At 36.4% G+C, this 144179-nt stretch overlaps 1 protein-coding gene across 4 annotated transcripts; it reads right to left on the bottom strand.

Annotated features, from left to right (window-relative positions):
- Positions 1-24185: 24185 nt before the first annotated feature.
- On the bottom strand, positions 24186-118162 carry C2CD5 (C2 calcium dependent domain containing 5; the record flags this gene model as incomplete). 4 transcript variants are annotated; one of them, XM_080812019.1, is made up of 28 exons in its annotated part: positions 24186-25505; positions 26384-26530; positions 29519-29709; positions 31035-31136; positions 32038-32088; positions 41514-41600; positions 42546-42633; positions 43126-43215; positions 43697-43795; positions 44012-44073; positions 45030-45093; positions 47247-47387; positions 50895-51059; positions 54685-54871; positions 55512-55703; positions 58307-58402; positions 61637-61751; positions 73652-73760; positions 80140-80225; positions 82166-82357; positions 85541-85692; positions 90778-90976; positions 92017-92172; positions 95107-95202; positions 98070-98241; positions 103943-104029; positions 117705-117823; positions 117976-118162. In XM_080812019.1, the coding sequence occupies 27 exons, from the start codon at positions 117792-117794 to the stop codon at positions 25374-25376; spliced, it is 3348 nt and encodes a 1115-aa protein (XP_080668145.1). In that variant the 3' UTR covers positions 24186-25373. The 4 variants fall into 4 exon arrangements, with proteins under 4 accessions (XP_080668145.1, XP_080668144.1, XP_080668146.1 ...); XM_080812018.1 differs by lacking the exons at positions 82166-82357; positions 117976-118162 and having other exon boundaries at positions 24187-25505; positions 31035-31106; positions 117705-117862; XM_080812020.1 differs by lacking the exons at positions 82166-82357; positions 90778-90976; positions 92017-92172; ... (3 more) ...; positions 117705-117823; positions 117976-118162 and adding an exon at positions 86684-86778 and having other exon boundaries at positions 24187-25505; positions 31035-31106.
- Between the last annotated feature and the right edge of the window lie 26017 nt (positions 118163-144179).

Raw genomic sequence — 144179 nt, 5'->3', positions numbered from 1 at the left:
ACATCACTCGGCATCAAGGGAATACAAATCAAAACCACACTGAGATACCACATCACACCAGTCAGAATGGCTAAAATTAACAAGTCAGGAAATGACAGATGTTGGCAAGGATGCAGAGGAAGGGTAACCCTCCTACACTGTTGGTGGGAATACAAGCTGGTGCAACCACTCTGGAAAACAGCATGGAGGTTCCTCAAAAAGTTGAAAATAGAGCTACCCTATGACCCAGCGATTGCACTACTGGGTATTTACCCTAAAGATACAAATGTAGGGATCCGAAGGAGCACATGCCCCTGAATATTTATACCAGAAGTGTCCATAATAGCCAAAGCCTATATGTCCATCAACAGATGAGTGGATAAAGAAGATGTGGTGTTGTGTGTGTGTATATATTGTTGTGTGTGTGTATATACATATATATACACAACACCACATCTTCTTATATGTATATATATGTATATGTGTGTTTGTATATATATACACATATATATACATATATGTATACATATATATGTATATATACACACACACACATACATACAAACAATGGAATACTATACAGCCATCAAAAAACTGAAATCCTGCCATTTACAATGACATGGATGGTATTAGAGGGTATTATGCTAAGCAAAATGAGTCAGTCAGAGAAGGACAATTATCACATGATCTCTCTGATAGGAGGGATTTGAGAGGCAGGGCAGGGGGTTTTGGGGGGTAGGAAGGGAAAAATGAAACAAGATGGGACCGGGGAGGGAGAAAAACCATCAGAGACTTAATCTCAGGAAACCAACTGAGGGTTGCTGGGGGGTGGAGGGGGGAGGGATAGGGTGCTGGGTGATAGACATTGGGGAGGGTATGTGCTATGGTGAGTGCTATGAATTGTGTAAGCCTGATGATTTACAGACCTGTACCCCTGAAGCTAATAATACATTACATGTTTAAAAATAATAGTAATAAAATAAGTAAATAAATATATAATAAAAAATAAAAATAAAAAAAGAAATGATAGTTTTCCTACTACTAGCTGTGTGACTTTGGAGAAAATAACTCATTTCTCTGTGATTCATGGAGAACATGAAACAAAAAATGAGGAGAGTATGAGCCTCTCCTTACAGGATAGTTGTGAGGACTAAAAAATTAACAGACGTAAAGCATCCAGAGTAACATCTGTACATAACAAGCATAATATAAATGTCTGCTATTTTTGCTATGGTTTGTTCAGGTGGAAATAAAGGACCACAAACATGGGGCTGATATCCTACCTTCTACTATTATATCAGTGTATTTCTTCTGATTTGGTCTTCAGGAAAACTACTGACTCACTCAATTCACCTCAAGCACTCGGTCCCCTTTTCAATGACTGCATTTTCTTAATAGCTACCCATCAGCCAATTTAGACAATTATTACATGGCCCCTTAGCTTTCTTTACTTTACACTTGACAGTCTGACATCCCTAAAACCCATCTCATATATTTTCATAGTAAATGGAGGATTATAAAATTTATACCCTAAGGTTACATACAGCCCACAAATTTAACACTAATAACACAGTATAAGCCAGGAACTGTCCAAATTACAGTCAATAAATAAAAACCAAGAGAGTTAATGCTAATAGAATTAATTCAACAACTCCAAGAAAATATAAAAATATATTTTTAGATGTCCATACTACATGAAGCAACTATATTCTAAGAAATACTTACATTTTCATGTAACTGAGAAGTGAATCTGAAATATGATAATGCCAGTTAGGCAGGATTTTTTAAAACTGGACATTTAAAGTTTTCTAATTCTTTTCTCTTTAGATAAACCCATGCTTTCAATTTGGTCAGCATTTTCATCATTGAAGAAAGAGACCTGAAGGCTCCACGTCTCACAGGTTTTCCACAGAAATGCTGAGTGGCCGAGACTGAAGTAATCGCAGCTGAAAAATGAGTCTCCCTATGGACTGTCGGAGTCTTTGGTTCCTTCCTCCCCTGGCACCTGGACAGTGGAGAGGCCCCTCGGCACTAAGTAAGCCTCTAGGTTCTTACACGTTTGATTGGAGGACATGAGAACTTGAGCAAATGAAAGCTGAGCAATTACTATGAATAATAAAGGACGTAAGTGTTTGAGAGAGTAATGCCATAGAAGCCCAGAGAAGACAGGCATCCACACAAAGCAGAGTGGTATGCAGTGTCCAGAGCTGCTGAGATTGGAACAAGATTGTTCAACATGCTTTTTAGTCATCTCTTGGATCTGTGGTTTTAGGTCATCAACCTTGTGTACAGGTTCGGTGGAGAGATGGAGGTGGAAGTCAGATGGAAGAGTGAACGGCAAGTGAGGATGAAAAGAGGACGATGACGACTTTCTCAACAAGTTTGTTTGAAGAAGGGAGGCCCAGTAGCTGAAGACTGACATCGGGAAGAGCGGCAACAAGTTTGTATGTTAAGATCAAGAACAAGAAGAGAGGAAAGCTTAAAAATAAAAGGGATGGACTAGAACTGGGAGGATTTCCAGGAGGACTCACGGATGAGACTTACAACTCAGCAAAGGGACTAGCCAGAGAAAGGAGGAGGCCTCCCCCATCCTCTGGCAGAGTGGGGAGGAGTAAATAAGGTTTGAAATCACTACGGAGAGGAAGGGGAGAGGGAGCCTGCCAGAGACAGGAGGACGTCTACTGTGTATTGCTTACGGTTCAACTGAGATCGTTCCAGCACCAATTTGTAAGAAAAGGGTAGATGGCTGGCCTGGCCCAGGGTTGGGATCTTCTCAGCTGGTGTGGCAAGAACGTAAATCTCTCTCGCCAGGTCACAATCACGAAATTCCTAGAAATAAATCTGTTTCCTGTATGTGTGTGTATATATGTGCTTACGTATAGACCTCCTAGCAGTTCTGTTTCTCTGGTAGGTCCCTGACTGATACAGACATTAGTAGCTTATTCAAGGGCACACTGCTGGTAAGTGGTGGAGCCACCCTCCTGATCTGGGCGGTCTGGGCCTTCAGCCAATGTTCTTAACCCACCACCCCACTCTGCCTCCCTGTAATGTCTAGTCATTCGTGGTCTAATGGAATATTCAGGACTTGGCCCTGAGGGGGGAAAAAAAAAGAGAAAGAAAAGCAAAACACACATGAATGAAGAAAAATACAGTATAAATAAGTTCACTGAGTGAAGGGACAGGCAGAGTAAGGAGAATAGCATTACGCTCTGGAGGACAGATTTTGGGTTATGCCGGGAAATGAAAATGGAGAACGTGTATTTGCTCAGAAGAAGAGAAGAGCATTCCAAGTGAAGTGCATGACACATGCAGAAGCACAAAGCAGATCACGTAGAACATGGTTAGGGCAAGCCTCCAAATGAGCAAAGAACATGAAATCTGCATTACTCATCAACTGCTGCTGGAATCAAGTGAAAACTCATTCCCACACATGTCTGGCAGTAATGCTGGCTGTCTGTGATGACACTTTATGTGATCTCTTCACATTAGCCATTTGAGCTTCTTTAAAAAATGGGTGGCTGGACCCCAAGGCTGAGTATTGACAGAGAGAAAGAGAGAGAGAGAATTGAGTATATCACCTTCTTAGGATGAAGCCTCAGAAGTTCGGTATTATCTTCTGTACTTGTTAATTCCTTTTATTCTATTTCAATTTCAAGTGGGAAACAGCTACCTCACCTCTTGGTGCAGAAAGGCAAGGCCTGGGGAGCATGTGGAACTCAAAACACTGCATTGTCAATTTTGGTAAATACAATGAGCCACACAGTAACTCAAGACAGATCATCCCACTGTGAGCTGGGCCACTATGTCTTTTAAATGCTTACTGCTAGGGCAACTGGTTGGCTCAGTGGGTTAAGCGTCTGCCATCGGCTCCAGTCATGATCTTGGGGTCCTGACATCAAGTCCCACATCAGGTTATCTGCTCAGCATGCAGTCTGCTTCTCCCTCTCACTCTCCCTCTGTGCTCTCCCTCTCTCTCAAATAAATAAATAAATAAATAAATAAATAAATAAAATCTTAAAAATAAATAAACAAATGCTTATTGATAAATACTTGGTGGGGGAGGCAGAAGGATGTCTCACCTTCCTGTTTGTTTATAGCCTTTCATTCAACATTCTTCAAAAAGTGGTCTAGGTTTTAAACCAAATCATTTAATTTCATACCTGAAACTCAGAGATCTGTAACACATAAGCACTGTTGAACTTTTCTCATATCGCGAGTGGGGGAGGGAAAGCTCAGAGCTGACCAAATAAGTGAGCCCAGACAGAGTGGTCAACAGCCAGCTCATGCTGTAGGCTGAACTTGGAGCTAGGATGAAGCATTCCACCTTCTCATTCGACCAAGAAAATACTTAGATTTATGGTAGAAGTATAAAGACAATCTGAACACATATGCTCATTATTCTTTCTATAGAGGGCACATGACTCTGGGTTTTCTATTCCCATTAAGTGGTACCATGATGGAAAGTGTTACCATCACCTTCATACAAGACAGGCCTAAAGACACAACAGGCTTTTCATTCTATGGACACATGACTTTTTCCTCTGGTTCAAGGCTGTTGTCTGTGATACACAAGGTTTCCCCTAAATGCAGTTTCTTCCCTGTACACTAATTGAATCTTGGCCAGCTGTCATTCTATTCTGTACTGTGCACTTGGTCCTACCTTGCTTCCGGGAGTGTGCTAAAAATCTCACTTTCTGTCTGACTTTTCTAACTGGAGTCACTGACTTTTCTAACTGGAGTCACCGACTTTTTCTGACAGCAATAAATAAACTTTCTCTTCTATTTTTGTACTAAATTAATTTTTCAATGCCTCCAACAAACCGTATTGATTGACTTGGGGTTTTTTTTATTAATTACTTCTACCAGCTGCTAATGTCCTAATAATTAATACCTTAATAATCTAATATCAAGAATATGGGAGTTCTTAGAGAACTGAAAAAAACTGCTAGAAAGTTTCTGGAAACAAGACAGAAATCAAAGGAAACAAGTAAAAGTACTTTGAAAACTATAAAGCACCACTCTTCAAATAATCACATACATAGACGTACACGCAAACATATATATATATATTTATGTATTTATGTACGTACACACAAACGCATATATGAAACTTCTCCATTTTTTGTAGACGTGTATAAATGTTTATTTATTTATTTTTAAGATTTTATTTGTTTGTGAGAGAGAGAGAGCACACAAGCAGGACGAATGGCAGGCAGAGAGAGAAGCAGGCTCCCTGCTGAGCAGAGATCCTGATGTGGGGCTGATCCCAGGACTCTGGGATCATGACCTGAGCTGAAGGCAGATGCTTAACCAACTGAACCACTCAGGCATCCCAATATTTATTAAATACTATGTGAGGGATATAGTGATTGCAACTACCTTCTGTTAGTTGCAGCAGAGGAAGCCAGGGACACTGCGAGAGACATAAGAGCTAGTGTCAGCTAGAGTGGCAGAAGACAATTTGTATTGAATCTTGCGGGATTTTAACTGCATTCTAAATTTAATGAGACATCAATGCAGGTGGAATTAATGGAGAGAGCTTGACCGGAGGAGATCTATATTCCAGATATTGTTAAAAATTGTACCTGGTTTCAGGGTCATTGGGTGATATAGCTGGTTAAGTGTCAGAGTTTTTGTTTTGGCTCAGGTCATGATCTTAGAGTCCTGGGATCAAGACCCATGTCAGGCTCTATGCTCAGTGTGGAGTCTGCTTGAGATTCTCTCTTCCTGTCCCTCTGTCCCCCCCCCACCCAACTCATCCTCTCCCTCTTTTTCTAAAATAAATAAATCTTTAAAAAATATTGTACCTGGTTTGTTGTTATTGTTCAACTTTTCTCTCTATTTGTTCTGTGGATTATAATATTTCAGGACTTCTCAGGGTTTCTGAAGACTTGTACTTAAGACCAGTTTTGAATATCCTTCCCTAAAAACTATAGCAAAGGATGAATTTAATGACAGAAGACTGGTCCGGGTGACCCGAAAACCCCCTCTAGGCATGGAATTCAATATATTATGCTTTGGGAAACCTCCATATATAGGGAGCAGGGCAGCTAGCAAAATCATCCCATCTAATCCTCTCAGAGGTGTTGCCTGCATCTGGTGAGTGGTGTCTTTCATGTCCTCTATCGGGAGACACATCCCTTATCACTTCCATTTCAGGCTTAGCACCTACACAGAATCAAAAGCAATAAAGACTTACATTTTAACAGTTGATTCAGCACATAAATCTCTCACCCATCCTATATTTTACTTACTTTTTATTCATCTAATAATGAACTGCATCAAATTCTGTTAGTCAAATTTCCCTAATTTTTTTTTTAATTTTTATTTATTTGACAGACAGAGATCACAAGGAGGCAGAGAGGCAGGCAGAGAGAGAGGGGGAAGCAGGCTCCCCGCCAAACAGAGAGCCCGATGTGGGGCTCGATCCCAGGACCCTGGGATCACGACCCGAGCCGAAGGCAGAGGCTTAACCCACTGAGCCACCCAGGCGCCCCCCTAATTTTTTTTTTTATTTTTTAAACTTTGCCAAAAAAGGTTCATAATTTAAAAAAAAAAAAAAAAGCAGTTGACCAGGAATGAAAGATTGTTCAAATTGCTCATAATATACATTAGCACACATGTGTTTTAAAATGTGGCAGGTTAATTAATTTTCCATAATGTAGGACTCTGGAAAGCTAGTTTACAATGAATAATGTATCTGGAAGAGCATGGCCATTAGGCTGAACCTCGGGGGCTTTGCAGTTTCAAAGGAGAAAATATATTCGGTATTTAACTGCATGGCATTTTCCATGGCTGCAGAAATACCAGTAACTAAGTAACTTTGATTATAATATTAACAAAAATTCGGCAGCATACTTAGCAATTTTTAGTAAATGCAATACATTCATAACTGCCAGGATATGAAAAGTAGTCTTAAAATGGTCTTTAAATATTAAAATGGACTTCTAATCCTTATTTGATTCTAATCTAGAGGTAGAAATTCAAATTTTGCTGGGAAGAGAAGATTCCCACACCAGTGTTGAGGGTTAGCATCATGCCAAGGGCATGAAGGAGTCTGTGAGGATGTTTAAGACAGCTCCTCTCTCTGTCATGTCACCAAAATGGAATGTTTCCTGAGGCACCAAACTACGATAAATTATCTGTTCCAGAATGGCTACCAAAAAAAAAAAAAAAAAGTAATGCACTGATTTTAGTTAATAAATGTACTCCATTGTTCTTCCTCAGCTCTCTGGGGAGTATCTCATAACCCACAGAAAGGAACAGGCAGGAAGCAATTAATTACAATAGAGTCAGACACTTTCGGTAATAGAAGAAACAAATACAAACCAATCCTGATTTTCCTTACTCTACTTTCAGTCCTTTCACTGATGTGGAGGAGGTCACTGTAGCCAAGACAGGGTCTCCAGAAACACAGTGGGACATGTAGTAAATTTAAGGCCATGGAGATGAATGGGTGTAAGTCGCCATGCGGGGCACGGCCTGTAGATATTTTTAGCTGGATAGTGTGCGTACATACAGGTTATGTGGGGCTTCATGGAGTTACTCCCCCCCATTTGTAGGCACTGGCTTCAGGCTTATAAACGAGCAATTCTGTATTTACAAAGTGGCCATTCAGCCACATCTAGAGATAGGATTCTGAGGGCTGTGTACAGACAGACAGCTCTTACTTGACAACCAAGATTTTTAACTTCTGCCCATTGGGTCACCTGCAGGTAGGCCAGATGGCCCCACAATGGCTGGAGAGACTGTCACGGCTGCAACAGGAGGTCTAGCCTCAGCCCGGCCCCTCTAGATGTTTTCTAACCTTTCAGAGTCCAGAGGCCCTCCCTTCCCCGACCGCCTGGGAACTGAGCTATATAAAGGTTAAACATACAGTTCTTCCTGTGTGTAAATCCTCTCACTGATTACTTTTTCTTTCTCTGATGAAAGCATTCTATGTGCTATATACCAACCAGCTAGAACCAGGGAGAGAAAGGGGTCAGCTAAATGTGGCAAAACCCCCCAGACTTCACATAACACATCTTCTGATCTGAAGTCTTGCTCTTCTCATTGATTATCTAAAGAAGGGCCGGGAGTCTTACTGTTTGACCCGGACCTTGAACCCTTTAAGACTAGACTGAACAGAGTCATTGTTTTTTTTTTTTTTTTTTTTTCAATAGTTCAAAAATAAGGCTTAAGGAAAAACCGGCTTGCCCAAGAATACAGATGGTTGAAAACAGTCATTTGTCCGTGTATTCAAAAAGTATTTATTTATTGAATACACGCACCCCATTTCTGAAACGTAAAGATGTATACTTTTTCACATTGTGACATTTCTGAAATCAGGGTTAGCCTTAGAGTTGCTGCCTGCCTGCATGACTGCCAGGAGCACCAAAACTCACAGAGTGAAGGTCACCATCTGGAAAGAAAATTTCAAAGACAATAATGAAGGGATCTTTTAAGAAATACTGCTTCACCAACACTCTTGATGGCGCAGACAGTGATACTGTGTAGGAAAAGGTGTATATTGGCAACTTGTCACCGAAAATTGATAATGAAGACTTGGACTCCAAGTGAGTTGTTTCAGGAACAGCTTAACCAATTTATTTTGCTTATATCCTCACTTTTAGAGTGTACAGTAAGACATATGATCAATCTGTGGTCTAAGTAAAACTAAAAGAGCTCTTCAGTGAATTAAAACAAAAACTCTAAAGTGACAAGACAGCACTGTCCCCATAACTTACAAGGTGGCATTTTTATTTCAGACATACATGAAATGGTGGTGTATCTTTCAGTTGAGGTCATCATAGATTCAGTGATATATGGTATATTCCTGGCTCTCTTCTAGATGCTGGGTATTCAGCCATAAAGAAAGACAGTAACATCTCGAAAGCTTAAATTCTAAGAGGATGATCAAAAGAAAATCAAGGAAAATCTCTAGTGAGTGGTAGATGCCAGGTAGAGAATTAGAATTGGGCTTCTTTAGATGATTAAATTTCTCACCTTATGGAGGTGACTGGAAGCTGAAGAAGTATTAATACTAGATGGATGGAAGAGCCAGGACCAGAAGATTTTCCGGGATACCAGCGTTCTTGCCAACATACCTGGGCTGGATGATGGTTCAATGACTGTGCCGAAGCCTCTTTTTAAAATTTCACTCTAGTGGCATTATTCTGATTTCAAAGTAAACGTGGCCTTCAGAGCAAACTACTTCATCTGGTCATTTTAAATGGAAATATAACTATCTTCGATAGGTGGCATTTTATGCAATGAAACACATCCAAATTTCAATGCAGTAAGTCATGTGATGAGAATGAATCTTGAACATCTCTGCGAAATGCAGGGAAGGAAGGAAGGGCAAGAGAGAGGGAAGGAGGGAGGGTGGGAGAGAAGGAAAGAAAGAAAAGAAAGAAGAAAGGCAGGCAGGCTTAACACCAACTTTCTTATCTATCACTACTTTTGCCAAAGCTTTAAATGATTAGACAAAATGAATATCATAATTGAAGATTATCAGTTTGGGGTTTGGGCAAAGGAATAATTGGCCTCATTGGCTTTTAATTTTTTTCCAGATTGACTGCTGTTTAGATAGCAGGGGATGTTTGTGAAAAATCAAATAAAAGGTTCTTTGTTAGTGACCTTTTAAAATATCACATTGAGTTCCAGAAACAAGCCTACAAAAGAAGTGATAAAATTTTCAAAGACTTTGAAACACTGATATCGAAGAATAAAATGTTAACTAAAAAGACACACAAGATAACTCCTAGATAGATTAAAACTCAGACAGCCTGACACCAATATGGTAACAAACTACTTAAGATTATACATAAACACTTAGGGAATTAACTGTTTTTTAGCTTAAACATCTTTTTACTTAAACATTTATCTTGGACGGTAAAAACATAACATAGCATTTCAAGCTTTTTTTAAAAAAGAAGAAATAAAAGCTTCTAATCATTTTACATGTAATAAATATTTACTTTCTCTTATTATGTACCAATCACTGTGCTCGTGGTGGTAGAACTCTTAACATCCCAAGATTAGCTGAAGTAATATAAAAGCAACTGTAAAGAGGTTATTAGGGGTAAAGTTTACCTCTGTCCATCCTGTTGAGTATGAAAGAAAATTGGTCTATGGTGGGGACCATTAAGTGGCAGTCCTTTAGGTTTATGCCTGGGCAACATAATGAGAATAAATCTGAAAGGCCTCTCTGGAAAACGCCCAAGGGGACAAACAGCAATCAACCCATGAACCCAGCTGCTACCCACCTCCTTCTACCCATTATGAAATGATGATTTAGCGGTGATTTCCACCATTACAACCCCTTTGGTAAATGAGGTCTTTGTGCTATGTGTAGAAGAAAGCCTTACAGACCAATAAGCACTTCTAATATCTACACTGGGAACCAATAACAGCCGAGTACTTTCTTTCAAAGTGGAGGATTAGGAAATGCCTCAATTTAAATTCGGAGGAGGCCCATCAAACATAACTGAGTGTGCCCAGGCGAAAATAGAAATAATTTCTCCTCAATTTTAGGGAGTGACAAAGAGATAGGGATGACGTCTGCAGATAAACCAGTTTCTCTAAACAAGCTTAGCAAATACCCCCAAGGCAGACAAGAATAATTTAACTAGGTGACTCTGCTATTAAAACATATGTACACGTTTGTGTCTTGTAGGGTGTGGATATGCTTATGCCAGAAAGAATCCATCTTGTTCCCTCGACCTGATCTCTAGTGGTTGCTTGGAAAATCTTAACCTGTGAGAAAAATGCTAGTGTGACTAGAGGTTGTTACAACAAGCCAAATAAGTCAATCAGAGAAAGAAAATTATCATATGATCTGCTAATATGTGGAATTTAAGAAAAAAAAAGAAGATCACAGTGAAGAGAGGAAAAAATAAAACAAGATGAAATCACAGAGAAAGACAAACCATGAAAGACTCAAGCATAGGAAACAAGCTGAGGGTTACTAGAGGAGAGAGGAGTGGGGGGATGGGGTAACTGGGTGATGGACATTAAGGAGGGCAGGTGATGTGATGAGCACTGGGTGTTATAGAAGACTGATGACTCACTGACCTCTATCTCTGAAACCAGTAATACATTATAAATTAATTGAATTTAAATAAAAGTAATTACTTTAAAAATAAATAAATACAATTTTAAAAAAATGCTTGCATGACTGACAGCAATGCAAAAGGAGAAAAACTCTTCTAACCATCATAGATTCTGGGTCATTATTCATCCTAAACTTCATCTGTCATCTTCTCTACAGATGTAATTCACTTAAACAATCTCAAATAAATAATTTCCTGTCAAAAAAACATTACTGCTAGGAATATCAAGTTTTCCAAGTAACCATTTATACTTAAAATTATTTTTAAAACCACAATGAAAGTACTATATGGCTGCTATAGTAGAGGGGATTCTTTAAATATGCAATATGCATTTTTGCCGTGGCAGTATACTTTGTACTAATTGACATAATTAAATTCTACAGGTAAGAGTTATGTCTGTGAAGCATAATAAAATAATTCTACTGTTTAGCAGTGAAAAATAAAACAACCTTATCAGAAATTCTAAACCATCTGCAAGGCACATTATCAAATGCAATAAGTGGATGGGGATTTAAATCAGTATCCTGGAAACATCTGTCAATTGATATTAATTACCTTGTAATAATTAATCGATTATTAAGAAATTATACAACTGGACGGTTAACAAATAATTTTCAAATCCATTATTTTCTTTTTATTTCAAAACTCACAAAGATGTTATGAATTAGGGTCCCTTTTTCAAGTGAGACCATTATGCTACATGGCTTTGCCAAAGCCTAAGTGTAATAAGCAGAAGATCTGGCATTTAAAGCCAGTTTATCTGATTCCTAATCCAGGATTATTTTCACTATTCTGTCCTCTTAATATCTGTAAAACGCATTCATTCATCTGGAGGTTCTGCTACTCTGCTAGGAAGTGTTCTGAGGAAAAAATACTTTGAACCTAGAATTCTTTTTTCAGGAGGGGGAAGGGGCACAGGGAGAGGGAGAGAGAGAATCTGAAGCAGGCTCCTCACCCAGCCGGGAGCCTGATGTGGGGCTCGATCTCAAGACCCTGAGATCATGACCTGAGTTGAAATCAAAAGTCAGACGCTTAATGGACTGAGCCACCCAGGCGCCCCAGAACCTAGGATTCTATAATCACCTAAGTTAGACTGAAGTGAAGTGAAGGTGGAACAAAAACAATTTTAGGTACAAATTTTTATCGAAAGATAAGAATTTGAATAAACTAACATCTAAAAAATATACTTGAGATGCAAGAAGGAAAATGAACCCAGAAGAAACTAATATGTAGACATCAAAAAAGCACATTGGTCATCTCAGTAAATATTTAGAATATAAAAACAACTATCATTTGTATGTGTTTTTAAATGCTAGAATTAAAAATCATAGACAACAATATTAAGTCCTGACTTATTTGAGAGAAGGATAGAAAGGCTCTAAGTTTAGACTTGTTAGAGAACTAAAATATTACGTACATATGCGTGCTAGGCTGAACACTGGCCCCCAGAGATAGCCATGTCCTAATCTCCAGAATCTGTGAACGTGTTTTATGTGACAAAGGGACACTGCAGATGGAATTAAGGATCTTGAATTGGGACAACACAGGACTGTCCAAGTGGGTCTTAAATGTAATCAAAAGTGTCCACATAAGAGAGTTGATGAGCATAGAGACAGAGGCAATGTAATGATTGAACAAAGATGCTGAAGGTCTGCTTTTGAAGATGGAGGACACGAAGGTAGAAAAGGAAGGAAGGAGATTCACATCCTAGAGCACCTGGAAGGACAGAGCCCTACTGTCACCTGGGTCTCTGCCCAGGGAGACTGCTTTCAGACTTCTGGCCTCCAGAACTGTAGAAGAATAAATGTGTGGGGGCACCTGGGTGGCTCAGTCGGTTAAGCATCTGCCTTCAGCTCAGGTCATGATCTCAGCGTCCTGGGATCCAGCCCCGAATTGGGCTCCCTGGTCAGCAGGGAGCCTGCTTCTCCCTCTCCCTCTGCCTGCCACTTCCCCTGCTTGTGCGCTCGTGCTCGCTCTCTCTCTCTCTCTCTCTGTCAAATAAATAAATAAAATCTTGAAAAAAAAAAAAAAGAAATGTGTGTTGTTTGAAACCACCAAATTTGTGGTAATCATTACAGCAGCCATAGAAAACTAATAGATTAAAAATGTGGGTGTAGTAACTAAAAGAACAGCTGTGGAATATATTATTTATTTTCTAAGAATACGTATGCTTCCACTTGTGTTTCTAAGGGTGATTTTTATTAAAATAATGTTCTTGGGCACTCAGGCCACTCCTCTTCACTCTTGCTTGGTAGACAAATTACTTCTCAGAATGACAGTTCAGGAAAGGCAATTTGCTGGTTTGCAAACTGGCCACTGTACACAGAGGGCAAGGAGAGACTGAAGAAAGAGGCAGCCCACTCCAGATTGGCAGGTGACAGTTTTAAAAAGCAAGGAAACTTGCATAGGAGTCTTGCTGCAAGACAAGAAAATCCCTGCCCCTCCCTGCTAGACTCTTAGAGGTTTATATGGAGGACTTAACTGGATTCAGGGAGGTATACTGTCCAGATGGTCTCAACAACCTCTCACTCTCTCAAGGCTCTGCTCTGAACAGCTCCTACTGGGGGAACAGTGGGTAGAACATATATTCCTAGGACACGGGAAGGGGTGAAGAGCCTCTAACTTCCCTGGGTCCAGTTCACAAGTCCAACTAGTGGTCACATCCTCTCAGTGACGTCCTCCAACAAAATTGAATGCTTAGCTCAGCCCCTTCTAATCTCTTTCCTCTCTTGTGATCTGTTTACCAGGAGAGAACATGAACACTCTCTGTTCTGCTCAACTGTGCTTGTCCCTGAGGAAGGAGTTCTGTGGTTATGCAGCACTACTAGGGACCAGGTAGTTCTGCCTAATTCAGAGACAACAGACTTGGAGTCACGTGGTCCAAAACCTTCATTAGTAATAAAAGTGGCATTTGACCTCCATCTGCCTCACTCTCTTGTCTATCTCTCAGTTGCTTCAGAACACACATGGGGAAAAATAAAATATCACCCATTAGTTTTTTCGAATCTGAATTTTCATACTGGAATGAAAGAAAAAAATGGGAGGACTTGAATCCAACTGAAAACAGAGAAAGAGAAAAAAAAAAAAGAAGCAAAGGAATGGTGGGCCATACATAAGAAGACACAATGAGAACAAAAATCCACAGAGAATTTAAATATAATGGGTTGGGAAAAAAGCAGACCAGGCAAAAACTAACCCAAAGAAAACTGGCACACCAATGTTCATATATTTGTATGCAACAAATAACATATTTTCTTTCCAAATACATATGAAACAGTTATACAAATTGAGAGAAAATTGAAAGAAAAGCAACAAAAATTTTTCAAGAATTTCCAAAGAATTTGTCAATCAGATCACAATATTTTATTGCAAAGCAACTTTATTAGAAAACAACAAAGTGAAAGAAACCCATACACTGGGAGACTAGGAATGCACTCCTAAATAACTTATAGACTTATGAAGAAATCACAATAGTTATTATAAAAATTAAGACTTAGGGGCACCTGGGTGGCTCAGTGGGTTAAAGCCTCTGCCTTCGGCTCAGGTCATGATCTCAGGGTCCTGGGATCAAGCCCCACATCGGGCTCTCTGCTCAGTGGGGAGCCTGCTTCCCCCTCTCTCTCTGCCTGCCTCTCTGCCTAGTTGTGATTTCTCTCTGTCAAATAAATAAGTAAAATCTTAAAAAAAAAAAATTAAGATTTAAAATAAATAAAAACACTGCATAAAACTTGTGGAATGATAAAAGAGCAGGGAAATTTGTAACTTTAGATACATTTATGATGAATTAAGAAAGACTGACAGTAAACAAGTTTAATCATTCACCCCAGGACGCTGATGAAGCCTAAAGAAGGAGGAATAAAAAAAATAATAAACTTGATTACAGTCATTCAGAGACTATACTCCAACCACAAAGTAGTTATGCTAGCTTATTGGAAGTAAGAAATACTATAACTTATACCTAAGTACTTCATGTATTTCCAGTATACAAACCTGTACTTTTGTGTGTGTCCGTGGGGAGGAAGGGTTTCATACCTAACTACTTTGAAGACAGACTATGATAAATTACAAGTATAGACTGAAAAGTACAGAAAAACCACTAAAACATTTTAAAAAAGAAACATAACTTACATGCCAATAGTGAAGATACAATGAAATCAGTAAGAACGTGAGGGCATTATGCTAAATGAAATTAAGTCAGACAGAGAAAGACAAATACTGTATAACATTACTTACATGTGAAGTACTTAAAAATCAAACTTGCTTCTTAAATTCCACATCTGAGTGAAATCATATGGTATTCGTCTTTCTCTGACTTACTTTGGTTAGCATTATACTTTCAAGCTCCATCCCTGTGGTTGCAAATGGCAAGATTTCATTCTTTTTTATGGCTGAAAAGTATTCCATTGTGTGCACAGATATAGATCTAGATCTATACCACATCTTCTTTATCGATTCATCCATTGATGGACACTTGGGTTGCTTTCATAATTTGTCTTTTGTAAGTAATGCTGCAGTAAACACTGGGATGCATGTATCTTTTCAAGTTGGTGTTTTCATATTCTTTGGGTAAATACTGAGTAATGTGATTACTGGATCATAGGGCAGTTCCATTTTTAATTTAGGACCCTCCATAGTGTTTCCCACAGTGATTGGACTAATTCGCATTCCACCAACAGTTCACAAGGGTCCCTTTCTCTCCACATCCTCACCAACACTTGTTCTTTCTTGTTTTTAAGAAACAAAACAAATGAACAAAGGAAAAAGAGAGAGAGAGAGAGAGAGAGAGAGAGGCAAACCAAAAAACAGACTCTTATAGAGAACAAACAGGTGGTTACCAGTGGGGAGGTGGCGGCGGGGAGGGGGTGGGTTGGGTGAAATAGCTGAAGGGGATTAAGAGTACACTTACCTTGAGGAGCACTGAGTAATGTACAGAATTGTTGACACTGTATGTTAACTATACTGGAATTTTTTAATAAAATTCTGACTTTCAAAAAACCAAACTTTTAGTGTATAGTGATTATAGGCAATACTGTATTATGAACATTAAACTTGCTAAGGGACTAGATCTTAGTTATTCCCACCACAAAAATGAAATTATTATAACGTGAGGTGAGAGGTATTAGGTAACACCACAGTGGTAATCGTATTGCAATATATAGGGGCATCTGGGTGGCTCAGTAGGTTAAGCACCTGCCTTCGGCTCTGGTCATGATCCCAGGGTCATGGGATTGAGACCCATGTCTAGTTTCTTGCTCAGTGAGGAGTCTGCTTCTCCCTCTGCCTCTGCACCCCCTAGGCTCTCTCTCTCAAATAAATAAGAAAATCTTCTTTAAAACTTGTAATGTATAAATATATCAACATGTTGAACACCTTAAACTTACACAGTTACATGTCAATTATTAATTTTACTAATAATGAAAATTTAAAAATAAAAACGCTGAACTCATAAAAACAGTAGAATGGTGGTTACCAGGGTCTGGACACTGGGGAATTGGGGGAGATGTTACTTCAGGGCATAAACTTGAGAACAGAAGATAAGTAAGTCCTGGAGCTCTGACACACAGCACAGTGATTACAGTCAACAATCCTGTACTGGAAACTTCAAAGTGGCTTAAAGACTAGATCTTAATTGTTCTCACCACAAATAATACATCTGGAAAGTCCAAAACACTTGGAAATTAAACAACATTCTTTTAAATAAGCCATTAGTCAAAGAGGAAGTTAAAAGGAAATGACAAAATATTTTTAATTTAAGGTAAATTTTTTAAAATGCATCAAAATTTGGAGATATTATTAAAGTACTGTATAGAGGGACATGCATCAGTTTAAATGCTTATATTAGAAAAGAAGGCAGGCCTCAAATCAATGATCTGTTTCCACCTTAAGAAACTAGAAAAATAAGGGCAAATTAAATCAAAAGCAAGCATAAAGGAAATATAAAGATAAAAGCAGAATCAAATCAAATGAAAACAGAGGAAAAACCAACACAAGAAATCAATGAAGCTGAAAGCTGGTTCTTTGAAAAGATCGATAAATGAGATGAACTTTTAGCTAAACTGATCAAGAAATAAAGTGAGAAGCCACAACACTATAGAACCACAGGTATTAAAAAGATAATTAGGAAACAGTACCAATAATTTTTTTACCAATAAATTTGACAATTTAGAAGAAATGGAACAGTTCCTTAGACACAAACTACCAAAGGTTACACAAGAAGAAAAAGATAACCTGAATAGCCCCCTATCTATTAACAAAATCAACTTATAGTTACAGACATTCCAACAAAGAAAACTCAAGTTTGCCAGCTTTACGGCAAATCCTATCACACATTTATGGAATAAATAGCATCAATTATAGACAAACTCTTCAGGAAAATAGAAAAGAAGGGAACATTTGGTTTAACATTTGAAAATCAGTAAGTGTAATCCACCATATCAACAAACCAAAGAAGATTAATAGGATCATCTCAGTAGGAGAATAGGCATTTGCAAAATTCAAAGAAGGTCTTGGGAAAACCCAGGGACAACATCATACTTAACAGTGCAAGACTGAATGGCTCCCCCTCAGATCTGGAAAAAGGTCAGGATGCCCATTTTTGCCATCGTACGTCATACCTAATACTTAAACCACTCTACATTTTACTTAATATCTTAATAAGGTGATCACTAATTAGGCCAATTTAGTATGGAACAAGAAAAATAAAATTCATTTGGAGTCCTGATGCACGATCATGACAATGTCTGTCTACATAAAAAAAAAAACCCATATCATAACCCAAAAAACTACTAGAAGCAATACCCAACTGCAGGACACGAAATCATTTCTACTTGTATACACTAAAAATAAATAACCGCTGAAAACTAAGGCCATGCTTGCCCTGGGCGGTCCCCCGGATCTGTCTCTTGCTTCAACACCACCCAGCAACGTTGGTTCCCTGGGGCAACCTTCGGAGGCATCTCCTTGGCCACTCTCTGCCTCTGGGACCAGCCAGCAGACTATTCTGAGCTTAGCTCCCCGTGACCGAGCAACCCACGAGCTCCCAGAGTCCTCAGAACTATTCCACAGAGCTGGAGACCACCGCAACCGCCCGGTCAACATGCACCTGCGGGTCTCCAACACCTACCCCTGCCTGGGCTTGTCTTTCCACTGCAGCGACAACGTGGCTCTGGACAGGGTTAGCGCGAGCTGGCTGAGAAGCACGAGGGCCCTGAACTTCTCTAGAAGATGCCAAACCGGCGCGGAAGCCGGCTTTCTTCTAGGACTTGCGCAAACTGTGCCAAGATGAGTAACAAAGACAAGGACGTGAGGGCTAGGTCCTGGTTAAGCCCCTGAGGCCGGCCCTCCTGCTCCAAGTGCCCGGTTCTGTCTGCGCAGACGCGCATCTCGCACTGCCCGGGGGAGGAGGGGAAACTCATCAACGAGGTGCCAACCACCTGCCTCTCCTCGGCAGGCTGCCCCCTTACCCGGCTGGGCGGCTATTGCTTCCTCTTGGAAAACCTCCGGAGCCGAGCGGCCTCTGAGGGGCCCCGCGGGCATCCCTCTGGTGCCAGTGCTTGCGCCTGGCCCCCTCCCTACATGCAGCCATTGGGCAGCATTCTAACGGCCCTGGAGGCCCCTCCCAAGCTGTGGGACAAATGGAAACAATAAAGCTTTTTGCAGCAGCAAAGAGAAAAGAAAATTAAAACAGTACCACTTATAATAGGACCAAAAAACATGGAGTACTGAGATATAACTCTCCCCTCAAGAAACACGCAAGATTTGTGCGAGACTTGTATATTGAAAACAACAAAATATTAATGAAAAAAAGTAAGAGAAATAGCATGTTCATGGATTAAATTGTCAATTCTTCCTAACCTGATCTATAGATTCAACACAATCCCAATTTTAAAAAGCAGGAATTTTCTTCATTATAAAGCTACCCTGAAATTTATATGGAAAAAACAGAGGAACTAACATTATCAGAAGTATCTTTTAAGAATGTGAACAAAGTTTTAAGATTCACATTCCTTGATTTCCAGACCTATAAAATTAGAAGAATCAAGATCATGTAATATCAGAAAAAGGATAGATATGTGGAACACATGACAGATCCAGAAATAAACCAAAAAAATGGCTCACCTGTATATGGGCAATCAATTAATCGATTTTCAACAAAAATGTCAAGTCAATCAAATGTATTAAAGTTTGTCTTTTCAACAAATTGTGTTGGAGCAATTTGCAGAGGGGGAGGAGGGGAGGAGAGGGAAGAGTTTTAACCCATACCTCGCATCATATACAAAATGTAACTTGGAATGATCATGCACCTAAAAGTAAAGCCAAAATCTGAAATTTCCGGAAAATCTTCACAATGTTAGGTTAGGCATAAATTTCTTAGAACACAGAAAGTGCAAACCACAAAAGAAAAAAAAGTAGACTTTTTCAAAATTAAAAAATTTATGGGGCTCCCGGGTGGCTCAGTTGGTTAAGCATCAGCCTTCCGCTCAGGTCATGATCTGGGGGTCCTGGAATCTGGCCCTGCATTGTCTGGGCCTTCCTTCTCAGGGAGGAGCCTGCCTCTCTCTCTCCCACTCACTCCCCCAGCTTGTGCTCTCTGTCAAATAAATAAAATCTTTTTTAAAAAATTAGAAATTTCTGTTCCCCCAAAAGACAATGTTTGAAGAATGCAAAATAAGTCACAGACTGAGAGAAAATGTCTGCAAAATACGTATTAAAAAACAAACCAACCTCTGATATCTAGAATTTAATGGAAACTCTCATGACTCCATTGGCGGCTGGCTTGAGCACTAGGAACTGAAACTTAGCAGGCTTCCTTAGATGGTGTACGTAGGCATGGAGGAAATAGGACAACCTGCTAAAGAATCAAGCAAACCTTTGCAGGAATCAAGCAAACCTTTGCAGGAGTCTTGGCTAAATTGGCGTCATCACTGCGGAGACCCGCGCGGTCTGTTTGTGCGGATTCCATTCCAACAGCGACATCATGTGGCAGTGAGAAGCAAAGGTAAAAGTGTTCCGCAGAGCTTGGGTGGGGAAGCTGCGTTAAAGTCCTGGGGACTGCATTGAGCCCCTACAGTTCTTGGACAGTATTAGAAGTGGAGACGACCTCAAAGGTGGGACATTCTGGATTTATCCTAATAGGTTGGGTATTCAAAAAAAAAACTCATTAGAAAAATAAAAGGACTGTACTTATATCCTGAGTTTGTGAAGCATTTCATATTACCATAAATATTTTAACTTTATACTTTATATATGGCCGTAGTTTAAATTTATATCTGACAGACAGAGATTACAAGTAGGCAGAGGCAGGGAGAGAGGGAGGAAGGGAAGCAGGCTCCCTGCCGAGCAGAGAGCGCATGTAGTTTAAATTTATAAGAACTTTGTATTCAGGGGCACCTGGGTGGCTCAGTGGATTGAGCCTCTGCCTTCAGCTCAGGTCATGATGCCAGGGTCCTGGGATCAAGCCCCACATCGGGCTCTCTACTCAGCAGGGAGCCTGCTTCTCCCTCTCTCTCTGCCTGCCTCTCTGCGTACTTGTGATCTCTGTCTTAAAAAAAAAAAAAAAAAAAAAAAAGAACTTTGTATTCATTTTCTCTTGCTTCCATAACAAACTATCGCCAGTTTAGTGGCTTAAACAAGTTTATTGTCTTACAGTTGCGTAGGTCAGAAACCCGATATGGATCTCGCAAGGCTAAAATCAAGCCACTAGTAGGGCTCTGTTCCTTTCTGGAGGCTCTAAGGGAGGATCGATCTCCTTGCCCGTTTGAGTTGTTAAAATTCAGTTACAGAACTGAGAATCCTGTTTTCTTGCTAGCTCTCAGCTGAGGGCCGTTCCTGGAGTATAAGGCTACCCACGTTTCTCAACTGGTTGCTCCCTTCTTCCTTCTTCAAAGCCAGCAAAAGCAGGTTGAGTCCATCTCTCATAGAATCTCTCTGACCTACTCTTTGAAACCTTTCTCTTCCACTTTTGAGGAAGATTAGATTCTAGGACCCTTGAAGATGACCATAGATTTTTCTCATCTCCAGATCTTTAACTCTGATCACATCTGCAAAGTCCCTTTTGTCCTGTAAGGTGATAGAGTCACAGGTTCTAAAAATTAGGCTGCGGACGTCTTTGAGGGGGTGGGATTATTCTGCCTACCATAGATACATTGGTGGGGGTTTTGTTTCAAAGATTTTTTATTTTTAAGTAATCTCCACACTCAACGTGGGGCCCAAACCCACAACCCCAAGATCAAGACTCAGACACCCCTGGGTTTTTTAATATTTAAAAATCTAATCTTAAAAATTTGACTTTCCTACTGCGGAAAAGGCAAATTTTTAGGATAGCATTTACCTGATCATTCCTAACTTCTACTTCAGCCTGGTTCCTTACTCTCCTCCATTGATTCTATACTAGATTTAAGTTCAGGGTCAGTGAAGGGATTTCAATGTTTCAATAAACCTTCTGAATTAGTATGCAATTCTGCATACTAGGTTTGCATATCAAGGGTTTGCTTATTTCTCTGGGGGAGAAGTTCCAGAGTTTAGATCAGATTCTCAAAGTACTCTGTGAAAGATCCTCCCCTGGGGAAAAAGAAACTATAAAACTGTTTGTAAATAAATGTGTTACTTTCATATCACATACATTTTCATGCCTCCTCACTTTTATGCATCTTGTTCCATGAAATGGGGTGGTGTAGTGGTATAGTGGAAAGGTTTAGGCTTTGGATCTCCCTCAGGTATCTGACTCAAGCTAAGACTGACATTTATCTAGTAAGAAATAAGTTTGGTGAGGAGCCATTGAGATGAGAGCAATTCAGGACATGTTTGGTGAACCTTCAAGGTAACCAAAAAATCAAGGGAAGATCATCTTAATTAAGGGACTCTAAGAAAGAAAAGATAGTCATATTGTTCATAATAAAATTAATGTATGGATGTGATAAAAAGGTAAAATAAACTATGTTGGTGGACAACAAAATAAGGGGAAATTTTGTCACACACATGGCAAATTATCAACAAGGCAAACTCCAAAGAATAGAAATTCAGTTTTCACAGAAAAGTGCTAACTGAATTTTAAAAATCACTCTAGTCATAATAGCCAAAAGTGTTGTCCACATGTAGTTGCACCGAAATCATTACACTAAGTGAAAGTTGTCAAGCACAAGATCCTGGAGCACCCGGGTGACTCAGTCAGTTAAGTGGCCGGCTGCCTTTGGCTCAGGTCATGATCCCAGGATCCTGGAATCAAGTTCCACGCAGGGACCCTGCTTCTCCCACTTCCCCACCCTGCTCACGTTCTCTCTTCTGCTCTCTCTCCCTCTCTCTCAAATAAATAAAATCTTTTTTAAGATTTTATTTATAGAAAGAGAGCATACACAGGGGGGATGGCAGAGGGAGAAGCAGACTCCCCACTGAGCCAGGAGTCTGATGAGGGATTCGATCCCAGGATCCCGAGATCATGATCTGAGCCAAAGGCAGGCCCTCAGCCAACTGAGCGACCTGGGTGTCCCTCAAATAAATAAAATCTTAAAAAAAAAAAAAAAAGAGGCACAAGATCCCATTTACAGGACAGAAGGGAAACCTCCTGGGGTGATGGAAATGTGTGTTTTTTAACGTATGTCCATGTGTGTATGTGTGTGAGAGAGAGAGATGTAAATGTTCTCTTGTGTGATGAGAATGTTCTTTACCTTGGTTACACAACTGAAGCTATTTGTCATAGCCCCTTGAACTGTACATTGAGATTAATTTTATTGAATGTAAATTATAACTCTTTAGAAGATTATTAATGGAGATGTGATGGAAAAGAGAGGAAAGCCAGGCCAAAAGATAAAAAAAATAAAGCCACTCTTTTAAAAATTGTGTATATGATCCCATCTATACATTAATCAAAATTGCAATGTAATACTGCAATCCAGTACTTGTGTCATTGGCATACAAAGGGCAGAGGAGTTGGAAGCCAGACGGCAATGGATTCAGAAAGAGAAGGAGGTAGAAGAAGTGGGACCGTGCAGTTAGCAAATCTAACATTGTTTAAGTTTTGTAGCTGACCCTTGGAACAGCAATAACGAATGAAAGAGATACATGCTATAAATACTAAAACTGGCCTCAGTGTTTCCAAAAGAGTAAGTAGTAAGTCCCAGCACATCTGTAAAAATGATCATTTTTTGAGGGAATCCACACAAAGGAAAGAGCCTTAGCTCTTGGAGTATAGGGCAACATTAGCTTTTCTGGAAGGAGCCCATCTTGGCCTGGGCTAATTATGCTTCAAAGGTAGAGCACATGAGCAAATGGTTCATGTGAACAGACAGAGCAAGCCTGAGTAGTTAAGGAAACTCCAGCTTTTTTAGAAATCAGCACAGGCCTCTGTTAAGTATATGATTGTTCATACCAAAATGGAGCTAATGCCACCCAGCTACTTTTATGTTCAAGAATTAGTAATAATGTTTGGGGTGCCTGGGTGACTCAGTCTGCTAAGCATCTGACTTTGGCTCAGATCATCATTTCAGGATCCTGGGATCCAGTCCTGGATCAGGCTCCTTGCTCAGCAGGAAGTCAGTCTCCTTGCCCTCCGCCTGCTGCTGCCCCTGCTTGTGCTATCTCTGACAAAAAAATAAATAAAATCATTAAAATATATATATACTTATTTATTATACTGCCTGGTATACAGTAAGCATTCAGTAAACATTAGCAATTGTTATAGTGTGTGTGTGTGTATACAGATATACATATGCATACGTATATCTGTATACACACACACGTATATATGTATATATACACACACAATACATAAACATATATATATACACACCACATATGTGTATATAGTATGTATAGTGTGTATATACACACACACACAGAGCACAGTTTACAACTTACTTGTGTAGCCACTGAAAACGAGCTCCATGATCATAGGAACTTGTGTGTTTTGTTCACTGCCTAAAACTGTGCCCTGGGATCTAGTATCTAGTAGGCATTCAGTAGTTGTTGAATGTGAATACCTACCTACCAAAGACAATGAAAGTGCCACAAGGATTAGGAGCTGCCCAACAGACGTCTGCTCACTGCAGGAATGAATGGAGGTGATCGGACGGCAGTACTATACCACACAAAGTAGGCAAAGAAGAGATTCAGGAATATTCCAGTTTATAAACTTTTTATTTAAAAAATAAAATTATAAACAAAATACAGAAAAATATTGACACCTGTGATAACAAGGAAATGACTCCTAATCTTTACGGTGGTTTGTTATCCTGAAAGAGCAAAATCATAAGTTTTATAAAGAAATTTTATTGTGCAAAGGAGGAATGTACTTTTTAAGGTTCATTTATAATAGGTATTTGGCATTGACAGAAAAAGTATTTCTATGTATACATTCAACACTTTGCAGCATATTTACATTCAAGTTACATTTCCAAATTCTATGCCAAATACAATCTAACTAACCATCAAAAATCCCCAAGATATAATTCTGTTTATTTGGTAGGAGTGCAGTATGATTCTATTAGAAATAATTTTATGCTCCTACTAGATCAATCATGCTTTCACTACGTCAACAAAATTTCTTTCCAGTTGAAGCCAAGCCTCTTCTAGACAAATTAAACGCTAACGAAATCTGGCCAGTTACAAGATTACATAGATTTTTCCTCCCTCCCTACAGACATTATTAAAACTTTCAATGGAAGGGCACTGGCTCTAATAAATTACTTTTTTTTTTCTTACAGCAGTTAGGACAGAGTATGGATACAAGCTGCAGAATTTTAACTTGTTTTTAAAAGATGGCTGAAGCACTCTTCCTTTCAGTTGTTACCGAATTCCAAATTCAGTTGTTCTCAAAATAAAACACATTAGGAAACCCACATGGTGTTTTTAAAACTTTTCTCCATTTTTTCACACATTCCTCAAATCAGATTTTTAATTCATTGACAATTTGTAAATTTCTTGCTTAGTTTCTCTCAATTACATTAGGATAGCTATTACAATTTCTTGATAATCTCACCATTTTGTTTCAAAATATGATTTTATTAAAGTCAACATAAACTACAAGTAACTTCCATCTCTGCTACAGTTCTCTGAGAAATCTATCCAAACTTAATGAGGAGTCAAGATCCCATGGGGCCTGAAAGGACTGGCAAACAAAACATCAAGATTTTAAAATTCTCATGCCTCCAAGAAATTCCAGACAAATCAAATCTACTCATAATGTACCATTTCTTTCTTAATTATCTCAAATTAAGTTCACTTTTAAAAATCCAGTAAGATAATTAAGGACAAAACAATGGAGACAAATGAATTTCATTTAGTTGAGCTCTTCCTTTCTGATTTACTTCAGGTTGTAACTTCTCCTCCAGGACATGATGGCTGGCAGTTGGCAGTAGGCTGCTGAGTTGACGGCACTTCTAATTCGGATTCACGAACAAAAACCACTGCATCACCACTTACGTTTATAAGACATTGTGCCTATACAAACAATAGGAAATGTCCAATCACCAACTCAAAGATCTGCTCATGGTTTTCTGCTATTTTAGGGGCAGTGCTACATAGCTGAAAAAGCACAGGCTTTTAAGTCACTTAGAAAAGGTAGACAATAGAAAAATGAACAAAGGGGAAGAAAAAAGAAGGCAATTCATAAGAAAGGAAACTCAAAAAAACCCCATTGATAATTTTAAATTTTTTAAAGGAAACTTTAACAATTCAAAGTGAGCTATTATATGAAAAATACTGATACAAGAAATTTATTCTAAAATTAATCCTAAGCAACAATTCTTTGCCCCCACTAACAGAATTATTTTTGAGGAGTAATAATTGGGACATACTCTTCACCACTATGGTAGTTAGAACTGGACAGATCATAGTCCAAACTAAAGGGTGTCTTCCACAGTAACTTAGGAGCAAAACTTCCAGAGCTATTTAAGAATACCCAGGATATGGGGGCACCTGGGTGGCTCAGTGGGTTAAAGCCTCTGCCTTTGGCTCAGGTCATGATCCAAGGGTCCTGAGATTGAGCCCTGCATCAGGCTCTCTGCTCAGCAGGAAACCTGCTTCTCTTCCTCTCTCTCTCTGCCTGCCTCTCTGCCTATTTGTGATCTCTTTCTGTCCAAAAAAAAAAAAAAATCTTAAAAAAAAAAAAAAAGAATACCCCAGATATGAAAATAGCATCGGATCTATATATGACCATAGTTATCAATACATTTGTTAAAACATGTTTTAAGCATCTAGAATCAAAAAGTTCTGAAGACCAGTTCTCTTTGGTAGTGGGTGGGGAGACAATGGGAAATGGGAAAGCCACGGGGGAAATCTTCAGGTTCCCCCAAAAGAAGGTTGTAACTGCATCTCACCTGGTTTTTATTTGGATTCTCCATGAAGACACACTGCTTCATTATGTAGGAGACAACAGCATTCCCTCCTAATGCAGCAACATGAGCTCTCACCATGGCAAACACTTCAGCAATAAAAGCATGGAGAAAACCACTAACTCCTCCTTCCTAGAAAGTAATACACAAGAAAATCTAACTGTATGCATTAATTTATACAAAATGCCAAATAATATATACTAAACATCTTAAATGATCTTAATATAATGGCTGATCATTTTAATTTCCCTTGCAACAGGATTTGTTGCATGAATGAACAAACCAACCTTCACTGAACATGTCTGTGATGGGGATTATCCCCTTACTTTACAGATGATGAAAGTGATGTCAGAAAATGTGTCACATGCCCATGACTATGACCACATAGCTAATAAAAAATGGCAGAGCAAGAATTCAAACTTTCTCCAATTCCAGTATCTCCACCAAATTATTCCTATCACTCATAGAAACTGATGGTAAATATAGCCAATAAACTTCTCTGCTCTCTGTATTCCCATTCCAAAGCAAGTTCCAACTACACTTGCCTTTTTACCAGTTTCTCAAACCTATCAGGCACTTTTCCTGCCTCAGATTCTTTGTGCAGGAAAAGTCCCTGAAGGATCCTCACCCAATTTTCCAGGATGATTCTTACTCAATTCCTCAGGTCCCTGTTTATATGTAACTTCCTCAGGGAAACATTCCCTAACTCTCAGATCTAAATTAAGTTCCCCTGTTATATTCTCTGATAGCCTCTGTTGTATTTCTTTATATTACTTACTATCACTAGTAATTATACATTAGTTAATGATTACTTGTTGAATGTTCACCAGGCTCCATTCCACTAGACGGTAAATTCCATCAGGTCAGAGACCGCCATCTGTTTTGCTCATAACTCTTTGCTAACACCTAGTTCAACAGGTGCACACACTGAGCATTCCATATGTATTTGTTAGGGAATGAAATCCAGTAGGTTAGGGAATGTTTTCAGTGTTCAAAAATAAAACAGAAACCAAAGTCTAGCTGAGAGCCTAAAATACTTTAGAACCTAAGTTTTCCGTGAATTCTACTGGAGCTTTTATACAGTCTAGGAATAAATTTCAAACTTTAAATTGGAAGTTAAGGGCAAAATTTAATGCACTGTTAGAAAAAACATTTGACCAGAACACACCTTATTAAAAAGCCAGAGAGAGGTAGCTATCTAAAGGTAGCTCTCTTTGTAGTTAAGGAATTGAGGTATTTCAGCCTACCTTCTACTTAGTCACAGCTCAGTACATTTTTTTTCTTTTACTTGTATCTGGTTTACTCCTGTCTTTTAAACTTCAAAATTCTGATGGCAGAGTAACAGAAACTACAGAGGGGTAATTCTTAAAAGATTACATAATTGAAAGCAAGTAACTTAGCAAGCAATGAATAAATTTGAGCTATTATGCCATCCAGTTAATATTATAAATCTCTGTTGAAGGGAAATCTACTATGAAGCAACATTTTGGAGTATGGCTGCTCAAGTAGTAGAGAAGGCACTTAGGGGATAAAATTTTATGGACTAAAATAATGCAATATCCATGTACTATTAAGAGCAACTGAAAAGTTAATTCACCAATCCATACCAGCTTCTCACACTCAACTTTCCTTGTCAAACTTAAATGGGCTTAAAAGTGTCACCTAATTTAATTCTATATTAAAAAGGATTTTGAGACTATATTAAGATACAGTCTTCTTGGGGCGCCTGGGTGGTTAGGTGGGTTGAGCCTCTGCCTTCAGCTCAGGTCATGATCTCAGGGTCCTGGGATGGAGCCCCGCATCGGGCTCTCTGCTCAGCATGGAGCCTGCTTCTCCCTCCTCCTCTCTGCCTGCCTCTCTGCCTATTTGTGATCTCTGTCAAATGAATAAGTAAAATCTTTAAAAGAAAAAAAAAAAAAAAGATAATGTCTTCTCCATCTCAACACAATTAGAATATGATTTAAAACTAATTTATTGTAAAGGAAACATCTACCTAATCATTCTGTCAGAAGTCATTCCCTCATTGACACAAAAATACCTATTCTACTCTGCCAGGCACTGTGCCAGGCAGGTGAGCATGATATTAAAAAAACAATATAAGGGCTGGGGTGTCTGGGTGGCTTAGGGGGTTAAGAGTCTGATTTTTGATCCCAGCTCAGGTCTTGATCTCAGGGTCATGAGTTCAAGCCCCGTGTTGGGCTCCACACCCAGCATGGAGCCTACTTGAAAAAAAAAAAAAAAAAAGTATGATGGCTATTATTTCTAAGGAAGTGTAAAACATTAATGGAGAGACCATGGGAAAAAAAGCAGAGTTAAGTCATCTTTATAATGCACAAACTTTTAAAAAAATACAAACTGCTGAAGAGTTTATTGGGTTTCATACCTATTCAATAAAAAATTTCCCTATTCACAGTATTTGCTCTAGTCTTATTTCATAACATAAGACACAATATAAGTACAATTTTTTTCTCAAGTTTAAATTCTTGTGTAATTACAGATATAATAGGCTGACCGTGATTCTTAAATTTGACCACATCAAAACATTATAACTACTGTTACCCGGTAAGAGGTAAGAATTTGAATAAATGGCATTCTCATGTACTTTTGGAGAGGTGGAAATAAAACAAGCAGCTGAATTCTTTTTCAGGGGGAGAAAATTATAAACTATCCCCATAGACATCTATCTATAATTTAGTCCTCTATGATTTCTAAATGTAAGTCCTTAAAAACTATTATTTAAATATATCTCAGACAAATAACTACTTGAGAAAACTAAGCTGAACTTTCAGGCTGTTTTAAATCTCTAATCATACATTGATAAATTTACTTGTTTTATTTATCATATAATGAGGATCTGAGATTTCTAATAATAAATGAAATTAAATCCAACATAACTCTTGTGATAATACTAGGTGCTATATGAAATTGGCAAGTCTAATCTAGAATCCATCCATACAGGTCATTGGGAAAAAAAAAAAAAAAAGTTGTGTGTATGTGCACACGTGTTGTGGTTACTTTGGCAAAAAAAAAAGAAATTGAAATTGTAGTAACAATCTGAAGACAGTTTTGTTACTACTGTCTTTAACCAGAAAATTCACAAAAACAATGTTATAAAATTACCTCACGAAGAGAAGTGGTTTCCCGAATAAAAAACATGTTAATTATCCCAAGATATTTAGTTATTTTCGCTCCAGGAATAAAAGAAAGAGGTGTCATCTTAACAACTCCAACTGTAGAATTTGCACAAGGTGGAGTTGAACGGTTCCGGAAATTTCCTTCACCCATAGGACTTGCTTTTTCAACTGTCACAGCTAAATTTGGAGAAAGAAGAAAAAACATTAAGATCGGGTGTTGGTAACTCAATTATTCCCTAAGGTTTCCAAGTAAGTGGTGACAACATTCAGCTGTCTGTGAGGCTAAGCAATGTCATGAAAGTAAAGAAATTATCATGCACTGCATGCAATTAAAAGGAGAGAGAAAGAAAAACTTAAGAGGAAATGCTGGAATGGAATTCTTTTGGAAGAAAAATGGCATTCCTGCAAAAGAAAATGTTGATGCGGTGTAGCTACACATACAATGATCGTTATAAAGTGAAGAAAAAGAAAAAGCGGTAGAGCATTAAAAATTATCTGCTGTAGGAACAAATTATTACAAAGAGAGTGTGAAAGTTGTTATATTTCCCAGTGCAGTTTTTTCCATCTTTTTCAGACGACTTCATCATTGTCAACTTGTAGATAAACCTTACATTAACTAGTTGTAATTGGTTTCTTCCTCAAACCATTTTGATCAAACTCACAATTTTAAAAACTTAACAATGACCTTGGCTGTCTAAAAATTGATTGTTTATAAAGTAACATGAATAATAGCTACTGCTTAACAAGTAACTACCATAAGCCAGACATACATATGCATGTATGTATATATATCTAATCCTTACAACAATCCAGCAACATAGGTATTATTATCCCCATTTTACACATGAGGAAACTAAGTCTCAGAGAAGTTAAATAGTTTGTCCAAGGTCACACAGCTATTAAAACGACACTTCTAGGATCCCAAACCAGATCTGTCTGGTTCCATATCCTGTGATGTTTCCTCCAAAACATCATTTCCTCCTTTTTAATGTCAATTCCTTCACTCAAATACATTTACCTCAGACTCTACCAGAACACATGGAGTATAAAGAACATGTAGGTAATGATGCTGACTGTAGCAGTGAGATAAGAGTTAGTTATTTTCTATTCAGAAATACCTCATTCTTTTAGCCCTCTGGGTATCATTGTCAGTAAACTAGTAGATGCCATCACTACATGGTAGCTTGGGTCCTGGAAGACCATCTCTTCAATAAGAGAGCTCATAATTTCCTTCCATTCGAGGGACATAGTATCTATCTATACACTTTGAAGAATACCGTCACAAAAAGTAAAATTTTAAAAACGCAACTGTACAGTTAAAATGAACAAATCTAAAGGCCCTTTAATAACTTCGGCTAAGTGACGATTAGTATCTGCAGCTTTCACACTCCAGTATGTGATTGATTGGCAATGTTATTGCTGGGTCGTAAGGTCTAGCCTTCACCACTGGGAAATCAGGGATATGCTTCTCAGATCATAATGTGGTAGAAACATCCGCCTACTTGTCTTAATTGATCCGCGCCTTATGGTCTGAGCTTTCAGTTTAATGAGCTCTATCCAGCTGCTGCATCTGTCTGCAAAGGAACTGTAATCAACTGACGTTGCTGAAAACACAGACAGAAAACAAAAGAAAAAACAAAGAAAAAATATGGGTGACGTCTCTTACTCGTCATAACACTCCTTCTGATGACGTAATTTAACTGTAACTTAGAAAAAGAATGGTCCTTTTCAAGTCAGATATGAGAGAGAGTAAAGAGTCAAGCTTTAGACACTGATTTGTCCAAAACCAAGTTCTCAGTTAGCTGGCTGAGCGTTTTTGGTGATGTCATAGTTCTGTGGTTGCTTAGGGAAAACAGAAGCAAAGTCTAACAGAGTATCAGTGAAAGGACCATATACTGCTTTAACTAACTTTATTTCCCATTCTTTTTACTTTACAATGTGTTAACTGTTTATATTTTATGACTTTAATTTACAATTCAAACTTGGTGAATAATTCGCTTCCCTATTTTTACCCTGAAAATAAAAAAAATAATGAGAATCAAATGCTGAAGAATACATTTTTTAAAAATCACTAGTTGACTTATCTTTTATTAAAACACGTTCTTTCTACCATTAGTAACAGGAAAGCCAAAAGGTCACTTTGGTCAATATTCTGTTTTCACATCTGATTTTGGCAACAAAACTTCTGATGACACTGAGTGGGGAGGCAAGTAGGAGTCTAACAAGTTCTCCTTTTTCAAAAGAATAGCTTTTACTATTACTGAGCTAAAAAAAAATGTTAAAGAGCTAAGATTTTATTTTTAGAAACAGGGAAACTATTAAAATGCTAAAAATGTAAATATTAGTTTAATTAGTATTTTAAAAGATACATTCTAACTACAATAAAGTCACGTTTTGGTGTCTATTCCACTGTCCAGTGCATTTCTCCAATGTCTGTATGTTTATGCACCACCACACTAGAATTTCACACCTTTGGTGACTATTTGCTTAATTAGACAAACTCACCTCTCTGTGCAGCTGGTATACCTGAGTTAGAACTTGCACTCTCCAGGTGTTCTAATAAGACAATATGAACAACATTAGCTTGAATGCTAAGTACAAGCCAGTATCTCTTCTTTGCTGTTTATCAAAACCTCTATGAGCCAGATGAATACAAGGGAATCTTTATGGCTTCATTATAAAAGCAAAGCAAATAGAAGTATTTAGGTTTTAAATGCAGTTTCTATTGATTTATGAAAACTAGCTCAGTTAATAAATATCATGCCAAAGAAGACTACTTGTTACTGTAACACAAGAAGAGTTTCAGAAACATTATAGACATGAGAAAATATAAACATAGTAACAAATGTTAGTAGGATGAAAACAGGGCAAGAAAACTGAGCAGAGAAAAGCATCAATGTATTAGGAAGAAAATCTGAAATGAAACATGGAGAGGGGAAATGTTTGTGTGTGGGAGGTGGTGGTGGGGGTCAGTAAGATTAAAAATTATAGACCAGGCAATGACCTATGTCTCAAAGATAAACACAAACTGCTTGCTTATTAGCAATAACCCTCCCCCTTGCCAACTTCCCTTCATTCAAGGACTTTGCTATCAACAGCTCCCTCTGGTGGCATCAAGACATCATAGAACTAAAAAGTGTTCCCAACAGACAGAACTAGATTCCAAACTGGAATCATTCCCTTTCCACTAACACTAACCTTAATAAAGGAGCATCCAGAATTTTCCCTAGTATTTTGTATTTTTATTATATCTATTTAAAGTATCGTACAAATTTGAACAGCACTATTAGAAAAAGCTTCATAATCTATTTCTAAAGTTCAGACTCTACATTAGCATATTTGAATTTTCGTTTCAAAGAATTTTATAACTGAAAGAATAGCATTGCCGAGTTAGAAATAACTCATAAAAAACATCGAGAATAACTGCAATCGTGCAGTTTTTAAAAAGAATTTATAAATTAAGTAAATACATATTTTTATCCCTGTTTAGTGTGTTAATCTTTTGGTAATATTCTTAAATTAACAAAAGATATACCTTTTAAAAATAAGATTTGTACAAGTTTCTGCTAATTGGGTGCAATGGGAGTATCTCTCCATATTCCCTCCTCTTCCCATTTTTATCAAGCAAGTGACCACTAACTAATACTGGAAAGTGTACAGTGACTGACATTCCTCCTATAATACAGAGCTATTGAATAAAAGGGATTACTAGGTAGGATCCACAAAATGACTGTGAGGGTACCATGCTGCGGAAGTGCCCTGACCATCATGCCCTCACACTGCAGATCTAGGCAAGAAAACATCCTCCCTGATTCAGGATCCTGAGGCGTTTTGGAAGCCCAGAAGGAGACAGAACCAACAAGAAGGAGACCAGAACAAAACTGACATTCAGAAGCTTACCACATCTCTACGGGCAGCTAGTTCAGTACTGAAAAAGGCTGTAGTGTGGAAGCTGGGACAGCAAATGCCTACCCAAGTTTACATGTGCCAGGAGAGTCCCAGGACTCTCCTATGTCCAATGCAGTACAGACTTGGGGAATACAGACTTACAGAAAAATATAGCTGGCATCAGGAATTCTGTGCAAGTTTTTTAAATGAAGAAACAGGGGGCAAAAAGCTTAAAAAATATGAAAATTACTAAAATGAAATTATCTTCTGTATCTCAGTATTATCTGGGTAATACGAAACTCCTAAGTAGCAACTGTATATAATTTAATGACAAATGTCCACAAAGAACTTAAACATGTAGAAAGTTATCTGTTATCAACTCTAAATATCAAGTGAAAAAAAAAAATAAGGGATATAGTGATCTGTAAAATACTTGCTTTTTAAAAAAGGAAAAAAAAGAATATCTTTGCAAAGACAGACAATAAAGCTGGTTGAGGGTAGCTGCCTCTTGAAAAGGGAAATGAATGGAGAAGGGAGCTTGATTTTGGACTATAGGATTTTTTGGTAAGATCTGAATTTTTTACCATGTACATTTATTACTTCTCCAAAAAAATGGAAACTTTTCCAAAAAAAGTGGGGGGCAACAAGGGAAAACGTCTTTTCCCTGCCTCCACATGTAAATGTATTTGAATTAAAATCTGGGGGGAAAAAAAGCTTTTAAATTACAGATATTCTTAAGGGAAAGGTTAAAATAGATCATTTTTTTATCTCATTTAAGGAGAGCAGGTTCATCCATCAAGTTTGCTAGGATCTTAATTTTTCTCTCAGAGAAAAGGCCCAAGATGAGATGGTCCTGGGAACAGACGAACATCAGCACTTCAGACATTTGAATACTGCAGGTGTCTAATAACCTCAGATTCTCAGTTACTCTGCTCTTCCAATTACAGTTTGGCTTCCAGGGTAACAGGCTTCTCAAAAGAGAAGGTACTGCAGGTATTAGCTGTCTGGCTCAGTGGTAAACTAGTAATTAAGGCGAAAAAGAAAGAAACCCATATGTAATCTCTAAGTCAATACTTTTTAAAAAAAGCATATTTCATATTCAGGATTAGAAATCTTAATTAAAATATTTTGGGCTTTGTTGAAGAGCTAATGCCCACTGTCAGCCATACCTGTATAGAAGAGTTTGAGACAAACACTTCTTATGTTAGGTTCCCCCCATTCCTGCTTCAGAAAGTCTCATTCAAGCCACACAGCAGCCTACTTCTCTTATAATTTCCTTTCCCACTGGATACAAGAAAATTATTATTTTGCCTCATTAAAAAGTCACCTGTAAGTGATAACCCTGTTTTCCATAAATGAACAACCCTAGAAAGTGAGAAAGGCAAACAGAACATAAGGTTTTCTTATTCTCTTAGTACCTTCTAACAATATTTAACAAGCCCTATCAGTGTGGGGAGGGGGACTAGCCTAGGTTAAAAGCAGTTGAGTGGAAATGAGCATACTGATGACCAAAAGAAAACAATGTGGCAAGGATTCTTCCTCCTACAATTATATATGCTCCAGTGCTTCTGAAGTTTGAGGCCTCTCCATTCTTCTAAACAGTCATAACCAATGACAAAGGTATCAGCTGGCTATGATAAAGCTCTACGCCGATCACAAACTCCTCGGACAACTTGTTCACTTTATGTCATTAGGATTTACAGATCATCTTTGCTCTGAATAATTAAAAAGTATCTGAGATAATCTTATCTGGTCATCTTAAGAATATTACTAAAACTAAAAAAAGTTCCTGAAACTTCTGAAGATTCTGTGGAAGATTAAAATATTAAAATATATGCAATCAGGGGCACCTGGCTGGCTCAATGGCTAGAGTATACAACTCTTAATCTCGGGGTTGTGAGTTCAAGCCCCACAATGCGCATGGAGCCTACTTAAAAAAAATATATACAATCTAAAGTCTTAAAAAACGTATGTTTTATTTAGCTATTCAAACATTCTCGGGGTGGGGGGTGGGGGTGCTTGGGTGGTTGGGTGGCTCAGCTGGTTAAGTGCCTGCCTTCTGCTCCGGTTGTGATCTCAGGGGTCCTGGGATCCAGCCCCAGGCCAGGCTCCCCACTCAGTAGGGAGTCTGCTTCTCTCTCCCTCTGTCCCCTACTCATGCTCTCTCTTGCTCTTTCTTTCTCAAACAAATAAATAAATCTTAAAAAAATAAATAAATAAATAAAATGTTTAAAAAAAAATAGGGGCTCCTGGGTTAAGCATGGTCTCTCTCAAATAAACAAAATCTTTTAAAAAATTTTAAAAAATAAACATTCTTGGGGTTTTTATTTTAAACTTTTGAAAAAGATTTTATTTATTTTTGAGAGAGAGAGAGTGTGTGTGCTCATACATGGGGGGAATGGGGCAGGAGAGGGAAAGAATCTCAAGCAGCCTCATTGAGCATGGAGCCCAACATGAAGAAGGATCCCAGGACCCTGAGATCATGACCTGAGTTGAAACCAAGAGTCAGACGCTTAACCGACTGAGCCACTCACATGCCCCTAAACATTCTCAGTTTTAAGTTATTATGATCAAAATTTGTTTTATATCTCCTTCGGCATTTCCATCAATCTATGATGCACTGATTAGCTATGTCCTGTAACTATAAAATCTGGCTTAAAAACATAGTTATGTGTATATGTAGTTATGTGTATAAACACTCTGTATAAATCTTGCCCATTATGGTATTCAAATATTGGTGGATTGATAATGAAATTGCCATATGAGAGCTAAAAATTATTAAAGCACAGAAAAAAATGTAAATAGCTTCAGAGTAGATAGTCCACTTAGAGGAAAAACTCAACTACCATTATAATACATACATTAGATGACAAACACAAATAGCTTCTCTATTTACATCATTAAAGCTTCCAACTAAAGGTGTACAACAGCCTAAACCACTATTCTTCAAACCCCATCTTCTGTTTTCCTGCCTTTGTTTCCAGGCATCCACTTCTCTCTTCAGATCCCCCACCCTTCAGATCTTCTCTTCCAAATAACACCAATTTTCATTAGTAACCCAATTCAATTTTCTTTGCTCCTTACTCCCTTTTCCCCAGACTTTGGATTTCACTGAACTTAAGCTGCCTCGAAGAAGCAAAAATCCTTATCCCTACACTTCTCCATCAGTTCTCTCTTTCCTTCCTTTCCATGTCTCAGATAAGTTTCTCATATGTTTTCCACTCTTTCCTTTCTATTTTCCCTTCAATCTCCTTCCCCTCAATATCTCTCTCCTTTCAGCACTTCCCACTAATTGTTGGGGCCATCAATAACATGGAGAACTTCAGTATTTTTTTTTTTTTTTTTGCTACCATTTGGTCATAATGATATAATACATTTTAAAAAGAGAGAAAAAACAGACATGCAATGAATTGTTAATACATAAAGATATTTTTAGTTAGTGCAAAGAACTGTGTAATAGTTTTAAGAATTTAGAATCATTCATTGGCAGGATAAAATAAAAGCTAACTTTTATAGTTTTTATAGGTTTATATTTCTAATCACTAGTTTTAAAAAAATGTAAGGCAAGTCATTAAATTTTAAAAATTAAACTACCTTTTAGAATCAAATTTGGCTTAACAAAAATAACCCTTATAGCCTCAATAAAAATAAAAATTAAAAAAACTTCAAATGTGATACCTAATTATGGAATACAATGTACTGAGGATTTTATTTTTATACTGAAATCCAGAATTTGACCTATGCTTGTCACATTAATCGGCAGCTCCTTAATGAAAAGAGTACTCCTGCCAGCCTATAGCTTATGCCATTGAACATGAGGCTATCACTTCAGCATAAAGCAAAATGAAAGCAGGAACAAGGTAGGTATAAAAGACTTTTCTTCCATACAATTTCATCCAAAAGTAAATAAAAACTAAATTGACTTAATCCTTTTTAAAGGCTTAACCTCCCAGAATTTGAATAAAAACTACTACCCTATTATAAACTTATTAAGTACTTGAGATATATTTCTAGTGGCACATGATTCACATAGATTTCCCTAAGATCTTAAGCCTCACAGTATGGTATTTAAGATATTGAGTTTTAGGTCTTTAGACATGTATCAAAAATAATGTGCTAACCTTCTACAAAAACTACATGTATAAAATTTTTGAGATCAACTACAATCTGTAAAACAAATCTTATTTTTTTTTACTCTTCACCCCAATTACTGTCACTCAGATCCTCCATTTTTACTGAATGTGTTCCATCCCTTTATAACATTTTTAAAGTCTCTTAAAGCTGTTTCAGAGTAAAGTAGTAAGTATTCAGAGAACTAAAGTATACACATTATTGATGAGGAAAAAACATCATGGGAGTGATATAAAAAACTTGTTATACCATCCTTTTTTTCATAATACAGCTTCATATAAATATTTACATTGATGCCAATCATCTATGTTCCTCATAGTATTCATCAAGAATTTTGATGACCTTCACATGATAATTTCCTGGAAGAAATTATTCAGGCTCAGCACCTTTTAATATTCAAATCAGAAAAATCAAATACTTAGAACAAGGTAACCAAACCAACCATATATCAAATAAATATTTTGTTACCTTGAGAAACAAAACTAAGTTTAAAAAAAGATGAAAGGAAAAATTTGAACATGGATGGACAATTCAGGCCCAGGCTTACTCTACTCAGTCAATTAGGATACATGTAATTGAAGCACCTTTTCTTCACATAATATTCATTTCATTTTCAGTAACATAAAAAGATATTATCAGAAAGATTTATCTACAAGTTAAAAGATGGAAGTATTAATAAATTACTGTGCATACCTCTCGAAACTACTCTGTCAACATAAAATACAAAATTTTAATAAATTACCATATTTGTAATAAGAATATGAAAAATAGGATTCAAAGTTTTCAAAATTAAAAAAAAAGGGAAAAGCTCCATCAGCTTTGATAACTGACCTAACAAAACTATAAAAACTATACAATTATTTACTTATCAATATTAGTAGTTAACTTTTAAGCCTCTTGTGGTTGTATATAAGAAAATAGAGAAATTTTCTCTATTTATTCCAAGCACTTATTCCTAGCACTTTTACCTTCCTCTCTTGCCTGTTACTTCTAAATTGCTAAGCTTAACTTTTGCCACATACTTCTACTCTCTATTCAAAACATTCCATGTTACAATGCTCAATTACTACATTCATGTATTACATTCTATATGACATTTTTCAGAACCCATCCTATCTTCAAATCTTAAAATATTGCAAAACCCATCCTATCCCCAAATCTTCCAAAATACTTTGTGATAACTTTTTCAAGTATATTTAGTATAGCCCATGTCCTCCTGAGAAGACTTGAGAAAGCAAAGATAGTAAACAGGCATGCAACACAAACTACAATTTATACAACTATTTATAAAAAGATACAGGTAAACTATTTAGTGTTTACTGATGATTTTAAAATGTAACACTCAAAAAAAGCACATAGGTTTTGCAGTTAAGTACTAGTATAAAAAGTTTTCTATATATTAGTATTAGATGTAATGCTATTGAACACTATGAAAATGATGATAATGACAGCATGATCTGATTCAGTGGTTTTCAGGCTTTTTGAAACTCTGTCTTATAACAAAATCACATATAGAAAATGAATAAATAAAAGCATACTGAATCAAAGCTGTTCTAGTTCAGAGGTAGGGAGGGGGTCCAGAGATCTAATCTCTGGACTACTCTACTCTCCCCTCAGCTCCCTTCCCACCCTTCCTTTTTAGAAGGCCATGAGGTACCTCTGAAGAAACTCCACGGTCTGGAGAAGCAGAGCTTAAAAATTACTGGTTTAACAGATTTGAAGCTATTTGGAAATTTTTAATGTAACTTAAACACTACCTTTTGATTTTGATTAATTGGCTTTTGATTTGTTTTTAATAATAGAAACATGTTAATTATAGAAGAACCATAAACCATAGAAACCCAAGGAATCAGAGAATTTTAAAGGGTAGAGAGAATCTTAATCTTTTCACATTTTACATATGAGGAACTGAGGCTTAATTGGCTTATTAGAAGTTAATTGGCCCAAGTTCTCACACTATCAGTAGCAGAACTGAGAAGAGAATCGAGGTTTGCTACTTTATTACTCCACATTATGGCCCCTCTCCACACTATAAAGTAAGTTGCAATATTTTAAGCACTGTTCAGATAGGTCTTATTCTACACAAATTCTTCTTTCATTGTTCTTCAGTTCAGAGTATAATTTGTACAAAATAGACTAATGACCTCAACAAGAACTAACTCTAATTACCTTTGAAAACATTTTGAAAGCTAATGCAGAAACAGCAAGGTATCAATATAGATATGATAAATTTATAGAATTTAAATCCAATCTTCTACAGAAATCAGTAATGACTAACAAGGTAAAGCTGAGCTAACAGGGGCCATGTATATACCTATATATTAGCAATTGATCAAATCTTTTTGCTATTGTTGATTAGATTTTTTGTTTTGATTCCCCCTCCATATCCTACCCCTTCCACTGCAGGATAAGGATAATGAAATGATATTTAAAAGTGATCTGGAATTAACCCTGTGTTAAATATAAGTTTCTGAAAAAAAAAATACAAGTTTCTATATAAAGTAGAAGTTTTTTAAAAATATTCTGTCTAGTCAGTTCTAAGGAAGATTCTACACATTTTTTTTGTTGTTGTTCTGGCAGCTACATTTAATTTACAAATCTGAACTCAAATTATCTGGATTTAATTTTTTCCTCTCTGTTTTTTTCAAAGAGTTCAACTATGCTAAAATTCTCTATGGAGTTCTAAATTAGAATTTTAATTTAGATTAAAAAAGAACGAGGACCACAGTTACCATGTTAGAAAGTTCAGAATCTGAAAGTAGCTTATCTTTTCATCTTCAAAATATGAGACAAGATCTATTTACCTAGATAAATAGGGCTTGCACTGATTTAGTAAAGACTCTACTGATATGCAATGTGAATAGAAAACTATTCCATATCATAACGAATTTGGTATCAAACTGAGAAGTATAAATCATTAAAAAAATTTTCCTTATATTATAAAATATAAATGCTAGAAAAGCCAATTTGGTTTGAAATAACAAATGCATCATTTCTCAGAATTAAAAAATTATGAAAAAACACAAACCACATGTATTATATATGTAATGCTACAAAATAAGGTATAGTAATTCTGAATAATTCAATTATAATTCATAATTATAAGTAATTCTTATAATACAAATTGTCCTGAAATCAGAAAAGAAATAGAAAATACTACCTCCCATTTTTCACCAAAGACTGTACAGATCTAAGTAGACTTATTGCTAATAAGTTGAGACTATCATTTTGCACTGGAAAATATGGCAATATCTTTTAAGTACACAACAATGGTCCTCAATAATAACCAAGACGCTCAAAAGACAGCTCATCCCTTTCTCACTTGTACTATCCCCAACCCAAACCTCTCTCCACATCTTTTTAAAAAGATTTTATTTATTTATTTCACAGAGAGAGAGAGATCACAAGTAGGCAGAAAGGCAGACAGAGAGGGGGAAACAGGGTCCGGCTGAGCAGAGAGCCCAATGCGGGGTTCAACCCCAGAACCCTGAGACCATGACCCGAGCAGAAGGCAGAGACTTAACCCACTAAGCCACCCAGGCACCCCTCTCCACATCTCTTCTGAAGAAAATCAGTATTTTGTTGAGTAAAAAATCTAAAAATTTTTGTCAAATTTCGATTGTGGCTGGAAAAAACCTTACCAGATATAAATACCAATATATCACATGTGAATAGTTACTTTGGGAAATCCAGAGTTCTGAAAATAAAATTTTAATGCATTTGAAGTATAAGAATGGAATATCACAAGAAGCATTACCTTAATAATTTATGATGAGATTACTTGAGAAATTAAAATAAGAGGAATATTACTCTCTCCCCTGCATGAACATGAAGAAACAGACAATGAGGGAATGAAGAGTAAATCTTCATCTCAAGATTAAGTAAGACTGCCTACAATGAAGAAGTAAAAGGAACTAGAAACTAGGATTTATTTGTGTTTGCATTTCCTTCACTTAACCAACCTTTAGCTGGTGGAAAAGGATGAGAAGGAAGTGAATCTGAACAGAGCTCCAGCGGAAACTGTAGAAGTTCTTCATTATCTGTAGAGGCTTGAGAGGCAAGAAAAACACCGGTTATTTAGTAACGATCTAGAATTAAATTTTTTTAAATTAAGAATCTGGGATAAAATATATATTTCCCCCAATCCAATTTATTCTGGTTATTTTCCTCTTGGTAACTCCCATGGAGACCCTTCCTTCACCTGCACGATATTGAGAGATGCTATCTTCCCTGCTAGGACTGTTGTGAATCCTCGGAAAAATACTAAGTATAAATCTCTTAGCACAATGCCTTCCAAACAGTAAGAATTCAATAACAACTATTATTATCCTATTCTTTGTACCATTCTGGTTCTATGATACTTAAACCAGCTATTTTCTATCTTCCTTGAGAAATACCTGAATGCAATTGTTTAATACATCTCTATTTGACGTTAATCAATGCTGTACATGTAGAATGTAATCAACTATAAAAATTTTAGACTAATCGTGAATATTTTATTTAGCTGGTAAGTCCTTAAATATTAGAAAGCATACTATTTCCCTCTCCTTTTTTTCAGAACACATTAGCAGTTTTTGACAACTGGATTTTCTTTGGGATATATTAAGAATGGTACTTCCTAGATTTTACTGGATAAAGGACAACTCCGAGAACCTTTCCTAAGAAAAACACATAGTGCTAACTACATCAGTAGGTTCTCAGATGCCTTGGGGACCTCCCCAGAGGTCCTAGGACAGAAACCTCTAAATTACTGCAGAATATGCTATAACCAAAATCTTAAAAAAGGCAGCACTCTCTATGTAAATAAAATAAACACCAGTCAACCACCTATTCACATGTGAAAAATACCAAGTCAACCACAAAGTTACCTTGATAAACAGAAAAAGTGACAGTAACTCTTCTTCAAGAAACAAGTCATTTATTTAATCTACCTTTTTCACTGAACTATAACTGTAGACAAACATGAACTATGCTCCCATCCATCACAGGTTTACCTCTTTGCAATGACTTTTCAACATGTGTTTTTGTGGTCTGTAAAGCCTGATTTTTGTCAAAAGTTATTGCAACTGCTGTGACTGTTACCTAGAATTACAGAAACAATATGATTAGCAAAATAATCATTGACAAAATAAGTTTCTCACAGATCTTCTTCAGTAATCTTCTTCAGTAATGGAACAATTTATATTAACTGGCTAATTTGGTTTTCTGGTTAAGATTCTCAGGCAGAATTACAGATAACCTCAGATATTTAGAGTACAACTGAGTCTGCCATATATACCTAAACCTAGATATTCCAGAAAGAGCTCAAGTACCTTCTCTAAAACATAGGGACTGAAGAAATCCCGTGTAAGTACACATCCTATTGCATATATGCTAGAAATGTGATTCTACCTTTGATAATTCAGAATTCAGAAAAATAAAACATATGAGGTCTGATTCACTCTAGTATGTTTGTTTAAAAATATTTTGAAGTAAAATCCTTTATATTTATTCAATTATGGTAGATTTATAATATTAAAACAGATCAGATAAAAGTCAGAAATCTTCTTTAATAATAAACTGAATCTTAATTACCTGTATTAATTCATCTTCAGGCAGAGATACTGTAAAATTTACATGGCAAAGGCAGCAGGGGATCATAGACCGCAGTTTAAAATACAGGCTCTACATAATAGAAAATATTAGTAATATCACTTCTTTTTATTTAAAAATTTTTTTAAACTGATTTTTCACTGCACATTATATCATGGCAAAAGAAAAGTTTAAAAGATTAAAACAAAGCCGGTCCATTTCTATTTTGTGTATTCTTACATTATTTTAAATAATAATAAAAGATTTAATCATATTATCAATAAGTCACAAAAATGAAAGACAAAAGATTTTTTAAAATTTACACATATGCAATATATTTCTATGAAGCTTAAAGTTATACAATAACTTAAAATATATTTAATTGTGTGGCATATGAAGATGGAGAGCACAACTTTAGCATTTTACCAGATAAGAGAGTTAAGATTAATATAATATGTAAATAAAAATCATTCAGCCCACAACTGTGTAAGATATTCCAGATAATATATACTTTTCTTTTTTAACTGCATAATTCTTAGGAGATTTAACTAAAATAAAGTCAAAAGGTTCCTACCTTGAGCAAATTTTCACAGAGATCATTAAAGTTCTTATTAAGGGCTTGATTAGTCAGGTTAAGGCTGCTTAATCGGATTACTCTTACTGATGTGAACATCTAAATATGGGGAGATATAATAGCATGACATTTTATTATTTTTAACTAAATACTGTGACAGTTGATAAAACTGCCAAATAATGAGTAATAACAAATAATGTGGTATGAAAAAGGCTAAAATTTTAGTTGCAATAAGGTGGTGAAACAGAAAACATTAAGAAGGAACTTGCTAAAATCACAAACGTTGTTATTTGCTTAAAATTATGAAAGGTTTACCTGTATTTCAGATGTCCAGTTATTTATACCAGGCATAATCTCTGTATTACAACTATAAAAGCCTGTCAAAATAAATCATAGTTAAACTATATGATTTTATTTTATCTATTTTTATGTTAAAGAATAACATTTTTCACTTATTACATGGAATTCTAACTATAAGATCCATTTATTCTTTTTTCTAAAACACTACACCTTAACTAAGCTTTAGACCATCTTAATAAATTATGAGTTTGTTTTTTTTTTTAATGTATTAACATAAAAGGATTAAAAATCAGTCTACCTAGAAATACCTGAGTGGCTCAAGTCAGTTAACCATCTGACCCTCACAGCCCTGAGATCAAGCCTCTGAGCACAGGCTCTGTGCTCAGTGAGGAGTCTGCTTGATATCCTCTCCCTTCCCCTCTCTGCCCCTTCCCCTGCTCATGCAGATGAGCTCTCTTCCTCTCAAATAAATGAATCTTTAAAATCTATGGGTGCCTGGGTGGCTCAGCCATTAAGCGTCTGCATTTGGTTCAGGTCATGATCCGAGGGTCCTGGGTTTGAGCCCGGCATCGGGGCTCCCTGCTCAGCGGGAAGCTTGCTTCTCCCTCTCCCACGCCCCCTGCTTGTGTTCCCTCTCTCACTGTGTCCCCGACAAATAAATAAATAAAATCTTTGAAAAACAAATTAAATAAGTAAATAAAAAATAAAGTAAAAATCTAGTTCACCTACTTTTTTTTTTTTTAAAGATTTTAGTTTTTAGCAACCTCTAACATTGGGCTCGAAATTACAATCCCAAGATCAAGAGTCACATGCTCTACTGACTGAGCCGGCCAGGTACCCCCTCAGTTCACCTAAGTTCTAACATAAATAATTGTAAACTATGTTTTATTAGCCTTGGAGCAGCAAAGTACATGACAGGATGTGACACTGATAAAGCCTTTAAAGTAAATTTAGTATTACTATAATAATTTATGAACTAAAATATTGATATATAAAACGAGTCTCATCTCAAAAGTATGTTTTTTCTGTTCACCTGAAGGAGGAGGAACATCAGTAAGCAGAGAATGTACATCTTCCATAGCATCTGTGTCATCAATCTGAAAATAAAAGGGTTAGAACTATTGTGTAAGTACTAAATGTATAATAACTTCAAATTTTTAAAAAATCATTGTTTTTATTATTTACTAAATAGAAAACGTAAGAGTCAAGAAAAAGCGGAGCCATTTCCCCCTAAATTAAAATACAAAACTTGAAAAAAAAAGTTCTGGGTGCCTGGGTGGCTCAGTTGGTTAAGCAATTGCCTTCGGCTCAGGTCATGATCCTGGAGTACCAGGATGGAGTCCCGCATCGGGCTCCCAGCTCCACAGGGAGTCTGAGTCTTCCTCTGACCTTCTGCTCTCTCATTCTCTCTCTCTCTCTCTCTCAAATAAATAAATAAAATCTTAAAAAAGAAAAAAGTTCTAATATCTGTAAATTTCTCCACAATACTTATTATAAATACTTCTAGGTAAATATTTCACATTATAAAGAATATTCAGTTAAAAAGAAAAAAAAAAGAGAGAGCCTTTTCTCAAGCCTTTATGAGTACACATTTCAAAAGGCTTATAAAGATATCATAAACAAGTATTACCTCTACTTGTATAAGTTAATAAAGGCAATTTAAAAAGATCTTCTGACTTATATACAAAACTGCTTTAAAACTGAATTACATAGGGATAATTTAAAGGCACAGCTAAGAAAAATAAATCCAAATCCTATTTTTTCTTATTCACAATATTCCACTGTGAATAATAAATAGTGAAACCACCCAACTGGACATATGCTGACATTCATCTGTACAGCAGGAGTCTGACTGACTCTCACACACTTCAAGTGTCCCTTCACATTACCATTGAGACTTGAAGAACCATTTTTAACTTTACCGTAGCTATCCACAGTCATGGCCATACCTCAACCCACTATTCCCAAAAACATTCCACACCCAGTTCCAACTACAATGTCCTGTCTGTTCCCTCTCGTACTGAATCTGCACCTTGCTCTCAGCCTTGTGCCCAGATCTGAAGCACTTTCACTCTCTACTTAGCCAGGATCTAGGACCATAAAGATCAATAATGCTCTAGAATGTTAAACAGATTCCTGGGGCCTACCCTGAAATTTTCATTTAGTTAATTTTCATTTACTAGGTCTGAAGTACGGGCTCCAGAATTTTCATTTCTTACAAGATTCCAGATGGTGCTGATGCTATACAGGCAGTCACAGCACACTTTGAGTAGCACTACCCCAAATAGTACCCTAGCACCTTTTACCTCCTCAGTCTGACATTTTCTTTTACCAACCTCCATTTTTTTGTTCATTCTCAGACTGTAGAAAAATATGAGAAACAGGCAAACATCCATATAGTCTGAGTTTTCTACAAGTCAACACTCTCACCTCAGTTCAGTCTTGTGCATCTCCCATGGCTGACATCCTGATCACGTTCATAGGCACTGTTCTAGATTCTTCAAATGTCTGATCCCATCCCCAAAAAATTCTACCACGAGCTTCCTGCTTTACTAAAATAAAGGCATTTGATGTTTTTCTCTCAACTGGAACCTTACCAGAACATTTCTGAGTATCCTCATTTGTTTTCCTTTACTTAATACCAAAGGAAGATCATCTATCTCCATTAAAGCTTAACTGTTTATAGGGCAGGGCAGAGGGAGCAGATTTGCGAGGCAGGAGGCTCCATATATCTTCCATGCCACATTTATTCTGCAGGAAAGGTCTGAGTGTATTTTTATAATGGAAGCTCAACCATACCTTCTGAATTCAGTAAGAAAACACTATACTCAGAATTCGTAGTGCTATTATACACATGTGAAAGGATACAATTATACTAACATGTTATAACACATGAAGCAAGTAGATATAGTAAGTCTAAAAACAGCACTTTAATTTAAATTCATTCAAGTTTACAAAAATAGCTCTAAGAATTAAGCATTATTTTTTTAGCTTAGGCATTATCTTAATTTTATTTCAACCCATACATTAATTTTTCCAAAACCACCTGCATTATTGTACCTGGGCTTGATCAAAAAATATATTACCAACTTCTAATATTTTCAAACTTGCTATAATTTCTATAATAAAATTTTTGTATATTTATAGCAGTTGCAATACAAAATCACATCACATCAATTTAGGATCTGATTGTAACAATATACATCTTATCTTCCAAAAACTTTGAGAAATTAGTCTAATGCAGTAATACCTCCAACACAAAAGCATCTTTTTTCCCATGTGAAAGGTCCAATTCTGTAACTTCATCAGAGCTTTCTGACTGAGATCTTAAAAGTCTTGAGCGCTGTCTAGGTTCTGGGATGGGTGATCCTATAATCTCTTCAGATATATCCTAAAAGAAATACATTTGCTTTATGTCATATGAGACAGTCTTTTTCAGTTTTGGGGTTATTTTGTAAACTGTAGTCTTTTTTTCTTTTTACTCAAGTATAATGGACATATAACATTATATTAGTTTCAGATATATAACATGATTTCATACTTATACACTTCAGTTTGATTTTAAATTTTTATATTAATAAATACCTGTAGAGAAAAAGTCTGTAAAATATATTCACAGCCTATATTTAATTTTAACTTTCATAACTAATTAGCCTTTTATAGAGTACATGGAGATTTCCTTTTATCAATAATAGCAGCCTGGCTACACCAATCCATAAACATATAGGACTGCCAGCTAGCAAGGCAATACTGACATCTAGTGTACAGAGAGGACACCACAACGAGTAGAGAACTGGCAGTCCTTTCAGCTCAAAAGGTATTTTCTACCCAGTATTTAAAAGCCCAGAAAAAATTTAAAATGTAGTCTCCGAAAAGGATTCTCACCTTTTTTATCTTTTCTTATCCAGTGGTATTTTTCAAAGCTCCACATAATAAAATGAGGACTATGATAAATGTGTGCATGTATACATAATACATATATTATGCAGGTATTTGCTGTGCAACTAATTAAGCTAAATAAACTTTGGTAGCTACAACAATGATCTTTTTGAGGTCAGTGTATGGTATGACCCCATATGGGTTTGCAAGCTTTTACCTACTACTACATAGTCAAAGATCAGAGCCAACCAGAGATTCTAAATATCTGTTGGCTACAAGGACTATCAGAATGTGAATACGTGAGCACAAATGCAAAAAGCATAGCCTATTGTTGGCATAACAAAGCTATGTTTTTAAAAAAGAAAGAGTATAAGAATTTCTTTTCAAAATGAAGCTTTAAATGTTCATCGCTAGTGCATACCTTACATAAGACTACCACAATTTTGGGGTGCCTGGGTGGCTCAGTAGGTTAAAGCCTCTGCCTTCGGCTCTGGTCATGATCCCAGGGTCCTGGGATCGAGCCCCGCATCCGGCTCTCTGCTTAGCAAGGAGCCTGCTTCCTCCTCCTCTCTCTCTCTGCCTGCCTCTCTGCCTACTTGTGCTCTCTGTCAAATAAATATTAAAAAAAAAAATAAAGACTACCACAATTTCATAATAGCTACCTATAAAGTAATTCCACATTCATTTTTCTTATTTATACCCCAAATTAACTTGCTCTGTATAATTTTGACAGGGTGCCTATTATAATGACTATAAAATGAGAAAGAGCTTCACTTCAGAGGTAAAGCAGTTTGCCTGGGTTTGAAAACTACTTTAAGTGATAAACCTACCCAGTGCAATGTTCTTCCCACTAGATAACACCTTTCTTTTTATAATTTTTTAGTAGTTTAAGATTTGGTTATGCTTCTGTCATTATATTATGGACCTAATGAAAGCAACTATCCAGGATTTAATATATCTTAGATTCATAATGAAATTTCACCACTGGTCCTGTTTGTTATTCTGAAAGTTTTGCATCTTTTGATACCTTTGTTTGCCTGAATTATCTCCAGTTAAGTGGTACTACACTCTGCATTTGAAAGATTTTTCGGCGTTGAGAAAAAAAAATCAAACAAGGACATTCACTTCAGCTGGAGCTACCTTTCTAAGACAAGAAACACACTGATCCACATTTTCAGGGTGGGCATACATTGTCTCAGAAGGAGAAAAGACGAAATTGTAATATGACTAGTGACCTACTACGCTGACTTTGTCAAATTCTGAGATGTTACGCTGAAATAAGGAGAGACATATTAGAAAATTCATAAGCTAGTCTTTTTGTGGAAATACAGTCATATTCAATACATGAAATCTAGATATGCTGAAATTTTAAGAATCATGACAGATTTATTCCCTCCTCTAAAATGTACTGCTAATACAGAAGCTCAATAAATATTTATTGACTAGATGAAATAATTTAATTCACTTTCTCTAAATATGTCTGACTTTAAAAGGCTCATAAAGCCAGACAGACATGTAAAAGCTAAGTGCAGTAATATGGAACAGGCCCTATGACAGAAGCATATACAGAAACACTAGAAATGTAACGGAGGAGGGGGTCAATTCTTCCTGTGGGAGGTCAGCATGGTAAGTACCTAGTTGATGAACACTGGTAAGCAAGAGTTCAGCTTCTTTCATGAAGCCCTAACATAAAGCTTTGCAAATCATTCTCCCCAAGAGGCATAAACACTATTCGTCAAATACCAAAACACAATTATAAAAGAAAAATAACATACTGCCAACAAGCAGCCAGTAGTGTTGTGTGGAAATCTTTTACAATGGTTATTTTAAAATATATTAACACACCAACTTTCTTAGTGAATTTAAAGAAGCTCTGTATCCGCGCTATTCAACAGAAATACAAAGCACACCTTGTAGGTAATAAAATAAAAAAGAAACAAAGTCAATTTTAATAAAATACTTAATTCACTATATCCAAAAGATTACGTTTTCAACATGTAATTAATATAAAAAAATACTTGAGATAATTTACATTCTTTTTTATTAAGTCTTCAAAATCCAGTGTGTATTTTATGCTGATAGCACCCCTCAGTTCAGACCAGACACATACCAAGTGCTCTATAGTCACATGTGACCGCTGTCTACCACCCTTAACAGTGTAGCACTGTCGTATCTTTGAAATTCCTCTCAGCTGAACTCTGTGAGAAAGCTGCAAGTCTGAAGCTAGAATGCAGATGCACTGTCCCAGATAACCAACCAAAATTCAATAGTGTGTATAAAATCAAATAATCACAATAATAATATTACCCAAACACTTTCTTTTTACCAAAGTATTTCATGATTGGACACTCATAAAAAAACAAATAGATTCCTTCTAACTCCAACACTTCTTTCCTTCAATTCAGACTCTGGCTATGAGGCACCCTCAGAGTAAGAGACACTGTGACACCTCCTACAAACTTTGTATCAAAGACTGACTATGGTAGTGGCCGGTAGGAAAATCCTGAGAAAGAAGCTAAAACTGAAAAATGGTGTATTCTTTCCCATTTTTAAGCATATAAATAAGCAATCTTTCTTTTACTAAAAATGAACATTTAAACCATTTATTTAATCAAGAGGATACTACCAGGAAGAACTGTTCCAGGCCTCAGAAATACAGCCCCCCAATGGAGTTTCATTCTACTAAGAGTAACAAGCAATGACAAATATTAAAAACATACTTCTTTGGGTTTACACACACACACACAGACAAGAGAAATAAAAAACAAACACAAAAGGGGGGTGGGGGTTGTCAAAAATTGATGGAAGAATACAATTTTCAAATAAGGCAGTCAGAGTCAGCTCCCTAAAAGGAGACATTTGAGCATGAATGTAAAGGGAGGTGAAAAGAATGAGTAATGAGGACAGCAAATCTCAACAGTGAAAAAAAATATTTTATGTCCAAAATAAAATAACGCCAAAATAAGCTAACCCCTAAACAATAACTTACATAGTCACAATGTGGATTTATTTCACTTACCGGAGGATTGATTTCATATAATTCTTTATTCTTGGCAATTGTGTCATTTATCTTCTTTTGCATATGCGATATATGCTGTTCGTAGGAGCCATCATTAGGAGTCTTCCCAGCGATCTGAATGCCACCAGGCGTTGGTAAAGCTGCTAAATATACACCTGTCGCCGACTTGTAAAAATAATGGGGGAAATAATCAGAAAAAATATCTAAAGAATAATAGTCCTTAAGTTTTCACATTTATGAAAGATGTCTTTGCCTTAACAGGAAAAATATAATTAGCATCAGTACATTGGAAGAGTGCAGAAACACCTAACTGGTAAGAGGAATTGGTTGCTTCTGGTGAGAATCCTGGGTAGGTAAGTGGGACAGCAAAGAAAGAAGGATTTACTTTTCACTGCATACCCAACAGCACTTTTCAATTTTTACCTTATGATTGTAAAAAATAAACTGCACTGAAAAATAGTGTAGGAAAAAAAAAAGTTTAAAAGTTGTTGAAAAGTAAATGTTTCATAATTGATTAAATAATTTCCCTTTAAAGTGACAAAAGGGAAACTTTTGCAAAGCAAGTGAAGAAACTGAACTTCAAAAAGGACAGGAAACTTACTCAAGATGATACTATCAATAAACTCGGAGAAGAGATTTGAATACGTTTCTCATTCTAAAATCCAAGAACCTGGAACACCTGGGTGGCTCAGTTGGTTAAGCATCTGCCTTCAGGCCAGGTCACAATCCTGGGATTCTGGGAAGGAGCCCCGCCTCAGGCTCGCTACTCAGCAGGGAGCCTGCTTCTCCCTCTCCTCCTGCCCCTCCCTCTTGCTAGTGGGCTCTTTCTCTCTCAAGTTAAAAAAAAAAAAAAAAAAATCTAAAGCCCAGGAAGTTTTCATGACACCAACCCACCTTCACAATTACCAAGAAAGGAAACTACTTAATATAGATTTATTTTAAACATTTAATTAAATCACTATTAATCTCTGACTCTGTAATGGTACCACATGCCAGCAGTATTAGAAAACTATTAAGGGAAATATGAAACACAATATTTTCTCACACACACACACACACACACACACACACCCTGATGTGCATTTACATTTAAACATGCTTATAAAAGCAAAGCAAAAAAGATACATATACAAGTATAAATATCAAATTGTTAACATTGAAGGAGCAGAATGCAGACAAAAGACATTTCTTTTAACTCTGGATACTTGTGTATTTTGAACTGTGTGCGTAATTTTTTTTTTTTTTTAAAGAGAGTGTATGCAAGTGAGTTGGGGAGGTGGGGGAGAGGAGCAGAGAAGGAGAGAGAGAATCTTCAGCAGGCTCCATGCCCTGTTGAGCCAATGCAGGGCTCAATCACCTGACCCTGAAATCATGATCTGAGCTGAAATCAAGAGTCAGACACTCCTGTGTGGGTTATTGGGTTATTATTATTCTTCCTAATCAAATGCCAATTTTGTGAAAGTTCATCCTAAAAAGGGTATGATACTCTATGATGATGTCTGTGCAGTAGATGAAACTGATCCTCAGAAGCTCTCTCTCCTGGTTTGTTTGTTAGTGCCCATGACTATGTCTATGACCCAGTCTCTAATACTCAACCTCAGAACCCTCCTGCCATATGAAACTTTAGCATATCGCCACCTCTAACACGTTCTAACTGTGCTCACTAACAAGGCAACAGCCCAGAAAGCTTGAGAACACAGACTCTGGAATAAGACAGGCCTAGGTTTAAAATTCATTTCCAGTACATGTAATCATACCCCTTTGGACAAGTCTCAATCTATCACAGCATCCATTTTCCCCTCTAGTAAAGTAACCTTGCAGTCCTTCTGGAGTAGCACAGAGCCAGACACACAGTAGACATTCATCAGAGATCAATTATCATGGAAGCTACTCCTGGGGCCTTGAGACTTAAGTGCACAAGCTAAACCACAGCACAAAGACCAAAATCTCAAACAATTATAATGAGTGTCACTAGTGGTCAAGAAGGAAAAGACTAGCAAGAATCAGAAAAGGCAGTATTTTAGGCAGACACTGAAAAATTATACAAACTAGTTTCCTGGGGCTCAACCACCAGAAGTATTTGATACAGCTGGCACAATGCTTTTTAAATCTTTGGATCTGAATCAAGCCCTTAGTTCCCACAGACACCCACCAATAATGACAGTTTTGTATTCAGCCAAATTATACATGTATAATAATTGCTAAGTATGAGAGTTTTTAGATGAATGAATTATAATGAACACTTTCTTCACAAGTTAATCTAGATATCAAATATTTTAATATAAATCAGATTACTTTCATTAATCATTGCAAATTTCTCTTGTTATAGAAATCGTGATTACCTGATTAGTTTATCATTATCACACAATTATCCCCTACATACAGGAATTTACATATTTGAAAATGCATGAACAGGAAATAGTTTAGCATTTAATCTACAAATGCACACTGAGAAAAAAAATTCAAGTTCTATAAATTTCTTTAAATTAAATTTCTATGCATCTCAGAAAGATGGCAGAGAATTCCAATTTGGAAAGTGCCAGTGTCACAGATAAAGATTCTAGCTAGCCAAGTGTCTAAAATAGGAGAGAATTTCCATAAATACTGTTAATCAGTTTCTACCTGGTCAGTATATATTCTGCAGGCACCTAGTTCTCTGGGTCTCAAACAACTTATAAAGACAACTCTCGCTTTCCCCTATGATGACTTTCTAGTCAGAACTTCTTTTCTAATCAGACAAGGTGAACATAAAGCTGAGATAAAGACCTTCCCACACCCTCACAATGTTTCTTTTTCTGTTTTTTTAAGTAGGCTCCACGCTGGGCATGGAGCCCAGTGCAGGCTCAGACTCATGACCCTGAGATCAGGACCTGAGCTGGGATGAAGAGTCAGATGCTTAACCCACTGAACCACCCAGCACCCCTCTACTGCCTCACAATATATCAACACTTAAGAAAAACATACTTAAAAAAAAAAGAAAAAGAAAAAGAAACACATTCTTCATTGCATATTCCACTGTTGACCACAGGAGCACATTTATGATGAAACTTAATTCCGTATCCAGCCATAGGCTGTTTCATATGTATTGCTTTATTTTCTTCATACAGCTAAAGATTGTTTTAGCATAGTGGTCCTCCCCCTCAGGAGTGACTGTGCCCCTGCAGGGACATCTGGTAATGTGTGGAAACATTTTTGTTTATCACACTGAAGGGAAGCCATGAGCATCTACTGGGCAGAGGCCAGGGTGACTGCTAAACATTCTACAGTGACCACGACAGCCTCCTACAATGAAGAGGGTTCCAGTCCCGAATGTCAACTGCGCTGAGGAGAAACCTTGTCTTAGCAATGCATAAAAAATAGTAACGTCCAGAACAATGATGACCCACTTACTAAAGAAGCTACACGTGATAATTATTAGAAATCTGACTATCGAGATTGTCAGAATATAAAAATATAATAATATAAATATAAATAAATTCTATATAATTTCATTAATAGAATTTTAAATAATTATAATTATAAAATTACAATTATATAATTATATTTTTATATATATTATATAATTATAATTATAAAAATCATATAATATATAGTTATAATTATAATTATAAAAATAAAATGTTTAAAAGCCTATCACCCTATTTTTTACTTCCTATAATGTCCCAACCCTTAAAGATCTTAATGCCAGTTTCTTTAAATAAGTCCTTTTAAAAGACTCTTTGAATCACATGAAACAGAACCTATTACAACTACAGGAATCACAAAACAAAACCAAAACATCTAAACTTACCGCTAAGCCCATCAACATATTTTCACCCACTGTGATCTGAATTCTCAGTCCAAATAAAGCATTCATTCCTTTGAGTTTTAGTTTATTCATTAGCTGAGTATGCACTTCATATTCCATAAATGGCAACAGATTACTGATAGCTGTGGCATTTGCTTCTGCCTGTGCTTTCTTTTTCAAGCGACATAACCTGTTAAGGAAAATAATTCAGTCACTAGACAGTATTCTTGGTACTATCTCAAGAAATGTCCAATTTTTAAAATGTTCTGTAAGTGTACTTGATTAAAACATTTACTTGTTTCAAATGGGCTTATTAAGTTGTATCAATAACTTTTCTGTCAGTTTTTTCATTGTGTATGCTTTTGCTAAAAGTCCTATCTCAATAAATGAAAAAGAAAAATCTCAAAAACTCTAGAAATGAAAAAATTACCAGTCAAAATCACTAGAGAATATAATTTAAAATCTTAGGTTTTGTAACTCCATGTGGTCGTATGATGAATGGACAGCATATTACATATTTAATGTCCTTAAAACAGAGACACATTACTAGCCCACAACAGGTTAATTAGTAATCTTCATAATAATAAATGTCTATACAGAATTTAAATGTTTAAAACTGCTTTTGTATATGAACTTCTTTGAGTTTTATAAAGAGCGTATTCTTCCTCCCAATTTTGTATGTGATTAAACACAAGATTCGGATAGCATTGCCCAGCCTGCCCAGTATCACACAGGTAGGAAGGAGTACAGCTGACATTTGAAACATGCCTATTTGACTTCATACTCCGTAACTCTTTCAAGGACCCTAAGTAGTGTTTATGTAAATATACCTTGCTTGAATAAGACAACCTTTTCCAATAACGGTTGCATCTATTGGGAGGTCTATAGTTGTAAAGAGAACATCAGGAACTTTTTGTTTCCTGCAGTTATAGCAGTACGTGAGATGAGCTGGGAATGGCATATTCAGTTCATCATATGGTATGTGGCAAAATCCACAGCCAGCAGGCAAATTTTCTTCTAGCCTGTATTAATACACCAAGAAAACAAATGAAGACTTCTTTAAAATTCTATGCATTTTTTTCAAAAACATATTTTTCATATACAGTACTTACATACACACAACACCGCAACTTCTACCACTGTAGGTTATGAGAGTACCACTATGACTACTAGAATTAAAAATGACCATGAAATCAGAACCATACTCTTTCATATGAGAGAAAAGACTTACATAAGTAGTCACTGATTTGCATCAATTCATATGTTTGAGGATGTCCTACCTGACAAAAACCACTATTATCCCAAAGGTTGTTCTTTGTGTTACAACATAAAAACACATGGTTAGATACCAATATAACTCAAATATAATCACACACACACAAAAAAATTCCCAAGGAAGAAAAACCTCTTTAACCAGACAATCTAACAATTTGAAAAAAAAAAAAATTATGATCAAAAACAAACCTATTTAAAAATTTAAAAAGTCAAAAATAGGCATAATCTAACATTTCTAATTTCTAGTGACTGCTTTAAGATTTCTGAGAAACTGTTTCACAAACAACATATATATCATATATAAACCACAAAGGACCACACACAACCTTCCCAATCACTGTAAAATGTTTATTGTAATAATGTTTATGAATTCATTTTAGAATGAATTTTTTTCACTCATCAAATCTCAGGAAATTCAGGGAACAACAGAAATGAAAGCAAAAGGAAGTTCATGGAGAACTCCAGACTTTCACAAAGCCACACCTTCTAGGGCTCTGGAAAGACAAAGGTTCTCAATTCACTCCAAGCTAAAGCGACCTGTTAGAAGTTGAAACTTGGCAAGTGGACAAATTAAAAAGGAGAAAGGAAAGTTGTACTGTATCTAATATGAGTCAGGCTTCTTGCAAATTCCTTGTACATATTATTTCACTAAATGCCCACAATAACCCTCTAAATCCAATCACTCCCAGATATTATTCTTTTATTGTTGAGATGGCATTCTGGTATATTAAAAGTAATAGAGAAATCAAACAGATTCTAAATGGAGTTGTGTGACCTCGCACAAGTCATTTAACTTCTCAGAGCCTCATCTATAAAACTAGAAAAATAATACTTACCCAGAAAGGCTAATAAGCATAGCTAAATACACCCAATATAATGTGCAGCAAACAGTAACAAAAACTAGTTCTTCTTAGCCTGAAACTAACTGGAGATACTAAGTAACTTGTTCAGTCACACTAAATACTAAGTAGCAGACCTCAGATTCTAATGTCAGGTTGTTTGAACCAAAACCCATGTGTTACTGAAAGGCATAAAAGGATGAAAACTGGGGCAATTTTTAATTAAACACCTCACAGAAATTTGAACTTAAGTGATTTAATATTATAGGCATAAAAATAGAAGTATTTAAATTTAGGAAATCATTTGAAATATGAAATCTAGAAAAGGGACTATCTCTGAATATTGAGATCATGGGGAATGTTTTCTTCCTTCTACTTTCCTATATTTTTCAAATTTTCTCTAGTAAGCAGAAATAATTGTATAGCAAGAAAAAAGGGCATTTTCCTCTTTTGCAGATAGGGATGGTATCTGTTGCGCTAGGATGCCATAAAAGAGAATTCACTGTATCCACCCAAGCCAGAATATCAAAATAATCAAGCTGCATGGGAAACGTCATTTGTTAAATCAGACTTCTAACCACTCAAGAATGAAAATCAACTGACATGTGAAAGAACGATGGAGCATCACTGGGACAACTCACCAGCAGGCAGTTTTCTCAACAGAACACTCTGATTTTTAATATACTTCACAATGTTCCACATCTCTATTTTCCTATTTATGGTGACTTTCAATGCTCAGTAATGTATTATGGTCAAAATCCATTTTTAATACAAGCTAAAGAAGAAACCGACCAAGGTCTTCTGTTTGCCTGCCTGAGCTGGAATATTTTTGTTACACATAGACTTGCAAATTTACACTAAAAATAAAGTATGCAAACAGTGGAGTAAGGGGTAATTAAAATTTACATTATCCAGGTATACTCTGGCACCAAACAGTTTTCTGTATGCGTATTTGATAATCTCATCTGTTTATGGGAAGCATTTTTGACATTTATGGAAGCCTACAGATTAAGGGATGAATAAATAAACTAAAAAGTAATCTCATTTAATTTCACTTTTGCTTTCTCTTTCACAAACATTAAAGTTATACTTCACTTTCTAGGAACTTCTATATATAATTTTGGTAAAATACAGTGTTTTGTTTTATAAATTATAAATTTTCTTTATGCAAATTATTTTATGACCTTTTTCTGTTTCAGAGGTAAGACGAAGGGAAAGGAAAAAATCAAAAATTATTTCTATACTGTAACAAACAAAAAAATATATACTTGAAATTCTTTGATAGTCACACATGTAATTTATCAAGATACTAGGAAAATTATAATAAGGTGTGTCATGTAGTATAGAACTCAGTACTTCTTTGGGTAAAAAGCAGTAACGTGCCCTGGTCCTGATCCCTACACTGTACCACTGAAACCCACCCTCATACAGAACTATCCTGGCTCTAAAGTTAAAAGTCAACTTCTCCCTTCCTTGCCCTTATAGAAAAGAAGCCAGGCTGCCATGACAACCTCTGTTCCAAACAGCCCTCCACGGTGCCATCCTGCAGAAATCTAGGGTTGAGTACAGCTGCCGTGCCGGATGCAGATAAAATACAGACCTCTTCACTATAAGAGAAAAAAATATAAAATAGTTATTATCTCCAGGCAACCTAGCTTTGGAAAGTGTTCAATATCAAAGTGATTATAAGGGTGACAATTTAAATTCAAGTTAGACTCTACTAAATATTAATCATATCATAGGATTATCTCCTACCCTAGAATAAAAAATAGAAATAATTATTAAAATGAAAAGGGCAAGAGTTATTACTTTAGAAGTATAAAAGATAAAGTATAATATTAATGACAATAAATTCCTTTAAAATATGGTAAAACTGACAAATACTGGAATGTTTCAAAATAAAAGTAGTAACAAGTTATATTGCTGAATTCAGCAATAATCCATAAAACTATATTAAAGCACTCTTTAAATGACATCAAAGTTTGTTAAAGTTACTTTAAAAGCTTAATCTGTAATGATCAATATCATTATTGCTATACCTTAAACTTAATAACAAAAGGTATTTGAAACAAACAGTATCCAAAATACACTAAATGGAGCTTAAACTACATCATTATATGTATGATAAAAAGTGATTTTCAAAAGAGTTCTTTCTTTATTACATATTACCTAATTTTAAATGATCAATAAAATTATTGAATGAGATCACCTAAAGCAAATGACAAAAGTAGAAGTCAAGGGACAAAATGATGAAAACAAAGTATAAACAGACCAGAACCCTGAAAGGACATGAAAGAAATGGTCACTTGATCTGTAATTGAGTAGAGAGAGGCCAGGCTTAAAATGTTTAAGTGGGCCCTGGAAATGTCAAAGAATAATGTGGAGAGTACTGGATTAAGTAAGAAGAAGCTATGAGAGCAGAAGTACATTTCAGAGAGTTTATCCAGTAATAAATCAGATGCATTAGAACAGAAAAAAAAATTGTAGATAGGATTTAAACACAAAGACTTGTTTTGAGGTCCAGAGGGAAAAAAGAAGGTTGAATCAAGTGAATTCAAATGTCTAGGTAAATTGACTCCTTTTTGTAGATCCCTGGATCTGTGACCTATCCCCTGCTACAATGAATCTACACCTCTGGCCTTCTCTGTATGCTATTCTTCCGCCCTGGAACACTCCCCTCATGCCTCCTCTCTTCATTCACATAATTCACACTCATTCCCTGAGATTTAGTTTGAAGTTTCAGTTACTTCATTAACACTTTTTCTTTTTTTTTTTCATCAACACTTTCTCCCTATCTTACTTCTAAACTCCAACCCTCTAGATCCCACAGCATCTCTATCATAAAATGTGTTATACTTGTCATAATCCTCCAGGAGAAATGAATCTGATGGCAAGAACTATCTTTTAAGGGCTCCTGGGTGGCTCAGTTGGTTAAGTGACCCACTCTTGATTTCAGTTCACATCATGATCTCTGGGTCATGGGATTAAGCCCTGAGTCAGGCTCTGTGCTTAGGAGTCTCTCTCTTCCTCTGCCCCTCCCCCTGCACTCTCTAATAAACAAAATCTTAAAAAACAAAACAAAACAAAACAAAAACCACCACTACATCTTTTAAAATTATAACTCTAGGGGGCACCTGGATGGCTCAGTGGGTTAAGCCTCTGCCTTCAGCTCGGGTCATGATCCCAGTGTCCTGGGATCGAGCTCCCTGCTTGGTGGGGAGCCTGCTCCCCCCACCCCCCGCCCCGCCCATCTCTCTGCCTGCTTGTGATCTCTCTCTGTCAAATAAATAAATAAAATCTTTTAAAAATTAAAAAAAAAAAACTATAACCCTAGGAACTGAAAGCATATGACACTAAAACTATGAATGAGCCAAGACTATCTACTGGGAAGTAAGGCAGGATAAGCATAAAAAATTATTAGTTTAACACAAGTCGAACAGCTACCCTGGGGACAAGAAGGTACAAGAACATCATACATAGTCAGCAGAAGAAAAGAAAGGGCCCTCAGAAGATGAAACAGCATGTCTCTGTAATGTCCACATTTACTGGAGTCTAATCATTTTTCTCCTAACAATAAAGACTACCATAGGCACAAGAGAACTACCAATGTAACAGCTGACAGTAAGAATTATTAAATAGGTGGAAAAATATGATAGCAGAAGGTCAAACAATTTCTAGATGATATCTGTTATAAACTTTTTTAAGATTTTATTTATTTATTTGACAGAGAGAGAGTACAAGTACGCAGAGCAGCAGGCAGAGGGAGAGGGAGAAGCAGACTCCCAGCTGAGTATGGAGCCCAATGCAGGGCTCAATCCCAGGACTCTGGGATCATGACCTGAGCCAAAGGCAGCCACTTAACCGACTGAGCCACCCAGGAGCCCCTGTTATAAACTTTTTGAGGGGCTGAAAACAGGGTTTATCAATGGCAGTCAGAATGTTAAATCAGAACCTGAGTAAGGAAATGGGCAAAGTCTTGGTCAAGGTAAGAGTCAAAATAAACCAGATGTAAATGGGCAAATGAGATGGATGGAAAATATCAAGCTGTGATCCAAGAGTAAAATTTTATAGTTTCAAATTTTTAAAGGTAAACAGTTTTGAGCAATAATGAAGTCCAAAATGTGGTTGAAAGTTAAGTGGGGATAAAGGAGGACTTGAGAATGAGAAAGCACAAGATCAAGCTGTTGGAAGGAGGGTAATCATGTTCAATTGGTGGAGAAAGCAGAGAATTAAGAAAGGCGGAAGGATATTTTGGAGACAGAAAAGTCTGAACTATGGAATGGCCAAGGACTTTAAAGTAAGAGAGGCTGTTAAAAGGAAAGGTAGGAGAAAAAGGAATTGAGAGTAAGGGTATGGAAGTCCCTTCCTAACTTGACAGAGACAAGAAGGATGATGTGTTGGCAGAATTAGTGAAAGAAGGCAGAAAGAGTTTACAGACAAACTTTAGAGACAAATGGCAGTTCATTTACAACAGATCAAGGGTCCCAATATTCCAGAGGAAGGAATTAGCAGGGCCACAAAATGGAGTAACGTCGGCCTAGAATTAATACTTGCTATGTGCCAGTATCAATTCTCATTTAATTCTTCAATAACCTTAATTGATAGGTGGTCATTATCTCCATTTCAATCTATAAATTGAAGCTCAGAGGAGTAGTTACTTTCCCAAAGTTTTACAGCAATTTAGTGGCAAACGTGGCACATGGACCTCGGTCTGATGTATTCCCAAGGCCCGTGCTCCTAGATCACGCCACAATTCTTTTCTCTGTACTTGCATAAAACTTTTACCCTTTCAGATGACAATCTGTAAATTACAGCATCTAGGAAATCAAGTTATCATTTACCAGATGCTAGTTGATTCACTGTAGCCCACTACAGCATGACAGCCTAATGCTTTAGCATGTGATTTTATTTCTTGTCTGATTTCTGCCCACCACGCATCTCGAGTTTCTGGTTCATCTGAAAAATAAATTTTAAATCAGTTCACTACTCAATAGCACATTGTCTATACGATAAAGAAATGTTTAAAATGAACATACTCTGGAAGGCAAAGACATACTGGTCTATAACGGATTTTAAAACTAACTTCACATGTTTAAAATGTTATTTCTCAAAAGGCTTATTAACATTTTAATTCAATGTTACTTCCAAAAAACTTTAACATTTTAAACTTGATTGATAGAAAATAAACCAGCTAGTTCTATTTGCTTTATTACTTCAGGGGACATCTATAGAGAGGTATTTTATTACCTACAACTTAAAATGTTAGACCCAGAGTTTCCAGATTCTAATCCTAAACTGAGAGGATATTCTGTGTCTCACTCACCTTGCTCAGTGAACATTTTGAGTCATATCCATAAATTTAATTTAAATTCTGATTTCATTTCCTGGTACCTATTTTTTTTTTTTAAACCCACTATATTCTAGGTTCTTTCCAAGGCAAAGGTTTGTCAATGTTAAAAAAGAGAAAGCCATGTAGCCATCCTTGTGGGTCCTAAAGCAAAGTAACAAGAAATGAAGGGACTAGCCAATTTAAAAATAAAGCAAGCAAATACATTTAAAGATTATTACAAATAATTTGGTTAATGTATATAAGGACAAATTTCAGTTAGTACACTGTAACTTCATATATGGTTCTGTAATTAAGAAAATGCCTCAGAATCACAGCACTGCATTTTATTACCACAGAGGAGTCCAATATTGCTTGTATAGAGCATTATAAATGGAGCATCTGGCACACATCCTTCCTAATCATTTGCATTTAGCTGCAAAGTACGGGTGAAGAGCAGCTGCAAATTACAGTAACATTTTATGTGCAAAGATGTTAAAAACAGACACAGTCTATAATGAGCATATCCTAATGTGTTTCTTTTTGGGGCCCATTCCATTTGGGAACAATTTGGGATAGAAAAAACTTAATCTAACTTAAAATAGGATGCTAACCTCCTGCTGTAAATTTTCCATATAAAAGGCGCTATTAAAACTGAAAATCAAACAATCCAAAAGCTTTCTTTTTTGAATTTCAATACATATTCAGTTTTCAAAACGTTTTTTAAATAAGCAGAGTAAGTAGAATTATACTCACTAGTAAAATACTGATGACAGCAAAATAAAGAAAGGTTAAAAGGCTTGTTATAGCTGACATTCCTAGGATGTAATTTTGTTTCCTCCACAGGGAGGAGGATCAGCAAAATAGAGAAATGAGATAAAAGCCAGAGCTACAAATGATGCCAGCCAGTTCTTGTATTAAAGTTTTGGATCCAAGACAGAGCTACACTAAAACTTTCTTTCAGAAAAAAAAAAAACAAAGAAATCCAGACTCCAGCAAACTGAGGAAGAGATCCAAGGACAAGATAAAATAAAGAAAGAAGAAAAATAGAAAAGACTACAATATGGTATTAGCAATCAATATTATGAATTAAGAAATGTGTAAGGCAATTAGGTAGCACATACATTATTATGTTAAAGAATTTCTTCATATTCCCCCTGAAATACAGACATTAACAGCACAAATACACTCTCAAGTCCATTTTCTTTTTTAGGTATACATGTTCCCAGACCAATTTGGGCATCTGTTTAACGTCTTCCTTTCTCAATAAGGGAATTTTTATCATAAGACAAAAACTTACTCGAGCAGTTGCTCAATCTATCAACTTATTTATGATTCTCTAAAAATAAGTATCATAGATAATAACAGAAATATATCTCAGTTTGGAAAACAACAATTTTCCCTGAAAAGCTGTGTAAAATAAAGTTTAACTTTTCTTTAAAAACACTAGTAGAACCTGCTATTTACTTTTTAAAACTTTCTGGGAATTTAAAATATTATTTGCTAAAGCAAATAACTGTATACTATGTTTCTATAAAAACAGACTTTCTCACATTAGATTTGCCTACATCTGTGCCACAAGTAATACATGGTAGCCTTTCTGTTTTAAACTGAATTTTACAGAAAGTAATCCATAACATTATTTTTTTAATTAATTCAAAAAAATGGAGGAAGTTACTTATTTTAAGTTCAGGATATATTTATTTAGAAATGGCCAGCATGTCTAAATGGGAAAGTAGGTAATAATTACTATGAAATACATATAACCACATAGAATACAAAGTTTATTTACATCAAACTTACCTTGGTATAACACACAAAATAATCAGATAATTAAACCAAACACTATGAAAGAATAAGTGGCTGATTTAAAAAAATAATAAACAAAACAAAAAGCTGAATGCAGCGCAAGTGGAGCATTCATATTCTTCTGGCAGGTTCACAAGCAGCCTTTATTTTGACACATGAGCCACACAACTGCACATGGGGATGCCATTGTTGTATTTAATACAATATTTACAAGTTTAATAAAAGCTAAAGAGTTACATAACAGGGGAGCTAAGGAAGCAAATGGCAAATGTCCACACTCCAAAGAATTTGTTAAATTTTGTTTTTGGCTTAAGCAAAAGCTCAGAGAACAAAGGGTTTTGCAAAGCAGATTCAGCAGACAGGAGCCAGAAACAGTGGATATTTTGGCGCATGCTTGGATCAGGTGACAGTACAGACTGAAAACTATGGCAGCTCACTGAAATGGTTACAGAAAGTAATGGCCCTAGATTCTAGGTGAAAGCAAGGCAAGCATACAGTAGGGAGCACTTCATCACAAACTAGGAATTGAATTAACAATAATTATCTACAACTGTAAGCAAGAAGCCAAAGGATGAATTTGTTGGCTATTAAATTTAGGGGTTATTTAATTAAAATAAAATTAAGAATAATCAAGTTAATTAATATTAAAAAATTAAATTTATCTTCAAAGTCTATATATTTATGGCAGAGATAAGCCAGAGAATATTCACATAGTAATGATTCAGCCTAACTTATACAACTGAAGATTCAGCAATATCACCATATTTAATCCTATAATAGAATTTTTAAAGCTTAAAAGCTATTAACTGTATTCTTATGAGAAACACACTAGTTGAATTTGAATTGTTTTATCACTCTCCAAAAGTCAAAACTGAGGATCTACTATATTCACATAAAGGAAAAAACAAAGAGTCTGGCCTAAAAATTTATGGCAACTATACATGCCACTCATGAAACTGGATACAATTTAGTCATCTGAAGGAAATACAGCTGAGATGTGAAGGTCGCAATTAATCAACAATTCACAGATGTCAAGAAAAAAATATCTTCACTTTAAATATCATGCTCCTCCTACTAATCCATATAATTATTTATAATTTTAAAAAGACCTCATTTTAGGAGAAATTAAAATTTACTTATTAAATAAATTATATTTAAAACTATATTACTTTTTTCTACTATGGGTCAAAACTCTTCATAGATAATATCACAAATCTTTTTTTTTAATTAAGATTTTATTTTTAAATAATCTCTACAGCCAACATGGGGCTCAAACTCACAACCCCAAGAGTAGTATGCCCCACTAAGTGAGCCAGCCAGGTGCCCCACAAATCTTTTACTATATCCTTTTATTTGTAGTCATGAACTGGGCTGTAGGTCAATACTTCACTGATGCTTCATTTAGAGGTAATGTCTGCACACTTGGTTGGCATCACAATTAATTTATTTTACTACTGTCATTTTCTAGAGCATGGCCATAGCTTGATATCTTGCCATCTTTTTAACATTTTATCTTATTTCTGAAATGCAGGTGAAACTGGTAAAGATTCCTATAATGAAAATAAATGCTTATATCTCAGAAAGTAAAGAAGTGAACAACTCAACATAAGTGAACAAACTCAACGCCTTTATAAAACTGAATCCCTTTGAGATTTTAGGCAATCTCACACTTGCAACTAAGAAACATTGACTATCTAAAGTGTTCAATTTAATTCTGTTTTGTGCTCGCTTCGGCAGCACATATACAATTTAATTCTGTTTTTACATAACTCTGGAAGAGAAGAATTCTGCCACTGAGAATCTTTAAATCTGACTTAAAGAAAAAAAGGAAATGGACAATTATTCAATCTAATTTTTAAATAAACAAGAAGAGATGTTTAAACAAGATCAAATGTTAGGTGGGCTCAAATAAACATTTTTAATACAATGATAATCTATCTTGTCAATGGACAACATAAGAAAGCCACATTCTTAAATACCTTAAAATATTACTCCAACACAAAACAACTTTTTGAAGAAGATAAATTTCCCCTAATGAAACAGAAATTACAGAGTTCAGATTTAAGTGTATATACAATCTCAAACCAGATGGGGATTCAGTACCAACCTAGGAAGAACAGTCCCATCATAGAGGAAATGATGTGCAAATTCAGAGCAGACACCAACTTACAGTAATTTAGGTTGTTAGGATGGTAGCTGGGATATAATCCATATTAGATCAAACTGGAGTCTTCACTATTTATAAAATAAGTCAGATATATAATTATTCCTTAATTATAAAAGATTTCCCTTTTTATATATATAAAGTTATATATTAATTTACATGTCACATTATAATAGTGTAATTAATATCCAGTTATATTAGATACATATAAAGAGTAAAATTTATAAATTAAGGAAATTATAAATCTGACTTTTTTTTACAGATAATAAGGAATTGACAGTAGTCAATATGCAGTTACATTATATGTAAACAGAAAATTATTTATTACATTTATATGTTGTATTACATATAAAGAGAAGCTCACACATCATACATGGCTATATTTATGCCCTCCTGAACTCCATATACCTACTTCTTAAAACCTTATTAAAATTCTTAAAACCAAAAGCTGCTTAACTACTTTAAGCTTAGTTTTGCATATCTGCTCATGAGTACCTCTCAGATGTGGTAAAAATAACTGCTGGGATCATCAGTAGAATTCAAGTTCCAAGAAAGCCTCTCTCCATTTAACAACAACTATTACTACTACTACTACTACTACTACACACACACACACAGCAAAATACTATAAGAAATAGCCTAGACTGGGTGTATAATCATGTTGTCTGCCTGGCTGAACAATCATGTTCCCAATCCCCAACATCATGCTCAAGACACAGTAGGCAAACCACAAACATCCACTGAATAAAAGATTTTTACTTAAAACTGAAAAAAAAATTTAGATTATCAGACTGATATGTGTATTCTATAAATAGTTCCTTACACATCTGTTGACTCATTTTGTTAAAATAAAATATGTTTAAAGTAATAATTATACCTATTTTTCTTGGTTTTGATGGTTAATTTTTGACCCCAAAGTAAAACAACTATAATTCAGATGACAAAAAAAGAGTAACATTTTCTGAATTCAGACCACTAATATAAAGCTTCCCTTAGCACTAGCAAGGGTTCATTTATTAGAAGACAGAAAATATCAAACATAAGTACTAAAACCTACAATCTAAAAATAATAACTTTTTAAAATATTCTCAAAAACAAAAGTTATCTAGCTATTTTACTAACTCAGTACTTAAAACATTTGCTCTTAAAAATATTGTCTAAGTTTGGAAGCTATTTCAGACTAGCATTTTTTCAAACCACATTATATATCTACTTTATTGTTTCCTCTTGTGACTTCCTGAAAAAATATCTAAGCTCACGAGTATCCTACATGAAGAAAGAATAACAATTTTTTCTCAACTACACTGAGACTATTCCTAATTAAAAATTGTATCAGTTCACTACCCAGAAATAACATTCAGTGGTAAACTCAGAAGAAAGAAAAATAAATAGCATAGCCATTTAAGAAGCAATGAGCTATGCCTTTTAAAATCTATTCTTAAAATATTTTTATAACTCAATTTTCAAATAGAGTTGGGTTTCCAAAAGATAGGATTCAACTGCTCACTGGGATTTCAGACTTAGAGCATGTGGGATAATTCTAATCCATCTTTCTCTCTTTCTCTCAGCTCAAAGTTGCTAAGAGACTGTTTGATTTGCCACATTCTACTAATTACCAAGTCCTGGTGATTTTACATTTTAAATATTTTCTAAATTTATCTTAAGAGTGTAAGCCCTAAAGCCAGAGTAGTTAAGTTCACATTGTAGCTCAACAACTTTCTATTTCACTTAGGGCAAATTGTTATGCTTCATTTCACCATCCGCAAAAGAGGAAAAATGCCTATCTCGGAGCTGTGTTTTGAGAATTAAGTGACCTGCTATCATACAGCACTTGGAAGAGTGCCTGGCACATAGTTAAATGTTCTATAAACTTCAGCTCTCCTATCACCATTAAATCCTAGGTCACTTACCAGGCCAGGAGTACTGCAGTGTCTCTAGGCTTGCTGCCTTTAAATGCATTCTCCATTATACAGCCAATGATCTAACATATGTGTGACCATGGGATACCCTGTCTTACTCCTATGCAGCCCATTCCGGGCAGGTCACACACAAGATCTGCAAATGCTGCTTCCTCCTTTCGAGCAGCAAGATTCAGCTTGTCTTTCCCAAAGTCTGTTAACCAGGCCAGAAACATAAGAAGCAAGATAAGAAAAGGTAAGACCGTGATTTTAAAATAAATTCTCAGATAACTGAGTTTCCTTCTTCCTGCTATATAAAAATATTTCCTATCACTGTAGTTAACACACCCTAAGACAGCAAAACAGAAGAAAAAGGGAAACACAATAAAAAGCTGAAGCAACAAAGACATTCTGTATTCAATGGCAAGCAATAGGTATAAAATAACTGGGTAAACATCATCAAACAAGTAATGGCTAGGGGATTGTTCTGCAATGCACTACTAAAGTTTCAGAACTACATTCAAATGAGGGAACAATATGCCTCCAAATACACTGTCTGAAATATAAAATCTACGTTAAGGTCATATATATCCTTCAAACTGAACTCCAAGAATTACCTCTCCAAGCTTCCCTGCCATATAGTTAATCATGCCTTCCTCTTTAATTCTGTATCTTATATCACACCACACCACACCACACAGTAAAGCATTAACATATTTTTCTAACTGCCCAGAATATGACTTTCATGAAAACGGGGTGACTGACATCTTCGCACACCTACCATCTAGCAAACTGTATGGTACAAGATAAGTTCTAATAAATGCTTGCACGATAGATCATATTTCATGAAATACTACTGTGTGATAAAAATGTTTCTTATATCTTTCCACATTTTAATGTTTCTGAAATAAAAATGTCTGGTAATTAATCAATATACTTAATATAATAATGTTTCTTTCTCTTTTCTCTTGGAAAGCTATTATTAAAATGGTGATACTCACATAATAAATGGTGTCAGAATCCAGGAAGTATGGTATTGATGAACAATTTCTAACATTAATAAAAATTATAACCACAATTATTTTTCCTACTGATGCGGCCAATTCTTGATTTTCTATGGTAATACAGGACAGCAATGGCTAATTTATTCCCCAATCACCGAAAAGAATACATAAATGATTCAAATATATTTATCAAATATTACATTTTTGTATTTCAGAATTATCACATTATTTTTCTTAACCTAATATCAAAATCAGCCTGATATATGCTGTTAGAAGATTCTAATATCTCAGTCAAAAGCACAGAGCTATTAGAACATTAAACTGAAAGTGTCATCTTTGATATTCTTTTACTATTCTATAAACTTATATCCATTTTTTTTCATACACTCACTACCTGACTTAATTTTAAATGATGGCAAGATATACTGCTTCCTCAACCATGTTTCTCCTTGCCAAATTCTGTAGTTCTGCTTATGGGGGACAAAGTATTATAAGATTTAACTACTTTTCTACTTTCCAAGACTGTTTGTTCATCTAACACTCATCTCACCCTAATAAACATCTTTGCCCTGACAACATTTAAGCTCCTTAAATTATTAACGATCAGTCTATTCCCAATGACCTTTTCTTACATAATTAGGCTTTTTTACTTCTTATACACTAATCTGCCTACATTTTAAAAATACGTTATTTTTATTAAATGAATCCAGCAGGGTATTTTCCTCACTAAAAACCAAGTATAACACATAACATTTAAAAAAGATTATTTTAATTTTAATCAGTGTGGTAACATGCTGGCAAAAACCTTAGTAGGAGCGGTAATTTCCCTGAAGACTTGCCAACTGATGTCAGTCTAAATCTGCAAAGGTTGGACCTGATCAGATTGTTTACTAGACTGAACTTAGGTAAACCTGCATGATGAACATGAGATACTTCATAGTCAAACATGCATTACTTACATCAGAACTTACATCCTGGACCCCTAAGAACAAAAAAAAGCTTACAATATGGAAAAGATTATGAAATACTATCTAAAATGTTAAGTCTCTTGGTGATTTTGTTTTTCTATAAATAGATATACACTTTCTGACACAAAGAACTGGTAAAATCTTTCAGGCAAAATACCAGCTTCTAATACCGAATCAAAATGGTACTATTATTTAATTCCAAAAATAAAGAACATAAAAATTTACATATTTATATTAGAAGAATATGCTTTTATCAAAAAGAAAAATTGGCTTTGACTCTAAACCACATCATCAGCTGTAAAGTTAGTTTAGTTTCTCTAAAAGCTACAAACTGTATTTTACAAACTATATCCATATGTAAAATTACCTAAAAAGAAAAATTATATTCTCACATGAAAGGGGAAGGAAGGGAGCTTATGAAAGCTGTTAATCCCCCCAAAATCTGCTCTTACTTACCAAATTTTGAAAAACTTCTGGAATTATAAATAAAAATGGTAATAGTCACACTTTTATAGTATTTATAGAATACTAAATATATTATACTCGTCTAAATTAATGTTTAAGCAGACTTTAAGCTTATCAAACTAGCCATTTAATACTTAACAATTAACATCTCTTTAATTGTAAAGCTAATGCCTATGTCATTTAACTGATATGAAAAAACTGTCCAAAATGTAATAAATATAATTTAAATTTAGGTTTCTGAAAGTTAATCACCTGACAAAAGCCATTTGTAATTTATGGTATTTCTATGGTTTTGGTTAATTCATTTTAGTTAACACATTTTTATATTTGCAATTCCGTGGAAGCTTTAAGAGTTACAACATATGTACTGCAGAATGTATCTGTGTAACTGAATTGCCATTAAACCTATTTAATGTAGAACATTTCTAAAAACTTCACTGAGCTGCCATAATTTTTGTCAGCATATGTAGTACTGAATGACCATCAAAATACCTGAATTGAAACTATTCCAGTCTAGCAGTTTGTAAGATCTTGTGTTACCCATAATTCCGACAAAGGCTGAGTTCAAAACAGCAAATTAGTAGATCAGTTTTAGGTGCAGAATAGTAGGAAAAAAAACAAAAAAACACTACAAACAAGAACACAATTGACAATACCACTCGACAGCAACTGGAAAGACACAGACAGCAGAGTTAATAAGAAGTAGAAAGAGAAGAAGGAGCATGCTAACATTAACTAAAGTCTAGTTGTTTAAGATAATGACCTTGATTTTTAAAACCACCCCATTCTTGTCCTTGTTGCTTAATATTTAACAAAGGAGGAAATTCTAAAAGAACTAACTCCAGAATAATAATCTATAGGTAGCAGGCGGTAGTGGTTTAAAAATAAGATTTTATTCCTTCTACACTCAAGTGTAAAATGAAAAGTTCCCATATTCACTAGAAAAAAAATAGCTGCAAGATTCATTTGAGAGTGCAAATACAGCATTTTAACAGCACAGGCATCTCAATCCATCTTAAATTTCTCTCAGCAGAGTAACTCAGTGTCATAAAATCAATATATCATTATCATGGTAGATGCTAATCTAGAGGGGCTTTTTGGTTTTGACATTCAGCTTTTTTCAACAAATTAAATCTTCTTCATAAATAATTATTTATGAAATATTAAGAACATCAATAAAATGTTCTTAAGAAAAGCTTCCTTTTTTAATGCATAATACATATATAAAACCACCCCCAAAAATGTGATTTTTATATCAAAATCATGTAATAGTGAAACCATTAGAATATATAATTGATTTGTATTTAACTGAAAATAAAACAAAATTAAAATATAACTTATATATCAATAAAAGCATTTATATTTATATGCCCATAATCTTTTAGGAAATAAGTACATTAGTAACTAGGATTTCCTACATGTAAATTGAAAAAAAAATATTCTGAAAGGGGAGGAAAGAAGAGAATGGATAAGTTGATAATTATAATACACAAAATGTATTCTGTATTAAAGATTCCTGTGTTCTTCCCTCGGCCTGGGTTCTTATATTTCTCACACCGCTAGAACAAACTGGCAAGCATGATAAACCCTAAAAAAGAGTTTTTTGTAAAAAGTAATAGGATTTTAAATACAGCTCTCTACTTAAACTTAAATTAAGTAAGATTTGTTTGTTCTCCCAGACTCTGTAGCTTACTCAGAGTACATGGAAGCAACAATAAAACCAAAACAGAACAGTTAAATATATTCCTGAAACCATTTTGGAGCTTATCAGTGGGCACCATCTAGCAAAATATTTGAGTCAATGGTCCAAAGAAACGCAGGTAACAAGCCTTGGGTCACACCCAAGTTAATGTCAGGTATATTAACTCAGTATTTCCTTGCACTTTCCAAATAATTTAAGTTCCTAAACACAAAGATACGGAACTTGCACAGTCTCCAATGTCTCAATACATTAAACTGGCATCAGTCTAAATGTGCCTTTAATTACTACAAAATTCATAAATACTACATGAAGAAAAGATCTTAAATTGATTTGAAAAAATAAGGAAGAGCAGAAAAAAAATAAACCAGAGAAGATAAAAAGAGAAGATTAAGGCTTAAAAGATGTATTTGTTCAGCTTTAAGAGTTAAATAATCCTAGCTACTATTCCTCTTCTGAAATCTCGTTCAAGCTCTGGGAAAAATTCCATTCTGCTCCTCTGGAATTATTAACTGAAAAGACATCAAACCGCAAGGCACAGATTAAATTTTTTTTTAACTTAAAAGAATGGTAATGTTCTGTATCCTCAAAATCACTATCTGCAGTGTTTTGCATAAAATAATTTCAAAGTGTTTTACTCTTTTTGTATCTGTCAGTACAAGCCTCAGGAAGAGGTTATTGGAAGTGACAATTTAAAATTTTCAAAAATATGTATGTATATATGCCAAATAAGAACACTAACATAACTTCGGCTTTTAAGTATGTCATCAAAATAATAAGTGACTTGAGCAAATTACTGGGAATCCAGTCAATGAGAGATGCAAGAACACACTCCACACAGAAAGTTTCTACAACACTTATCATGCTTATTTTGGATTTAGAAAAACCATCAAAGCATTCCTAATCCAAGGGCCTGAAATTGAGATTGATTTGATGCCTTTCTTCTTTTATGATCATGGTCCCATGTTTTAAAGGAGTGAGCTACTATTCTTACTTCTTTGCTTGTGCAGAACAAATAGCTTTAGAAAAGAAACCAGGAATGCACAGACAGCACTATTTTTTTCAATTCTTAGACACTACATAATGTTTATAATTACATTTCAAAGAATACTTCTTTTAGGAATAAGGAAATTACTAAAATAATCTATGAAGAGTTATCGCTAATGAAAAGAATTAACATCTTAAGATAATGGCCACAATGGTCAAATTACAAAATTTGTTATCTGCCTGGGTCAAAGAAAAGAGCTGACTGAAAAGTTACCTAGGAACTCCTTCAAAGTGATGCCTGGCCAGGAAAATGAATCAATATTTGTTTTATATAAAAAGCTAACTAAAATATACTTCTACTTATTTGATTATTTTTAATCAGAATTATAGCAAATACTTAAAGCGATATGCCAGTTTATACTTTCTTTTCCATTTCTCTTTTCGGATAGACTTGATTTTTTTTATTTTAAAAATAAATTTTAATAATCCCAGTTTAAGTAAATGAAACACTGAAAACAAACTTTTAAAGAACATACCAGGATTGTGGATACGATCCAAAAGCTTCACAGAGCGTGCACTAACAACACCCCCAACATGCATGAGAAATCCAGGAGGAAATGCCGTCAAGGTAAAAAATGGAAATTCCTAGTAGAAAGAAAGGGGGAAAAATATAACTGACCGTGTGTAAAGTACAAAAAATCTGCTTGTTAAGAAGCCTGATCCCCATAGATTATATTCATACTATGATATGAATCCTATCCCTTAACAAAAGGCTACCAGTTACACATTACACATGCTTTGTAATTAAATGTCTTCTTAGATGTTTAGAGTTCCTAATCCATTTTCCCATATGTGTCATGTTATACAGAATCCAAACACTCTTTTTATCAATTCTGAATGAGAAAAAAAGGTTCTCAGAGTTTTGATTTAAGATATTTGAACACACTCTTACTTCCTTTCAATCTCCTACTCTGATGCAAATTCACAGTGAGATGTGGGGATTCCCCTGCCCTTCGCCGCGCCCTTCGCCACGGAGTCTACTTCTCAGTGGGGCAGAATCCTCCTCACATACATACACCCAATTCCAGGCTACTGGTAAAGACTGAAGGCCTGGTGCAAGAGATCTACAAGAACGTGGAACTAAGGGAGGAGTGAGAGAATGAGCAGTGTGGGTTAAGAGATTCAGGGAAAAGCGAAGGGCAAATACCAAGGTCAAGAGGGTACAGAATTGCTGTGTAAGATAATTTACTCTATCAACACCAGGGCAGCTGGAAAAAATTGTAAGTACATAGATGCATATTAAGGAAAAGGGAGAAGAAAGTAGATGACAGCAAGGGAGGAAATAAAATTCCCCAAGTTCTTCTAAGTTTCATTCTCCCCTTCTCTCTCAAGGACATCAATCTCATCAATTTAGAGGTAAGGCAGAAATGGGAAAACAGAGAAAGGAAATTCATTGAGATAGCGCCCAGGAAGAAAGCAGAACTCCTGTGGCTCTCCAAGTATAGAGGCCTCCCACATTACACAAAATTGGATGCAAGCAAGGGAAATTTAATATCTGCCTCATACGGCTTTAAGATTTAACCATAGCTCACTTAACCAGAAGTCACTTACCAGTAGCCTCAGCTATTCAGAACATAACTGAGAGCTGGAAAATAAGCAAAACAGAGCTCTCAACAGTCAAAAGAACTGTCATACTTCCAAGTACTAAAATTTATGTACTTGATTCATAAGAAATCCCTACAGATCATATCCATACTATGCCATTCAGCAATTATAAATACCTAATTTTAGGAACATATTTTAAAGTCTAGCAATATCTTTTTTCTGACCACAGCAATTTAAATGCAGCAAATGAAAGCTGAGAGATAAAGACATACAGACTACTACTAGAAGCAGGCACATTAAAAGCAGCAAAATTACTGACTGGCTACTAAGCATGGAGAATACAAACTCACCAAAGCATAATTCACAAAGCATAGCAACTTGGAGTCATTTAGCACAAAGGCAAACAGTCCTGCACACTTCAATAACCCATGAAGACACAGTATAAAATACAGAGAGAATTTAGAAATAAATTCAGTTAGAATTTAAAAGTAATATTTAAATTAACAAGGGTAAGAAAAACCTAGGCTACGTTAAAAAAAAAAAAGTAAAAACCTATCTATGGAAATGGATAGGTTTGGCCCAGCTGACAGGCAAAAAAGAAAAAAGGGGGAGGATAGGAAGGGAATTTCACTTACATGTATTATAAAATATTTAGTCCAAAATGCTTCCTTATTTCTACCTGAGTTTTTTAAATATAAGTTTTAAGTGAGAAATACACAAATAAGTTTATGCTATCAGAGCTTGTTTGGAGGTTCTAGCAGGGGAGCCCAGCTACTCATATACCCTTGACCGAAGAACGGTCCTCTCCTCTATCGGGGAAGGTCGTCTTCTTCGACCGAGCGCGCAGCTTTGGGAGGGATGCACATGGAGCGGTGAGGAAGGGGACACCCGCCTAGACAGCCAGATCAGCCGAATCAACCCTGGTGATCAATGGGGTGACAGATGTCGCAGCCAGATAGCCCTCACATCCAAGTTTATGCTATTAGAAACTTAAATATCTTACCTAAGTTAGGCCTTCATGATTTTTTTCAATTTTAAGTAGATAGTTTTTAAATTTTCTCAAAATACTGAAGCACAGTAGAAAAAAGCACTTTACATTTAATCTTTATACTTAACCATTTTAAATATTCTGGACAAGAGACACTGAAAATAAAATAGCTAAATGGAGAGCTGTACTTTCTTCTGAAAGTGAGAAATAAGTTAGGTAAACTCACATACTGGAAAATATCTGAATATAAGAATTTAGGTAGGTATAAAAATTAACCTAAATGATTTCTCTACTTGAAATTCTGATTCTTTTTCCTAAATTCCAGAAGATGGGATAAAAAGAGACAAGAGGGAAAGCATCATAGTAGAGTTGGTGGTCATAAGCAGAAAAAGTAGGGGAATGGCTGCCCAAAGAGGCAGACGATCACTCTGCAAACTTAAACTCTGTCCTACATGTCCAATCAACACACCTAATTTAACACACAAAATTTAACCTGAAGTACATAAAAATAGCATGGTTATTCAACCAAAACTACATCTTCAGATAACTCTCTCAAACTATGGCAGATACCTACTGTTAAATACCTATCACCTCCACCCCTCTCACCAGTAGCCAGTGACCACCAGTAACTGTTAAATAGCGCTCATCTCCACCCCCACTACATAGTGACTACTGTAAAGTACTTACAGAGTGCCAGACCTCGGCAAAGTATCTTAAAACTATACTTTATAATCTTTCCCATATGCTAACGCGAGAGTCAAGGAGGCCTCGACTTTATGTGAGCAACAAGCCTTATCATCTGGCTTCCTGAAATTTCTGATTAAAACAGTGAGACAAGGTGCTGGTTTTAATCTCTAGTTTATCATTATACCTGATGAATTTGTAGGTTCTTTTCCATTGAAAAGAACAGCTTCCTTAAGATCAGCCAAGCCCAACCCGTTTTCAATGCCTAGTTGAGAATTTCAGGACCACAGAAGACATTTTCTCTGGGAAGTGCTAATATTTAAAGTGCCTTCTTTGCCTTCTCAGGTCATGATCTCAGAGTCCTGGGATAGAAGCCCACATAGGGCTCTCTGCTCAGCAGGGAGCCTGCTTCCCCCTCTTTCTCTGCCTGTTTCTCTGCCTACTTGTGACCTCTTTGTCAAATAAATAAATAAACTCTTAAAAATAAAAAAGTTAAAAAAAAAATAAAGTGCCTTGCCTTGTGGTACAACTAGGTGGAAATTTGTATGTTGACATTTTGACAATAAGCCAAATGCATACAGCATAAATCTATTTAATACACTGTGTTCAGAGACAGGCTAGTTGGAAAATCTGGGGACACAATGGAAGTAATTTTTTAACATTTAAATAGAATTTTTCTTAGAATATATTTAGTTTATTTTTTCAACCAAGTATTCTTTTTATTTTCCCAAGAAATGAGAGTCAACTTTCTAGATAAAAAAAACTCCGTGCCAGATTCCTACTATGATTTTATTACATAATTTTACCCCATTATATATTTATTGAAAACATCACAATATCAAAAGAGTTTGCTTTATATCAGTGTTTCCCCAAGTGTGGTCCTCACTAACAGGTATTTCACATGGCAGATTCCATTGTAAAATATGTTTGGGAAAGACTAAGTTAAACCAAGTCAACTAGGTTTCTTTACTGAAGAAAAATATTATCCCCCAGCATCTGAAAAGTAACTTCATTTTTCTTACAAGTGAAAGAAGAGTCATGTTAAAAAGCAAACCTATTTGCTTTACATCAAATCATTCATAGGTGGACCCTAAATCTAACCAAATTTGTATCTCTACATCTTATCTTCTAATCACTTGACACCTATTACCAAGATCCTGTCAACTTATTTTTCACTGATTTTGTAACACTTTTATTTTTGAGAACTGTTACTTGAACCCCTTGAATAAAACATGCTGGACAAAGGTTCTCTTTTCCTAAGGGGGGGGAGCCATACAATTTATGAAGGATGGCAAGGAATAGAAATTAATATTTTAAAAATGAATATAAAGGGGCGCCTGGGTGGCTCAGTGGGTTGAAGCCTCTGCCTTCGGCTCGGGTCGTGATCCCGGGGTCCTGGGATCAGGCCCCGCATCGGGCTCTCTGCTCAGTGGGGAGCCTGCTTCTCCCTCTCTCTCTGCCTATCTCTCTGCCTACCTGTGATCTCTGTCAAATAAATAAATAAAATCTTTTAAAAAAAATGAATATAAAAATGGTATTAAGTATATCATATGTTCACCTAGTATTCAACTTGACAGAGTTAAGGAATATCTGAACACATATGGGAGAAACTCTTCATACTTCCGTACAAATACTCCATACTTCTGTACAAAATTTTTCCCAGAACAAAGATATACTAATGGCCACCACAGGTGAATGGGAAAGCTAAAGACGAAGCTTGTTCTATTTATTGTGTACCCAGGATAGTGAGGTAGTCTCACAAACTCAAGTAACTACTGTAGAGTTAGGTAACATAAACATATTGCCAACTCGGATTTTACAAGGTTGTAAATGAAAACTATAGTTCTCCCACATCTTTACTGTTAAGTCCATAAAGATTATGTAGAAATGTATACCCAATGTAATAATGTGTCCAAAACTTGAAGAATGTTTAATTGAAAACATAAATTTTATCCAAACTAAATTTAAAACAATTTTTATTGATTAGTATTTTTCTTCTCTTAAAGCTAGATGTTTACAAAAGCGCTTAATATTGATAATAAAGTCACAGGCACAAGATACAGGCAAAATCTCATCTCTCGTACCAGTTTTTCTGTTCCTATGAATTCTAGAACAACAATTACAAGGAATACTCCTAGTGTAAGGAACTCTGTAGAGAATGTAAAACTGGGAGTGGGGAGTAGGTAAGAGCATTCTGGCCTAAGAAATAGTAAATGAACACACATACCTCCCCCCCCCCACCCTCTTCTCTGTGTTTCCAGTCTCTTTCTATATTTGGTTTCAATAAATGGTCCCAATGTTTAAGTGGGCTTTTGCACAACAGTAGCTGGTATGCCTGCAAGTTGTGAAAGCAGCTCAAGTGCAAATGCTGCCTGCTGAGGGGTAAAGCAAACCACCTTGTACCTCTAATGTCTCATCATGCTGACTGATTAGCTCAGCTCTGCTCTGCTCCCCCCAACCTTGTCTGCAAGGCAAAGGGTACATACAGATACTTCTGCACAGTAAAGAAAGTCTAAAAAAAGTAAACTGTTATATTGTTTGTAGTAACAGAACCTGAAAACCCTACTCTCAAAAAGCTAACCTCTAGAGAAGAAATACCTTTTTTAAAAAATGCATTCTTTTACAGGTATTTACTGTTTGATCTTTTTTTTAATGCTAGTGTAAAATGGGAACATGTAAAAGAAAATTCTGTAAATGCTTATAAACTTCCAAATCAGACACAATGAAAGCTATGGGACTGTGCCTTAAAATAACTGACATAACATATAAATAATCATGCACTGTATTAGTTAAATAGAAAAAAAATGAGTCTCATAGTGCTAATAAATTTTTTAAAAATGCATTATGAAATGAAATAAAGCTGGCAACATTTGTTAAAGCTTAAATAAAACTTAAATGATCAAGATTAAAACTAGAACAGCTACCAATACAAGAAAAAGGCTCTCACACATGTTCAGAAACATACCCGCCTTCTACAGAACCTATGAGGCGATCCTCCCTTAGCAATGAAGTTTATACAAAAAAAAAAGAGAAAAATCATCCAAAAATTGTGACTCTTTATTTTCCCAATTAACAAAGTTAACTAAACATTAAACTTATAATAATTAAAAGAGATGTATTCACATACCAAATAACCACACTGTTTATGTTAATCTGTAGAAATACTGAATCTGAGCATTTCTTACCCCTGAGATTGGCCAGCCATAAAAATAATCTCAGCATATAAATATATTAATATACTGAAAATTATCTTTTTTTTTTTTTAATGTGGTCTCCATGCCCACCATGGAGCCCAACACGGGCTCGATCTCACAACGCTAAGATTAAAACCTGAGCTGAAATCAAGAGTCTGATGCTTAACCAACTGTGCCACCCACGCACCCCAAGAAAGATATTTAATATAGTACAACTGAAATATTTTTTTCTGAAAAATGTCTACTATTTCCTTTTATATATTATAACTTTAAGGTAAAATGAGAAATGATTTCATCACTCAATAGATATTTCCAAACAGATTATTTCTAATAAAAGATTAGAGGACAAAACACAAAAGTTACAGAATTCCAAATTAAAATTAATTATTCATAAACAAATTTCTTTAATACCTTAAATAAATTTTGTGACTCTAAAATTATATTACATATACATGATCAAACCAGTTTATGGAAATAAGTTATAAATACGTAGAAGCATGATAATAAAATCATATTAACAGTGTAAGAATAGAGAATATTGAGTGTCTCTTACCCTTTGTTCCAGTGCTGACTGAGTCTGTTGTCTTAAAAGAGCTTTAAACGGCCCCCCTTCTTTTCCAGCACTACCACTTCCCATTCCTACAGAACATCAGTACATAAATAACAACCAAAAAACAACTATAGAAACAGAAAGTTTAACTGCATTCATCTTCATAAATATCATGAGTCAAAATCTCTTAAAATGATATAAACATTTAAAGTACTTGAATGCTATTAGGCACATATTTTACTATTTTATTCACAAAGTTTCTAGATGTTAAAACTGTGATCACAGTGAGTTTCAGATTCAATCTGTTCTAAAACTTATTTTTAAAATTCTGTTAATGTATGAATTTTTATATAATATTCAATTTTTTAAGTGTTGAGTGAGTCTTCTAATACAAAATAATCAAGATACTACCAATTACAATTGACCCTTGAAAAACATGGGTTTCAACTGCACAGTCCACTTATACATTAATTTTTTTTCAATAAGTACAGGACAGTACTATAAATGCACTTTCTCTTCCTTATGATTTTCTTAGTAACATTTTCTTTCCTCAGCTTTACTTCATTGCAAGAATACAGTATATAATACATGTAACATAACTGTTTTAATTGACTATGTTATCAGTAAGGCTTGTGGTCAAGAGTAGACTATTAATAGTCAAGCTTTTGGGGAATCAGAAGTTATATGTCCATTTTCAATTTGTGCAGGGGTGTGTTGCTCAAGGGTCAACTGTACTTACTACGCTCACAATTTAAGAATATTTACTAAAAGAAATCTAGAAACATCAAATGTTTGTTTAAAAGTAACTATAGAGAGAAGCATGTTTACTTGTGCTTACTTAAAATATTCCAAAATTCTCTAAAGAGTATGAATTTTAGGCAATTTTGAAATATAGTCCTATCTATTTTCTGGTAACTTTCCATTCCTAAATATAACATTCATGACAAAACACTATTAACATTCATAGTTTTCAATACTCATTTGCAAAAATCAACATAAAATATTTTTAAAAACTAAAAAATCACAGACATGTAATAGACACATCACAAATGTACATAGTTATGGATGAGAAGAATTATATTCCCAAGCTCTAAGATGTATTTTTTAAAGGCTTAAGTTTGAATTTCTTTCCCTACTTTATTTTATTCTTTTGATAGTACCAATAGACCAATTATGATCAAAGAATTATAGAAAGTAGGGGACAGGTGAGAAGCCAATGCTCTAGAGGCTAGAGTTAACAGTTCAATCCCACCCTTTCAAAACTGAAGGTACATACAAATTTACTGCAATGACTTAAAAAAGGAACTAATTTACTTTCACATTTTTAGCTGTTCTTGGATAAGGAAACAAAGGTTAGCATGTGTATAGTCCCATTCTCTTCTTTAAAAATAAAAAAGGAACATATTTTTCTTGTAGGAACCTAAATACGGGTTTTAGAGACTATACAATACTAAACATAGAAATGAAACTAATATCTTTGTATGAAGCATATTGAAAGCCATAAAATAAAATGTAATTTTGTAGAAGTAAATAAAACATCAAAAAATACAGCAGAATAATCTGAAAATCAATGCAATGGACAGAAAAAAAAATGGATAAAGAAAGAATACCACCAAAATGAGACTTAAACTAATTCAAACAGATAATTTACTAATTTAACCATATGGCTTAGGAACATGATGGTGCAGGTCCGAAGTGAATGGAGTTGGTGTGAAGGGAAAGAAAGTAAAGCATCTAAAACAGAAACTCTGGAAATAAAAACCCAATAATCCTTGGAAATATGCAGATCTATGTCTTCAGACATATAATTTTTTAATAAATAAAATGACTTCAGCAGAATATTCAGAATTATCCAACCAGTAATCCTCAACCATCATTGTAATCATTTAATTCTGTCCACCAATAAGAAAAATAAGAAGTATGCCCTGTGCAAGACACCCAATACTTCTTTAATAGTATGAAATAATTACTTGTTTTCAAAGGTGAGTTAAAATAAAGGGATTAAAAAGCTGACATAATGTGATCCTACCAGAAGCAGCCAGGAACAGCTCTTCACTGAAAGAAACACTTTTCCTCAGAACTGGGCTGACAGGGCTAGAATGATGAGGGGGAAGGCTAGATTCCGAGAGTAGGAGACAGGACTTTTTAAGATGAAGGGAACCACAAGAGAGAGGGGGGGAGCTGGGACACAGGTAAATCCTAGGCCCCTGTGAGTAAGGTGCTGTGGAGGAAAGTAGCAGAGAAAAGATGCAGATTCAGAAGATGACCAGAAAATGCAGAATAAGGAAAGCAATGATGAAGCAAAACATAACAGTAAAAATGGATTTTAAAATGCTACATAAATTACACTAAGCATATGAAGTCATTAGCAAGACCATCTACCCAACACAATATAAATTAAAGGCATAGTCTAAAACGTAGTAAAACCTTCACAAAACTTTGCATTTGTTAAAATTTTTTAAATCACTAACATGGGATTTTGTGCCATTCTAATCACTTGGAGCAGATTTCTCAAAAACACTTAAACAACCTGCCTTTTTTGGGTTAAGAATGTATAAAGTTAAAGGTATATTTTGTAAATTTTTAAAGCCAGAAACTTACTGCCTCAAATATAAACATTATCTAAAGTGGCAAAGTACAGTTCTTCAAATGTTACTAAAACATATCACTTATGAGTATTTTAATTTAATACCCATAAAAAATAAATAGCACCACATTAAACGGTTGCCATCACTAATTTGAAATAAATATTAACTTCTTTCTGTGCATCTTTGAGATATATATTACTCCTGTTCTTTTTCCTCTAAAATTCTAAATATTCGAGTTTGATCATAACACTGTTTGCATTTACAAGGATTTGAGTATGTAAGGGGCAAACACTCTCAAATTACAAAAACTATACATGGTTAAAAGCTTGGCTTTTTTTTTAAAGCAAAAATTAGCTTGAGTCACGTGTCAAATCAATATCCTAACACTAGCATTCTAAAATTCCACTCCGACTAGTTGAGTACTTGAAAAAAATATGAAAATAAAGCCTTGTAAAACGTCAAAAATTAGAATTTATAGAAATAAATCAATATGAAATTTTTTTTAAATGAGATCTATCTTTTAAAAAAGACAATAGCTTTAACTACAAACAGAAAACCAACTTTCTCAGTCTAAAGCTTTGTTAACTTTATTTTTGGTTCCCCAGTTGCATATAATCAATCAACCATAATCAGCTTACCCCCACTATTCCTCAAGAGACTGGTTTTGTATATAGGTAAATTTGAAGGCAAAGAATTATGAAACACACACTCAATTATAGTTTTAGAAATTTTAAAACAATCGTAATTTTGTCATTTCAAATCTCTTCTGGAATATTCAAAGATATTTAGGGATTCACGATAAGTGAAAATACTAAAAACTGTTAATGTTCTATAAGTATGCTATTAAAGATAATGAATAGCATATGATAGTAGAAATACAAAATTATTTAGAAGCATCTGATAAATACAGAAATACATGAGAATCAGTAACTATCATAAATAAATCTTTAAAAACTAAAATTTTGGAACTAGAAAATAAAATGCAAAAAAGCTTTCATTGATAATATAACTGATTGCCTACGAGAAAGATAAGGGAACACAAATCTGATTCAGTTAACTTATTACTTGACAATCTTTTTCAGACTTGGCCATTTGGTGAATTAAAGAAAAGGAAACAGAAAGACCAAGAAAATACTTTCAAAAATTTGTCTGTGATATGGCAAAGAATAAAATACAGATAAAAATATTGAAAAACAGCCTAGAATACACAAATAACCAATGGTCAAAGCCTGAAAAAAAAATTTTAAGAAAACTTACTCTTTAATACTATCCTAAATCTTTCTTGTTTTGATAGGCATGAATTTGGAGGCCAGGATCTCATCCTTTATTTAAATAAATAAATAAATAAACAAACAAACACACACACACTTCACTAGAGTTGGAATGGTTCAGTTTTTATGGTATAAATATGGTTAAGATGCCACATTAAATAGCATCAATTACTATCAAATATCTCATGATTTGAGGCACCTGGGTGGCTCAGTCGGTGAGTGTCCGATTCTTGATTTCGGCTCAGGACATGACCTTGGGGTCATGGGATTGGCCCCACGTGGGGTTTCATGTTCAGCAGGGAGTCTGCTTGGAATTCTCTCTCTGATCTCCCTACAGTCCCATCCCATGAGCATGTGCGCACACTCGCTTGCTGGCTTGCGTGCACTCTCTCTCTAAAATAAATATATCTTTAAAAGAAAACTCATGATTTTTAGACGTCATGCATATTATGTATACGTAAATAAAGAATAAAGCTATTGTCTTCAAAAAATTAGGTATCCATAATTATCCTCCTCTCACTCTGTGACTACATTTATAAAAATAGATACTAAATATACAGGCTTTCTTTTTAATTCCCTTTCTTTAGAATTAACACTGGTTTTCGAAGTTGATTTCTTTTCATTGTTTTCATAAAATCTGGGATCATTTTATAAATTTCTTGTGTAACACACAAAAGGTTATTAAAGATGATAAAATGACACAGGAAGTATGCAAAATGTTTTCATCAATCTGGAGAGAAAACTGATAGTCAAAAACAATATTTATAAAAATTGTTAACTACTAACTTTTTAACTTTTTACATTTTACTCTTCTTAGTGATTTGAATAACTTAACTCTACTTTAAGAAGTAATGAAATAATTTGATCTTTTAAACAATTTTTATCATAAAACATTCATAAAAACAGAAATTATTCATCAAAATACAAATAGGAGAGGGAAAAACTATAAATTGCATACATGGAGAAATATGTAAGAGTAAGTAAAGCAAAAATGCTACTTTCTAACCTAGAGAGCAAGACTAGCAAAACCAAACATCTGAAATAGCAAGAAGTTAATAAATAGATATATGTACTCCAATATAACCATTTCAATTGTTCTAAAAATTTTTTCATAATAAAATCTTAGAATTAAATTCAGAAATAGAAAGAAAAATGAATTTGAAAATGTTTCTACTACATGAGGAATTGGATTGCAAGCTACTAATGTTACCTTCTATTCAAAAGCTTTAATATATTATTCCTCATAATATGAGCATGAAATGAAAAAAATGTCTACATGCAAAAATAAATTCTGGACTTCATATCTATACTGTGATTAAATCAGCAAATACAGATCTTTGAACAAGATAATTTCTGAGCTATATGAAATTTTCATATTTTAATGGTAGTAACTGAAAATGATCAGTATTCATATTATCTTTTAACTTAAATGCCAAAAATAGGAGGAAAGCCTTGGATGGAAAGCTAATAAAGAACAGAAACAAATCTGGGGAAAAAAAAAGAAAGAAAGAAAGAAAAAGAAAAAGGTGGGTGGAAGCGCCTTACCAGTTTTGGGTGTCAAACTCAAATCTGTGTCAGAAGAAGAGGACTGTCGACTGTAGGACTTGGAAGGTGAAAAGGAATAAGTTTGGTTTTTCAGAGGGGTTGAGGGTCCTGATGAGTGAGTATTGGGATTGGGATCTTCATTGAAGGGAATCCTGCCAGAAGAAGGTGGAGAAATATTAAGCAATCATGTGCCAAAGGACCTGACGGAAGGCAGCATGATCCAAACACCAGGAAAGTATTGGGCAGGGCCAGCAGTCATTTCTTAAGTGTGGAGCTGGGTATGAGGCCAAAGACAACCAATTGCTGTTTAACCATTCATCATTCTCCAGATAAATAATTATCTGCACTGAAACAGTTAATAAGCCAAGTAAATAAGCAAAGAAGCATGAAATGACAGACTAAGGGGGTAAAAAATATTAAAAGGAAAAGTAAACAAAAAAAATAAATACATGACTGAAAATACTTTCAAATAAACAATGCTTTTTTAAGTTACAAAGAAAAAATGATGCTGCAAATCGTGTGTGCAAATATTCAGAATAGTTTTTATATTTGCACACACAGATAACTTCAAAAGAAAAATGTTTCCTTATCCTATAGCATCAAGAGTGCCACAGCTAAAAACACAGCAGAGAGAAAAATGAATATAGCTACACAGAACCATTTGCATTTTATGCAGAAGAGTTGCTTACCTGTTTTCCAACAGCTCTCTTCCACAGAATAAAACAGACCCTACTATGTAACAGGTTTTGTACATAAATAAAATAAGCAAATCAGAAGCTTTGACAGCTATTTCATTTAGAATCCAATCATCAATTTTATTTCTAACCAAATGCAGAAATAATGGCAAAACACATACTGGAGGATACTCCTAAATCTTACAGGATGCATACATAAGATAGGGTTCTTACAGGATCTATGGAAGAGACTTTGGAAGCTAGAAGAACACTTTTACTTCAGAGTAGTGAGAGCCTCTGTGGTGGCTACATACTGGATTTCTTCACTGCAGCTGGACTTCAAGTAAGAAAAGGAGGAAGCAAAGACTTGTGGCACCTGCCTACACTACACTACCTGCCTGCCTGCCCTTTACAGCCACTCTGCCTGTGGCCTGCCTTCCCCAGCTCTGGAGTCTGAGCAGTCTCGTACCAGTATAGATGAGAGTGGGAACAGACACAGAGAAGTTCTGAGTAAGTCGTGAGCCAGTAGCAGTGTGAATTGGGCTGTTGTGAGTCGAGCGGCATCCATGGCTTGGAGGATGAACCAGCGGAGACCTGAGGGAATTTGTAGTCAAAGTGGAAGAAAAGAAAACAATACATACAACAGATAGCAAAGTTATGTTAAAATAATTTCAAAGGAGCTTTAGTTAGGGGAGAGGAATTTTTAACTCCCAACATGCAAAAAAACAGACTGAAATTTAAAAAGAATAGCTAAATACTAACTTGTTAGGATACAGTTATAGTTTTAAGGGATCAGATTAATAATTAGGACTGTGAATAAGAAAAACTGGAATAGTGGCATTAAGTAAGAAAGACTAAGATTTGGATTCTGAGTTGCTTTAAAATATTTTTGATCACCATAAAGTTTACTACACGGGGACAAAACACCCATAAAAATGAATAGTCAAATATAAAGCTCTTATGCTACTTCTGAAACTGAATTCATGTAATTATATTTTTCTGTAAAGAAAGTTGAACAGAGCTGTTTCTGTCTATAATAGCAAGACAGTAGTACTAAAGAATATGAAAATGACAGCATAAAGAAAAATAAACTAAATGGATACAAGCAAATATAAACATTCCAGTATTTCAGCACTCCAAGTATATTGCTTTCCAGGTTACACTGGAAAAACAAAACAAAACAAAACAAGGGGACACTGCTTTTCAAAACACATTAATAAAAAACAATGTAGATAATTTTTGTGTGGCTCTCAAACAGAATATATTATTTAAATTTAAAAAGAGTCTATTAAACTACATTCTGAACTGAAATTTTTTATCAACTGACATCCTGCAATAAATAGATCATATCTATGTGGATGTATAGATATATTCTCATCACATACACACAGATATATATTCACATATAATATTTAAATTTTCATGAAGAAATTCTGCTAAAAGGGCATAGTTACACTGGGTGGGGAAAAACAGCATATTAGACAACTAAGAATCCTGTACTTCATATTAGCAATTATTTCACTAAGTAGTGCCTTTGCTTATGCTTAATGAGGGAAAAAGAATCATATGTGAATACACTCTGAAAAACTACCATATCTCCATTTTTTTAAAGCAGATCAAGAGTTCAACTTTTCCGGGCCTCTTCTTTTTTACTGGCCAGTGAACATTCCCGGCAATCACAATTTGTCAAGGTTCAAACATGAGCTATCATTAACGGGCAATAATGGTCCTTCACAGCATCTACAGACTATTTTCTGAAAATATCACTAGTTTTACAATAGGGCAATGTTTCTGTTTTTGTTGCTAGTTTAAAAATGTGTTTAATACAACTGATAAAAATCAAACATCTTATTGGTGACCTACTTGTATACAAACAACAGAGTGAGGTTTCGTTTTTGTTTTCTCTTTCTCTGTTGAAGTGACTAATGTAGTTAAAAATTCTAAGAATCAGTGCTGTACAGAGGAGAAATTACAGCTAACGTCTCTTAAACAGTACTTTTTTTTTCAAAGTAGAGAAGCAGTACGTCATATTTAAATGCACTTTCTACCATAGAGATAGTTCAGTAAGGAAATACCAAAGAGATTTATATCATTCATTACACTAAATATCTGAAAGGGGAAAAAAAAACAATGAAGTAGAACACAGTATTAATAAAGGTAAAATAAAATGAACATTGTAAAAGGCTCAAGTTATGACATTAGTTAAAATCCAAATATAATGGACCATCACCATATGTATTCTTGGAGTTCTAATTCTTATCAGTCTTCTTGCATGAAAGATTATCTTGCAGTAATACCCCAGTGACATTTCTAATATTAAATTCATTCAGACAGGAACATAATCCAAACTACCTTTTATCAAATTCCTGTCCAGAATCAATGTTGTAATTAAATGTCAAAATAATCATAATCAGTTGAATCATAAAACAATTTAAACTAGCAACCAAAATTGATTCATTATCAAAAATACAAAGAAGCTGGCTGAGAAAAAGTAGCCTAAGTACTGAGTTGTTGTTTTTTTTTAATAGCATGACTGAGATAGTAAGATGTCTTTCAGAAAATCTTAATGAAGCAACTTAAATTCTTCATGATGTCAATATTTGACAACTTGGGGCAAACAGGCTACAACAAAATTAGAAAAGGAGAATATTTACACAATCCCAGAAGATTTACATTAAAGGAATTATTCTTAGATGTAGCCAAAATATATTCCATTACTATCACTATATCATTTTAAGACACCAACAGACAATATAATATTTTCTACTAAATAATTTAGTGAAAAGAGGAAACCCTCAGACATCACAGCTGCAAAAGCAAGGCCCTTTCAGACAACTTAGATAAAGCTGGAGGATGGCATGAGAAGGAGGTATTCAAGTTTTTACTTAAATTTGGTGTGGAAAAGGAAAATAAAAAGTGAATCCCTCAAGAAGTTATACCTGCAATCTGACGCCACCTGGGGCAGCAGGCAGTTCATATCTTTTTAAAACATATCTTAAATGGAATATAGAGCAAATTCACTCTTCGATTTATTTAAAACAAGTCATTTCACTTGCCAAGGTACTTTCCAATAAAATCAGGCAACATATATATAATACTGTGCTCTCTCGTGACTAAAATTTAATCTGCATGACTAAAGGCCAACAGAAAGGAAACAGTTAAACAGAATAAGCTTAACAGGAAAATCTCATTTTTAAAAATATTGTTTAAAAAAAAAGTTGAATCACCATATTGTACATGTCAGACTAATAGAACACTGTTTATTATGCTGGAATTAAATTTTTTTTTTAAAAGATTGTGATTGTTTTCTAGTCAACCTTTCTTGACTATTGTTAATCTGGGAAGCATTTCAGGTTTTCTGATTACAGAATCCTGACTCCTTGATGATACAGGGCAGGCAGGGGTCAGCAAACTACACAGGTCAAATCCATCCTGCAACTGTTTTGTAAATAATCAGGTTTTACTGGAACACAGCCACACTCATTTATTTGCATACTGTCAATGGCTGTTTTCATGTTACAGTGGCAAAGCTGAACAGTTATGAGCAAAGACTAAATTATTATTTACCTGTATCTTCTGGTCATTTACAAAGAAAAATTGTTGACCCTTGATCTAGAAGAATCTCTAAATCAGTGGGTCTCAATGGGAGTACTACTGGCATTCTGGATGGAACAAGTCTTCATTGTACAGAGTTGTCCTTTGCTGTGTACAACAGTGAGCATTTCTAGTTCCCAACCAGGATGTACCCCCACACCCCAATCATTATGACAGAAAATTTTCATTTTAAACATTCCTTGTAGATAGCACCATCCCAACACACTGATTATCTTCTGCCTTAGACAAAAATGATATCACATAAGCCAAATCCAGCCAACCAAAATGTTTTGTTGAATCACACTCAGTTTTTATAAAATGTATGAGCCTAAATTCCTTTAGCTCAGGAACAGCAAACTCCTTTTTTTGGTAAACAAAGACAGGAACTATATGGCTAGTGTGTGAAATATTTACTATCCGGCCTTTTACAGAAAAAGTTTGCCAACATCTGCTTTACACAATCCTCAGCACTCCCTATTTAATTATACTCAATTAATTTATTTACATAAACGGTCCTCTGTAGACATTTGCATGAGACCCCTGCACGGGTCAATCTTTCCTGCTATACTTCTCCTTTCTATACTATGTTGCTAATAATAAGCATAATTGGATTATCAGGTATAATACTGGGTTTTAAGCATTCCCCAAAGAATAAGTAAAAATTCCATAAATACCCATTTTATGCTTTAAATATACAGTGCCTAAAGATCTGAAATAAGTTTAGTTTTACATTACTTAACTTGAATTTCGTATTAAGAAAGTATAAATAAATTATTAGGAATAGCTAAATAGATTAAAGCTTCAGATTTTCATAGTCATCTCTGATAATAAAAATTACCATAGAAAAAAAAAATCACCATATTAAAAAATGTATGTTAAACAATCCTACTAGAATATTTCAAATCAAATGAAAACATAAAAGTAAAAGATAAAAAGCTCCATAAGAACGATTCATTGATTCATACTTACTCCTTCATTTCTTTGGATGGGGAATTACATGCAGGAAGGAATGCTGCTGGGCTACTTAGTTTATCCAGTGTACACGCTGTTCCTATGGCTCGTACCACTAACCCAGATTCACCTTCCAGATCAAAACACTGTAAGTACCCAACAACTGCATTTCCTCTCATTTCAAGCACTTTCAAGCCAATCTTCCTCTGCAGTTCACCTGCAAAAAAAGGGAAGAAAACGCATTCTGCTTTAGATCTTCACATTACATAATATAAAGCTGGATATGGTAGCAATAAAAAAAGTCAAAAAATCATAGATTTTTAGAACTTGAAAAGAACCTAAAAGATTATCTGCTCTAGCCTCCTAATTTCAGGGAGGTAAGACATTAACTAGTTGCATTTTACAGATGCGACAAAATTAAGATTCACTCATTCATGCATTCATTTACCAAATAATTTTTGGTTGTGTACTATGTGCCTGGCATTCTTCCTTTCTTCTAAGTGCTAGAAATACAGAGGTAAACAAAAAAGATATATTATTTAATATATTAAATGACATTATATATTATAGTAAGTATAAATATATTTATAGTGATTTATAAATATTAAAGTATAATTGATATATTTATTAATATAATATAAATGTATTTATATTTTATATTTAAAAACAAATTTATTATATATAAGTGTTACATTTATATTTATTAAATATAACATTTATACTCATTTATTGTCTGATATACATATGTGAATATACATACATACATATATACACACACACATATGTACATATACATTTTAAATGAAAAACAAGTTCTTCAAAGAAAAAAAAGAAAAGTAATGTGGTAAGAATGGCAGGAAGAAGTACAGGGAGCTAAAACATGTTGTCAGAGAAGAACTATGAAAAGGAAACAAAAAACATTAGAGAGATTACCTAAACTCTGACTATAAATAAATGCTAGAGGAAGGAAAACTAGAACCCAGTTTCCTACTTCTCTGCTCAGGGTTCTTTCCACTATACCACTTCATGAGCACAAATTCCTTTTACTGTCTAGTTAAGAAGGAAGTATAAGCTTCTGGTTCAGATTTCCTCTTATAAGATGTCAACGTGGTACGTTCAGAAAGATTGGGCAAGGGGAGAGAATCAGTCATATACAATTCATAGCCTCCACTGTAAAACTTCACATAGCATGTCAAAAGGAAGTGAAAATTTAACAGTGTTAAGCAGAACAGTAATGAAGTTGTTTCTTTTAAATACCTGACATTAAAGAAATGAGTCTCTGTCTGGCCTCATTTGATGCCCTTGGTGTACGAATTCGATCAATCCACTGATATTCTGGGTCTTCATTGACCACAAGCTCTTCTACAAAACCATGAATTATTACAGCTCTATAGCACTTTGGAATAGATGTTGCTGTTGAAAGAAACTGTCTATTATGCTTCTATTTATAACAAGGTTAAATTCAATTTTTTTAAAAAATGTACAATTAAATTCTTACCTTTTGGATACATAATACAAGAACACATTTACTGTGCTAATTTCAATGTAATTATAATAGTCATACTTCCAATCAGTCTTCTAAATTCCATATTGTTCTTAGAAATAATCATTTTCTTTAATAAGACCTCTTGTTTTTCTCATAGTAAAAATAGTAGATACAAATTATATTTTTATAATTTGGAAAACAGCCAGAGACAACCTTAGATAGCATTCAACACAAAGTTTAAAAAACCAAAATGAATGTCAGCTAGGTAATTATTGTATAAATAGGTACAAAGTGGGTAATAAATACAAAAAACTTTATTCAAAGCCCTTTGAAAAAGTTCTTCCTTACAACATACAGTGCAGCCTCAAAAATCAAAACCATTACCTTTCTGACATAATCTGAGGAGTCATACAGCCCTGCAATTTCCAATAATCTTTTTTTTTTTAAAGATTTTATTTATTTATTTGATAGAGAGAGACACAGCAAGAGAGGGAACACAAGCAGGGAGAGTGGGAGAGGGAGAAGCAGGCTTCCCGCCAAACAGGGAGCCTGACGCCAGCCTCGATCCCAGGACCCCGGGACAACGACCCAAGCCGCAGGCAAACGTTTAATAACTGAGCCACACAGGTGCCCCTCTAATAATCTATGGCCATATGGTCAACTGGTTCAGTAGTCACTATACTATTTAACAAACTCATTTAATATAAATAATACCAAATGTCGTTAGATTTAAAATAAGATCTACTTAGATCCAAAAGAGGAATAACCTAAAGAAAAACAAGCAAAACAATAAAAACGAACAAACAAACCAACAAAAAAACAAAGGGAGAACCTAAGAACACCTACCCCAAATTAGTCTCTTAAAATTGATCTCCATGCCTTAAAGCTAACTCAACTACTTAGGAGTTTTCAACCCAATTAATCCAGGCTGGCTGTGACTGTCTACAGCTGCCCAATGCCAGCCCATATTTCATGGCACCTGAGGGACTATTATCTGTAGATGATGCCTATTTAATTTTGGATAGCATCACAATGTTTGGTTATAGTGCTCAGCTCTTACCTTAACAATGTCTTATACTATAATACCACTGGAGGAGAGCCTGACTGGCTCAGTCGGTAGAGCGTATGACACTTGGATCTCAGGACTGTGGGTTTGAGCCCCATGTTGGATGTAGAGATTACTTAAAAACAAAATCTTTAAAAAAAATAAATAAAAGTAAAGGTAAAAAAATAAAATACCACTGGATTTTTCTTTTCTGACAGTTACACAAAGTTTAATATAGTCATATCTTCTACACATTAATAAGGCAACTTGTTCTAATTTGTAAAAGAAAACTTTAATTGGCAATATTCATTACTGTGAAATTAATAAGATAAATATGAGAAATTACTTTAGAGCTTGTTTTTCACAGAGATTGACCTACTGGTAGAAGAGGAAAACCTGTGGGGTACCTGGGTGTTCCCTTCAGTTAAGGGTCCAAATCTTGGTTTCTGCTCAGATCATGACCTCATGGGTCCTGGGATCAAGCCCCAAATCAGGCTCCTTGCTTAGTGGGGACTCTGCTTGAAGATTCTCTCCCTGTGCCCCTACCTCCACCTGCATGTTCTCCCTCTCTCTCAAAAAAATAAATAAATCCTTAAAAAAAAAAAAAGCTGTAAGCTTCTCCATAAGTTGATGTCTGATAATAATGCTTTTTAAGACTACTGCAGACTTCTACAAAATATACATGTCCACCTACCACAAATGGCTCCATATCTGTATTACCTAATACAGATGGTATTAGATGGTCTATCTGAATTAAGTCTGATTATATAACATAACACATGTAGCCTCATCAAGTTTATTTTCCCAAATGTAGATATTAGAGAGCATGGGATTTGTTTTCATTGATTGTGAAAGTACAAGTCCATCTCCCCCTATGTTGTTGCTGACTACTGATAACCAGCTGATATCAAGGTAGCACAGGCTACTGTTCAGATACAGTGCATCACTTAACTCTTTTATAATATCATGCTTACATATGCGCAATGCAACAAGGCAGTGATTTTCCTTCAGCATATGGCCTAGATGAACTGCGGAATCCTCCTATTCACCATATGGTATAGGTAGGTTTGGGTATATTCCCTTAGTTTTTTGGTTTTCAGTTAGGACTGTAGCAAATGCTATCACATTTTGCATTTCCAGACCACAGTCACTCCGATCTCATTTCTGTAGGGATGAATTAATTTTTAGCATTCCTGCAAAACACATTCCACCCTCATTTTCAAACTTGTTTGCAGTCATTCTTAGATATTTCAGAGTTGTATTATTATGCAGTGCTTTTGCAATCAATTCTCGCCTCCGGGCCCAATATTACTAACATAAGATTTAAGTAAAAAAGATTAAGTTGTTTCATTAATACATGAATTCTTCGTTGAAATTCTGGAAAAAATCCAAAATCTTCACCAGTCATTCTACCAGCAGTAAGCAACTGTTACCAGCAATGTTTAGTGTGATTTCTTCCAGAGTCTGGAGTAGGGGCTAGAGTATAAGCCAGAGTAGGGTCAGGAAGAGTTGTCTCCTTCCTGCTGCTCCACAAACTCCTCCAACCTCGTAGTCATGATAACCAGGTACACCTCATGCCCCAATGGACTAACAAAAATTTCTAAGAACTTGTAAGAAATAGATTTCATTCACTTTAAAATCAAATAAATAGTCCCCAGAGCTACAGTAATTGCTTCTGAAAAATGGACAATTCTCTCTTAGGTGTTAAAACCAAAGTATAATAGGTTTTCCATTAGCCTTCTGAAGTATTAATTTGATTAACTATATTTGACAATTAAATTCCCTGTTAAATGTGAAATAAAATGCATTTACTTACTGCAAAAGAATTTGACTCCACATGACGATTGCCTAAATCGATTTAAATCATTGAAGAGGTCTACTTTGACAATTACATTGATTTCCCCACGGATACCTAAAATTTCAAAAGGAAAATCAAGTTTCTACCTTAACAAAATAAAGCACAATTAAATAATCCAGCAAATGAATGCCAACATACGATTTCAAAATAACATAAATCATAATAGCAATGCTAACTTTGTTTCCTAATTATTTTTACTCCACGTAGTTTATTACATCTTCTGAAGTACATATATACACTAGAAAATGATTAAGTCTCTACTTATTTGAATCAAGAGTAACTGCAAAGGAGCCACATTTGAATTGATGACAACAATGATGATGGTAACATCTGAGCACAGATAATGTTCTAAATGCCTTACGCGTAGTATCTCATAGATCTCACATCAACCCAGTAAGGTAATTTCTGTAGTATTACCATCCTCATGTTATAGAGGAAAACATTAAAGTTTAATGAAAGTTAAATAATTTGCACAGTGTCAATAATTAGTTAAGTAGTACAGCCAAGATTAGAAGTCCGATCTTAAATGGTCTTAACAACAAATGCGAAGAATCTGATTTAACACAAAAGCTTTATTCTTTTTTTTTTTTTAAGATTTTATTTATTTATTTGACAGACAGATCACAAGTAGGCAGAGAGGCAGGCAGAGAGAGAGAAGGGAGGAAGCAGGCTCCCTGCTGAGCAGAGAGCCCGATGTGGGGCTCGATCCCAGGACCCCGGGATCATGACCCGAGCCGAAGGCAGAGGCTTTAACCCACTGAGCCACCCAGGTGCCCCCAAAAGCTTTATTCTTTTCAATGAATATATTAAGTTAAAATGAGCTAAGAAATTCCAAAAATAAGGGTTTTTCAGAATATACCCTAATGAATAAAAATGACCCAGTCTCTATCCCTAACAATTACTAAATATTTTTACTGGACTGTCCTGATTGCATGTCAATCAAATTCAGAGTTACTAAAGGCCTTCTAAGAAGAGTGACCTACTAAAATAATGAGATGATGTTCTTAACAAAGGGTCCATAAACATTAAACCAAATATAAACAGCATTTAATATAAAATATTTTGAAAATTAATTCATTCATACTGCTACTGCTTTTAATCTAAACTAAGACTGATTATTTCTCCAGTGGTGTGTTTTATTGATAATACACTACTGAATTTTATTTTCTGACTACAAGAATAATACACATATTATAGAAAATACAGAATAAAGCAAAAGAGAAAAAATAGGATTATAGTTCAGAAATAAATCTATCCAAGAATAAACATTTTATCGGGACGCCTGCATGCTCAGTTAGTTAAGCGTCTACTTCTTGGTTTTAGCTCAGGTCGTGCTCAGCAGGGTGTCTGCTTGAGATTCTCTCCCTCTGCCCCTCCTCATACTCTCACTCTCTCTCTAAAATAAATAAATAAATCTTTAAAAAAAGAATAAACATTTTATCATGTATTCTGCCAATTTATCATATGATATCACATATATGCAATTCTTTTCTTTCTAAACAAATATGTAATCATTCTATGTAATGTTTTATAATCTGAATTTTACAAAATTTTATAATTTTGCTATGCCACTCTACTCAAAAATATGCATTTTGATCTGGCTGAACAATTCATGATCTATATATGCTCTAACTTATCTAAGTAAATCTTCTTTTCCAATTTATTTTACCATTAGAAATATTAAGAAATAATAATAGAATGTAAGTGTCACAATAAATATACTTTTATGTAAATCTCAGTTCATTATAATAAACTACTATCAACAGAACTGCCAGGTCAAAACTGTAAAATGGGCAGAAAGATGCTAGACTATAGAGAGAAACATTTGCCAGTTCCTTATGGGTCCATTTGCCATTCTAAAAAGATGGCACATTTTCAGGCTGGCAGTTCTCAAACTTTCTGATGTCAGAACCACTTTATAATCTCCAAAATTATTGAGAACTTCAAGGAGTTTTTGTTTATATGCATCATATGTCATACATTATAATTAAAATTAAAATTGAGAGGGACACCTTGATGGCTCAGTCGGTTGGGTCTCTGACTTCAGCTCAGGTCATGATATCAAGGTCCTGGGATCGAACTCCTCGCTCAGTAGGGAGTTTGTTTCTCCCTCTCCCTTTGCTCTACCCCCTGCTCATTCTCTCTCTCTCCCTCTCTCTCTCAAATAAATAAAATCTTTTTAAAAATTCAATTAAAGATTAAAAATTAAATTGAAAATGAAAATGAAAATTAAAGCTGAGAATTTTAAAAAGTATTTACTTAATACTATAAACATTTTTATAAAAATAACTATATTTTGAAAAACAAAAAACTAGTAATAAGAATAGCACTTACATTCTTTTAGTTCTCTATAATGTTTAGCTTCATGGAATATAGTTAGAGTCTATTTCTGGTCTGTATTCAATGTGCAGTAATATCATATATCATAAAAACTCTAGAAAATTCCACTGTACATTTGTAAGATGATTTTTATTTTTTTATTTTTTTTTAAAGATTTTATTTTTTTATTTATTTGACAGAGATCTCAAGTAGGTGGAGAGACAGGCAGAGAGAGAGAGAGAGAGAGCGAGGAGGAAGCGGGCTTCCTGCTGAGCAGAGAGCCCAATGCGGGGCTTGATCCCAGAACCCTGGGATCATGACCTGAGCCAAAGGCAAAGACTTTAACCCACTGAGCCACCCAGGTGCCCCTGTAAGATGACTTTTAAATCATGCATTTACTTCCTTTATTGTACAAATTTAGCAGGGATTACTTCAAATTATGTTCAGAAAAATAACAATTTCACCAACAATACTTTGTGACTCTCTATTAAAAAGAAAATATCTTTTATATATACATCTTTTAAAACCACAAGTATAGCACAGAAGTCTCTACGGATAAATTTTAACAATCATGATATATTTTCTTAAAATATACTCCTTACCATGTATGGTATCATATATTGGAAACCATCCTGAGATGACTGTTGCAGCCTCACTGTAGAGTAAAGGATCAATATCAATGTACACTTTACCTATGGCATCATTTGCACTATAAGTGTCATGGTCAAGAACTGTGATCTGTAGAGGCTCATCCTGTAAATCTTCATCGTCCACCTGAAAGTATACCTTAAAATTAAATCTTTTAATTTTTCAATCTTCATTAGCATAAATATACATATATACCAAATATAAAAGATGACTTATTTATAGAAAAAAAAAACACAGATTTATCTCTAAGCACAAAGGTAAAGGAATTAACACACACACACAAGTTATAATCCCTTTTTCTATAAAAGATGCCAAATTTCTAAAGAAAAAAAGTATAGTTTGGGGCACCTGGGGGGCTCAGTTGGTTGGGTGTCCAACTCTTGATCTTAGCTCAGGTCTTGATCTCAGCATCATGAGTTCAGGCTGTGTTGGGCTGCACGTTTAATTTCTTTTTCTACATATTATCCTGTATGAGGCCCGTGTTCAATTTCTGTTTCTACATTCAATCCTGTGTTTTACTACTCTACTTATAATATCCAGCAAAAATGCTTAAAGAATGTCATAACAGAGTCCATATATTATCTACAGGAGAGCAAAGATGCTAATGAGCACCATGACACCATCATTTATTTCTAAAGACAATTTCCCAGAATAAAACTGTAGGAAAACTAACATATTATTGGTAAGAAAAACAACTAAAGCTCATGAACTAAGTGAAATAAATGTACTCTCTCCTTTTACTTACTATCAATTACTTATCACATGCCAAGCACTGGCTAAAAAGGGACTACAATGGAGAATGCAGTGAACTAAATGTTTCTGTCCTCTGAAAATCTGTATATGGAAGTCCCAATCCCCAGTACGATGGTATCTGGAGATGGGGTCTTTGGGAGGTAATTAGGTCATAAAGGCAGAGTCCTTACGAATGGGATTGGGATCCTTACAAGTGAAGACGGAGAGAGAGGATCTTTCTCCCTGTTATGTAAGGACACAGCAAGAAGATCGCTATCTACAAGCCAGATAGAGGGACCTCAGCAAAATAAAACCATGATGGTACTCTATCTCAGAGTTCCCAGCATCCAGAAATGTCAGAAATAAAAGGCTATTGTTTAAGCCACCCACTCTATGGTATTCTGTTACAGCAAGCCAAACTGACTAAGGCAAAGAATGAGGCAAAAAAAGATTTCTCCCTTTGGAAGACATGTTCATTATTTTAGCTGCCATCCTCCGGATACCATATCATCCTCTAATTTGCCAGTACTCCTCATCAAATGTAGTCGCTAGATGGAACACAGTATTACAGATATTTGTAAGGATGGACTACAAAGGGATTATTATTTCCTGCAACTAAAATACTATACTTTTTAAATCCAATCTACGAATGTTTGTTGTTACAGCAGATATACCACACTGTTCATTAAGACAGAGTTTACGGTACACTAAAATCTCTGTATTTTCCTTACATATGCTCTGGTCAAGTGATATCTCTGCAAACCATATACTCTGGCTAATTTTCTAAACTTAATTATGAAATATTATGCCTTTCCCCATACCATTTAATTTCTTGTTGATTTTAGACTAACAATCCAACCTCTGAAGATTATTTTAAGAATTAAAGTACAAGAAGGAATTATTGTTGATATCACTGATGTAATAATGTGACTGGATGATTTGCTTTCAAAAAGGGGATACCTCTCAATAAGAGAGACATAATTAAAAATTTATGGATGAAATTGCATAATATTTTGAATTTGCCTTAAAATATTCCTGTCAGGGCTCAGTCAGTTAAGTGTCTACCTTCGGCTCAGGTCATGATCCCAGGGTCCTGGGATCGAGCCCCATGTGCATGGAGCCCACTTCTCCCTCTCCTTATGCTGCCACTCTGCCTACTTGTGCTCTATCAAATAACTAAAAACCTTAAAAAAAAAATTCCTGTCACCCCACCCTCCAAGTTATATCACCACCCAAGGGGGTGATATAACAGGTAAAACAAGAACAGCACAATGTATAGGTAAAAGTAAATGTAGATGATGGATAGGCAACCTGCCTACTTTAATGCATATTTGAAAATTTTGATAGTGAAATATTAAAATAATAGTTCTGACTTCCAATCCATTCTGAATCATATGTCATCAATGGCATTCCATATTATGGTATTCCCTATATATATATAGTAAAAGGGAAAGAGTCATAAACTAAGCCATTAACCACTGCTCCAAAGACATCCCTCCAATTTTTACCTCCATTAATAACATTTTTTGTGTACACTTAGTTAACCACCTATACATTTACCTATGAGAACCCTTATCTTATGTACTTGTAAATTAAGGTATTCCTTCCCTGACACTATAGGGCTCCATTTGAACTAAATGACTAGAATTATGATATATATAGCTAGCTAATAATATAAATAATCTGAAGAAAGAAATTGAGAAATTAATTTTAATTAATTTTCATAAGGTAATTAAGGATATTTCATAGATTTAATTGAGCCAATATCAAATCATGAAAAATTATAAAGTAAGACTTTCTCATAAATGTTTTAAGTGTTTAAAAATGTTAATTACACAGCAATATGTCCAGATAAAAGACTAAATTTCCCACCCTCCTTCGTAACTACTGAGATAAAAGCATAAATCATTACATAGAGCTAGATAGGGTAGGGAAAAATTTCTCAAACAGTGCTCACTCAGCTGAAAAAAAAAAATATATATATATATATTTTTTAAAGATTTTATTTATTTGACAGAGAGATCACAAGTAGGCCGAGAAGCAGGCAAAGAGAGAGGAGGAAGCAGGCTCCCCGCTGAGCAGAGAGCCCGATGTGGGGCTTGATCCCAGGACCCTGGGATCATGACCTGAGCCAAAGGCAAAGGCTTTAACCCACTCAGCCACCCAGGCGCCCCTGAAAAATATATATTAACTCACCACCTCCTCTCCTGCTTTTTCTTCCAGGCCTAGAACACTGATGGGACCACTGGAACTCCAGCTGCTAACTTGGAGGCTAATATGATCATGAATATGGAAGCCACAGACTATGGATGATGGAGAAGAAAGACAAAAGGATCCTGGGTCCCAAATGATTACATGGAGCTTCCAAAATACCATTATACTGCCTGGCCCAGTATTTCTTTTAGATAAAAGAAAACTAAACATCCGTTTGTTCATGATATTTTAGAGTTTACAACATATAAAATACTGCCAATCGTAACTGACAAGGTTAAAAAAGTATATAATTAGGGACGCCTGGGTGGCTCAGTCGGTTGAGCCGCTGCCTTTGGCTCCGGTCATGATCCCAGGGTCCTGGGATCGAGTCCCGCATCGGGCTCCTTGTCCAGCGGGGAGCCTGCTTTCTCTCTCTGCCTCTGCCTGTGACTGCCTGCTTGTGCTCTCTCTCTGGCAATAAATAAATAAATAAAATCTTAAAAAAAAAAAAAAAGCATTTGAAAAAGTATATAATTAATGTTAACTACAAAACAAAGTTTAAGAACATCTTTCACACAATATACACTATTATTAAAAGTACTAGCCAAAATAGTAAACTTAGTAAATTTTAAGGGAAATGGCTGATAACTTTAGTTGCTAAATCTCATTAACATTATAAAAATCCCTTATTTCAGGGGCGCCTGGGTGGCTCAGTGGGTTAAAGCCTTTGCCTTCGGCTCAGGTCATGATCTCAGGGTCCTGGGATCGAGCCCCGCATCGGGCTCTCTGCTCAGCAGGGAGCCTGCTTCCTCCTCTCTCTCTGCCTGCCTCTCTGCCTGCTTGTGATCTGTCTGTCAAATAAATAAATAAAATATTTTTTTTTAAAAATCCCTTATTTCAGGAAAGTACAAATATTTTTTAAAGTTACCTAAGCTATCTGAGTACTTTGCAGCTTTAAAAATTATGGTACTGCATCATCAATAAAATGAAATTAATATTCTTAAATACTAATGTCCCACTATCATGAAAATTACTAATAAGATAAAAAACCCAATTTAAAAATGAGCAAGGAACTTGAACAGTTTTCCAAAGAAGACAAACAAACAGCCAATAAACACATGAAAAAAGGTTCAACATTATTAGTCATTAGGAAAATGCAAATCAAAACCAATGACATACCACATCACATTTACATTTTCCACATTAAGCTAGTCACCAAGTCCTGTGAAGTCTACCTCCATAATGTCATCTCTAAGTATCTTCTTTGGGGAGTTAAAATATGAGATGGTAGTTCAAAGTAAAAGAAATGCAAATGATTCTTAACCATAAAAAAACCATACGTCACCTCATCCATGACAAAAATTACACTATAAACATCACTTCACACCTACTAAGATGGCATGATTTTTTAAAAAACAGAAAATAACAAAGCTTGACAAAGATGTGGAAAAATTAGTTTTTTCTCATACATGCTCGTGGAAGTGTATAATGGTGTAGCCATTACGGAAAACAGTTTGGCAGTTCCTCAAAAAGCTAACCATACAATTTATCATATGACCCAGCAATTCCGTTTCTGGGCATTTACTCAAAATAACTGAAAACAGGGACTGAAACAGATACTTGTACACTAATATTTACTGCAGTATTATTCACAGTAGCCAAAAAGTGAAAACAACACAATCTGTCCATCAGCAGATAAATGGATAAACAGAATGTGATACATACACACTCACAGACCCACAAACACACAGACACACACTCACAGGAATATTATTCAGCCATAAAAAGTAAAGAAATTCTGATACATGATAACAACACAGTTAAACCTTGAAAACATTATGCTAAGTGAAAGCCAGACACAAAAAGACAAATACCACAATGATTCCACTTGTGTCTAACACAGGCAAATTCAAAGAGACAGGAAGTAGATTAGACGTTATCAGGCACTAGGAGAAGAGGGAGCAGTTACTGCTGAATGAGGAGTTTCTGTTTGGAGTAATTAAAAAGTTTTGGAAATAGTCATGATGGCTATACAACATTGTAAACGTAATTAATGTTACTGAATTACACTTAAAATTGGTTAAAATGGCATTTTTCTAATATATAATTTTGACTATAATTTTTTAAAGAACTGAATCTGTACACTATTCTTAAGTGGTTTTTGGTATATACTAAAATCCAGGGAATATGACAGCAATTATATACTTCAATGGATTCTGTTTTTTTTTTCAAATCTGTGTTCTTGCATTCATACACTGTATTTTCTTAACTATAACATTATTTTTTTAAGAATTTAATAATCCTAGTTAAGCAAAAAAGAAAGTATTTTTTATGGTGTAGGAAAACTACTATACCTGAAATAAAAGTTACTCCTATCATTCCTGGGGGGAAGGGGTCATGTCAAAAAATATTCTAAAAAATCGGGGCGCCTGGGTGGCTCAATGGGTTAAAGCCTCTGCCTTCGGCTCAGGTCATGATCCCAGGGTCCTGGGATTGAGCCCCGCATCGGGCTCTCTGCTCAGCGGGAAGCCTGCTCCCCCTCTCTCTCTGCCTGCCTCTCTGCCTACTTGTGAACGCTGTCTGTCAAATAAATAAATTAATTAATTAATTAAATAAAATAAAAAATATATACTAAAAAGTGCTGATATTTAAAAACTTTTCTTAAGAGGCAGCTGAGTGGCTCAGTCAGAGAAATATCTGCTTTCAGTTCAAATCATAATCCCAGGACCCTGGGATCAAGCCCCACACTGGGGGAGGGGAGACAGGGGAGGGGCTCAGGGCTCAGGTCACTGATCAGCAGGGAGTCTACTTATCCCTCTCAGTCTGTCCCCCCCAACCACTTGTGCTCTCTCTCAAATAAATAAATAAAATCTTTTTAAAATATAAAAAATTTAAAACTTACCTCAAATTTAAACCATTCTGAGTTCCACTGAGGGTTGAGAGACTTGAGATACACATCTGTTTTAAAGGTGGTATTTCCAAATTTTACCTAAAAACAAATAACAATACAAATATAAACATCAAAAATATGAATAAAAGTAAACTTTGATGTCAGCCAAGCAATGGGAAGAACCATGGAAGGGGAAAAATAGGGCAACTATTCCTTGAAACTAAAGGGAAGAAAGTACAATCCAGTAAGTTTATAGGCTACACCTGAAGTAAGAGATTACCTCCAGCTCTGGCTGACTAGCTCTACACAGAAATTAAAAACAGACTATTTTGTCAACATGAAGGAAGTATTCAATATAGCCTTCAGGGAACAAAAGCTCAGACCAAAGAGGAATCTTAATGGCAGAGAACCAGTGAGAATAAAATCAGAAGGTAAAAACATCAGCTGACCATCCTTTCACCATCTCAGTTTGGGAATCCAAAACTCCAGCCCATTATTGTAAGAACTTAGAAATATATCCTTGTATTTTTCAGCTTCCCCATTTTTGTTTTTTTTTTTTAATCCCTTATCGGTGCACATATAGTGATAAGCGACAAACCATTATCTTTAAAGGTTTTATCTTCAAGGACGATGAAAGGGACTGGATGGGGAAACTATCTTATTTCACAGCCAGTCTTGGCAGACACTAAATTACAAAGATCCAAAAATAAATAAGAAGGGAATGAAGCAGAAAGCAGGCTAAATACGTGGGACTTGCTTCCACCAAAGAATGGAGACTATGAAATCTGACTCAACTTGAGAAGTGGTCAGGAAGCTTAAGAGCAAAACAGCTAGGGAAATACTTCCTAGATGGCCTTGCCTTTCCTAAATTTGATCTCTTCCCTAATTCTACTAGTTACTACCATTATCTTTCCTAACCTCTAAATTAACTAAAGCTTATCCTCTTTAAGACAATTTCCAGCAGTAAGAGACTCTTAATCACAGGAAACAAACTGAGGGTTGCTGGAGGGGAGAGGAATGGGAGAATGGGGAAACTGGGTGATGGACATTAAGGAGGGCACATGATATAATGAGCAGTGGGTATTACGAAATACTGATGAATCGCTAAACCCTACATTTGAAACGAATAATAGAGTATACGTTAATTAATTGATTTAAATTTTTTAAAAAAAGACAATATCCATCACAAACACACTGTAGATTCTTAAGAAATGCTAGTTCAAGCAGATAAACTATGAAACCTCCTCTCCTTTTTGAAAGAAACCTCCTTCTCCTTTGGTATTATAATATTTGCTGATTTTCTTGTTTTATCAGTCCAGGGAATTTTCCAAAAGCAGAATATCCAAAAGAATAATTGCTTTTATCTTCTGTATATTTTCCTAGGTGTTTTATCATTTAATTTGAATTCTTAGGCATGGTACCAACCATTTTGGTGTTTAGGCAGGTTAGAGAGTAGAAAAGGTTAAAAAAATTATGTGAAAATAGTAACTTCTGGCACGATAAAGAATGTAAGAAAGTCAAAGATAAGAAAGTGAGAAAAAAATATTTGCTAAATATATACTAAAGGGCAACTTTCCTCAATTTCTAATGAGTTCCTATAAAGCAATATGAAAAAGATCAATAATACAACAAAAAAAGGCCAAAGGACATGAACAGACAATTCAAAGAAATGGAAATATAGATGTTTTTATTTATTTTAACACAGATGTTGTTAAAATACAGTTAAATGTTGAACAACATGGATTTGAACAGCATGCATCCTGTATAGGCAGATTTTTTTCAATATACGTACTGGAAAATCTTTTGGAGATTTGTGACAAGTTGAAAAAACTCATAGACAAACCATGTATCCTAGAAATAGCAAGAAAACTAAGAAACAGTTATGTTATGAATGCATAAAATATATGTAAATACTAGTCTATTTTATCATTTACTACCATAAAATACACACTAAGGATAAAAAGTTAAACTTGATCAAAACATGCACAGAAATACGTAACAGACCACACATGACACCATTAGCAGCTGAGGGAAATGTAAATGAATGGAAAGATGCAGTATCAAATTATAACTGCATAAAATGAATTGTACTATGTACTGTACTACTGTACAATAATTTCAAACCATCTTCTGTTGCTACTGCCATGAGCCCAAGTATTGCTAGTATCCGCTTAAAACACTGTGTGACACTACCCATCTCTGTGTAAGCAGTCCATCTCTTCAGTAAATTGCATACTGCAGTACAAAGTAACCTCTCACAGTTCTTGCGTATTTTTCATTGTTTAGGCAACACCGTAAATCTTATGCGACATCATCGGACCCATACGAAGTGCCACTAGTGTTGCTTGAAGTGCTCCCAAGAATGAAAGAAAAGTCATTATGTTACAAGAAAAAGCTGAACTGCTTGACATGCACTGTAGTTTGAATTCTGCAGCTGCATTTGCCTGTTACTTCAAGATAAATGAATCCAGCATAAAGGACCACTGCAAAAAAAGAAAATCCGTGAAGCCAACGCTGCAGCCATGCTAACAGGTGTGAAAGCCTTATACTTTCTGCAAAATACCTTTTTATCTCATATTGAAAATGCAGCTTTTATATGGGTGCAGGGTTGCTATAAGGCAGGTATATTTATAGAGCCTAATATGATTCAAGAGAAAAGTAAAGTCATTATATAAGAACTTAAAGCAAAAGGAAGGTGAAAGATCTAAAGCTGGATAATTTCATGCCAGCAAAGGATGGTATGACAGTTTTAGAAAGAGGACTGGCTTAAAAAATGTCAAGATAACAGGAAAAGCAGCTTATGTTGACCAAGAGGAAGCAGACAAGTTCCCAAACACCATCAAGAAAATCACTGAGAAGAAAGGATATCTGCCTGAACAGATTTTTAATGCAGACAAAAGTACCCTATACTGAGGGGGCGGGGGGAATGCCACGAAGTGTATTAGTCAGGAAGAGAAAAAAATAAACTCCAGGATTTAAGGCAAGAAGGGATAGGCTAACTCTACCATTTCGGGCAAATGCAGTCAGGTGTATGATAAGAACTGCCTTTATCTATACAGCTGTTAACCCCCAAGCCTTGAAGAGAAAAGACAGACACCAGCTGCCAGTCTTTTGGTTGTACAACAAGAAGGTATGGATAACAGGAATCCTTTTTCTGGATTGGTTCCATTGATGATTTGTCCCTGAAGTCAGGAAATATCTTTCCACTAAAGGACTGCCTTTTTTTTTTTTTTTAAAGATTTTATTTCTTGGGGCGCCTGGGTGGCTCAGTGGGTTAAAGCCTCTGCCTTCGGCTCAGGTCATGATCCCGAGGTCCTGGGATCAAGCCCCACATTGGACTCTCTGCTCCGTGGAGAGCCTGCTTCCTCCTCTCTCTCTCCCTGCCTGCCTCTCTTGCCTACTTGTAATCTGTCTGTCAAATAAATAAAAATTAAAAAATCTAAAAAAAAAAAAAAGATTTTATTTCTTTATTTGACACAGAGAGAACGAGAGAGAGAGAGAGAGAACAAGCAGGGAGAGCAGCAGAGGCAGCAGGAGAAGGAGACTCCCAATGTGGGACTCCATCCTACAACCTAAGCCGAAGACAGCCGCTTAACTGACTGAGCCACGCAGGCACCCAAGGGACTGCCTTTTAAAGTTCCTTTGATACCGGACAATGCCTCTAGCCACCCAGAACCCCATGAGCTCAACACTAAGGGCATCAAATGGCCTACTTACCCCCAAACACAATCTTTCTATAATCAGCTTCTAGATCAACTGGTCATAAGAACCTTTACAACTCGTTACATGGTATTCTTTGAAAAGGACTGTCAACACTATGGAAGAGAACTCTGATGAGAAAACATCATGAAAGTCTGGAAGGATTACACCACTGAAGATGCCATCGTAGTAAGCCATGACAGCCATCAATATTAAATAAATTCCTGGGGGAGAAAACTATGTCCAGATGTTGTACATGACTTCACAGGATTTACAATGGAGCCAATCAAGGGAACAAGGGAAGAGTTTACATACATGACAAAAAAGGTAAAAGGTAGAAGGGTTTAAACATTTGAATCTTGGAGAAATGTAAGTGCTAATAAACACCACCAGAAGAATTAACAGAAGACAACTTGATGAAGATGAATGCTTCCAAACCAGCACCAGATGATGAGAAAAAAGCTACAGAAGAAGCAATGACCGAGAACAAATTGATATTAGACAACCTGACAGAAAGGATCTGACTATTCAAGACTGCTATTGATTTCTTTTACAACATGGACCTTTCTAGCATACTAGCACTGAAACTAAAGCAAACAGTGGTACTGTATAGAAATAGTCTTCAAAAAAATGAAAAAGCCAAAAATGTCAGAAGTTACAACATATTTCAGTAAACTTATTCCACATGTGCCTGCCTTTCCTGCCTCCCCTTCCAACTCCTTCACCTGTTCTGCCACCCGAGACAGCAAGACCGATCCCTCTTCTTCCTCCACTTACTCAACATGAAGACAAGGATGAAGACCTTTATGACAATCCACTTCCACTTAATGAATAGTATATAATCATCATGCCGTACAGATAATAAACTTATCTGTTGTGTATATGTGAATGTCTCCATGTGAAAATCTAATAACTGCATGGCAAGAGCTGTCTGAAGCACTTCTGTGTCATCATCATTGCCTAAGTAGTCATCCTATGCAAGACTAGTATAGAAGTGCTTAGCCTATACTTACATAGCCATAGGTGAGCAATATTTAACACAAAATTAATCAGATGTTAGCTTTTTTTCCTAGGATTTATTTACTTATTTGAGAGAGAGACGCGTGCTCAAGCAGGACGGGCGGAAGAGGGAAAAGCAGGTTCCCTACTGAGCACGGAGCCCAACGTGGGGCTCCATCCCAGGACCCCAGGAACACGACCTGAGCCAAAGGCAGACGCTTAACCAACTGAGCCACCCAGGTGTCCCAGAAGTTAGTTTTCTTATTGTTTTATAACTTTGCTTTCAAAGTGTTATGTAGCTACAGTATGCCTCTCCTTCATAATTGGGGAAACTGCTACAGCCTATAATCACAAGCAAATGATACTTTTAAAAAGTTACATTTCTAATGCTATATTACTGTATGCCATAAAAATTTTTTTTATAACGATTCACTTGTTAGTATATAGGCTAGGCTACTGTGAAGCAATCCTATTACACTGAGCTGCCATAAAGCAATCATACTGCTGCTTCTTTGTTATCAATGCATAAATTATATTTGTAAATAAACATGAATTTCTTTTTCACATTATCTTTTCATTTTTGATGTCTAGTGTTAGTAATATGTATAACATCTACTATGGTTTGTATCATTTAAGACAATATTGATATAGTTACAGGTGATTCAACCTATAAACATACAGCATAAACTTACTGTATCTACAAATACAGCACAGTACTGTAAATGTTTTCTCTTCCTATTTTCTTAAAAACATTTTCTTTTCTCTAGTTTACTTTATTGTAAGAATATAATATAAAATACATATAACATTTCAACTGTGTGTTAACCAACTTTATGTTATCGGTAAGGCTGATGGTCAACAGAGGCCATTTGTAGTTAATTTTGGGGGTGGAATCAAAAGTCATATGTGATTTTCAACTGTGCTGGATTGAGAGGGGGATGTCAACTGCCCCTACAAGGCCCCAAATGGCTCAAGGGTCAACTATATACCAAAAGATGGTCAACCACAACAGAAATGCAAACTAAACCAACATTTTTACTTATGTTTGCAAACTGTTTGAAAACAGTATTGATGAAATCTTCTAATACTTTGTTGGTGGGAGTATAAAATAAAACAATCTTTAAGGACTGCAGTTTGACAATGTAGCAAAATGTTCAATGCCTACACCCTTTAACTTCATATAGAAGTACACAATGACATGTACAAGCAGCATTATAGTGAAAAAGATTGGAAATAACCGAGATATCCACCAATTTGGAACTGGTTGAATGAAGTATGGTAAAGCCACACAGTATAGTGCTAAATAGAAGAATGAAGCAATTCCCTCCGCACTGTACAGAACCACCACCAAGATAGATCTTTCTTCTGTGGAACAGCATGTATGGCATACTTTGGGAGAAAAAAATGGCAAAATGTTGTAAGTCATATAATCTATGCCTATATATAGCATAGGTTATTTCTAGGAGGTTATACAACAAATGTTAACAGTGGCCACTACCAACAACAGAACTGGTTGTTAAAAGAAACACGATGTGAGAGGTTAACCCACTTTGAACCTTCTGAATTCTGAACCGCACATATATATTTCCTATTTGTAAAATGTATTATTTTAAAACTCAAAAACTTAAAAAATTCAAATTAAAATCATAGTAAATTTATTTTGTTTGAAATTATGGAATTCTGGATCCACTTCCAGGAATTTATCCTAAAGAAGCATTTTCACATGAGTCTCCTTCCTACAACACACTAAAAAAACCTAAATAATCATTCAACAGGAAAATGATTGAATAAATCACATGTCTTGCTACTAAAAGAATGGAGCTGATTTTAAGTACTGCCATGTGGAAATGTCAATGCAATAATAACTGAAAAAAAAAAAAGCTGCAGAATCTATAAAGCATGACTACGTATTTTAAAATGTAAGTAAGTTTTTTTTTTTTTTTTTTAAGGAAAGGAGGGGGAGTAAATGAACACATGCCAAAAAACTGAGAGTAATTATCTCTGAAGAAAGGACTGACATGGTGTAGGGAATACAATACAGTGTAGTAAGTACCAAATAAGGGGCTTTCAAGTTTCACTTCTGAGTTATTTGAATCTTTTGTAATGGGAGCCATTTATGTATTACTTCCACAATTTTTTTTTTTAACCACGAACAGTAAGAAATGAACTTAATGGGGGTACGGGGGACGGAGAGCCTGGGAAGAACAGAAGTTACTGTTCAGTTACTAATTTAATTTTCAGTACATTTTAATATCTAAAACATCAAGGAAATACTTCTTAATTTACCTAATACCAGCTTTATTTGAAGTAAAACATTGTTAGGATTATGAAATCATTCAAAACCTTTCAAAAGCCAAAAGCTTAGGTTCAAGCACCAAAACTACCATATCATTCTTTAAATTATGAATTCAGGGTGCCTGGGTGGCTCAGTTGGTTAAACGTCTGCCTTTGGCTCCGTGATGATCACAGGGTCCTGAGATTGAGTCCTGCATGAGCTCCTTGCTCAGCAGGAAGCCTGCTTCTCCCTCTGTCTGCTGCTCCCCGTTTGCATACTCTCTCTGACAAATAAATAAAATATTTTTAAAAAATGGAAATGTATTCAATAATTATTTCTATGACCTCAACAACACAAATATCAAATACCTCAGCCCCCATAAGGAGCCCCACATCAGGCTCCTTGCTCAATGGGTGGCCTCTTTCCCTCTGCCTGCCACTCCCTCTACTTGTGCTCGCACTCTCTCTCTCTGTCTTTCTGACAAATAAAATCTTTTAAAAATAAATAAATAAATTATGAGCTCAGCCATCTTCAGGTTTGTTTCACTATACTGTACTGCTATATTGTGTTCTTTTGGTCAACTGTCTATTCTAGATATAGTAAAGATCTGATAGCCCCCAACTGTATCAAACGAACAAACAAAAACCAAGATTTTAGGAAAAGAAAAAGGCCAGAATGCGTACTTTGCCAAATTGTGATGATTCCCCTTCTGTTAAAGAAGAATCATAGTTCATTTGGTCTTATTTAATTCGGAGGAGCTTTTATTACCCAGCAATTAAATGAATGCCTTACAAGTTTGTTAAAGAACATCAGGGATTTTAATGAGATTCCCTAGTAAAGTAAAAGCATTCTCTTTCCCCACTCATTAGCTAAATTACCTTGAGAAAGTTATTTAACCTGCTATTTAGAGCTGCTTCCTCCTCTGAAAGGGGGACTGTTTTATTACAGGAGAAAATGCATGTAGAGACTAGCAAAATGTCTGGTATATCATTAAATATTAATTTCTTTTCTTCTCCCTATTCCCTCGAAGGCTCCTGGATAAACACAAAATGATAATATAGCTTGTCAGTTTGTAACATGCTCATTAATACTGGGAAATTTCCATTAATACTTTTATTATACAGAACTTCATCTCATTCATCCTGGGGATTCCTGCAAGAATAATCATCTTTAACTACTACTTGGTGGGGTGCCTAGGCGGCACAGTTGGTTAAGCGTCCCACTCTTGGCCTCAGGTCAGGTCATGATCTCATTCATGGTCCTGAGGTTGAGCCCCACATTGGGCTCTGTGCTTAGCAGGGAGTCTGCTTGCGATTCTCTCTCTCTCCCTCCCCCTCTGGCCCTTCCACCAATCATCCTCTCTCTCTAAAATAAATAAATTAGTCCTTAAATACATACATACATGTATGCATACTATTTGGTCTTCACTGGCTTCCTAAATTACTCACATCACACACAGTAGAAATTCCCTCAACCAATGCAATCAGGACCAGTATTTGATTGGTTAATCAAATAATCTGGTAATCTGGTTAAATCAAAGAATCATTAAAAATGATTAAAATGGTAAACATTTTAAAAACATATAAATATTCATTCCCCTATATTTGAATGTAAGGCTAAGGCCTCTTCTTTAAGTAAGGGTCCACTATTTTAGAGTTCTGCATCATTTTTTTTTTGCATAAACCACACCCATAATGTACCATCTGTGATTTCCAGTTTGGGTTTTTTTATGTGGTGGGAGAACTTAAAATTGCTTGTAAAAATATATGAACACAGAATCCTAGATTTTTTTAGTCTTTTCTCCATCTAATTCTAGAGTAATGTTTAGTGACTGTATCCATATGTCTTTACATAGCATTATCAACTTCATTTTCACTCTTATTTCACCAATTTACATAAAGTTTAAGTAAATTACAATAACAAATAGAGTTGGCATAAACAGGTTTGGGGAAAAAACATAATTATCTCTTGGTAAAGTATTATCAGCCAACTGATGAGAGAAGCAGGAACATGAGAGAATAATCTAGCAATATGGGGTATTCAAGAATACACTCATGGAGGGAATGCAGAGCACTGGGAACTGTGGTAAGTGAGCTAATAGAAGTTAAGAGAGCTTCTACTGTACAGTCTTCTCCCTCCGCTAGTTTTCAGACCATTCAATAACCTGCATCCCCCCTACATAGCAAATTTTATTCCACAAAAGAACCCTCCCAGCAATTACAGATGTTCTATCTCTCTCCTTTTGCTTTTACTGAGATTGTCCTATTCATCTAAAAAAGCCCCTTTTCCTCTCTGCCTATAGAAATTTTGCCATCCTTCAAGCCCAGACCTCATGACCAGTTCCGGCATCGTTAACTCCCTTTCCTATGAGCTTAAACAGTACAAGAGGCTACATAACACAATTTATCCCTTTATTATATAGTAATCCTTCATTATCCCCTTTTTCCTGCATTAATCTTTCCCTTCCTACAGGATTTTTCCTATTACCACAGAAATATGTTCTAGTATCTTCTAATTTATTTTTTTTAAGTACTAAAAGCTACATACTCCCCAAATACCACACAATTTCTCCTCTCCCCTTCATAGCCCTGTTTCTTGAAACAGTTGCCTATTCATGCCACACCTCTTCCTCACCTCCCTTGTATTTTAACCCTCATTAACTTACTACAGTATGGGCTTTCTTGACTCTCCTTGTCAAAATCAGTAACAACCCCCATACTGTACAATTCAGTGATTTTTCTGTTCTCTTTACTTGACCTCTCCATGCCATTCAATGGTTGAGGGCTTCCTCTTTCTAGAAACTTTCTCTTGCATTCTGAGACATTACTTTCCTGATGTTCCTCTCTCTCCATTGGCTGATAATCTGTTTTCTTCCCCTAATCTTCCTCCTCTAATAGCTTAATGTCAAGTTTTTTCAAGGATCCATACCTCTTCCCTCTCCCCCTAAGTCAGAGGTTTACAAAAGGGACAGACTAACTCCTAAGGGAATTTTAGAAATTTCTATGGGTGTATTTGTGGAGAATAGTTCTAATATTTAGAAGTAGGGCCAGAGAAGTCACGTATCCTGCAATGCAAGAAATAGTTCCCGACAATGAAGACTTGTCTCATGTCATGACTTTCAAATGTCCTACCAGATAATCACATAGGATTAAAAACCTTACTCATTTTACAGATAAAAATGTTGTAATGCAGGAAGAAAGGGGAGGCTGTAATGCAGTTTTCAGACATAATTGTCAAAAAATATAACCATCATGTAAATTAAGTGAAAATTCTGCTTTTCCCCATTAGTTGATTATTTTGAAAAATCAGATAGCAATGAAGGTCTAAGATGTCAAAACTGCACAACTGTCTCACTATATGGAGTCATATTCACGTGATTTTTACACATAGGTGAGACGCTCCCTATCTTGTATCCTTGCTTTATTTTCTCCATATTCTTACCATCTATCAGTTTATCTTGTAATTACCTTCTTTATGAACTTCATCCTCCCACTAAAATGTGAGTCCTATGATTAAAGAAATTTCTTAGTCACTACTATATCTCCAGCACACTGTACTATACCCAGTACAGTGATGGATATATACAAAGACTTAATAAATATTCACGGACTCAATTTGATTACTTCGTATCTTCTACTGTGATCATGAACAAGTACTTCTATATTGAAATACATACTAAAAAAATTCTCTAATTTGTCAAACTACTAGTTAGAACAATGTATTGATTTATTTTTTTAATTGTAAGGCTAGGTTACATTGGCCATAAATATTATGACAGCATCGTAAAGAATGGATTTCAAAATACCTGCTATATAAAGGGGGCACTGGGTCTCACAGAATGGAAAAGCAATGGCCTGTATGAGCTCATTTCTAACTCACATCTCTCTTCTTCCCCCCCTCCATCTTTCTTCTGAACACCATACTCACAAATCTAACTCCCTCATGGATAACTCCAATTAACATCTCAAACCTAAGACACCTAAACAGAAATTGATCCTCCACCCACTCAAACAATCTCTACAAATGCTCAGAAAATTACCCCAAAGACTCCAGAAAGCTGTGAGTCATATTTTAGCTTCCCTTTCTCTGGCTCCCTCCTCTAGTCAACCAACAAATCCTCTAGAATCTATCTTCAAGGTATATGTGAAATCCACCCACTTCTCTCCATTACCAAACCAACATCTTGGCCCCCACCTTCTCTTTTTATGAACTATTACAGAATCTCTTAATTAGTTGTCTGCTTCAGCTCTACCTCTCTTCAGTCCATACTCCAGACAGGAAAAGGAAAAAAAAAAAAAAAAGTACTAATCTCAACTTCCCATAGAACTTAGAATAAAATCCATATTCCTAATCATGGCCTCTAAGGTCCTGCATGATTGGCTCCTTGACTAACTCTCCAACTTTATCTTGTGCCACATCCCAGCCACACCCATCTTCCTTCACTTCCTAACATACTCCCTGAGGAGCTGCCTCCTCCTCATCCAGTAGGTCTTTGATTGACCCTGCCTCAGAGGTCTCCTGCTCACCCAACCCAAAGTAGATGTTCCCTGTTAATCTCTATTGTTTTCTTCCATGACACTCACCACAATTACCTATTTAATCATTTCTTTACTTTTTAATGTCTGTCTCTTCCACCAAAATATAAACGCCATAAAACTAGGAGCCAAGTCTAGTTTGTTCACTATCACATAGGCATCAGTTATGCCAGTGACTAGCACTGGCCTGGCAAACAGCATTCAATAACTTGCTGAAACAAGGAATTAAAAGTCACTCTTGAATCCAACCATTCTCTCACCAGAAAAACCATTTATTACAAAGGCATGACGATTTTACCTAAAAAATGTCCCTCAAGGGGTTCCTGGGTGGCTCAGTCAGTTAAGCATCTGCCTTTGGCTCAGGTCATGATCTCAGGGGTCCTGGGATCGAGCCCTACATTGGGCTCCCTGCTCAGACGGGAGCCTGCCTCTCCCTCTCCCCTGCCCCTGCTCATGCTGTCTCGCTGTCTCTCTGTCTCTTAAGGAGGAAAAAAAAATGGGAAATATCCCTCTCAAGTCTTCCTCCTCTAATCAGTTCCCACAGTCATTCTCAACATGCACATATTGTGTGGATAATTTTACCACCTTCTTAACTGATCTCCCTGTCTCAACTTTCATCTGTCCAGTCCATCATATAGTCCATAATATAGTCATCCTATAAACAACCTAATAAATATCCTATTCCATTTCTCCTTAAAAAGTTCTCTTTGTTTGCCCCTGCTTATAGACTAGGAAAAATTATTTAGTACAGAAAGTGAGATTTGGCACCAACCTACTTTTCCAGCCTCCACTACCCACATACTCCCTTTTACTCCAGATACATCTCAAACCTAGTTCCCTGAACATACCATGTATCCCATTCTGTGCCCTTGATGTTCCCTCTGCCTAGTAAAATCCTGAGTGTCCTTCAAGATTCAGCTCAAATGTCATTTTCTTAGGAAAAGTTGCTAAACTTTCAGAGACAGAATTAAGTTTCCATATTCTACAACACTCATCACCTTGTCTAGAGAGTCAATGTTAGCACAGTGGTTAACAGAACAGACCACAAGCCTATTTACAAGGTTAAGAAACCTTGGGAAATTATTCACTGCTCCTAGGCCTCTGTCATCTTAACTGTAATATGGGATAACAATATAGTAGGACTGTTATGAGCAATAAGAATTAAAAAGTAGTTAGCAAAGACCTGGCAATGAGACTCAACACGTCAGCTATCAGTTATTAACCTAAACTGTATGCGTCAGTCCCTGAGCTACTTGAAAGCAAAGACTATGCTCTGGCCATCTGTGTATCCCCACTGCCCAACATCTGGCCCAAGAGCACACTCAGCATGTTTCTCAAATTGGGATTAAGAATGACTACGGCAATGTTTGGGGGGAAAAACTGCAGTTATTAAGTCAGAGAACCTTTACAGAACATCAAGAATAGTTTATATTACGATGAAATCAGGTAGTATATTATCCTGTAGCTGTCAAATCTAAGCATTATTAGCCTAAATGATTATTATTCTAATGCTCTGGCTCATCAAGTCAGTTTTTATTACAATTTTTACTTGGCTTCTTTCAGACTCAGGGTTATTACTTTCCGGGCCCTAGGCCTGTGCTAATTTGCATGAGCTTTAAACTAATCATCTGGCTTAAAAAGCAATTTTGCAATTTAAACCCATGGCACTTAATTGGCTTCCTACCTCAAGGCACTAAATTACCCTGAAACAGCTCATCATACCAAGTCTGTACAAGAGCAGAGGGCGATATGGTTGTGTTTACACTGATGATTCAGACAATGTTGTGCTCAAGAGTGGATTACCGGGCCCTCTAGGTCTCCAAGCGCCCATAACGGACTGTATCTACCTTCTTCACGTGGTCTCCATTACTCTGGCTGGAGGAACCGCCTCTCCTTGAGTAGATGGCGGTACCCACGTGCGTGTGCGTGTGTGTGTGCGCGCGCGCGCGCGTGTGCTTGAGCTCCGCCGGCTGCGCGGCCACGCCTCGGGATCGCCTCCTGCCTGGCAGGTGGCCCACTCCTGACATTAGGGTCACCCCAGCATGCAGAGCAGTAAGAGCCTCCCCGCGCAGGAAGGGCACCACAGACGCCCTAGAGCGGGGCACCCATCACACGGGCTGCTGTCCCGGCGCTCAAGCCCTCAAAGGAGGGCTTGGACGAGCACCCGCACAAAGGACAGCGGCCGACAGGAGAAAGGGCTGCAGAGCTGGGGGCGAGGCGGGGCAGGGCGCTCCCTGTGTTTTGAGGGGCAGGACCTGGCACCAACCTCCACGAAGGCATCAGTCAGGTCACTAGCTCGGTCCATCACTGGCAAATGGCGCCCGGCCACGATTTTCACCTTGAGCTTGCCAGGCATCTTCTCGGCTTCGGCCTCTCCTTGGGCTCCTGCAGAAACAAACAAGCGAGTCTGCGCCGAGCTCCCAGCCGGGCGGGGGAGGGGCGGGAGCGCGCGGGGAGCTGCGCCTCGGCGGGAGCGCGCGGGGTAACTGACAGCCGAAGGCGCGCGAGGGCGCGCCGCGCCGCCGATCGCCACTCACTCTCGGATGAATGAGGGGGCCGTCCAGCACGGGCGCTGAGGCCTCATTCCGGAGAGGCAGCCGGAGGAGTGGCCCCGGTGGATTCTTCCACCCCGGTCCCACAGCGCTGGCAAGAGAAGGAAAAGCCAGCCAACATCCTGTGGACGACCTGCCACCCCTACTTCTGTTTTCCTCCCCCCAAAATGGCGGCTCTCGGGGCGTGGAGGGAACATCGATCATTCGGCGCTCGGCCCACTTCGCAGCGGCGAGATTAAATCGGCGGAAAGCAGATGGAGGGGGCGGGGCGGACTTCCAGGAAGCCGGAGGGCAGGGAAATGGGTCGAGCCCTGCATCATCCACCGAGCCGGGGCAGTGGGTCTGTGTGCAGCCGTTTGCGAGCGGGCGCCGTCCTTCCCGAGCAAAGTCCGCGTAGAGCTCGGGGGCATCGCGGGTCTCTCCCTTCCCAGCTACAAACGCCGCACTGTCGAGAGCTGTGATAGAAGGAGCAGAGGCGGAGACTGTTAGAGGAGCGATGTCAGTCGGGCTTTAACCACGTTTGTGAAATCAGTTTACCTGGAAGGAATGCAGTTTTGGTTTTATATGAAGGAGAGTTAGAAATTTTAGGGACATCTCGGGTAGTCGTAAATATTCTATAGCAACATTTTTTATTCAATCATGTACACGTGTGCTGGGCTGTAGATGTTACTGTGGGTCTTGGGGAAAAACAAAACTTTGAAATCCAAAGCCGCTGGTTAGAGAGTTTCCTCTGCACGCCCAGATGGACGTGGTGTGTTTACTAAGGATCAACAAGCCAAAGACCTACCTTGCAAGCAGGAGTTCAGGACCTCCTCCACTATGAAATTTCTAGACAACTGCAAAAAACAAACCTGATGCCCTTAATGAAACACCTGGAACAATCGACCCAATAATATATGTAAATAAACATGCAAAAAGGAGGCGAAATCTGTAGGCTCAAACCACCGGGGAAAAAATTAGGGAAATTGAGGCACACGCACAGGATGTAACCTAAGTCACAGTATACCGACTATCAACAGTACATGCCATATCAAACAACAAAATCGCCATTAACAATTCAGGTAGAAAGATTTTACCACTGGATTCATTAGGAATGGAAAATTCCCAAATGAAGATTTTTTTTTAATTGATACACCTTTTCTTTTCTTTTCTTTTTTTTTTCTTTTTAAGATGTATTTGAGAAAGAGAGAGCATGGGGATGGGTGTGGGCAGAGGAAGAGAGAGAACCCAGAGCATATTCTGCACTGAGCCAGGAGCCCTTTGCAGGGATGGATCTCAGGACCCTGAGATCATGACCTGAGTTGAAACCAAGAGTGGGTTACTTAACCCCCTGAGTCATCCATGTGCCCCAAACTGATAAATCTTTTTAACCTTAAAAATACTGAACAGGGGGGCGCCTGGGTGGCTCAGAGGGTTAAGCCTCTGCCTTCCGCTCAGGTCATGATCTTGGGGGCCTGGGATCGAGCCCCACATCGGGCTCTCTGCTCGGTGGGGAGCCTGCTTCCCCCACCTCTCTCTGCCTGCCTCTCTGCCTACTTGTGATCTCTCTCTCTCTCTGTGTCAAGTGAATAAATAAAATCTTTAAAAAAAAAAAAAACAATACTGAACAGGTTGGGGCATCTGGATGGCTCAATGGATGGAGCAAGTGACTCTTAATCTTGAGGTTGTGAGTTCAAGCCCCACATTGAGTGTGGAGATTACTTAAAATTAAATATTTTAAAGAAAACACTGAACGGATTAAATTAACTCTAGACAGTGGTGACCCAGAATTCTCTTTAGAAGGCAAAAGTTCCTTCTATAGAGGAAATATTGTTCACGTAAGTAGGAAGTTAAAATCTTACAAAGAGAAAAGAAAAAGTCTTCCTCAAAATAAGAATCTATAAGATAAATCACTGACTTTTCTGACCAAAGAAAACTTCATCCACTCAAACTACGAAAAAAGAGTAGAAGAGTACAGCTCACATGAGGATTTCCTTGCATCCTACTTCAGCTTTTTGTGGAGTCTAACTCTACTCTTAAAATGCCTTTACCAAACACTCACGGTGAGCAACACTATGTGATAAGTTAATTTTGGTGTGTTTTGTTTTGGTGGTAGAGTTGAAATAGTCTTTTTTTTTTTTTTAAGATTTTATTTATTTGAGAGAGGTGAGAGAGAGAACACAGAGAGAGGGCAAGGGAGAAGCAAACACCCCACTGAGCAGGGAGACCAATGCAGGGCTTAATCCCAGGACCCTGAGATCATGACCTGAGCCAAAGGCAGATGCTTAACCAACTGAGCTACCCAAGCACCCCAAAATAGCCTTTTTACTGAAATCAGAGTAATACCACACTACCAATTCATTTAAAAAAAAAAAAATACTGAGTATCAACAAAAGCCGAACTATGGAAAAAGCCCAAATGTCCATCGACTGATGAATGGATAAAGAAGATGTGGGGTGGGGGGGGCGGTGTATGTAATGGAATATTACTCAGTCATCAAAAAGAATGAAATCTTGCCATTTGCAATGATGTGGTTGGAGCCAGAGTGTATTATACCAAGCAAAACAAATCAGAGAAAGACAAATACTATATGATTTCACTTATATGTGGAATTTAAGAAATAAACAGATGAACAGATGGGAGGGGGGAAAAAAGAGAAGGAAACAAACCGTAAGAGACTTTTTTTAAAGATTTTATTTATTTATTTGTTTGTTTGTTTATTTATTTGACAGAGAGAGACACAGCAAAAGAGGGAACAGAAGCAGGGGGAGTAGGAGAGGGAGACGCAGGCTTCCCGCAGAGCAGGGACCCTGATCCCAGGATTCTGGGATCATGATCTGCGCCGAAGGCAGACGCCTAACAACTGAGCCACCCAGGTACCCAATCATAACAGACTCTTAAAGGCAGAGAACAAACTGAGGGTTGTTGGAAGAAGGTGGGTGGGGGGATGGGCTACATAGGTGATGGACATGAAGGAGGGTTTTTGTTATGGTGAGCCGTGGGTGTTGTGTGTAAGTAATGAATCAATGAGTTCTACTCCTGAAACCAATAATGCACTGTATATTAACTAACTAGAATTTAAATAAGAATTTGAAAAGAAAAAAAAGTACTCAAACATAGAAAAAAATTAGAAAACTCAAGTTTTGCAACAATCTTAATGGAAAACAATGCTTTGTATTATAAAATGTTGTGATATAAAAATATATTTGCAAATTGCACAATTAGAGGTTAGCGATCTCAGCCTCCTAATTAGTATCCTGTAAGGTACTTGTACATACATACCTGTTGCCTTAGGCTTCATTAACAGGAGATTATAATTAAGATGTTTCCTGAAGACTTTTTTTTTAGTAGAATTAAGCCTGACTTCAGTTTGTTTTCTAATAATGGTACTAGTTTCTTTTAATTAATGCTGGGAACAGTGTTAACTTTCCTGACAAATCTATCATGATCTGGTTCCTAATTAGCTTCTGTAGCTTCATACTTCACCACTTTTTTTGCATCTTAGATCCCATAATAATAGCATGTGTTGAGTACCAGCTACTGAATTCAGTGCTTCACAGCTTTTAAAGGTCTCTAGAATCTTATACAATAGGAATTATCAGCCTTCATCCTATAAGTGAAGAATTTGAGACTTTGCAATGTTTACTTGATAATGACCCAAAGTCACGGAGCTAGTAATGTTGGAGACAGGATTTATATCTAAGCAATTTGATTCCAAGAACCCCTCTTTAAAGGCTGTGTATAGTTTCCTATAAATTATGTTTTTTTTCTTTTTTTCATACGCTTCCTAGCAAACACTTAAGAATTCATAACTCAGAATGTTATTTCTAATGTCTTCCCTTATCTCCTGATAAACGTACTCTTCACTTTCACTACTATGCTACCACTAAATTTAATGCATCTATTACTGCACAGTCTATATACATAATTCTTTATCTTTCCCTCTTCCCTATTAAACTTTGAGCACCTTGAAGGGAAGGACTATTTCCTGTCCATCTCTCAATTCTCAGTTCCCTCCCTGTGCCCTTCATGTAATCCACAAATTCTTGTGCAATTAAATATTAATAACACATATACATTTACTGCTTTGCTCTCTCTTTTCTGGCTTCCTAAAATGTTCTTTGAATCCCTCTCCACCCCCAAGGTTAAATTTCTCAAGGGTTATCTATAATCGGTGCCCTCCCCTCACTTCAGAAATAGTCCTAAAACTATTTCTGACTTTGGGGCACCTGGGTGGCTCAGCTGGTTGAGCGACAAACTCTTGATTTTGGCTCAGGTCATGATCTCAGGGTCATGTGATCAGGCCCCACAATGGGCTCTGCCCTCAGCATGAAGTCTGCTTGAGGTTCTCTCCCTCTGCCCTCCCCCCACTCACATGCACACACACGCACACACACACACACACACATTCTCTAAATTAAAAAATAATAATAAAATAACAATAAAAACAGAACAAAAACTATTTCTGACATTAGCTACAGCCATTCTACCAAAACAACTTTCTCCAAGGCCATCAATGACCTTTGATTGCTAAATCCAGTGGATAGTTGTCATTCTACAGGATTCCCAGTAGCATTTGACACTGTTAATCATGTTCCTCTTGAAATGATTTTCCACTTTATATTCAGATACCATGCTTCTCTTGTATGTTGCACCATATAAATATTTGCCTTCTCAGCTTCCTCATTGGTCTTAACAAAAGTTTGAGTTTTCCTCAGGGTTTCAGTTCTTGACTGAAACTCTTCTCTTCTAACTATACTCTCTCCTTAGGTGATCTCATTCATACCTGTAATTTCAATTTCTATCTATTTAGCAGAAGAGGGGCGCCTGGGTGGCTCAGTGGGTTAAGGCCTCTGCCTTCGGCTCAGGTCATGATCTCAGGGTCCTGGGATCGAGTCCCACATCAGGCTCTCTGCTCAGCGGGGAGCCTGCTTCCTTCTTGTCTACGGCCATACCACCCTGAACGTGCCCGATCTCGTCTATTTAGCAGAAGATTCTGATGTTTTTATCTTTATCCCACAACTTTCTTCTGGTATCTGGACCCAAATATTCAAAATGCCAGGTTCCTATTTCCAATTGGAGTATCGAAGTGACCTTAAAGTCAGTATCCAAAACTGATGTTATCTTCTTTCTCTCTTCCACAAGGACAACAACAGCAATTACAACAACGACAAAATAAAAAGCCTGGTCCTCCTCTACTCTGTTACCGGTCTCAAATCGCGGAACACCAGCTACCTAGTCAAGCACTCAAGCCAGAAACTCACCAGTTTAAGTTGGATACAAATGGCAACTTGAACTTTCAGGTACTTTTACTTTGATTTACTTCTAAAGCAGCAGATCAGCTGAATAAAGGGATAAAAATGAGTTAAATAGGTAGGTCAGCTCATCTTCCCAGTAGTTCCCTTATTTCCTATAAAGGTGTGTCTCATGTATAGTAGGCACAATGACCTCATTAAGTAAAACCTTCTCTAGATTGGAAGATTACTGAAGTAGAACACATTGCTTTGTATCAGTATCCATCAATGCTCTCAGTGAGCCAGGTCACCTAGGTGTAATGGAAAGGTTATAGGCCTTGACTTTCTGATCAAGCCAGCACCCAGGACAAGCTCTTCTTACCTGTTTCTGTACTGCAAAGCCTGGAGGTTTTCTACTTATATCACCAAGTATTATTGTTTATAACTCCTAAAGATTTCTCAAATCCATCTACTTTCCACTATTATTTCTCACGTGGAAGACTGCTATCCCCACTTCCACTCTCGCTTTCATCTAATCCATTCAGCATCAAGTAGTGCAAGTGATCTTTTTAAATAACAAATATTCGTATCACTTTGTATTAGGGAAACTGTTTGCCAAAGATCCCTATTCTTGGCAGGCCTTTTTCTTTATAAGAAAGGAAAAATGTCCAGAAATTCAAGAGCAGGACATCAGAAGTGGCTTTTTAATTTATTTTTGCATTCTTGGGTTTTTTAAAGCCAAACAATGCCTTCTCCCCCTTGTGTTAATTAATCGCCTAGAGATTATTCCCTTTCAACTGAATTGTTGTTCAAATGCATTGTTCCATTTCGGTATCTACAAATTGAAATAGATCACAATTCACCTCAGATTGTAGGATCCAAATTATATGCCTGATCCTTAAAAGTTAACACTGTATTTCCTCTTATGCATATCATTTTTTCTTTGCCAATTAGGTGGCACTAATAGAGTTTTTATGATCCAGTAAGCCATTATCTTCACAGAGGTACTGACACATTCATTGGATTAATTACACTGATATATAATTTCCTAACCCCTTTGTTAACTTCAAATCGTCTCCCGCTTTTGGAAGAGAAGTCCAGTAATATATCCAGTGTACCTTGGAAAGCAAAACTAGAGCTATATATTTACTAAATTGTCATGAACAAGATTCGGTTCCCACTGTGGATAAGTGTTACTCAATAGAAGAGTGCTGACAAGTAGAGTGGTTACTAATTACCACAATTGATGGCAAGAACAAAAGTGAGCTGAGTTCATGGCTAGTACCCTGTATAGCCTACTGTGATATGAACCCTATTTGGTCTGTTCTAGATAGCTAGGTAAGGGATTTTTAAACCAGCTATAAGTTGCGTTGATTCCCACAGGAGGGAGTAGTTTCACACACTACTGGTGCCATACTTGCAGACAGCTACTGCAATTCAAATGAAGTGAAGTTGAAATTTTAACAATACTGTGGAAACCATATTGGAATAAGATAAGTCAGTTACATATCTTTTAATATTAAAGATGTTGGGACTTAAAAAGGAAATAAATAAAGATGTTGGGACTTGAACAAATTTAAATTTAAATCTAGCTGCATACCCTGGGACCTTACCCACTGCTGCTCCCCTTGTGTCTTGACAACCAGGTAGATAATCTGTGTGGTGCTTCCCATTTGGATAAAGAAACTGACCACCACCTCCCCCAGCTAAGGGAGGTTTGTTCAAACGTACACTGATTCATACTACTCTTCAGTGCTTGTTTACTTCTATTTAGTCAAACACCAAGATTTAAAATCTAAACTATAAGACTCTGCTAGATATGTAATCTGGCTCCTATCAATGATACTAGCTTTATTTCTCATGACTCTTCCACATAAGATGACTTGTGCCATCTGCATTGATCTCCTTTTGACTACTCGACTCACCCTTCCCCCAACCCTGCTGGGTGTTTTGAGATATTTCCTCCCCTGCTAACCACTAGGCAACTGGGAGATGGGGAGGAGAATTTAGGTGTAAAATAGATCCTGACACTGGCAAATGGTAGTAATTTGCCTCCAGTTAGTGAACACTCCCCCTCTTTCCTTCCTGTAACACAGTATTTGCAAACAACACAGTATTTTTAAAATTCTATTTCTGTAATCATATTTTCCACAAGAGTGTAAATGTCCTGAGGCATAAATGAGCATCACTGTGCCTTGGAAAAAAGTAAGTGAGGCAAAGAATGATAGCTGAGTGCTGAATTTTTGTTGTTGTTAGGTAATTAAATTGACCCCTTATTTGATACACTCTTTCCCATTTCTGGAATAAACCATACATATTCTCACTTGTTGCTCCTATTCCTCTAGAATGTACCTTCTCTCTCCACCTACTCAAATCTTACTGCCTCTCTCAACATCAGTTAATATTTACTGACAACACTTTATATATAAAAGCATTAAATGTAGACCTTTATCTCCAGAAGGTTACAATTTAGGTGTGTTGTAGATAAAACATGTATATATAAGAAATGTAACTATAGTAAGTGACTATATACTGTTGGGTATTAACAACGGTTTGGACAATAAAATATTAAAGTAGTTTATAAAAATAATTTGGGCATAATTAGGGAAGAAGCCTCACAAAGAAGGTAGAATTTGAATGGGACATTTCTAGATACATGGGAATTCATTTAGAAAAAAAAAAAAAAAAAAACAGCAAAAATGATTTTTAAAAAAGTGTTTATGGCATAGTCCAGAAACTATGAGTAAGCTAGTTTGACTAGAATTGGGATTTTTTTTTTGTAGAAAAATGATAATTTGAGAGGCAGATAGGCTATGCCTGGAAATATAGATAGCAATCAGAATCAGGAAAGGGGTGATTCAACAGATAAAGCTGATGATCAAGAACATTCTTATGTAGGCAAAGGAAGCCATTGAAGAATTTTTTTGGTGGAAAGAAGCATAAGTGGAACAATATTTTGGTACAATGACAGTTACACAAGGACTCAGGTTAAATTGAATTGCTGAAGACCAGAAGCAACAAAATCATTATTGTACTTTCATTATGAAATTGGCATGAAAATGGTGGCATGCCAATTATTAAATTGGCATGAAAGTGGTAATAGAAAAGAGAGTTGAGAAGGAAATCATCAAGGAAAAATTGACAACCATCAGACACTATATATCAGGGAGAGAAAGACAGGAAGAAAAAAAAAACGCACCTGTTTCAAAACAGAGTAAAAGAAATGGTGGCATCATTACTGGAAAAAAAGAAGTCTGAAAGTCAAGAAAAACGAGTCTAGTTTTGTTCATGTTGAGTTCCATGAAGTCTTCCTCAACCATTCTAATCTGTTTTGACCTTCCTAAAACTTGGTGACTTCACAAGAATTCATTATGCTCACTGCTCTGTGGGTTAGTTGGATAGTTCTGGAGGGAAAACTAAAGGGACTTCCTTTTTGGAAAGGCTCCATCTCTGCTGTTTTCCTGCTCGGCCCCATTTCCTCATGTTCTGTATTTTACCTTGCACCTGAATAAGTCAAAAAAGCTATGTTCCCACTCCAATGGGGAAGCAAGAAAGTTAATCATTTTTTAAATTTCATCATAAGCCCCCAAACACCTGATGACATCTTAAGAACTGGATCCCAAATGTGTTCCAGGACATTAGCTTTGAACAAACCTCAGCTGACGCTGATATCAATACCCCCTACCTTCAGTGATTTATGAAATAACACCTATTGTTCACCTGTCACTCACCTTTGATCAGACCCTGCCCTGGATTCCCGAAGAAACACATACCCTGCACCCCTTTCCAGTATAAACCCCTAACCCCAAGCAGTAAAGAGGCTTACTCTCCTTTCCTTTCCAAGTCTCCCAGACACTCCATCTGCTATACTCAGTCACTTAGACTACTCAGTAAACTCTGCTTTCACTTCCTCCTGGCTTGAATTTGATTTACATCCTGTGCGAAGCCAAGGAAGGACCCTCTTGGCTGGTCCTGTGGGACATCCCTCTGGGTCCTCTGACTTGGCCTGCTTACATCAGTTCTGTAGGTTTTACTGGACCCATTCATATAGCTGCATATAGGCTGACTACACTGGAATGTGGCCTTACAAATCTGTCTTCGGCACTGCCTGTCAGGTCTCTTCTGCATAACAGGATAGATCCTAGGCAGGATGGATTGGCTCTAACATGGTGGCCTCAAGCAGCATTCCAATACGGCAAAAGCTATCTGCTGGTGAAATGTATTGCCTTCACTGTTTCCAAAGTTTGAAAAATACATCTGTGGCCAGGACCCATTGTCATGACCTAGTCACGTCTTCCCTTGCAAAGTGACCTTGATGCCTAAAATGACATCAAACTAAAATGTTTTGTTTTTTATGTCTAGGGCCTTGAAAGGTGGGCTTCCTTTAATTGAAGTGTTGCATAAATACAAAAATTCTCATGACATAGAGAAAAACAAAAACAAAAACAAAAACATCCTTTATACTTTTTTCCTTTGACTTTGTCTTAGTTTTTAAAAATTTATATTTCTAATCAAATAATCCTAGCCTTGGGGCGCCTTGAACGTATAATGACAGTATATCAAATCCATTTCTTTCCAGGTAAAAGACAGATTGTCTAATGTTCCAAAAGTCCTTGTCATCCACGACTTTCCCCACTTTTTGTTATTCTGACTCAGAAATAGAAATGATGGTTTACGGTGTTCCCTGAAGATTAGTAATTTTGAGAAAAATAAGCAGGGATTAGCAGAATGAAGATACCTTAGTCCATTTCCTCAATTATTACAGGCTTGGAGTAACAACACATGAAGATTTAATAACTAAGATGTAAAGAAAAAATAGCTGATGGATGGCATTTGAAAGTTCCCTGGAAATTTTTTGTTTGGGGTTAAAAGAACAGATAAATTGAAGAATAAAGTTGATCATAGGATATAGTACTTTGATGTTTCATTATGTTATAAGCTAAAATATAAATTTAATAATTATTTTAAAATACTTTTAAAAAATATATTTTTAAGTAGTTTCTATACCCAACATGGGGCTCAAACTTAAAACCCTGAGATCAGGGGTGCCTGGATGGCTCAGTGGGTTAAGCCTCTGCCTTCAGCTCAGGTCATGATCTCAGAGTCCTGGAATCGAGCCCTGCATCAGGCTCTCTGCTCAGCGGGGAGCCTGCTTCCCTCTACCCCCTCCTGCTTCTCTGCCTACTGTGATCTCTCTCTCTTTCTCTCTCTGTCAAATAAATAAATAAGATCTTAAAAAAAAACAAAACCCTGAGATCAATAAAGATACAAATGTAATGATCCGAAGGGGAGCATGCACCCAAGTGTTTATAGCAGCAATGTCCACAATAGCCAAACTATGGAAAGAGCCAAGATGTCCTTCAACAGATGAATGGATAAAGAAGATATGGTGTGTGTTTATATATATATATATATATATATATATATATATATATATATATAATGCTAAGCAAAATAAGTCAATCAGAGAAAGACAATTATCATATGATCTCTCTGTTATGAGGAATTTGAGAGGCAGGGAGTGGGGCCATGGGGAGTAAGGAGGGAAAAAAATGAAACAAGATGGGATCAGGAGGGAGACAAACCATGAGAGAATCTTAATCTCAGGAAACAAACAGAGGGCTACTGGAGGGCGGAGAGAGGGATAAGGTGGTTGGGTTATGGACACTGGGGAGGGTATGTGCTATGGTGAGTGCTGTGAATTGTGTAAGACTGATGATTCACAGGGGCGCCTGGGTGGCTCAGTGAGTTAAAGCCTCTGCCTTCGGCTCAGGTCATGATCCCAGCGTCCTGGGATCAAGCCCCGCATGGAGCTCTCTGCTCAGCAGGGAGCCTGCTTCCTTTCCTTCCTCTCTCTCTGCCTGCCTCTCTCCTTACTTACTTGTGATCTCTATCTGTCAAATAAATAAATTAAAAAAAAAAAAAAGACTGATGATTCACAGACCTGTACCCCTGGGGCAAATAATATATTATGTGTTAATTTAAAAAAAAAAAAGAGAAAGAAAAACCCTGAGATCAAGAGTTACATACTCCAACTGAGCCAGCCTTGTATCCCTTAAAATACTTTATATAGTCAGCATCATAATTAACTGAATCAAAGGCACATTTCCATCTTCTCCTTACCTTGCCAGGACGTAACCTATCCACAGAGAAAACACTTGATGGGCCTTCCTTGGCACACGGTGATGGTAACTGAAATTACAGAAATGGTGTCTAGGAGAAAATAAGTACCTTGCTCCTTGGGGGCTTTTATTTTTAGTTATTTAATTATTTATCAACTAACATCTTGTTTCTTTTTTAGAATTAATTATAAGGATTTTATTTTTTATTCGTTTGATAGGGAAAGCACAAGCAGGGGGAGGGGAGAAATAGACTCCCTGCTGAGCAGGGAACCCAATGCAGGGCTCAATCCCAGGACTCTGAGATCATGACCTGAGCCAAAAGCAGACACTTACCCCACTGAGCCACCCAGACACCCCTCTTTTTTAAATTAATTCAATTAGCCAAGATATAGTACATCACTAATTTCAGATGTAGAGTTCAAAAATTTATCAGTTGTGTATAACAGGGCTTTTTTTTTTTTTTAATCGCTCTCTATTAAGTGGCTACAAGACAGACAGTTGTTGCTTAAGACATCTGGCACTCTGAATAACAGAAAGAAAACTTAACAAAAGCTTTGGGTTTCTAACCTTCTAAACAATGCACAAGTTTCAAAATATGAATGGCCAATTTAAATGAATGGCCACTCTGTAAAATTTAGAAACTGCTAATTCAGCTGAAGAAGAGCCTTTGCTCTTCTGGAGCTTTAGCTCATCATGCATTGAGCTCTTACCAGATTCCTTACTTAGGGAATTCCAAATGCCCTTCCCACTCCTCAAGCTTCCAGTTCTATCCTACCTCTGGTCATGCTTTTTTATTCTGCAAAGAGCAAAACCAATACAGATATTTGACATGTGGTACCTAGATCTAATTTGCCACCACATTAAAACTAAATTTTTTTAAATTAAACTTTTAAGTTTGAGATGAAACTTTTAGGTTCACATGCAATTATGAGAAGTAATAGAGGAATCCCATGTACCATTTACCCAGTTTCCCCTAGCAGTAGCAAAACTCTGGTATAACATAACCACCACCTGTTATTGTTAGCTCTCCAAAAGAATGTTTTATTGTTTTATGGATTAGCTACTCATGGGCACTCATTGGCAATAGGGGTAGCCTGCGCAAGCTAACTGTGTGACCAGTTGAAGTTAAGAGTCATGCTGGAAGAACTGCATTAGTCATATTAATCGCACTGAATGAAACTAATTATATAATTGTGAGTTGTTTAAGTTTAATGCCATTAAAGAAGTAGTTCTCTGTGGGAAGGTGGGTAAAAGTATTAAGAAAAATCTTAGGTGTTTTTGTTTACTTATTGGTTGCATTGTTTTCAAAATACACTTTCTTTTCCCATTCTGATAAGCTTTCATGTGCAGTGCTGTGGTGGGCAAAATAGCACCTAATTTTCCACCCATCTGTTGTGCATGCCCTAATAATTCCTGGGACTGTGACAAAAATGACTTTTCCTCTTATGATTACGTTCTTCTATGGCAGAAGGGAGCCTGAGATATGGAGATTATCTAGGTGGGCCTAACCTAACTATATGAACTCTTTAAAAGGTAGGGAGTTTTCTCTGGCTGGTTGCAGAAGACAAACTTTGAGAACTGTGCTCTGGCTGGCTTGGAAGAAAGCAAACATACCATGTTACGAAGTAACAATGGTGGCCATGGGGAAAAGACCTAACAGCAGCCTTTCGTTGCTCAGAGCAGGGCCTGGCTGACAGCCAGCAAGTAAATGGAACTTTGGTCCTACAATCACAAGGAACTGAAACACCAAGGAGCTTAGAAGTGAATTTTTCCCCAGAGCCTCCAGACAAAAACTCAGTCCAGCTGTATCCTTGGTTTCAGACTTGTAGTACCCTGAGCAGAGAATGCAGCCACCATGGCACACCTCCGAACAGGTGGTAAGGTAGAGGATGGGAGAGAAACTCAGGGGACTCTGTAATGACCCCTCAAAATTCTCTGATGACCTCTGCCTTTGAGAGTCAGCATACTAAAATTACATTGTGAAACTCGGATGTAACAAAGATTTACAGCAAAAGGAAGATAAGAATAAATAAAATGTCATGTGGCCCTGACTCACGATGGAGTCACATACGGTAGTAGCAAGCCCAGCACAGCCACGTGTAATTCACTATTGTCATGAATAAAAACTTCTGGTAGCGGACACATATATCATATCTAGGCATATGCCTCACAGTGTAAAAAACTCTGAAGCCCCTGCTAAACCTCAAAATTTCTTGATTTTTTCACTCTCTCTTGCTTTGTTACTTCGTATCTCTAAGGAAAGTAGATTTCTCATTGTTGTTAAGGTAACCCCTTCTTCCTTTTATGTTCGTGGCACGTTCAGGAAAAAGTCCAGTCTGTGCATTTATTTTTATTTTTATTTTTCTTGCTAGGAAGACAAATACAGTTGCATTTAAACTAAATAGGTACTACGTAGGGTTTTAATATAAATACATAATCTTAGCCCTCTTCGAGAAGTCACATTCATTCATCCATCCAACAAATACCTATTCAGCTGCAGGTATGTATCTTTAAGTTAGGCTCCGGGGATAAAGAGGAACAACATGATCCCTGTTGGAAGAACATACAGTGTAGAGGTAGAGGTGGGGTCCTAACAGGGAAATGCAATGCAGCAAGGCAAATGCTATGGGAGAGGCAAGACAGGGAGTTGAGCACACATTGAGGAGGGGTGGCTAATCCAGTTGAGGCCGGAGCGGGGCGTGGGGGGGACAGAAATTAAAAAAGGCTTCCCTGTGAAGTGTTTCCTATTGCTGCTATAACAAACTGCCACAAACTTAGTGACTTAAAACAACATATATTTGTACAGCATGGTGACTATACTTAATGAAAGTCGTTTAGAGAGTAGATCTTAAAAGTTCTCATCACAAGAAAAAAAAATGTAACTATGTGCAGTGATGGATGTTAATTAAACTTACCATGGTGATCATTTCACAATATATACAAATATCAAATAATTACGTTTTATACCTGAAACTAATACAATGTTATATGCCAATTATATATCAATTGAGAAAACAGCACAAATTTATTTTCTCACAGTTCTGGTCTCTGGATATTGGAAGCCCAAAATCAAGGTGTCCACAGGGCTGTATTCCTTCTGGATGCTCTAGAGAAGAATCTGTTCCTTACCCTTTCCTGCTTCTATACACCACATACATTCCTTGGCTCACAGCCCCCTTTCAGCAATGGCATCACTTTGACCTCAACTTCCATATCTCATCTTCTCTCTTACTCTGATCTTCCTGCCTTCCTCTTGTGAGGGCCTTTCTGATTACACTGGACCCACTCAAATAATCCAGGATAATCACCCCATTTCAAAATTCTTAACCAAATCATATCTACAAATTCTGTTTTACCATGTAAGGTAAGAGGTGCTCAGGATTAGGATGTGGATGCCTCTGTGGGAGAAGGGGGCTTTATTTAGGCTGCCACAGGAAGTAACTAGAGAAGGAGAATAAAGAGTCTTCCAGAAAGTGGAAACATGGGGAAAAGCATTAAAGGGACTTAAGATATTGGGGAATTACAGAACTTTATAGGTAAGTATCTTGGCTATAAAATAATAGTATTTACCCCCACCTCATCATATAGGATGAGATAATACATTAAGGCTCTAAACACAATATGTTCATTCTGTGCTCTTGTGTAATGTTAGTCATGGTGATGATGAGTAAAAGAGATGAAAATCTACAAAAAAGGTTTAAATAGTAATCAGGGACGAGCAGGTCTCATTGAATTAACCTGAGAGGTATTCATTGAAGAATTTTAAGCAGAAATGTGGCATGATTTCACACGTGTTTTAGTTGACTGTCCTTGCTGAATGGAAAACAGGCTGCAAGAGACAAGATAGAGGTAGTAAGTAGAGCTGGAACAAGGGTGAAGTGAGTCAAGCATTTGCTTTGTACGCACAATTTAAGGAGGCACCAGAAAGCTCAGTAAACAAGATAAATGACATTTTCATGCAATATATTTTTTTAAGTAATCTCTACCCCCAGCATGGGGCTCAGACTCAGCCCTGAGATCAAGACTCATACACTCTACTGACTGAGATAGCCAGGCGCCCCAGTGAAATATTTTTTAAAAATAAAAATTAATGCTGGGGCCCGTGGGTGGCTCGGTCCTTAAGCGGCTGCCTTTAGCTCAGGGCTCAGGTCATGGTCCTGGGGTGGAGCCCTGCATCAGGCTCCCCGCTCAGCGGGAAGTCTGCTTCTTCCTCTCCTGCTTCCCCTGCTTGTGTTCCCTCTCTTGCTGCCTCTCTCTCTGTCAAATAAATAAAATCTTAAAAAAAAAATAAAAAATTAAGGCAAAAAATCCTTGATGAACAATTTATGAAAATCGTAAATAAAGTCAGGATTATTAGGGAGAGAGATTATTAGGTGAGAGATGATGAGAGCCCGAAGCGGCGAAGTAACAGTGGCTGCAAAGACAGTTGGATGGATTAAGGATAACTATGAAAGGAATTGTGGCAGCAGAGGTTGGTTTTAAGAGAATATACTTAAGGGGAAGCAAAAGTTTAGAGCGGGGAAAGGGTAGAGTGTGTCAAGGAGGAAATTAAAATCTATTTTGGACATATTGAGTTTAAGAAGACTGTAATACATTCAACCTGGAGATTCCAAAAGAAAATTTAAAAATATGAATTTTTTCAAGGCAAAATTTATTACACCAAGCTTTTCTGCTCCCTCGCCTGGTAGCCTCTTAGGTTCTTCACTATTGTCTTCTTGCCAGACCAGTTCTGTAGGAGGAAAGAAAAGGATCTTAAAGGACCTAATTCCTTGGAGTACAGTAGCCAAAGGTTGGGAGCTAATTTTTGGAAGGGAGATGACCAGGAAGGGTCAGGCATGTGTTAGAGCAACTGATGGATCTTCACTTTGTCCCTGAACCATTTTCAGATTATTATATTTTCACTCTCTTTGTTCCTTTGTGATTCATGACATCAACCTCTAACCTTTGTTGGTACACTTATTGGCAACCTGGTCATTATCCCTTTCTCATCAAAGACTTTGACCCCTGGGTGAGCCATCTATATCCTGTTATTAACCTGCAGCTCTTTCACTCTAAAATCTTACATGCAAACATACCACTCTAGGACTTTGATCTTCCTTCCAATTCTTCCCTTCGTCACTTTTGTTAACCGTCAGTTCCTTGAGCTCATCAAGACTTAGTTACCTTTGACCCTCTGACATCGGTGTCTATCGTCTGATTTCCACTTTCACTTCTATTTTTATCCAGTTTATATTGCAGTGGTGCATCACTTCAGACATTTTGTATTGATATCCTCAATTCCCATGCTTTGTTTCCTGTTGTCATATTACCTGATAGACTAACTCTGCAAGAACCATCATATAAATAGATGCATGTTGGGGTGCCTGGCTGGTTCAGTCAGAAGAGCATGCAACACTTAATCTCAGGGTCATGAGTTTAAGTCCTATGTTGGACATGGAGCTTACTTAAAAAAATAAAATAAAATAAAATAAAATAAAATAAAATAAAATAAAATAAACAGATGGAAGTTATGTATTACACAACAGTACCCTACAAAGGGAACAAGTGGAAACCATCCCAGGCTCTATTCAAAGTCCTGGGATAGTTCTTCCCTGACAGTGCAACTTTTTCTAATCTGCCACAGTCTAGGGACGCCTGGGTGGCTCAGTAGGTTAAGCATCTGCCTGCGGCTCAGGTCGTGATCCCAGGGTCCTAGGATCAAGTCCCACATGGGGATCCTTGCTCAGCAGAGAGCCTGCTTCTCCCTCTGCCTGCCACTCCCCCTGGTTGTGCTCGCTCTTTGACAAATAAATAAATAAATAAAATCTTAAAAAAAAGTAACCTGCCACAGTCCAGTGCAAACTTGGCACTGCAGACCAAATCTACCTGCTGCCTATTTTTGTCTAGTTCATAAGCTAATAATTATTTTTACATTTTAACCAGTTAAAACATTCAAAATAAGGTTATCTTATGACACAAGAAAATTGTATTAAATTCAAATTCTGGTGTCCATAAATAGTTTTATTTGAATATGTAGTCATGCTCATTTGTTTACATATTGTCTATGGCTGATTTCATACTACAGAGGCCAAGCTGAATAGCTGTGATAGAAACCATCTGGCCTACAAATGCTAAAATATGTACTCTCTGTCCATTTACAGAAAAAACTTAACTACCCCTGTGCAGCAGGTCTGTTGCCTGTAATCTCTGTACTAATGCTTGGACTATTAAATATTTGCTGGAGAAAAACCAACAATTATACAGATTGGTGCACTGAATGATATATTCATGATCCTAAACCCCACCTGGAAACTCAACGTTACCTGGTTTTCCTTCTAATTTTCTTAGTCAGCTCTCTTTTTTTCATCCTTTCACGTTTTTTCACTCCTCTAAGCCTCCAAACATTTCACCCCCTCATCCCAACAGATGCCTCACCTCCTACTTCTATGCGAAAATAGAAGCCATCAGATTGGCACTCCCTCAGTCTTCTGCTTCTGCACCTACAAATGTGTCTACAGTTGCCCTTATCCTTTATTTACTACCTCTTGTTTTAATAGAAGTGGGACTTTTCACTCATTTAAAACAAAGGCTTCAAGCAGTGCTCTGGATACCATCTCCTTCTTCTCTAGTGTCCTACAGAAAGTAATGAGTCCTTCCCTCCCTTGAAGCTTAACACTTCCCTGTCTATTGGTTTCATTAGCATTTTGACAAGATTATTATCAATGGACATAGTTAACCTTATGCCATCTTCCTTGAAATAATGTCTTGACTTGGCTTCCAAGAATTCACATTTCCAGTGTTCCTACTTCCTTGTGAGCTGGTCCTCCTGTCTCATTTGCTGGTTCCTTCTCATGTCCCCAAGTTTTAAACCAGTAGTACTCAAACATTTTAGTCCCAGGACCCCCTTTAAATATCTTAAAAATTATTGAGAACCTCAAAAGCTTTTGGTTACATGGCTTGTATCTATTAATACTTACTTCACTGGAAATTAAATTGAGACTTTTATAATAATTATCTATTGATTCATTTAAAAATAATAATTATAATCAATTACATATTAATATAAATACCATTTTATGAAAAAGAAAACTGTCTTTTCCAAAACAAATTGGTGATAAGACTGCCATTTGTTTTACAGTTTTAAAAATCTCTTTAATGTCCAGCTTAGAGGTCTAGGGATCCACAAACTACGGATCCACAAAGTGGGCCAAATGCTGCCCACTGCCTATTTTACTGGATTTACCAGAACACAGCCATACTCATTCACTTCTGTATTGTTTATGGCAGCTTTCTCTCTACAAGTGAAGAGTTGCATATTTGTGACAGAGATCATATGGCCCACAAATCTTAAAATATGGGCTTTTTTAGTACATGGACTTTTATAGAAAAAAAATTGCCCATTCCTAATCCAGTTTTAACAGCCAATCTATTATAATAGGTTGTTGGGATTGAAACATATGAAGAACGACTGACCTCACACAGAAATGTATTTGGAAGAGTGTTTCTTTTTAAAGATTTGTTTATCTGAGAGAGAGAGACAGAGCCAGAGCCTGAGGGGGGTGAGGGGCAGAGACAGAGGGAGAGAATATCAAGCAGACTCCCCACTGAGCGTGAAACACCTATGCGGGACTCCATCTCAGGACCCTGAGATTATAACCTGAGCCAAAACCAGGAGTCGGACACTTAACCAACTGAGCCACTCAGGTGCCCCAACAGCATGCTACTCTTGATCTTGGGGTCATGAGTTTGAGCCTCACGTTAGGTGTAGAGATTACTTTAAAAAATAAGATCTTGGGGTGCCTGGGTGGCTCAGTCATTAAGCATCTGCCTTCGGCTCAGGTCATGATCCCAGGGTCCTGGGATTGAGCTCCACATTGGGCTCTCTGCTCGGCCGGTAGCCTGCTTCTCCCTCTCCCTCTGCTGCTCCCTTGCTTGTGTTCCCTCTCTTGCTGTGTCTCCCTCTGTCAAATAAATAAATAAAATCTTTTTTAAAAAAGGATCTTAAAAAAGGAAAAATATCATTTTCCTGAATTATGCAGATCTTCCAAATGTCTGCACATCTCATTATATGATATCCAAAAGAATTAGATTTGCTATTATCACTACCCATCTAATCAAACAAGTATTGGGAACCTCTCACGCTTCACAGGGGCAGCTATAAGTCTTCCAAAATTCTAAGTTTTGCCTGGAAGTTCAAATTTTATCACTGGCAACTAATGCTATTAGTTGTTTTCCTTGAAGTGGCAAGGTCACTTGGTTCATTTTCAAGGAGATGTCTGTTAAAACACAAGTCTGAAAAAGCATATTTTTTTCTGTTTGTCATTTTTTTCAAGTAAAAATTGTGTTCCATGAAAAATATCAGTTAGTTCAACTTGAAATTCAAACAGAGGCACAAGTGTCTTTCTTGTGAAAGACAGGGCTAGTTTTTTGGCTTGTACTAAAAGTGCTTTAAAAGGACTTTCCATGTTGATAGAATGTTAAATAAATATTCACTGAAGGGTTGAGATTCAATGAGTAATGTTTACTCTGTCCTCAAGAACATTTTTCAATGAAACTATCACCTTTATTTTAACTACAAGAGCGGTGATGAAAAATATAATGGTTTCTAATAGAGTTCAGTGATACTGTCTTGATTTGTGCTGAAGTGGCAGCAGATTTACCCACCATTGTTTTTGTATTTTCAGTGCAGTTGTTAATCATTGTTTTTTTTTAAAGGCAGATATTGTTTGTGTATTATTATAAAAATAGTTCCAGGCCCCCATGTAAATATCTCAGAGAACCCCATCGAGCCACAAACCATAATTGAGAGTACTTGCTCTGAACATTCAAGTGTCCCAGGACTTAATCTTTGTATTTCCCCTTCTCAGTTTATTCTCAGTTCCTAGATAATTCTTATTCCCATGGCTTTAAATGATGTATTCTCGCAACTCCTAAATTTATGTCTTCAGCCTGACTATTTCTCCTGTAGACTAGATGTGTATAGATACGATACTGTGTTTTTTAAGAAATACATATTTGATCTTCATCTCATTTCTGGTGTAGAGCACATAAAACCCTTGGAATTTTCTGAGCAATAAGAGTGATAAATGTGTCTTGATATTCAAAACTAACCTATTTCAACCATCTCTAAGTTTATGTTAATAAGGAGACTTTTGAAAGGCACCAAGAATGGGGTCTGTCTGCAAGGGGAACCAACCTGGTGACTGGGTGGCTGGAATTTTCAGTCCTACCCCCCAACCTCTGGGGAAGGGAGGCTGGAAGTTGAATCTATGGCTAGTGATTTAATCAATCATGCCTACAGAATTGGAGACTTCATAACAATTCAGAAGGCCAGGGTCAGACAGCCCCCAGGTTTGTGAACACATGGAGATTCGGAGACAGTGGCTCTCCTGGAGAGGACACAGGAGCTCCCATGTCCTTTCCTACATACCTTGCCCTATGCATCTCTTCCATCTGGCTGCTCCTGAATTATCCTTTCATAATAAACTGGTAATCTAGCAAGTAAATTGTTCTCTAAATCATATGAGTCGCCTGACAAGTACTCAAACCCAAGGAGGGAGTATGTTGGAGTCTCCAGCCCATAGTCATTTGGTCAGAAACCTTAGTGTCAACATGAATTTGCCCTGCTATCTGAGGTGGGGAGAGGGCAGTCTTGTAGGTCTGAGCCCTTATCCCATGAGATCTCACACTACTATCAGGTAGACAGTGGCAAAAGTAAGTTAAATTGTAGGATACCCAGCTGGTGTCAGAGAATTGTAGGGGAAAAACCCACACATCGATATTGGGTGCAGAATTGTAATAGGTATTTCAAATGTAGTATTCTCAAACAGAATTCCTGATCTCACTAACCAGTCCTCCCCAAACTGCTGTTTGCATTCTTCCCCATCTCATGAAACGATCTCATCTGTCTACTTGCCCAGACCAAAAAAAATCTTTGAGCCATCCTGACTCTCTTTGTTTCGTACCTCACATTCAATTTGTTAGCAACCTTGTTTGTAGATTTAGAAATCAGATTTTTTTTAAATTTTTAAATTTTTTTATAAACATATAATGTATTATTAGCCCCAGGAGTACAGGTCTGTGAATCGCCAGGTTTACACACTTCACAGCACTCACCATAGCACATACCCTCCTCAATGTTCATAACCCCACTACCCTCTCCCTACCCCTCTTCCCCCTGCCACCCTTAGTTTGTTTTGTGACATTAAGAGTCTCTTATGGTTTGTCTCCCTCCCAATCCCATCTTGTTTCATTTATTCTTTTTCTACCCCCAAACTCCCCACATTGCATCTCCACTTCCTCATATCAGGAAGATCATATGATAGTTGTCTTTCTCTGATTGACTTATTTCGCTAAGCATAATACCCTCTAGTTCCATCCATGTCGTCGCAAATGGCAAGATTTCATTTCTTTTGATGGCTGCATAGTATTCTATTGTGTATATATACCACCTCTTCTTCATCCATTCATCTGTTAATGGACATCTAGATTCTTTCCGTAGTTTGGCTATTGTGGACATTGCTGCTATAAACATTCGGGTGCATGTGCCCCTTCAGATCACTATGTTTGTATCTTTAGGGTAAATACCCAGTAGTGCAATTGCTGGGTTGTAGGGTAGCTCTATTTTCAACTTTTTGAGGAACTTCCATGCTCTTTTCCAGAGTGGTTGCACCAGCTTGCATTCCCACCAACAGTGAGGAGGGTTCCCCTTTCTCCGCATGCCAGGGGAATTTTTAAAAATGCTAAAACTTAAAAAAAGTTGGTTTCATTTTTTTTTTAACACCATGACTGTAGCAATGATAAAATACTCCTCCCTGAAAAATTCTGATTGTTTCCAGTGTAAATAATTGCTACAGATACTATTGAGGTTTTTTTTTTTTAAGATTTATTTATTTTAGAGAGAGAGAGAGAAAGAACATGAGCAGTCAGGGGCAGAGGGAAAGGGAGAGAATCTTAAGCAGACCCAACACTGAGCACAGAGCCTCATGTGAGACCTGGTCTCACAAACCTGAGATCACAACCTGAGCTGAAATCAAGAGTCAGACACCTGATTGACTGAGCCACCTAGGCGCTCCAATACTATTGATGCATTAATAATACATATATAAGCTTCAAGCATCAGATTTTTATTCTTTTTTATATTAGCATTTTCTTCCTCATGACAGTAAGTTAAGAGAACATCTCGTTATGTGGTTACCTCCAACCTACGAAGGCAGGGATTAGTTTTCTAGGGCTTCCATACAACAAGTACCACAAACGGGATGGCTTGAAGAACAGAAGTTTGTTGTCTCACAGTTCTGGAGGCTCGTAGTCTGAAAAGAAGTATCAAGGGGGGTAGGTTTTTTTTGAGGGCTGTTTAGGAGAATCTATTCCATAACTGTTCCCTATCTTTTGGTAGTTTCCTAGCAATCTTTGCCATTTATTTATTTTTTATTGTGTTATGTTAGTCACCATACAGTACACATCAGTTTTTGTTGCAGTGTTCCATGATTCACTGTTTGCATATAACACCCAGTGCTCCATGCAATCCGTGCCCTCCTTAATACCCATCACTGGGCTCACCCATCCCCCCATCCCCTCCCCTGTAGTCTCTAAAGGTTCATCTCCCCCTTTGATTGCCCCCCCTTCATTTTTCCCTTCCTTCTCCTAATGTCCTCCATGCTATTATTTATGCTCCACAAGTAAGTGAAACCATATAATAACTGACTTTCTCTGCTTGACTTATTTCATTCAGCATAATCTCCTCCAGTTCCATCCAAGTTGATACAAAATTTGGATATTCATCCTTTCTGATGGCTGAGTAATATTCCATTGTATATATGGACCACATCTTCTTTATCTATTTTTCTGTCGAAGGGCATCTCGGCTATTTCCACAGTTTGGCTCTTGTGGACATTGCTGCTATGAACATTGAAGTACATATGGCCCTTCTTTTCACTACATCTATATCTTTGGTATTTAGAAACATCACCCCAATCTCTCTCCTTATCTTTACACGATATTCTCCGTATATGCCTGTATCCAGATTTGGCCTTTTGAAAAGGACACCAGTCATATTGGATTAGGGGCCCACCCTACTCCAGTAGGGCCTCATCTTAACTAACTAAATCTGCAAAACCCTAGACTCAAATAAGAACACATTCTGTGGTATTGGAGTCTAAGACTTTAACATATATGAATTTTGAAGAACACAACAGAATTCAACCATAACATGCATATGTAATGAAAAATGAAGTACTGTATTTCCATTGATGATGGAAGTGTAACTTGCACAATGTGTTTGCCACTATTTACATGCACTACCGGGGCCATAGTGATAGTACCAACTACTGAAAATCCAGAAGACAACTCAATTGAAGAAGCATTGGCACCTACTTCAAAAGTGAACACTTTATTTAAAAAAGACTATGCTGAAAGACAAAAATTTAACACAAGCAGGTGTCAAAAGCCCACTTACCTACCACTATGTGATGCATTAGAAAAAATAACTGTTTCAATTAATTTCACTCATTTTTTATTGTCTGTTTCCTTATGCATTTATGAAAAGTGGAGGAATAGCTGTTAATGTGTTAATAACTCCATTACAGAATAAGACTTTACAGTTAAATGATACCTGCTTTTATGTCTGTGTTATTGGATGCTTCAAACAAAAAGTCCACTCATTTCAATAGTAGTTTTTTTTTTTTTCATCTAATTCATGAAATCAATATAGAGTTTTTGGAAGGTCATTCTGTCTAAGGTGAAATATCTGAACACCTAACATTGTGAAGACTATTGTAAATTTCATTTAAAAATTTCAGCACTGAAACATAGTTTTACAAAGATTATGCAAATACAAATGCTGATGAATCACAGCATCGTGGTAAAAACAACAATCCTAACAAATTAAGAAATTTGTAGGGCAAAAATTGGCTCTGATGCACTACTATTCATAATTATATACAAACACATACATCACAAGAAGAACTAGAGATGTCATCTAAGTATGTGAACAGAGCTTTAAGATTATTAATCACTAGGGAAATAAAAACTAAAACCACAGTGAAATACTGCTACATACCTGTATTAGTCTTCTCTGGTTGCTGTCACAGAGTATCTCTTGGAGGCATAAACAACAGAAAATTTTTTTCACAGTTCTGGAGTCTGGAAGTCAAAAATCCAGGTGCTTCAGGGTTGGTTTCTGGTGAAGCCTCTCTGCTTGACTTCCAGATGGCCACCACATCACCACCATATTACTGTGTCCTCCCTAGACCTTTCCTTGTGTGTGTGGACTTCTGGTGTCTCTTCTTCTCTTGTAAGGACACTAGTCCCATTGGGTTAGGTCCTCACCCTCATGAACTCATTTAGCCTTTATAATATCTTTAAAGGATCTATCACCAAATATAGTCACATTGGGGGTTAGGGCTTCAACAGATAAGTTTAGGTGGGAGGACACAATTCAGGTCATTAAAATTGGGAGCTGCAGGTGAAGTGCAAACTGTATAGCCTATTTATTTATTTATTTATTTGTTGAAGTTTGTTTGTTCGTTTGCTTTAAAGTAATTTCTATACCCCATGTGGGGCTCAAACTCACAACCCTGAGATCAAGAGTCTCATGCCTGGGGCACCTGGTGGCTCAGTTGATTAAGCATCTGACTCTTGATTTCAGCTCATGTCATGATCTCAGGGTGATAAGATCAAGCCCCATATTGGGCTTGGCACTCGGTGCAGAGACTGCTTAAGATTCTTTCTTCTCCCTCTGCCCCTCACCCCACTCATGTTCCCAATAAATGAGTAAAATAAATTAAGCTCTAAAAAAAAAAAAAAGAAGCACATGATCTACCAACAGAGCCAGCTTGACACCCCTGTATACCCATTTTAAAGATTTATTTATTTTAGACAGAGAGAGAGGGAAAGAGAGAGAGAGAGATAATAGAAAACAATATGGTACGTTGAATGGTACATCCATACAATGAAATGCTATGTGGCAATAAAAGGAAACCTATTTGTTTATTCATTCACCTCTTTTTTTTTTTTTTTTTTTAAGAGAGAAAGAGAGAGAGAGAAGTGTGGGTGGGGGGAGGGCAGAGAGAGAGGGAGAGAGATGCAGCCTCCATGCCCAGGTGGAGCCCAGTCTGGAGCTTGATGTGAGGACCTTGATATCATGACCTGAGCCAAAATCAAGAGTCTGACCCTAGTGTGTCAGTAGTGTGACACTAGTGTGTGCTCACCACAACTGACACCCAACCAACTGAGTCACCCTGGCTCCCCTTCATTCACCTCTTGATGGACATTTGGGTTGGGTCCAGTTTAGAGCTATTAAGAATAAAATTGCTGGGGTGCCTGGGTGGCTCAGTGGGTTAAAGCCTCTGCCTTCAGCTCAGGTCATGATCCCAGGGTCCTGGGATCGAGCCCCACATCGGGCTCTCTGCTCAGCAGGGAGCCTGCTTCCTCCTCTCTCTCTCTGCCTGCCTCTCTGCCTGCTTGTGATCTCTGTCTGTCAAATAAATAAATAAATAAATAAAATCTTTAAAAAATAATAATAATAAAATTGCTGTAAATATACAGGATCAAGTCTTTTTTAGGTATATGTTTTCAATTCCTTTGGATAAATACCAAAGAGTAGAATTGCTGGGTTGTGCTATAAATGTATGCTTAACTTTATCTTTTTTTTTTTCTAAAAGATTTTTTAAAAAAGGTTTTATTTGTTTGGCAGAGAGAGAGTAAGAGAACACAAGCAGAGGGGGCATCAGAGGGAGATGGAGAAGCAGGTTCCCCACTGAGCAGAGAGCCCAATGTGGGGCTCGATCCCAGGACCCTGGAACCATGACAAAGGCACACACTTTACCAACTGAGCCACCCAGGCAGCCCTGTTAACATGGTATTGACTAAGGAT

The sequence above is a fragment of the Martes martes genome, assembly GCF_963455335.1.
Source record: "Martes martes genome assembly, chromosome: 8".
In the NCBI taxonomy this organism is placed as follows: domain Eukaryota; kingdom Metazoa; phylum Chordata; class Mammalia; order Carnivora; family Mustelidae; genus Martes; species Martes martes.
Note: the sequence above shows the minus strand (reverse complement) of the source record. Positions and strands in the feature narration are given on the sequence as shown.